This window comes from Oncorhynchus mykiss, chromosome 7 (genome assembly GCF_013265735.2).
Source record: "Oncorhynchus mykiss isolate Arlee chromosome 7, USDA_OmykA_1.1, whole genome shotgun sequence".
NCBI lineage: Eukaryota > Metazoa > Chordata > Actinopteri > Salmoniformes > Salmonidae > Oncorhynchus > Oncorhynchus mykiss.
Genome location: NC_048571.1, coordinates 61,053,473 through 61,196,274, shown reverse-complemented (window position 1 = coordinate 61,196,274; position 142,802 = coordinate 61,053,473). Strand labels below are relative to the sequence as shown.

The 142,802-nt window shown below is 42.6% G+C and overlaps 2 protein-coding genes and 2 long non-coding RNA genes across 7 annotated transcripts; all 4 read left to right on the top strand.

Annotated features, from left to right (window-relative positions):
- The first annotated feature begins 9,424 nt into the window (after nt 1-9,424).
- Nucleotides 9,425-15,010, top strand: LOC110528157 (probable protein BRICK1). The gene is made up of 3 exons (XM_021609984.2): nt 9,425-9,720; nt 14,180-14,262; nt 14,386-15,010. Exons 1-3 carry the CDS (start codon nt 9,507-9,509, stop codon nt 14,410-14,412), a joined length of 324 nt encoding a protein of 107 aa, XP_021465659.1. The 5' UTR covers nt 9,425-9,506; the 3' UTR covers nt 14,413-15,010.
- A 16,599-nt stretch (nt 15,011-31,609) lies between these two features.
- Nucleotides 31,610-37,335, top strand: LOC110528156. Its single transcript, XR_002474204.2, has 3 exons — nt 31,610-31,753; nt 31,927-32,123; nt 36,560-37,335. It is a non-coding gene; the product is annotated as an uncharacterized LOC110528156 (long non-coding RNA).
- A 78-nt stretch (nt 37,336-37,413) lies between these two features.
- Nucleotides 37,414-39,557, top strand: LOC118965385. The gene is made up of 3 exons (XR_005052712.1): nt 37,414-38,424; nt 38,554-38,880; nt 39,124-39,557. It is a non-coding gene; the product is annotated as an uncharacterized LOC118965385 (long non-coding RNA).
- Nucleotides 39,558-67,757: 28,200 nt separating this feature from the next.
- On the top strand, nt 67,758-140,886 carry LOC110528155 (sodium-coupled neutral amino acid transporter 3). 4 transcript variants are annotated; one of them, XM_036983702.1, is made up of 17 exons: nt 67,759-68,017; nt 98,089-98,428; nt 99,103-99,135; nt 99,363-99,447; nt 99,600-99,715; nt 107,285-107,358; nt 109,526-109,618; nt 110,559-110,640; nt 123,156-123,238; nt 124,288-124,346; nt 126,758-126,895; nt 130,220-130,299; nt 130,766-130,866; nt 132,567-132,691; nt 134,330-134,474; nt 135,523-135,626; nt 137,812-140,886. In XM_036983702.1, the coding sequence occupies exons 2-17, from the start codon at nt 98,265-98,267 to the stop codon at nt 137,914-137,916; spliced, it is 1,587 nt and encodes a 528-aa protein (XP_036839597.1). In that variant the 5' UTR covers nt 67,759-68,017; nt 98,089-98,264; the 3' UTR covers nt 137,917-140,886. The 4 variants fall into 4 exon arrangements, with proteins under 4 accessions (XP_036839599.1, XP_036839597.1, XP_036839598.1 ...); XM_036983704.1 differs by lacking the exon at nt 107,285-107,358 and having other exon boundaries at nt 67,758-68,017; XM_036983703.1 differs by lacking the exon at nt 99,103-99,135 and having other exon boundaries at nt 67,760-68,017.
- The last annotated feature ends 1,916 nt before the right edge of the window (nt 140,887-142,802 follow it).

The window sequence follows — 142,802 nt, the reverse complement described above, 5'->3', positions numbered from 1 at the left end:
AACATAAGAAAAAAATATTTATTAAGGTGCAGGGTGAGGAAAAACATCAATTACTCCATGCAAACTCATCGGCAAGTAGTAAGTAACATAGCAAGTAGATATTATAGCCTTTTTAGTTTTTTCTAATGTAAATCATTGATAGTGTACTTCTTGTGAGTATTCTTGTTTAGCATTTTTCAAATTACCTAGCTAGCTACCTTTGCATTAAAACATTTTTTGCCCTGGACTTGTAACTAACCTCGGGTATCTCCGTCGATTAGTAGCAAGGGTGGTTCTGTGCTATGTAGCAGATCGTAACCACTACTCCAATAAGCACACATGCATTTTGTCGCGATAAGGTAAGCCCTGTTTGCTAGCTGTTCACAAGCTATTTTGTTTAGGTCAAAGAGCTGTTGTTTGGTAGATACTTTAGAAAATTAGCTAGATTAACACTGACTGTAGGTATAGTTGAAGTCAGGAGTTTACATACACCTTAGTCAAATACATTTTAAACTCAGTTTTTCACAATTCCTGACATTTAATTCTAGTCAAAATTCCATGTCTTGGGTCAGTTAGGATCACCACTTTATTTTAAGAATGTGAAATGTCAGAATAATAGTAGAGAGAATGATTTATTTCAGCTTTTATTTCTTTCTTTCATAACATTCCCAGTGGGCCAGAAGTTTACATGCACTCAATTAGTATTTGGTAGCATTGCCTTTAAACTGTTTACCTTGGGTCACACGTTTCATGTAGACTTCCACAAGCTTCCCACAATAAGTTGGGTGAACTTTGGCCCATTCCTCCTGACAGAGCTGGTGTAACTGAGTCAGGTTTGTAGGCCTCCTTGATCGCACACACTTTTTCAGTTCTGCCCACAAGTTTTCTATGGGATTGAGGTCAGGGCTTTGTGATGGTCACTCCAATACCTTGACTTTGTTGTCCTTAAGCCTTTTTGTAACAACTTTGGAAGTATGCTTGGTCATTGTCCATTTGGAAGACACATTTTTGACCAAGCTTTAACTTCCTGACTCATGTCTTGATATTGCTTCAATATATCCACATACTCTTCTTTCCTCATGATGTAATCTATTTTGTGAAGTGCACCAGTCCCTTGCAAGCAAGCCTCCCCTTTTTTTCCCCTCCAAACATAACGATGGTCATTATGGCCAAACAGTTCTATATTTGTTTCATCAGACCAGATGACATTTCTCCAAAAAGTATGATCTTTGTCCCCATATGCAGTTGCAAACTGTAGTCTGGCTTTTTTATGGCGGTTTTGGAGCAGTGGCTTCTTCCTTGCTGAGTGGCCTTTCAGGTTAAGTCGATATAGGACTTGTTTTGCTGTGGATATAGATACATTTGTAACTGTTTTCTCCAGCATCTTCACAAGGTCCTTTGCTGTTGTTCTGGGATTGATTTGCACTTTTCGCACCAAAGTATGTTCATCTCAAGGAGACAGAATGCATCTCCTTCTTGAGCGGTATGACGGCTGCGTGGTCCTATGGTGTTTATACTTGCGTACTATTGTTTGTACAGATGAACGTGGTACCTTCAGGCATTTGGAAATTTCTCACAAGGATGAACCAGACTTGTGGATGTTCACAATTGTTTTTCTGAGGTCTTGGCTGATTTCTTTTGATTTTCCCATGATGTCAAGCAAAAAGGCGCTGAGTTTGAAGGTAGTCCTTGAAATACATCTACAGGTACACCTCCAACTGACTCAAATGATGTCAATTAGCCTATTAGAAGCTTCTAAAGCCATTGCATAATTTTCTGGAATTTTCCAAGTTGTGTAAAGGCACAGTCAACTTAGTGTATATACACTTCTGACCCACTGGAATTGTGAAATAGTCTGTCTAAACAATTCTTGGAAAAATGACGTGTGTCATGCACAAAGTAGATGTCCTAACTGACTTACCAAAACTATAGTTTGCTAACAAGAAATTTGTGGAGTGGTTGAAAAACAAGTTATAATGGCTCCAACCTAAGTGTATGTAAACTTCCGACTTCAACTGTATATGTACTTACTCACGTTAAGTAACCTTCCTTAAAAGTAAAAACAAATAAAAATCAGCATAGGCTAGCATAATGACTGTTGTGAACGTATTATTGACAAGTCCTTTGTGAGCTAGCCAGCTAGTTAACGTTAGCTCACCGTTTGTGTAGTCATACTTTTTCACATGGTGACATGCTAGCTAATGCTAGCTAACGTTAGCCCCCTAGCTAAATATCGCTTGTTGGGCTAGGTAGTTAGGCACCTTGGTTGACTAGTTGGCTACATTAGCTAGCGAACATTACACTGTATCTCAGTGGTGTAGTTGGACATTCCTGACAGGCGTACTAGGGAATGTGCCTAAAATTTGCGATTAGTGCTAACATTGTGGACCAGCTAGCGTGTCACCACCCGTGGGTTCTGGGGAAAAGACTGACTACACGAATGATGAGCAAACGTAACTAGCTAGCTAAACGTTAGCTAATTATCCCTACCCTAGTGGTCTAACATTAGCTAGCATGTTACCACGTGGAAAAGTGGCTAGCTGGCTCAAAGGACTTGTGGGCTCAATATTTTCCCCATACAAAATACAGAAATGGTTTTGTTCCACGAGTGCATCTGTTGTATATGACTTATCAAATGACAATGCTACTTAATATAATGTTTACATACCCTACATTATTCATCTCATATGTATATGTATATACTGCACTCTATATCATCTACTGCATCTTTATGTAATACATGTATCACTAGCCACTTTAAACTATGCCACTTTGTTTACATACCCTACATTACTCATCTCATATGTATATACTGTACTCGATACCATCTACTGCAGCTTGCCTATGCCGTTCTGTACCATCACTCATTCATATATATTTATGTACATATTCTTTATCCCTTCACACTTGTGTGTGTGTGTATAAGGTAGGGGTTTTGGAATTGTTAGGTTAGATTACTCGTTGGTTATTACTGCATTGTCGGAACTAGAAGCACAAGCATTTCGCTACACTCGCATTAACATCTGCTAACCATGTGTATGTGACAAATTAATTTGATTTGATTTGTGAAGTCCATTAGAAATGTCAACCCGGGATTGAAAGTAAGCTAGCCCAAGGCTAGTACTTTTCAGAAGGGGCTAGTAGACTATGCCAAACTAGCATGGCACAGCAGTGAAATGTTGCCTTTGCAAACATTGCATGCCACAGACTTATGACCTGAATGTTACCTGGGCTAGAAGAAAAATTGTGGTCTTCTGGCCAGTGCCCAAAATCCTTATGTTCCATCCCTGCATCTCAGTACCTTTCAGATGCTACCCCTACCACTGTTGGTCCTCCTCAGGGACCTCACAGAAGAGGGTTTTAACTTTCTTGAGAATTAGAATAAGTACAGCTGTATAGCTCATCGCAATACTTAACCTCTTCGGGCAAATGGGACACTAGACTGTCCTGATCATCTTGTTTGAGCATTCCAGATGATTCCTCCATCCCACAGAAATGTCCCATCCACATATGTTAGATTTGCGTCAATTCGAATCTGGTATCAGGATAAATATGACAATGAGTCACCGATTGTATACTATGTATTTTTTATTAGCTAAGCAATAAGTGGTAAATGCAATTTTCGTATATACGGGCTCTCTGTCCCACCTCGCAGGGCAAAACAGAGAACTGACTTGTTCCTGACAAAGATATTATAATATACCCTGATGACAGTGGTAGTTCCGGCTTCCGAGCCGGCCTGTCAGAGTAGAGACTGGGCGTGGTTTAAACTTGCTCAGCCTATTGGAGGCGTTCAGGCGGGTCCCCGCCTCTTGGCGCTTCTGTTGATAGATGTAACTGTTGCTGTGAAGAACATCCATGCGCTCATGCTCGATACCGTTATCTCACACCTGGCTCCTGTTATCTAACAAAAGACCGCTTGTTCTGCAACCCCACGCTCTGAATGTGCCCCCCCAACTCATTGCACAGGTCCTGTCTTCTGTATTTTTCCATCATGAGAAAGGCCCATGGCCTTGAAACTTTTAACAATGTTTCAAGTCAGCTATGTTGCATAACACATACATACATACATCCACACAAGCCAACAGCAGATAATATTCAATCATATATATGGTAATGGCTATAATGTAAAACACAGAAACCTCATACATAGTACAATATTAGATGTGCTGATAGGTTATGGTATTTAACTATATACAGTGCCTTGCGACAGTATTCGGCCCCCTTGGAACTTTGCGACCTTTTGCCACATTTCAGGCTTCAAACATAAAGATATAAAACTGTATTTTTTTGTGAAGAATCAACAACAAGTGGGACACTCATGAAGTGGAACGACATTTATTGGATATTTCAAACCTTTTTAACAAATCAAAAACTGAAGAATTGGGCGTGCAAAATTATTCAGCCCCTTTACTTTCAGTGCAGCAAACTCTCTCCAGAAGTTCAGTGAGGATCTCTGAATGATCCAATGTTGACCTAAATGACTAATGATGATAAATACAATCCACCTGTGTGTAATCAAGTCTCCGTATAAATGCACCTGCACTGTGATAGTCTCAGAGGTCCGTTAAAAGCGCAGAGAGCATCATGAAGAACAAGGAACACACCAGGCAGGTCCGAGATACTGTTGTGAAGAAGTTTAAAGCCGGATTTCGATACAAAAAGATTTCCCAAGCTTTAAACATCCCAAGGAGCACTGTGCAAGCGATAATATTGAAATGGAAGGAGTATCAGACCACTGCAAATCTACCAAGACCTGGCCGTCCCTCTAAACTTTCAGCTCATACAAGGAGAAGACTGATCAGAGATGCAGCCAAGAGGCCCATGATCACTCTGGATGAACTGCAGAGATCTACAGCTGAGGTGGGAGACTCTGTCCATAGGACAACAATCAGTTGTATATTGCACAAATCGGGCCTTTTATGGAAGAGTGGCAAGAAAGCCATTTCTTAAAGATATCCATAAAAAGTGTCGTTTAAAGTTTGCCACAAGACACCTGGGAGACACACCAAACATGTGGAAGAAGGTGCTCTGGTCAGATGAAACCAAAATTGAACTTTTTGGCAACAATGCAAAACGTTATGTTTGGCGTAAAAGCAACACAGCTTATCACCCTGAACACACCATCCCCACTGTCAAACATGGTGGTGGCAGCATCATGGTTTGGGCCTGCTTTTCTTCAGCAGGGACAGGGAAGATGGTTAAAATTGATGGGAAGATGGATGGAGCCAAATACAGGACCATTCTGGAAGAAAACCTGATGGAGTCTGCAAAAGACCTGAGACTGGGATGGAGATTTGTCTTCCAACAAGACAATGATCCAAAACATAAAGCAAAATCTACAATGGAATGGTTCAAAAATAAACATATCCAGGTGTTAGAATGGCCAAGTCAAAGTCCAGACCTGAATCCAATCGAGAATCTGTGGAAAGAACTGAAAACTGCTGTTCACAAATGCTCTCCATCCAACATCACTGAGCTCGAGCTGTTTTGCAAGGAGGAATGGGAAAAAATGTCAGTCTCTCGATGTGCAAAACTGATAGACATACCCCAAGCGACTTACAGATGTAATCGCAGCAAAAGGTGGCGCTACAAAGTATTAACTTAAGGGGGCTGAATAATTTTGCACGCCCAATTTTTCAGTTTTTGATTTGTTAAAAAAGTTTGAAATATCCAATAAATGTCGTTCCACTTCATGATTGTGTCCCACTTGTTGTTGATTCTTCACAAAAAAATACAGTTTTATATCTTTATGTTTGAAGCCTGAAATGTGGCAAAAGGTCGCAAAGTTCAAGGGGGCCGAATACTTTCGCAAGGCACTGTATGTTTCCATTTTAGTAGTCAACCAAGTTACCCTAGAAATCGTGACTTTTTTTCCCGGTTGGACCGGAAACCCAGTGACAACACTCGGATCTGCAGCTTTCATTTTCCGGTGGGAAAGAGAAATACCCCTGTATTTACTAGAAAAGGTTGCTCATCCACCATAGCAGAAAAGGAAGATCCAGGTCCCTCGGCAGCTGAAGAAAGGAGGAGGCTGCTGTATGCACAGTTGAAGAAAGTTCTCATTGAGGTGCATCTTGAAACATTAGCGCAGTTGAAGGTGAATTTGCTGTATATCCACAACAGGTATTCAGCATCACAGCTATCTGATAGTACTTAGGATGGAGACATGACTTCCAGACAAAGACATGTTCAACATCATTGTTGAGTACTTGGAACTAGGGCTGGGCGGTATACCGTATTTTACTATATAACAGAATTGATGCAGGACCGGTTTGGGTTTTTAATTTACCTTTTTATAACGGTATTTTTAATGTTTGGTGTGTTAAATGTGCTGTGTGTGACGTCATTTTTATAGTTTACTCTGCTACTTGAGTCATCCCTCTCCGCTCTCTCTCTCCATGTCGCTTTCCATACAGACCTAGTCCCACCCCCTATCACTCAAGGAGACAGCCTATAGGGAGGAGGTCAGAGACCTGGCCGGATGGTGCCAGAATAACAACCTATCCCTCAACGTAACCAAGACTAAGGAGATGATTGTGGACTACAGGAAAAGGAGCACCGAGCATGTCCCCATTCTCATTGACAGGGCTGTAGTGGAGCAGGTTGAGAGCTTCAAATTCCTTGGTGTCCACATCAACAACAAACTAGATTGGTCCAAACACACCAAGACAGTCGTGAAGAGGGCACGACAAAGCCTATTCCCCCTCAGGAGACTGAAAAGATTTGGCATGGGTCCTGAGATCCTCAAAAGGTTCTACAACTGCAACATCGAGACCATCCTGACAGGTTGCATCACTGCCTGGTATGGCAATTGCTCGGCCTCCGACTGCAAGTCACTTCAGAGGGTAGTGCGTACAGCCCAGTACATCACTGGGGCAAAGCTGCCTGCCATCCAGGACCTCTACACCAGGCGGTGTAGAAACTGCACTGTTGGTTAGGGGCTCGTAAGTTAGCATTTCAATGTATTCGGCGCATGTGACTAATACAATTTGATTTAAATGATGCGTTGAATGCACCATTTACCAAGGCAGAGATGAAAAGGGCAATAGGTAAGACTGGATTAACTTCGCCTGGGAAAGATGAGGTGTGCTATGATATGTTGGCCCATCTTAGTGATGAGGCACAGGATAAGGTATAGGTGTTGTACAACAGAGTGTGGGAGAAGGGGAAACTACCAGGCAGCTGGAAAGAGGCAGTAGTGGTACCAATCCGGAAGCCAGGAAGGACCCAATGAGGCAAACAAGCTATCTGCCAATAGCTTTAACCTTACATGTATGTAAGGTTATGGAAAGTATGATTACAGAAAGGCTAACTTACTTCCCGGAGAGGTGGGGACTAGTATCGTCACATCAGAGTGGATTCAGGAAGGGGAGGGGAACTATGGACTCAGTGCTCTTATTATAAGCAGAGGTCAGGAAGGCTCAGTGAACAAGGAGACTGTTGTAGCTGTCTTTTTTGATGTGGAGATGTGGAAGGAGGGGTTGTTAATCAAGCTTGATATTATGGCAGTAGCAGGAAGAATGTACAACTGGATTAAGGATTTCCTGTTTGGAAGGGTGGATAAAGGTACACTGCAGGGGAGCGCGATTAGTCCTTTGTTGTTCTCAATCACGATCAATGATGTTTACTGTCAGGTACGGCCGGATGTTAGGAGGTTGTTATTTTCAGAAGATGGGGCCTTATGAAAGAGGGGAAGAAATGTGCCATATATATAGTCAGGAAGCAATTGATGAGGTAGAGCAGTTGGCATTAATGTGGGGATTCAGGTTCTCTGTAGCGAAAACTCAGTGTTCTTTACCAGGAGTAAGAATACCTCAAGGTATGCTTGAGGTTATATGGGAGAAACTTGGAGAGGTTGGGGGCCTTCAAGTTCCTTCGGGTGTGCTTTGACACTAGGCTGACCTGGGCAGAACACACATAGTGGTGTGAAAGTATAAGAAGGTGCTAAATGTGATGCACTGTCTGATGGGTGTTCCTTATTGAGGACCATGTATGGTGTATTGATCCAATCTGTAATAGACTATGGCAGTATAGAGTATGGTTCGGCAGCCCGGAGCTCATTGGAAAGGTTAGGTGTCATACAGGGGCAAGGACTCAGAATATGTAGTGTGGTGTTTCGGACGTCCCCAGTGTCTGCACTACAGGTGGAAATGAGGGATATGCCACTGCAGATTTGGAGACAGCAGTTAGCAATGAATCATTTAACTAGGCAAGTCAGTTAAGAACAAATTCTTATTTACAATGACAGCCTACCCCAGACGACGCTGGGCCAATTATCCCGATGGGACTCCCAATCACGGGAAGTTGTGATACAGCCTGGATTCAAACCAGGGACTGTAATGACACCTCTTGCACTGAGATGCAGTGCCTTAGACCGCTGCGCCACTCAGGAGCCCAAGACATGGGGTGTCTCATCCTGTGAAAGGGATTTTACAGGCATGCTGGGAGCATGAGCGAGGACAGAACACAAGCTTAGGGAGGGTGTGTAATATCCAGGCGAAGGAGATGGGACTGTATGGAAGGGAGTTTAGTCCAACAGTAGCTATACCTGTAAACCCACCATGGCTACTCCCGCCTCCAGTATTTGATCTAGAAGTGTTGGAGAGATTACGGGAAAGATAGGGAGGGAGTTGATCCATCTGATTAGTTTAATAGACGCCTGGATACTGTATCAGGACCCCCAAAAAATACAGTTTTATATCTTTATGTTTGAAGCCTTGAACTTTGCGACCTTTTGCCACATTTAAGGGGGCCGAATACTTTCGCAAGGCACTGTATATGGCAGAGCTGATGGCCATACTATTGGCCTTGCAGTGGGTGGGGGAAGTCAAGCCAGACAGAGTAGTTATTTGCTCTGATTCATGTGCATTGTTGATGATTCCGTAGTCCTTTAGCTCAAATAGCAGACAAGACCTGCTTTATGATGTACTACAAACCCATGGCAGGATTAGACAGATGGGTATACAGATAGGATTTACTTGGGTCCTAGCCCATGTGGGGGTGGAGGGGAATGAGGCAGTTGATGTACTGGCTAAACAAGCACTTAGTAGTGGGGATGTTGATGTTGTTGCTTCAATTAGCAAAGCAGAGGCGAACAGTCTGATATGGACAGTCATGGTGCAGAGATGGCAGGAGCAGCAGAAGAGATACTAAGGGCAGGCATTTATTTCAAGTACAGGGGAAAGACAGGAAAGATTGCAGGAAGGGACAGAAGAGAGGAGGCTATTTTTTACTAGATTAAGGGTGGGACACAAACGGTTAAATAATACTTGAAATGTGATAAGAAAGCATCCAATAGGAAAGTGTAATTATTGCCAGGAAACAGACAGTGGAGCATGTATCTAATATGAAGGGGATACATTACATTCGTTTAAAGGGTATATTGAGTTGAACGTCATTAGATACAGTCTCAAATAGTTTGTTATATTTTAAGAGAAACGGGGCAGGCAGGTAGGATTTAGTTTCTCATCGTCTCTGGCCCAACCTCCAATACAGTAGGCAGCGGTAATGCACCATAAAGTTGGATGTCGATAAATCCCACCAAAGAAGTAGTTCACTTTTCAGGGAACTGTCGCTACCTGCTGGTAGCTAGCGCTAACACAGCTTCCTCAAAACAGAAAATGGCCGGTCAAGAAGATCCTGTGCAGAGGGAGATTCACCAAGACTGGGCAAATCGAGAATACATTGAGGTTATCACGAGCAGTATCAAGAAAATAGCAGATTTTCTAAATTCCTTCGGTAAGTACTCAGTAGCTAGATGACTTGGCAACAGCAACAAAACTGCTGTCAATGTGAAGGCCTAACCTACTTCCAGCCCTGCTGGTCTTCTTGGCTAACGTAGTACGTTAGTTGGTTTCCATCCAAGACAGCAATAATATAATATACCTGCAGTACAACTCTCTTACTAATATGTATAACACGGGTTAAGAATTATACTTGCAATGTTATGGCTACGTTTACTTTATCGCGCAATCGATGAAACAGGTTCACTGCGCTTGCTATCTAATTGCGATGAGATTGGACTGAACTCGATACACGTATGTTTATTTTGTAAATACATGTTGTAGTATAAACTTAACATAAGATGAAGTGAGCCAACACTGATTTTGTATCTGTGTGTTCTAAAATGGATAGCTAGCACCAGTTTGCAACGAGTGTGAACTTGCATTATTAAGGAGGGGTGTATCTGTGCGATGCCGACGATGAGTATATGACGTGTCTCGTCTACGCCCAGGAAGCTCGGCAAGCGTTGAAGTCAAAATACTTTCCTTACTCACCAAATGAGTATCACTTAGCTACTATCTCCATTTACTCTCGTTAAGGCCGGTATGTACTTTCAAACTTAAATGTACATGCATCCGTGCAGGTCGGAAGTCTACAACAGCTCTTGACATTGGCGGTGCATAATAGTTTGTACCGACAGATGTAATGTATTTAGTAAACCTATCATTATAGAACAGGGATCTTGAAACCTGTTCCTGGAGATCTACCCTCCAGTAGGTTTTTACTCCATCCCCGGTTGTAACTAACCTGATGCATTTTATAAACCAGCTAATTATTAGAATCATGTGAGCTAGATTAGGGTTGGAATGAAAACCTGCAGGATGGTAGCCCTCCAGGAACAGATTGGGGAGCCCTGTTATAGAATATGCATACGATTGCAACGTCTGCCTATGCCCACACAGTTTAAACATTTTATATTTTTAATACCCTCAAACGCCAAGTTAATTTCAAAATAGGCCATTGCTGTCAATTGTGAATGATAATTCTTTCAATTTTACCAGTGGCATGCAGATGCACTTTCAATCATTTGATTGATCTCAATTATTTTAATGGGAATAGCCTACGCATTTCGATCTTGAATTACTGTTTTGTGAGCAAATTAGCACAGTTGGTGTTAACTATTAGCTTTTCTTGTATTTTGTTTCAATCAAATCATATATCCTGCTTAGTGGCGCCCTCTGTTGTGTTTTGGCGCATGAGAAAATGTGACTATTCAGCTTCATCTAACCATTATGGCTCCCGAGTGCATCTCAGTGCAATTGAAGTCACTACAGTCCCTGGTTCGAATCCAGGCACAACCGCCCGTGATTGGGCGCACAATTGGCCCAGCGTCGTCCGGGGTAGTCCGTCAATTGTAAATAAGAATTTGTTCTTAATGGACTTGCCCAGTTAAATAAAAATCATAAAATCTCACTAAACATTTTTTTTTAGTAACTATGCTGTTATATTCGGTTATGTTAAATATTAAATAATCGTTATGTGATCTTGCGAGACACTGCTTCAGCTTTGATCTAACACAATCGTGAGAAGTAACAATATTTTATTTGTAATAATAAGTGATGAGTAGGACTATTAGGCATAGCCAACATATCTTGAGTGTTATTTTAAACTATTGGAACGCCCTTCGTGGTTCTGAAAGGACAGCGCTAGGATCGAACAATGATGTTAGAAGTTGAACCAACTTGTGGTGGTGAAGTATAGCTGAATCATAGCTCTGCCATTCGGCCAGTTCATGATTATTTTGTTGTTGTTGCAGTATAGCCTAATAGGCTTACGACTTCTTTATGGAAGTTGGAGCCGGAGGGGTTGGCTGCCGCCTTATCGGCTCAGACTGGAATATGTTCCGGGATTCTTCCGATGGCATTGAGGAGTACACCACATCAGTCACTGGCTTTATCAATAAGTGCATCGAGGACGTCGTCCACACAGTGACTGTATGTACATACCCCAACCAGAAGTCATGGATTACAGGCAACATTCGCACTGAGCTAAAGGGTAGAGCTGCCACTTTCAAGGAGCGGGAAGCTTATACGAAATCCTGCTATGCCTTCCAACGAACCATCAAACAAGCAAAGCGTCAATACAGGACTAAGATCGAATCGTACTACACCTGATGCTCGTCGGATGTGGCAGGGCTTGCAAACTATTACAGACTACAAAGGAAAGCACAGCCGATAGCTTCCCAGTGACATGAGCCTACCAGACGAGCTAAACTACTTCTATGCTCGCTTCGAGGCAAGTAACATTGAAACATGCTTGAGAGCATCAACTGTTCTGGACGACTGTGTGATCATGCTCTCTGCATCCGATGTAAGGCAGTTTAAACAGTTCAACATTCACAAGGCCGCAGGGCGGACGGATTACCAGGATGTGTACTGTGAGCATGTGCTGACCAACTGGCAAGTGTCTTCACCTAACATTTTCAACCTCTCCCTGTCCGAGTCTGTAATATCAACATGTTCCAAGCAGACCACCATAGTCCCTCTGCCAATGAACACTAAGGTATCCTACCTAAATGACTACTGACCCGTAGCACTCACGTCTGTAGCCATGAAGTGCTTTGAAATGCTGGTCATGGCTCACATCAACAACATTATCCCAGAAACCCTAGACCCACTCCAATTTGCATACCGCCCCAACAGATCCACAGATGATGCAATCTCTATTGCACTCCACACTGCCCTTTCCCACCTGGACAAAAGGAACACCTATGTGAGAATGCTATTCATTGAGTACAGCTCAGCGTTCAACACCATAATGCCCTCAAAGCTCATCAATAAGCTAAGGACCCTTGGACTAAACACCTCCCTCTGCAACTGGATCCTGGACTTCCTGATGGGTTGCCCCCAGGTGGTAATGTTAGGTAGCAACACATCCGCCACGCTGATCCTCAACACGGGGGCCTCTCAGGGGTGCGTGCTCAGCCCCTGTACTCCCTGTTCACTCTTGACTGCACTGCCAGGCACAACTCCAGCACCACCATTACATTGGCTGATGACCCAACAATGGTAGGCCTGATCACAGACAACGATGAGACCGCCTATAGGGAGGAGGTCAGAGACCTGACCATGTGGTGTAAGGACAACAACCTCTCCTTCAACGGGATCAAGTGGGTAGTATACGGGGCTTTGGTGACAAAACGGATGGCACTGTGATCGACTACATCCAATTTGCTGAGTAGTGTTGGAGGCTATTTTGTGAATGACATCGCCAAAGTCAATGATCGATAGGATAGTCAGTTTTACGGGGGTATGTTTGGCAGCATGAGTGAAGGATGCTTTGTTGCGAAATAGGAAGCCGATTCTAGATTTAATTTTGGATTGGAGATGCTTAATGTGAGTCTGGAAGGAGAGTTTACATTCTAACCAGACACCTAGGTATTTGTAGTTGTCCACATGTTCTAAGTCAGAACCGTCCAGAGTAGTGATGCTGGACGGGCGGGCAGGTGTGGGCAGCAATCGATTGAAGAGCATGCATTTAGTTTTACTTGCATTTATACCAGGCGGTGTCAGAGGAAGGCCCTAAAAATTGTCAAATACTCCAGCCACGCTAGTCATAGACTGTTCTCTCTGCTACCGCATGGCAAGCGGTACCAGAGCGCCAAGTCTAAGTCCAAGAGGCTTCTAAACAGCTTCTACCCCCAAGCCATAAGACTCCTGAACAGCTAATCAATTGGCTACCCAGACTATTTGCATTGCCCTCCCCCTCCCCTCTTCTACAATGCTGCTACTCTCTGTTATTATCTATGCATAGTCACTTTAATAACTCTACCTTCATGTACAAATTACCTCAATTACCTCGACACCGGTGCCCCTGCACATTGACTCTGTACCGGTACCCGCTGTATATAGCCCTGCTATTGTTGTTTACTGCTGCTCTTTAATTGTGTTATTCTTCTCTTACTTTTTGCTTTTTATTAGGTATTTTCTTAACGGAATTGTTGGTTACGGGCTTTGACTACGTGGTATAGTTATTTGTAGGCTGTAGCCTAATGTAAATACAAGTAGCATTGCACTGTTTGAGGAGAGCGCTTTAATTGCGAGTAGGCATTTCATTGTATTGTGCAGTTTACACTTCTGTATCATAAATAAACTTTGATTTGATTAGCTTGAACACATTTACAATAGCCTCGATGTACTTTTTTTTAGCCTCTAGCTAGCCTCTATGTACTTTGGTACCTACCTGTCCCATGCATACTGTCAATTGAGACAAATTGATTGCAATAGTTAGCCTACAGTTGGGAGATTATGAACATGTGCATTGTCTTTTGGGAGATTATGAACATGTGCATTAACTTCATAACGTATGATATTGATGCAATTTTATTCAAAGTCAATTAACAATATTTTCTTATGAGTAACATTGATGTGATCAGAAATGAAAATATGTGGAACATATATTTCCTTTGCTTTAGATATGTCCTGCCGGTCTCGTTTGGCCACCCTGAACGAAAAGCTGACAGCGTTAGAGCGGAGAATTGAGTACATTGAAGCAAGGGTAAGTGTCAGAATTGCCACTCAAATTCTACGTTGTAAATACATTAAATGTTTCCAGTTTGTTTTGCCTGTACAATACTGGATGTCGTCATAATGTGTTCTCTAACCCTCTTTTTCTGTTTAGGTCACAAAAGGAGAGACATTGACCTAAACCAAGATGGTATGCTGGACTGGATGTTGCAGTTTGGCTGAGGGTTGAAAACTACATTTGTGACCATTTCCATGTTTGTCCTTTTTTTTTTTAACTAGCTATGTCTTTTTACAATTTTGTATTTGGTCTGTGGGACCACAAAATACACGTCACACTGTGTGTATTTGGCTGCTGGAGGGTGACTATAATACCACAGCATCTCCCACAATGTTACAATGGATTGACTCTTTAATGCTATCTTAATCTTTGCACACTAGCTCTGCATCGCATTTATTTGATCACAGACTAACATAATGTATTTGTGCAAATCAAAACTAGTTAAGGACATCCTAATAGGGGAACGTTTATTTTATAAGGTCAATTCAAAAGTGATTATGTGAAGGAGTGTACCCACCCCTATGGAGATTTTAAAGAATATGCATTGCAGAAATATCCTTCCATTTTGGCTGAGCCAGGATAATTTGAGCCACAGGAAGAGGGAGTGCCAAAATGAGTCGTCAGCTCTTTAACTGTGGCCATTCTACTTATGTCTTTCACTTGTTGTTATTGTGTTTTCCCTCATTGTTCAAACGAATTGTAATAAACTGTTTAAAAGTAAGTTGTCCATGTTTTTGACATAGTGGCTTGAGAGTGTTTGGCTCAAGGGTAGCATGCCTGGTTGAAGGTGTTACCGGAATATAGTATAGGCTGTGTAGGATCAAGACTTGTATTTTCTCATAGTTAGTCCGTACACATAACATCTGCCAATATAGCCTCTGGTTGCTGCCCTCAGCCATACATTTGTGTTCTGCTCTCTTTGCTACAGGGACTGATTTAACATCTATTTTGATCAAAATTATTTTGAGGGTCAGAAAGTGTCCCAGTCAATTCACCAAATATCATTGGACCACAGAAGGATAGCAATATTTGACACAACATTAGGTGCATGTTGCACTCTAAGATGCACATTTTGTGTTGATTGTCTCAAAAACATCAGGAAAATGGCAATACTGGCTAGTGATTTCTGGAGCTAGGTTTCCATCCAATTGGTGACAGTTTCATGTGAATATATATTCTAGAATCCACATAAAGAAAACATTTCTTGGGAATCACAACATGGCTAACGACTTTAGCTGTATGCCGGCCCAAAACTAAAGAAGGAAGCAGAGGGAAATATTCTAAGCTATTTTAATTGTTAGTGTTATAAAGCAGGCTACGGAGGCCAGGCCGTTAGCAATACTTTTTAACTGGTAAGTCAGGGGTTCCCAAACTTCATTGGCCTGCGACCCCACTTTGATAAAAAAAAAAGTTGTGACCCCACCATGTAAAAATGTTCATGTAATCAAAGGCCAATGTTTACTTTTTTAATTGGGACTATGACAGTCTTACAAATCAGCCTGATAGTACTTTTGACAGTATTTCAATTTGAAGGAAATATGGTTTGAAGTGACTGAAATGCACGGGAGGTTGGTGGCAATTTAATTAGGGAGAACGGGATCGTGCTAATCACTAGAGCGGAATTAGTGGAGTGGTATCAAATACATCAAGCACAAGCTCCATTCTGGCCATTATTGTGAGCAGTTCTCCCCTCACCAGCCTCCTGTGCTAAAATGCATCAGAAAGGTATTCATCAGGCAATCATTTTAAATTCAATTCTGTGTAGAAAAAAAAATCATTAGGTTTCCATCCAATTGGCGACAGATTTTCACCTGAAATATTCTGAAATCCATATATATTTAAAAAAATCTCCCCAGAGATTTCTATCAAATTGACTAGTTGAAATGAAAAATAACCTGAAAAATGAAAAATAATCTTTGCTGTTACATTCCCAAGTACTGAATAAAAAATACAAGTTAAATCGGTTTTCAGCACATTTTCAACTCAATTTATAGTTTCGTCATAAAATGTTGCGTTGTATAGCGAATGTGCCCACTCTGGTATTGGCATGTGTGCTCGCAACCAGGTTGGCGCTCTAGGCAACAACTCAGCCAAGCATCATTACAATTACAAAGGGTCAAAAGTCTAGAGGCTTACTAAATTTTAACCCTCTTATTAAAAAACCCCAGAAGAAGCTAAATCAATGGCTACAGAGGGACTTATCTTTAAAAGGTAGAGTCCTAATAACCAAGGCTGAAGGTATCTCTGGACTAACATATGGCACTCTATCTTTATATCTTGACAGTAAAATAAACAAGGAGATAGACCAGATGCTTTTCAACTTTCTTTGGAGAAACCGTACCCATTACATTAGGAAAACTGTTGCAATGAACACTTGAGTGGTGGACTGAATTTTCTGGACTTTACTACTTTAAATAATACTTTTAAGATCAATTGGATAAAACAATTCCTAAGAAGACCCACTTCTATCTGGAATTGTATTCCTCATCATGTCTTCTCTACTTTTGGTGGCCTTAACTTCATGTTGTTTTGCAATTATAATATTGACAAAGTTCCAGTGAAACTTTCTGCTTTTCATCAGCAGGTTCTCTTGTCATGGTCCTTAATTTATAAACACAATTTTTCTCCACACAGATATTATATATGGAATAATCGGGATATATTGTATAAAAATACGTCTTTGTTTTTAGAATATTGGTTCCGAAATAATATCCTATTGGTGAGCCAACTGGTAAATGCAGAGGGTCTTTTACTCAGTTATAAGGAATTCTTATCACTTTACAAGGTCCCTGTAACACCTAAAGATTTTGCAATTGTTTTAGATGCCATTCCCTCAGGTGTTGCTATGTTATTCAGGAACATGTCAAGACCTGACCCTCAGAGCCTACCTTCTGTTGACCCTGTTGACTCATCAGTAGGAAAGATTTGTTTCTCTTTTGGTCCATTCAACAACAGAGCGATACGAACCTTGTTTCAGCAGGATGTTGTACCTTATGTCATGCCTTATTGGAATGGATTTATTGATAATATCTGTTGGAAAAAAGTTTGGATGTTGCCACACACATACCTACTTGTTAATAAAATTAATGAAGTTTCCTTTAAAATTATTCATAAATATTATCCTGCCAACCACTATATGAAGAAGTTTAAGGAAAACATCAACTCAAATTGCTCCTTTTGTAATGACCACCTAGAAACAGTGTTACATCTTTTTTGGCATTGTATTCATGTAAGAAAACTGTGGCAAGACATCAGTAGATTTATAATTGAACACATTTATGAAAATGTTACACTATTGTGGAGAGATGTAATGCTTGGAGTCTTTACATACGATAGAAATAAGCTGAAAATTTTTTATGTAATTAATTTCATCATTCTTTTGGCCAAATTTCATATACACAAATGTAAATTTACAAACAAAAAAACACATTTTCTTACCCTACAAAAATACATTTAACTGTATTTTAAGACAGTTAAATACTCTACTAACAACCCCCTAGCTCGATTGTCCATTGTATATAATCTATATATACTTGTGTTCCCTCATGTACTTTCTGTATTGATTTGTTGTTAATAAAAATGTAAAATGTAAAAAAATAAAATAAAAAAAAGCTCAGCCAAGCATCGATCATCATGTGACCAGAAATAAGCCCCTCGATATTTATTGGAAAGGTGCATCAAGTTAATGCTTTGCAAAATCACGACCCTGTGAATTTCATCTGTAGCCTAAAAAACGGCATGCTTTCCCGAGTTGTAGTGGGAGGTCTACATAATATCGCGTGGCTCCAAATTGACTTGGTTATTATATCAATATTTGCACATACAAGCTTTTTCACCGCATAATTAACTCTACAGATACAAAAAGATCCCACTTTGTCTAGCATGTTTTTGTAGACATTTGGGAAGTTTATTGACACATTTGCAGTTGCCATCCGGCCTGTCCTGACTTTTTTTATCCAACTTGGATAAACCTGAAAGGTTGGTTTCCATGCAAACACGACCTAACTAAGCCACACTGCTTCTTCACACAATGCCCGCTTAACCCGGAAGCCAGCCACACCAATGTGTCTGAGGAAACACTGTACACCTGTCGACCGTGTCAGCGTGCATGTGCCCGGCCCGCCACAGGAGTCGCTAGAGGACAAGGACAAGCCCTGCTAGACAAACCCTCCCCTAACCCGGACGTCGCTGGGCCAATTGTGAGCCTCCTCATGGGTCTCCCGGTCGCGGCCGGCTGCGACCGACCCTGGACTCGAACAAGGATCCCTAGTGGCACAGCTAGCAACTGCGATGCAGTGCCTAAGACAACTTTGCCACTCGGGAGGCCGACTTTAAAACAGTTACAGAGTTTAATGGCTGTGATAGGAGAAAGCTGAGGATGGATCACCAACATTGTAGTTACTCCACAATACTAACCTACATGACAGAGTGAAAAGAAGGAAACCTATACAAAATAAAAAATATTCCAAAACATACATCCTGTTTACAATAAGGCACTAAAGTAAAACTGCAAAACATGTGGTGAAGATATTAACTTTAGGTCCTGAATACAAAGTGTTATGTTTGGGGCAAATCCAACACAATGACACATCACTGAGTACCAGTCTTCATATTTTCAAGCTTGGTGGTGTCTGCACCATGTTGTGGGTATGCTTGTCATCAGCAAGAACTAGGGAGTTTTTCTTAGGATAAAATGAATGGAATAGAGCTAAGTACAGGCAAAATCTTAGAGGAAAACCGGGTTCAGTCTGCTTAGTGCTTTCCAATACACACTGGGAGACAAATTCACCTTTCAGCAGGACAATAACCTAAAACACAAGGCCAAATATACACTGGAGTTGCTTAACAAGATGACATTGAATGTTGCTGAGAGGCCTAGCTACAGTTTTGACTTAAATCATCTTGAAAATATGGCAAGATTTGGAAATGTCTGTCTAGCAATGATCAACAACCATCTTCACAGAGCTTGAAGAATTGTAGAAAGAATAACGTGCAAATATTGCACAACCCAGGTGTGCAATATTTAGAGACTTACTCAGAAAGAATCACAGCTGTACTCGCTGCCAAAGATGATTCTAACATGTATTGACCGAGGGGTGTGAATACTTATGTAAATGCGATATTTCTGTATTTCATTTTCAATATATGAGCAAACACTTCTGAAAACATGTTGTGTGTAGATGGGTGAGAGAGAAAAAATATATGGAATCCATTTTGAATTCAGGCTGTGTCACAAAATGTGGAATAAATCAAGTGCTGTGAATACTTTCTGAAGGCACTGTATCCATTTCGTGTCTCAGGTAGCCCGTGAAAGCCTGCATGGATAGAATGCAATAATTGACAAATATTTGACCTATTATAATAATTCTCACGTGTGGCAAAATATTGAAATGGTCTGTGCCATGGTGAAACTTTCACTCCTGTAGATCTGAAATAATTTTATGGTGAAACTTGCCAGCCAACCAGAAAAGCAAGGCGAAGCAGTTCAGGCATTCTTGAAAGTCAAGACAATCCTTGTCCTGAAAGAAACAATTGTTATAGTTGAAAATGACTTTGCAAGCATAGTAGGCATTTAGAATTAAATGTGGAGTGGCGCTTTATGGTTACGCAATGACATCACGTACCTTCAAAATGATTCGGCAATTATAATTTCTTTAAAAAAAATACAGGTTACATCATAATTTGTCGCAATAAAGAAAGTTTAACAAAAGTCAAATCCACCCCTGCCATTTTCATTACACATGTGAAAAAATATATATTAATCGCTACATTGGTTTTGTCGAATATAACTGGGTCAATGGAAACCTGCCTATGTCGCAGGTTTAGAACTACTGAATTTATTTAAGCACCATAGAACAAAGCGGGACGAAAACCAAATACCAAATGTGCTCAAAATACACTGCTCAAAAAAATAAAGGGAACACTTAAACAACACAATGTAACTCCAAGTCAATCACACTTCTGTGCTTTCACTCTAGTGGTATGAGACGGAGTCTACAACCCACACAAGTGGCTCAGGTAGTGCATCTCATCCAGGATGGCACATCAATGCGAGCTGTGGCAAGAAGGTTTGCTGTGTCTGTCAGCATAGTGTCCAGAGCATGGAGGCGCTACCAGGAGACAGGCCAGTACATCAGGAGACGTGGAGGAGGCCGTAGGAGGGCAACAACCCAGCAGCAGGACCGCTACCTCTACCTTTGTGCATGGAGGAGCAGGAGGACCACTGCCAGAGCCCTGCAAAATGACCTCCAGCAGGCCACAAATGTGCATGTGTCTGCTCAAACGGTCAGAAACAGACTCCATGAGGGTGGTATGAGGGCCCGATGTCCACAGGTGGGGGTTGTGTTTACAGCCCAACACTGTGCAGGACGTTTGGCATTTGCCAGAGAACACCAAGATTGGCAAATTTGCCACTGGCGCCCTGTGCTCTTCACAGATGAAAGCAGGTTCACACTGAGCACATGTGACAGACGTGACAGAGTCTGGAGATGCCGTGGAGAACGTTCTGCTGTCTGCAACATCCTCCAGCATGACCGGTTTGGCGGTGGGTCAGTCATGGTGTGGGGTGGCATTTCTTTGGGGGGGGCCGCACAGCCCTCCATGTGCTCGCCAGAGGAAGCCTGACTGCCATTAGGTACCGAGATGAGATCCTCAGACCTCTTGTGAGACCATATGCTGGTGCGGTTGGCCCTGGGTTCCTCCTAATGCAAGACAATGCTAGACCTCATGTGGCTGGAGTGTGTCAGCAGTTCCTGCAAGAGGAAGGCATTGATGCTATGGACTGGCCTGCCCGTTCCCCAGATCTGAATCCAATTGAGCACATCTGGGACATCATGTCTCGCTCCATCCACCAACGCCACGTTGCACCACAGACTGTCCAGGAGTTGGTGGATGCTTGATTCCAGGTCTGGGAGGAGATCCCTCAGGAGACCATCCGCCACCTCATCAGAAGCATGCCCAGGCGTTGTAGGGAGGTCATACAGGCATGTGGAGGCCACACACACTACTGAGCCTCATTTTGACTTGTTTTAAGGACATTACATCAAAGTTGGATCAGCCTGTAGTGTGGTTTTCCACTTTAATTTTGAGTGTGACTCCAAATCCAGACCTCCATGGGTTGATACATTTGATTTCCATTGATCATTTGTGTGATTTTGTTGTCAGCACATTCAACTATGTAAAGAAAAAAGTATTTAATAAGAATATTTAATTCATTCAGATCTAGGATGTGTTATTTTAGTTTTCCCTTTATTTTTTTGAGCAGTGTATATCATCATAAACAAAAAGGCACAGGGTGAACCCAAAGTGCAAAATATAAAGTACTCAGGAAATAGTAGGAGAGATTTTTTATTTTACCTTTATTTAACCAGGTAGGCAAGTTGAGAACAAGTTCTCATTTACAATTGCGACCTGGCCAAGATAAAGCGAAGCAGTTCGACAGATACAACGACAGAGTTACACATGGAGTAAAACAAACATACAGTCAATAATACAGTATAAACAAGTCTATATACAATGTGAGCAAATGAGGTGAGAAGGGAGGTAAAGGCAAAAAAGGCCATGGTGGCAAAGTAAATACAATATAGCAAGTAAAACACTGGAATGGTAGTTTTGCAATGGAAGAATGTGCAAAGTAGAATTAAAAATAATGCGGTGCAAAGGAGCAAAATAAATAAATAAATTAAATACAGTTGGGAAAGAGGTAGTTGTTTGGGCTAAATTATAGGTGGGCTATGTACAGGTGCAGTAATCTGTGAGCTGCTCTGACAGTTGGTGCTTAAAGCTAGTGAGGGAGATGAGTGTTTCCAGTTTCAGAGATTTTTGTAGTTTGTTCCAGTCATTGGCAGCAGAGAACTGGAAGGAGAGGCGGCCAAAGAAAGAATTGGTTTTGGGGGTGACTAGTGAGATATACCTGCTGGAGCGTGTGCTACAGGTGGGAGATGCTATGGTGACCAGCGAGCTGAGATAAGGGGGGACTTTACCTAGCAGGGTCTTGTAGATGACATGGAGCCAGTGGGTTTGGCGACGAGTATGAAGCGAGGGCCAGCCAACGAGAGCGTACAGGTCGCAATGGTGGGTAGTATATGGGGCTTTGGTGACAAAACGGATTGCACTGTGATAGACTGCATCCAATTTGTTGAGTAGGGTTTTGGAGGCTATTTTGTAAATGCCATCGCCAAAGTCGAGGATTGGTAGGATGGTCAGTTTTACAAGGGTATGTTTGGCAGCATGAGTGAAGGATGCTTTGTTGCGAAATAGGAAGCCAATTCTAGATTTAACTTTGGATTGGAGATGTTTGATATGGGTCTGGAAGGAGAGTTTACAGTCTAACCAGACACCTAAGTATTTGTAGTTGTCCACGTATTCTAAGTCAGAGCCGTCCAGAGTAGTGATGTTGGACAGGCGGGTAGGTGCAGGTAGTGATCGGTTGAAGAGCATGCATTTAGTTTTACTTGTATTTAAGAGCAATTGGAGGCCACGGAAGGAGAGTTGTATGGCATTGAAGCTTGCCTGGAGGGTTGTTAACACAGTGTCCAAAGAAGGGCCGGAAGTATACAGAATGGTGTCGTCTGTGTAGAGGTGGATCAGAGACTCACCAGCAGCAAGAGCGACCTCATTGATGTATACAGAGAAGAGAGTCGGTCCAAGAATTGAACCCTGTGGCACCCCCATAGAGACTGCCAGAGGTCCGGACAGCAGACCCTCCGATTTGACACACTGAACTCTATTAGAGAAGTAGTTGGTGAACCAGGCGAGGCAATCATTTGAGAAACCAAGATTCCTCTCAGGAAAACAAGTGACATTTACAATGACCGACAATGACAAATGGCAGAGGGAGTATATATACAGTGATTGACTGGGGATTGGAACCAGGTGTGTGTAATGATGACGAGATAAGTCCAGGGTTGATGAGTGAAGGGCGTTTGCCAGCAGTAGGTTCAGCAGCAGCTAGAAGTTTGGCGATGCCGAACGCTTGAGCTGGACAGGAGGGGGAGCCAAAGCAAAGGCTGGTGTGACAGCAATAATGGTAATAATGGCAGTAATGGTACCAATAATGGTACCAAATCACCTGTCTGGATTCTTAAATTCAACATGTTTTGTCCAATATCTCAAGATAGGATGGTTATATTGTTATGACGTTTTCAGGGCTGATGTAGAACACATAGATGATTCAAATAAAATAAAAAATATTAAATTAAAATGCTACATTATGCAAATCAAAATTAAGCACTTCATATGCAAATTAGGAAGTAAGGAATACATATTTCAGTAATATAAGCCCAATCATTTAGGATAGAGTGGTCATATTAACACATTTTCATGCAAAACTGAGAGTTTTAAACAATGAAAGAAATTAGAATACAACTTTTTATACAACTTTATGTAAATGATATACTTAATACACCGCCGCCAACACACACAGCCTAACACAGACACACTTCTCAGCACCCCCACCACATCACACATAGCTTAACACTGACCCACACTTCTCGCTAAGTCGGAACTGTAACACAGAAGGCTACTAGTCTAATAACATTGCTTACTTATAAGGTAAGCCAACATCTGAGTTGGGTTATATTGTAATGTTGTTTTTGGTGTTGATGAGTTACTCTGGTGATGGGAGGATAAACTGCAGCAAATCATTTTCGCCTAGGCACAGAAGAGACATATGGAGCACATGTTCAATTCAGTTGTATTTGGCTATGTTTTTATCGATTGTAGGGCTGTAGCCACTGTATTCTGGTAGTTTTTACTTGAAAGAATAAAACAATCACTCAAGAAACTCGCGCTGGCAAAATACAGCTAATGCTGCGCAGCCTCTGCAAACTGCTTCAGACAGTAGCTGTGTTTAAATGCCCATACTAACATACTGTATATTACATGAGTATATACGACTTACTATTAGTTCATTTTAGTATCCTGTAAATGAACGGTATACTTTCAGTTGAGCGTACTAACGTTTTGCCTGTCTACCGGAAATTGATGCTGTTGCTATGCAATCTCTTGCTAGCATAACAAATTATTAGCTAGACATCTTACGAAAATCTTACTAAATTCAGAGCGCACACTGGACGCTCTGCCTGAGGAGTAGGGTTGATCCCTTAGCTATGTGATAACTACTTCTGAGGGTTTAGAGCTTGAGGTAGTCACCTCATACAAGTACTTGGGAGTATGGCTAGACAGTACACTCTTCTCTCAGCACATATCAAAGCTGCAGGCTAAGGTTAAATCTAGACTTGGTTTCCTTTATCGTAATTGCTCCTCTTTCTCCCCAGCTGCCAAACTAACCCTGATTCAGGTGACCATCTGTGGCGGAAGAATCAGAATTAGTTGTGTAACATAGATAATTAATATGTCTTATCTGCATAATATGCTTATGTGATATACTTGTTATTATAATGTATCCCTTTGGACTCTGATGTTGGCAGTTGCACTTCTTCCCTCAGCTGGGGGTCAGTCACCTGGGGCCCAGAGATGGGAGAGGTCAGGCTTGTTTTTCACATGTCCCTGGTGCTATGCAGAATATCAGAAAGGGAAGAGGACAGGAGGGAACATTGTCTTCATATGTGAATGTGTCTTTACCTATTCTTAAACCATGTGAAGGGATGGCATGATTAATGGGGAACCAATTCCTTGTCTCCACAATGTCTGTGCGTCAGTCACTCCCTCCTTTGGCATTGGGGGATGTGTGTGGTAGTGTCTGGAACCATTGTATGTCATCTCTGGTGTTGCACTTATCCTGGGATAGTGTATGACCTAGAGGCTCAGTCCCCTCAGTGAGCTTGTCCAGGAGTGGGGTCAAGAAGGGATTTTACTTGAGATGGGAGTATCTGGAGTTGACAATTGATTTATGCCATTTGATGAGTTGGTGTTTTTGTGCTATGAAGTGCCAGGAACGAGATTGAAACCTCGTCTTAGGGACCAAACTGAATGATAATTTATAGTGAATGCTATCTGGCTATTGGATACTCCTTTCTCATTTAAAAAGTCTCACCTGTGACCTGTTCAAAACATCTGGTTTGTTATGTCGACTAGGGGGTGGATCTTGGCTATAAAATACTGATTAACTGCCTTGTTCAAGGGCAGAACGACAGATGTTTTACCTTATCAACTCAGGGATTTAATCTTGCAACCTTTCAGTTAATAGTCCAACGCTCTAACCACTAGGCTACCTGCTGCCTCTGTGACTTATGTTCCATCCCTTCAGTACGGTTGGTAACCACTGCTATAAATGCTAAAAATCCAATCTTACTGAAACATATATCACTTGTTGGCCTATCTCTCTGTACTGGTACAGATCTACTACACACACCACTCCTCTCAGGAATGCTACACATTCCTTTGTCTCATACCCTTCTGCACACTTCTCACACCTAGGAACCTCCCTCCTACACACTACTGCAACATGCCCATAAGCTTGACACCTGTAACAACGTAATGTATTCGGTACAAAATCTCGTACAGGATAATTTATATAGCCTAACATCACTTTGTCCGGCAAAGACTCAACATCAAAACTCAAAAGAACAGACAATGACTCTTCTGTTTCACCACCTTTGCCACCCTGTCTGCGTCGCACCAAACGATGAGCATCACAAACAGCAGGAATCTTCCCCTTCAGTTGGTAAACTTTAACATTTACTGCTACCCCAGTAATCACTCCTTTCAATGGCGCCCTTTTCTTGAGAGTGAAACAATTCCCATTTCTTGCCCACATTCGTTTAACGCAGAGCGCCTTCTCCCTCTGACCAGCAGAAACACAAACAATTAACACAAGACCACTTCTGGTTACCCTCACCGATTCCACAGTACCCAACTCTGTTTTCACACACCCTTAAACCACAAATGGATCAGCCAAAAGGCAAGGGTACATTTTTTCCAAAAACTTCACTCCTACTGTCACAGACTCATCTTTATCCTGACCCTCGGGCAAGCCTCGGCCTTCGAGGACTTCACCAGACCTACCACCTCCTACCATGCTAGATTACGGAGACGTAATTTATAGGTCGGCAGGTAAGGGTGGTCTCGATCGGCTAGATGTTCTTTACCATTCGGCCAGATTAGCCACCAATGCTCCTTATAGGACACATCACTGCACTCTATACTCCTCTGTAAACTGGTCATCTCTGTATACCTGTCGCAAGACCCACTGGTTGATGCTTATTTAGAAAACTCTCTTAGGCCTCACTTCCCCTTATCTGACATACCTACTGCAGCCCTCATCCTCCACATACAACACCCGTTCTGCCAGTCACATTCTGTTAAAGGTCCCCAAAGCACACACATCCCTGGGTTGCTCCTCTTTTCAATTCGCTGCAGCTAGTGACTGGAACGAGCTGCAACAAACACTCAAACTAGACAGTTTTATCTCAATCTCTTCGTTCAAAGACTCAATCATGGACACTCTTACTGACAGTTGTGGCTGCTTCGCGTGATGTATTGTTGTCTCTACCTTCTTGTCCTTTGTGTTGTTGTCTGTGCCCAATAACATTTGTACCATGTTTTGTGCTGCTACCATGTTGTGCTGCTGCCACGCTGTGTTGCTACCATGTTGTTGTCATGTTGTTTTGCTACCATGCTGTGTTGTCATTAGGGTTGGTTACTTTCTAAATGTAATCCATTACAGTTACTAGTTACCTGTCCAAAATTGTCATCACTAACGCAACTTTTGGATTAACCAAACTCAGTAACATAATCTGATTCCTTCAGTTCCTTTTTCGATTACTTTCCACTTAAGAAAACAAAAATGTATGTTATCAATTGAACATCTATTGCAGGATAAACCAATGTTAAGGTTTACATAGCTGGCCAAATATGGATGTTCTACTACATATAATAACATTATATCTTTACATTAATATATATAATTTATAAATCCAAAAATGGATGTAGCAACTACAGATTGCCCCTTTAAGACTATCAAATGCCCCACTTTTATTCCATACTATGCAGATGTTGCAAGAGTGCATTTTTCATTGGCTGACAAGGACAATGTGTTTTCGAGAACCAGTTACGGTAAAATAACAATTTGTTTCTATGTCATATAGACCCATTATTCCATATAAAACAAATACTGTATGAAGTGAAAAGTTGTTTTTCAGCAAAGCCCAGAACATTAAAGCCTGTTTGTGAAAATCCACCAATTTCACAGGAAGTTTAATCACAATATATGGACATTGTAGTAAGAAATGAAGCCCTCCAAACTTATGAATAACCAAATGAGGTATAATATTCCAGGATTTCTCAAGTACCTTTTAACCCAGTTTATCTTACGTGGCTTGTTTTTCCATATGAAGTTGTACAATGGCCTATCTAAGGTACAGCAAGTGGATTTGGAATGTCAATAGATTAAAAAAGATAGGATGCACAAGATAGCCCCTCAGCTTTGGATAAAAGCACCCTCCCTTGAAGACATGTATCCCTCCCTAACCATGAGGATACTTCTTTTGATAGATTCAGTTACAGGATTCAAATTACGATCATTCACAGCCTTAAGATTTTTGGTGATCTTTACACCGAGGTAGGTTACCGAGGTAGGTTACAGTATCTTTTTCAGAGATGTTACCATGTGCTGGATTGACAGCTCCTTTCAGAACAAACATCTCACATTTGGAAGGATTTAATACTAAACCTGAGATTTTGGAGAACTGCTTCACAATATCCAATGCTAATCTAGCTTGTGACACATTTGTCAAGGTGTCATCCGCCAGTTGGGATATCTTGCTCTCTCTGGCCTGGAATGTAATGCCTTCAAATTTCAGCAGTTCCCAATATTTCCCATATTCTGCGTTAGAGGTTTACATGCATTAGAGGTTTACATTCCAGTAAACAGAAATTAGATTTTTTTTGTTCTGTTTTTCTATTTTGTCATTTAATTTTATTTATTTATAATATATATATATATATTTTTTTACACCTTTTTACCCCCATTTTTGTGGTATCCAATTGGTAGTTACAGTCTTGTCTCATCGCTACAACTCCCAGTTGAGAGCCGTACGAAACACAACCCAACCCAACCAAGCCACACTGCTTCTTGACACAATGCCCACTTAACCCGCAAGCCAGCAGCACCAATGTGTTCGGAGGAAACACCGTACACCTGGCGAACGTGTCAGCGTGCACTGCGCCCGGACAGCCACAGGAGTTGCTAGTGTGTGAAGGGACAAGGACATCCCTGCCAGCAAACCCTCCCTAACATGGACGACCCTGGCCCAATTGTGCGCCGCCTAACGTGTCTCCCGGTCACGGCCGGCTGCAACAGAGCCTGGACTCAAACCCAGAATCTCTAGTGGCACAGTGATGCAGTGCCTTAGGCCATTGGTTCTCAATCCTGGTCCTATTTGCATTCCCCCCTCTTTTACACTGCTGCTACTCTCTGTTATTAATAATTCTACAATAAATTTTACATACTTATTACCTCAATTACCTCGACTAACCGGTGCCCCCGCACATTCACTAACCGGTACCCCCTGCATAAAGCCGCACTATTGTTATTTTACTGCTGCTCTTTAATTATTTGTTACTTTTATTTCTTATTTTATTTTAAGGATTTTTTTTAAACATATATTTCTTAAACTGCATTGTTGGTTAGGGCCTGTATGTCACTTTCTGACCTTAGTTATTTTGTAATGGCTTTGTTTAGTATGGTCAGGGCGTGAGTTGGGTGGGTTGTCTATGTTCCTTTTTCTATGATTTGGGATTTCTGTGTTTGGCCTGGTATGGTTCTCAATCAGAGGCAGCTGTCAATCGTTGTGTTCAGTTATACATATTAAAATGGACACTTACCATGGACATTTACTCCTCATCAGAGGAGGAGGAGGCCAATCGTTACAGTATCACCCACCACCAAAGGACCAAGCAGCGTGGTAACGGGCAGCAGCAGCGATCTCCAGACTCCTGGACATGGGAGGGGATCCTGGATGGCAAGGGACCCTGGGTACAGCCGGGAGAGTATCGCCGCCCCCAAGGCAGAGCTGGAGGCAGCGAAAGCCGAGAGGCGGTGGTATGAGGAGGCAGCACGGCAGCACGGTTGGAAGCCCGATAGGCGGACCCAAAAATGTATTGGGGGAGGGCACACGGGGAGTGTGGCGAAGTCAGGTAGGAGACCAACTCCCCGTGCTTACCGTGGAGAGAGAGGGACTGGGCAGGCACCGTGCCTTCACGGTCCGGTCTATCCGGTGTCACCTCCACGCACCAGCCCTCCGGTGGCAGCCCCCCGCACCCGGCTGTCTCTCAGTCTCCTCCCTACAGGTGCTCCCGTCTGTCCAGTGCTGCCAGTCTTCCTCCTGCCCAGCGCTGCCGGAGTCTCCCGTCTGCCCTGCGCTGCCAGAGTCTCCCGTCTGCCCTGCGCTGCCGGAGTCTCCCGTCTGCCCTGCGCTGCCGGAGTCTCCCATCTGCCCTGCACTGCCGGAGTCTCCCGTCTGCCCTGCGCTGCCGCAGTCTCCCGTCTGCCCTGCGCTGCCGGAGTCTCCCGTCTGCCCTGAGCTGCCGGAGTCTCCCGTCTGCCCTGAGCTGCCGGAGTCTCCCGTCTGCCCTGCGCTGAAGGAGTCTCCCGTCTGCCCTGCGCTGAAGGAGTCTCCCGTCTGCCCTGAGCTGCCGGAGCCGCCCGTCTGCCCTGAGCTGCCGGAATGAGAGTAAAACATTTAAACGTGTTAACCCTCGCAAGGCTGCAGGCCCAGACGGCATCCCCAGCCGTGTCCTCAGAGCATGCGCAGACCAGCTGGCTGGTGTGTTTACGGACATATTCAATCAATCCTTATCCCAGTTTGCTGTTCCCACATGCTTCAAGAGGGCCAACATTGTTCCTGTTCCCAAGAAAGCTAAGGTAACTGAGCTAAACGACTACCGCCCCGTAGCACTCACTTCCGTCATCATGAAGTGCTTTGAGAGACTAGTCAAGGACCATATCACCTCCACCCTAGACCCACTCCCATTTGCTTACCGCCCCAATAGGTCCACAGACGACGCAACCACACTGCACACTGCCCTAACCCATGTGGACAAGAGGAATACCTACAGTATGTGAGAATGCTGTTCATCGACTACAGCTCAGCATTTTAACACCATAGTACCCTCCAAACTCTGGTCCCTGGGTCTCGACCCCGCCCTGTGCAACTGGGTGCTGGACTTCCTGACGGGCCGCCTCCAGGTGGTGAGGGTAGGTAACAACATCTCCACCACGCTGATCCTCAACACTGGGGCCCCACAAGGATACGTTCTGAGCCCTCTCCTGTACTCCCTGTTCACCCACGACTGCGTGGCCATTCACGCCTCCAACTCAATCATCAAGTTTACAGACGACACTACAGTGGTAGGGTTGATTACCAACAACAACGAGACGGCCTACATGGAGGAGGTGAGGGCCCTCGGAGTGTGGTGTCAGGAAAATAACCTCACACTCAACGTCAACAAAACTAAGGAGATGATTGTGGACTTCAGGAAACAGCAGAGGGAACACCCCCCTATCCACATCGATGGAACAGTAGTGGAGAGGGTAGCAAGTTTTAAGTTCCTCGGCATACACATCACAGACAAACTGAATTGGTCCACACACACAGACAGCGTTGTGAAGAATGCGCAGCAGTGCCTCTTCAACCTCAGGAGGCTTAAGAAATTCGACTTGTCTCCAAAAGCACTCACAAACTTCTACAGATGCACAATCGAGAGCATCCTGTTTGGCTATATCACCGCCTGGTACGGCAACTGCTCCGCCAACAACCGTAAGGCTCTCCAGAGGGTAGTGAGGTCTGCACAACGCATCACCGGGGGCAAACTACCTGCCCTCCAGGACACCTACACCACCCGATGTTACAGGAAGGCCATAAAGATCATCAAGGACAACAACCACCCGAGCCACTGCCTGTTCCCCCTGCTATCATCCAGAAGGCGAGGTCAGTACAGGTGCATCAAAGCTGGGACCGAGAGACTGAAAAACAGCTTCTATCTCAAGGCCATCAGACTGTTAAACAGCCACCACTAACATTGAGTGGCTGCTGCTAACATACTGACTCAACTCCAGCCACTTTAATAATGGAAATTGGTGTAAAAAATGTATCACTAGCCACTTTATACAATGCCACTTAATATAATGTTTACATACCCCACAATACTCATCTCATATGTATATACTGTACTTTATACCATCTACTGCATCTTGTCTATGCCGTTCTGTACCATCACTCATTCATATATCTTTATGTGCATATTCTTTATCCCTTTACACTTGTGTATATGGTAGTAGTTGTGGAATTGTTAGGTTAGATAGATTACCCGTTGGTTATTACTGCATTGTCGGAACTAGAAGCACAAGCATTTCGCTACACTCGCATTAACATCTGCTAACCATGTGTATGTGACAAATAAATTTGATTTGATTTTGATTTGATAACAAGATGGAGCAGGGGAGGAGGAAAGCAAGGCCATCATGCTCAGAGGCCTGTCCCTCCAGATCAAAGAGGAAGATGTAGGTCATCTATATTCCTAACCACACGTTGATTTAACTACTCATAATACATGCTTCAAAGAGCTGCCGTATGCTGTATTGATGTGTAAAATAAGAAACATACATTGTGGACTGTGACCTCTCTTGAATATGGTGAACTATGGCCCACTGAAAGTCCCTCTCCTGTGTTTCAGATCTGAGCTGCTCTTGAGCAGCTGCAGGGATCCCAGCCTGTGGATATCCGGCTGATGAAGAAGAGGACATGTGGAGTTGTTGTCTGGAGTCTCCGATTCATTCAGCTCCAAACGCACCACCACCCTACACACGCCACCATGTCTACGATATCAATCATATTTGCCATATCAAAGGAATCTTCATCACACCTAAACTAGTGGGTCTTTTGTTTTGTGGATTGTTTTTATTTATGGATGTTAGATGAGATTGTAAGACCAGGTGATGGTGTGAACTTGTCCCTGTTTGTTAAAACATTTTACATCACATTTTATCTTGAGTGGCAATAATTCAAGTGTGGTCCAAGCACTGTCATCTACCCTCTTCAAAATAAATATCCCACTGTTTCACTTGTAATGAGTTGTGAAGCAGACTGTGACAGAGTTTGAATGTTATGCCAAAGCACTCTGACTAACACAACTCCCATCTATATTTGAATGCTGTCTCTAGGTATAAGCAGAGGTTTCGCCTTCGTGGAGTTTATTCACTTGCAAGATGCTACCTGATGGATAGAGACCAATCAGGTTGCTTTAACAATCGTCAAGTCTAGATTTTGTCTTGGAGATCAGAGCCCAAAATAACAAAGAAATGACTTCAGAGACTGACCTTTGATATATTTGCTGTATAAGTGACCATTTGCTGAGAGCTGAGGGTCCTATATACGGTGCATTCGGAAAGTATTCAGACCGCTTCCTTCTTCCAGATTCTGTTACGTTACAGCCTTATTCTAAAATTGGTTAAATAGTTTTTTTCACCCCTCATCAATCTACACACACATACCCCATGATGACAAAACGAAAACAGGTTTTTAGAAATATATTAAAAATAATTATTATTCAAACCCTTTGCTATGGGACTTGAAATTGAGCTCAGGTGTATCCTGTTTCCACTGATCATCCTTGAGATGTTTCTACAACTTGACTGGAGTCCACCTGTGGTAAATTAAATGTATTGGACATGATTTGGAAAGGCACACACCTGTCTATCTATATAAGATGCCACAGTTGACAGTGCATGTCAGAACAAAAAACAAGCCATGATGTCGAAGGAATTGTCAGTAGAGCTCTGGGGAAGGTTACCAAAACATTCCTGCAGCATTGAAGGTCTCCAAGAACACAGTGGCCTCAATCATTCTTAAATGGAAGAAGTTTGTAACCACCAAGACTCTTCCTAGAGCTGGCCGCCCGGACAAACAGAGCAATCGGGGGAGAAGGGCCTTGGTCAAGGAGGTGACCAAGACCCGAATGGTCACTCTGACAGAGCTCCAGAGTTTCTCTGTGGAGATGGGAGATCCCTCCAGAAGGACAACTATCTCTGCAGCACTACACCAATCAGACCTTTATGGTAGTGGCCAGACGGAAGCCACTCCTCAGTAAAAGGCACATGACAGCCCACTTGGAGTTTGCTAAAAGGCACCTAAAGGACTCAGACCATGAGAAACAAGATTCTCTGGTCTGATGAAACCAAGATTGAACTCTTTGGCCTGAATGCCAAGCGTCACGTCTAGAGGAAACCTGGCACCATCCCTACTGTGAAGCATGGTTGTGGCAGCATCATGCTGTGGGCATGTTTTTCAGCGGCAGGGACTGAGAGACTAGTCAGGATCGAGGGAAAGATGAACGGAGCAAAGTACAGAGATCCTTGATGAAAACCTGCCCCAGAGCGCTCAGGACTTCAGACTGGAGCAAAGGTTCACCTTCCAACAGGATAATGACACAAAGCACACAGCCAAGACAACGCAGGAGTGGCTTTGGGACAAGTCTCGGAATGTCCTCGAGTGGCTCAGCCAGAGCCCGGACTTGAACCCGACCCCTGGAGAGACCTGAAAATAGCTGTGCAGTGACTCTCCCCATCCAACCTGACAGAGCTTGAGAGGATCTGCAGAGAAAAATTGGAGAAACTCTCCTAATACAGGTGTGCCAAGCTGGTAACACCATACTCAAGAAGACTCGAGGCTGTAATCACTGCCCAAGGTGCTTCAACAAAGTACTGAGTAACTAACGCTGCAGATAGCAATACTGGGTGATTTGAAAAGTCATAGCCAATCAATCAATAATATAATAATTATTTTCGCAAAAACGTTTATTTAATTTACAATCTGTAGATGCTATGAGAATAAAAAGGTTCAGTACTTTTGTGAAGCATCACAGCACGTTTGAAAAATATATGGCAAATTGAAATCCAAAATGGATGGTGTTAAGATATAGATGGGAGGGGTTGAATGGAGCTGAAGGGTGGGACTAATAACAAGATACCCAATGTAAAACATAAGGTGTCTGTAAAAAGGTATATAGATTCAGAGATTTTGTGAAATAGCACAGTTACAAATAGAAATCAAACTGGATGGACATCCGAAGTAGAGGAAGGACTAAAAACAAACCAAATATAACTATTATAAAAATAGATTGTGTCTGTAAAATGTGTTTAATATGTATAAACTGAAGGTAGAAGTGTAAGTGTTATTGTTTATTAGTTTACTCCAATTGGGGGAGGGGTGGTAGGTTTGCGGGGAATAATAAAGGTATATTCTAAAAAGAAGTATGGATATGTATCTATGTATGTGTATACAGTGGGGCAAAAAAGTATTTAGTCAGCCATAAATTGTGCAATTAGGTACACTTCAACTATGACAGACAAAATTAGAAAAAGAAATCCAGAAAATCACATTGTAGGATTTTTTAATGAATTTATTTGCAAATTATGGTGGAAAATAAGTATTTGGTCAATAACAAAAGTTTATCTCAATACTTTGTTATATTCCCTTTGTTGGCAATGACAGAGGTCAAACGTTTTCTGTAAGTCTTCAAAAGGTTTTCACACACTGTTGCTGGTATTTTGGCCCATTCCTCCATATAGATCTCCTCTAGAGCAGTGATGTTTTGGGGCTGTTGCTGGGCAAAACGGACTTTCAACTCCCTCCAAAGATTTTCTATGCGGTTGAGATCTGGAGACTGGCTAGGCCACTCCAGGACCTTGAAATGCTTCTTAAGAAGCCACTCCTTCGTTGCCCGGGCGGTGTGTCTGGGATCATTGTCATGCTGAAAGACCCAGCCACGTTTCATCTTCAATGCCCTTGCTGATGGTAGGCTTTGTTACTTTGGTCCCAGCTCTCTGCAGGTCATTCACTAGGTCCCCCCGTGTGGTTCTGGGATTTTTGCTCACCGTTCTTGTGATCATTTTGACCCCACGGGGTGAGATCTTGCGTGGAGCCCCAGATCGAGTGAGATTATCAATGGTCTTGTATGTCTTCCATTTTCTAATAATTGCTCCCACAGTTGATTTCTTCAAACCAAGCTGCTTACCTATTGCAGATTCAGTCTTCCCAGCCTGGTGCAGGTCTACAATTTTGTTTCTGGTGTCCTTTGTCAGCTCTTTGGTCTTGGCCATAGTGGAGTTTGGAATGTGACTGTTTGAGGTTGTGGACAGGTGTCTTTTATACTGATAACAACTTCAAACAGGTGCCATTAATACAGCTAACGAGTGGAGGACAGAGGAACCTCTTAAAGAAGAAGTTACAGGTCTGTGAGAGCCAGAAATCTTGCTTGTTTGTAGGAGACCAAATACTTATTTTCCACCATAATTTGCACCTATGATGAAAATTACAGGCCTCTCTCATCTTTTTAAGTGGCAGAACTTGCACAATTGGTGGCTGACTAAATACTTTTTTGCCCCACTGTATGTAAGAATGTGTCTGTATATGTATGTATGTATATGGATATATATATATGTAAGAATGATAGCACGTGATAGCTGATTCGAGTGTCCCGGATTTACATTGACTATGTTACGTCTAGTTATTGAGTCCAGTCTTTGTTCTTGCTCCTGGAGACTGAATATTAGGAGGTAAGAATCCATTTAGAGCCATGTCTACTACACAGTCCATCTTAACACTACAACTAGTGACTCAGACTGTCTGATCGATATGGTGGACTCAACATGGTGTGTGTATCTTATTAATGGCAGCTACACCAAGAGTAAAGGCCCTGAAGCAGGTGTCCCAGACCGCACAGGTCTAAAAGCACCACCTCAGCCAGCCTGCCATACAAATAGGGCTTAATGGCTCACAATATTCATGCTGCTTGTTATGAACATGCTGCTCAGTCTATATGATGTACATGAAATACTGTGTGTTGTCACAATAATTATGAGTGCAGCAAGTTGAACATTTGGTGGTGGTGTTTTCCCACCAACAAATGCACCAAATAGTTAGGCAGATTGACACAGCAGCACAGGCTGCCAGTTCCAGTGTTGATACCTCTTCACTTAAAACAGCAGCCACCTTGGCAACCCTCACTGGAGTTGCCTCTTTCACTTCACTGATAGCTCATCTGGTAAGATGGGAATCCATATTGGAATTCCCTATTATGTTTGAACGTCATTTACAATACATTGAATACCCAGAGATTCAATACACATTTTTTGTTGTTGTTTTAAACTAGTTGTTCCTAACACCTCCGCTTACCAATACAATGAGTCATCTGGGTACTACTTCAATCCACAGACAGCTCTGTACTATGACCCTAACACACTTCTGCTTTATCAGAAAATGGATAATGAATAATATATCAGATATTATGTATATCTTTCTCCCTGTAGTACTACTACAACTCCCAGACCCAACAGTACCTATTCTGGAACAGTGAGACACAGACCTACATCCCTGCAGCAGCAGAAACCACACAACAGCTGCAGATTCCATTTGAGAACAGGCCTCTTCAGAAGCCTCATCAAGCAAATAATCACAGGAGAAAAAGGACAAGCCCAAGAGCAAGTCTGCCCAGCAGGTAACAGACAGACAGACAGACAGACAGCGACACCCCCTACAGACAGAGGGAAGTCCCATACTGAAGCACTAGTGCCTATAGTGAGCTACAGTAATAATAAGTGTTCTCTACCATCTCAGATAGCTAAAGACATTGAGCATTGGGGCAATAGACTGAACAAGCAGGAGGAGAGCTTCAAGAGCAGCTTCCAGGGCCTGGGGTCAGGACAGGGATGAGGACAGGAGAGAGGCTGCAGCTGGCAATACAGGCTTCTCCACTTTATTTGAGAAAAAGTTACTTATGATTATAACCCTTATGTCAAAGTGCAGCAGTTCCTGGATCAGTGAAGGATGATGACCTGTTTGATACGATGATGAGTGTGTCAGTGATGTCAATTAGCTGTTGTGTGTTTTGCTCCTCAAGCCTGGTTGAGGGTTTGAGACCCACCTTGCGGTCTCAAACCCATGGTGGAGGGTTTGAGACCCCAGCCAAGGTAAGGATGAGGCTTAAGGTGTCAGCATGACTCCCTTAAAAGACCTTCACTTGAAAAATGAGAAAAAAGTTGCAATAGTACTGTTCATCTGTTTTGAAACACCGTAGCCAGTATACACTTCCTTAAAATAGTCCGAATTAATTTAAGATATTTCAAGAAATCTGTCATAATTTTTTACGTTTTTGCTGAGATCTTAGTCACGCAATCTTACATCTAACTAAGATGTTTTGTGCAGTATTTCTCAATTACAAAATGTGCATGAAAACGAGTCGTCTCTCCTTGAATGACAACAATAACTTTATTGAAGAACCCTACTGTTGACCAATCACTGACGAAGGGGCGTAGAATGCGGCTTGGAACTTCGACTTGCCTCCAGAACATTTTTTGTGTGCCCGAACAGCCGAAAAATTCCTAACCGAAGTCCAAAAACGTCACAAAATGTCATCATAATATATTTACAAACTCTTCTGAGCTGTTTCGGCTGGGAAGCATGCGGACGCCTTTAGATGACAATGAAGCGTTTTAGGATGCAAACAAATATATTTGCAGTTTGGATTAGGAGTGTTTTTAGCTCCTTGGAGGCCATCTTGTTTTGAGATTTCTTGTCACTGTATCTAGCCCTATTGGAATGCCCGGCCCTCGATTCTCCAGTGGCTTGTGTACTGTAGCATGGTTCTCACTTAGTAGTAACATGTTTGTGTGTGTATTGCAGAGTAGCCTGGTGGCATTTTACAGTGGGGACAGTGACCCAGAGGAGGCAACAGACCCAGATCAGGTGGTTGGAGGTGATGAGCGGTCAGACAGGCCAACTTCCTCCAGTCTGTCAGCCTATCTGCTCTGTCTCAGGCAGTTCCCTAGCGAAGACGCCCTGCTGCGGCACCAACAGCTTCAGACCTGCAGGATGGCAAGCAGCAGGATGACACTTTAATCTCTATGAGTCTGGGTGGAAATATTTTGGGTTATTTTTAGCGCTGCCATCTGCTCAGGATGTGCAATTGTCCTTTAGCATAAACAAGGTGAGAACATACATTCTGTTGCACTTTCATGCCAAGACTAGTCGTGCCTTTTAAATGTGTGAATTGCATAGTTCCCGGGGGGAATTAACCTTTTTATTCTGTTAATCGTTTTAGCAAAACTTGGACATTCACAGACGATCCAAACTATTGGAAGCCGAGCTGGAGGAGTTGGAGAGAAAATATATAGAGGTAGGCTCTACTCTTTGAAGATTTCTACCATTCACAGGGAGACTTTTAGAATGTTGAGATATTCAATGACACCTCTGAGTTGTATCATGTTGATATTATTCTGTGATTCTCTGTGTTGCTGAAATACAGAGACAGAGCAGCTGAAAGAAGTGATAAGAATGGTGTTCCTGAACCACCAGCGCCCAAGAAGAAGAAATTCTATCAGCCTCCTGTTCCCCCCTATCTCAAAAGCAGGGGGTCTCATATTCCCCTAACATATGTTATTGTCCAACTATAGCCTTGATCAATTCAAGTTAACAGAACTAACAAATGAATTACATTTGATTAATATAATTTGATTAATTCCCATCTCTCTCAACCACCTGACACATAGGAACTATGAGCAGCCCACCAAAGACGGTCTGACTAATGACAACATTGGGAACAAGATGCTGCAGGCAATGAGTTGGCAAGAAGGTAAGGGCCAGGGCCGCAACCAACCGTGCATCACTGTCAGACAAAACTAGAAACTATAGAGGCCTTTTCACCTGCAAAGATGGCTTGAAGTTTCATGTCCCTGGGCTGTTTCCTGGCAGACGGGGTTGGTGTGTGAAGGTGTGTTGAGTTTGTATATGTGTGGCCAATTAGCAGGTGTACTTGAGGGGGGCCTGATCCCAATCTGTCTATTTTAATAGGCATCTTCTTGCCCTCTCCCCACAGGCATCATTACGGACCAAGGGCACACGCCTGGGCATCAAGGGAAGCAACTACGAACTCCACGCATCGGACACCTACAAGGACACCGTGCTCAAGGCCATCTTTGCACGCTTCATAGAACTTGCGTGAACAGGGACTCCTTCCTCACCCCTACACCCTTGTTACCCCATTATCCACACCACTGTGAAAATTAGAAGAACAAGAGGAGCATGTGCATTTGTTATTTAAGTGTTTTGTTTGGTTTACTTTATTTGTTATTCCTTTCTGTGACCATGTACAACAGCTACAAATAATTAAGATATCAGGCATTCTATTAACCACAGGCCAAGCTAGTTCTTGTCCATTTCGTGTATTTTTTTTCCTTCCATATATACTGAACAAAAATATAAATGCAACACGTATCGTTGGTCCCATATTTCATGAGCTGAAATAAATGATCCCAGACATTTTTCACATGCATTTCTCTAAAATGTGGTGCACAAATTTGTTTACATCCCTGTTAGTGAGCATTTCTCTTTTGCCAAGATAACCCATCCACCTGACAAGTGTGGCATATCAGGAAGCTGATTAAACAGCATGATCATTACACAGGTGCACCATTGTGAGGCCCATTTTTTAAAGGTTTCTGTAACCAACAGATGCATATCTGTATTTCCAGTCATGTGAAATCCATAGATTAGGGATATGAACTGTAACTCAGTAAAATCTTTGGAATTGTTGCATACTGTGCTTATATTTTTGTTCAGTATAAAATGCTGTCATTAGCATTCTGTACAGTTTGTATAGTTAATACATTTGTACAGAATCCAGATGTGGCTGTTCTGAGCTTCTCTCTAGTTGTTTATCTGAAACAGATCAGAATTAAACCTGACGTGTACTCGCGTGCTAGAACTGCACTTTTTGTTTTCTGGTCTTTAAATGTTAGAGCACGTTTTTCATTACAAGGATAGGGATCAATGCCTTTCACAGAATCAAATCAGACGCATGAAGAGATGCTGCAAGTTGCAGTATGCCGATGAGCACTATAGTCAATCCTTTGCATTATGTCCCGAGAGCTTTAAATTGTTCCTTCAGTGTAGCGACTAAATAGGCACTATGATTTAATAAGGCGGTTTGAGTTCTTAGGAGGAGTACTGTGATGTGAGCTGCCCCTCCACAGAGCCTGTCTGACTCACTGGATATTACTGAGCTGTTCCTCCTGGGACAGTGTGCTGGATCCCTGACCACAACGTTACTTCTCACTACTGCTGATCTCTCACCTCACCTGGCTTTTGAGTGTACCCACCAGAACAGATGTGATTCCTCCATTGGGGTTTGACAAATTGTGCTTAATGGAAATGTTTTGACTAATTGAAAACTCTTGTTCTCTATTAGTGGTTGATATTACTGTAACCTGTTGTTTGTGGCGTTGGACTACTAGACATAGAGGTTCCCTTGAATGTATACAGGTGTGGAATGCACATGATTAAGTCTATGGAGCGCAACGGAACAGCAACATTGCTGCTTAAGCATACAATCAAACCCTATTTCCAGCAGGCTCCTGATGCCGGAGACAATGATGTTTTATACATATATGTGATATCACCTGGCTTCCTCTTGTTGGACTAGGAGTATTATATCCAAAATCAATTAATCAAAGTCAAAAGCATGTGTGTGTCTGTGTTTTCCACCAGGTTAATATTGGATTTAACAGTCACAGTGTAACACAGATCAGTGTAATAACTCATTAGATGATGCAGGAATAGCCAAGGTGGCAGGAATGTCTCAACTTGGGCCAAGTCATGAGCACTGAATACTGACAGCTAACATAGTTAAGACTAGATCTGGTGTGTGATTGGCGCCGGAGAAGAAGGCAGACGTTTTACGTGTCCCCAACCGATTGTGTTTTTTTGTTTGTTTATTTGCATCGTTTGTAACTTATTTTGTTACTTATTTTGCACATAATATTGCCGCTACCGTCTCTTTTGACTGAAAAAAACTTCTGGACATCAGGATTGAGATTTTTTTCCTTTCACAACTCTGACGAGCCGACACGAACGATATACTGCGTTCTCTGGAACAGGTCCAGATCCCCATGATTTGCGTGACAGGGAGATGGAGAAAAAGGGGACAGAGGGCGGGCTGCCTTCTGAGAATTCGTAGGCGATCGAATAAACTCCCAATTCCTTCCATTCTGCTAGCAAACGTAAAATCTTTGGAGAATAAAATTGATGACCTATGCGGAAGATTAAACTACCAATGGGACATTCAAAACTGTAATATTTTATGCTTCACAGAGTCATGGCTGAACGACGACACTATCAACATACAGCTGGCTTGTTATACGCTGTACCGGCAGCATAGAACAGCAGCGTTTGGTAAGACAAGGGGCAGCGGGCTATGTATTTTTGTAAATAACAGCTGGTGCACGATATCCAAGGAAGTCTCAATCTATTACTCGCCTGAGGTAGAGTATCTCATGATAAGCTGTAGACCACACTATCTACCTAGAGAGTTTTCATCTGTATTCTTTGTAGGTGTTTACATACCACCACAGTCAGAGGTTGGCACTATGATAGCATTGAATGAGATATATTCCGCCATAAGCAAACAAGAAAACACTCACCCAGAGGCAGCGCTCCTAGTAGCCGGGGACTTTAATGCAGGAAAACTTAAATTCATTTGACCAAATTTCTATCAGCATGCTAAATGTGCAACCAGAGACCACCTTCACTCCACACACAGAGATGCACACAAAGATATCCCTCGCCCTCCATTTGGCAAATCTGACCATAATTTAATCCTCCTGATTCCTGCTTACAAGCAAACATTAAAGCAGGAAGCACCAGTGACTAGATCAATAAAAAAGTGGTCAGATGAAGCAGATGCTAAGCTACAGGACTGTTTTGCTAGCATAGACTGGAATATGTTCCGGGACTCCTCTGATCGCATTGAGGAGTACACTACATCAGTCATTGGCTTCATCAATAAGTCCATCGATGACGTCGTCCCCACAGTGACCGTACGTACACACCCCAACCAGAAGCCATGGATTACAGGCAACATCCGCACTGAGCTAAAAGCTAGAGCTTCCGCTTTCAAGGAGCGGGACTCTAACCCAGAAGCTTATAAGAAATCCCGCTATGCCCTCCGACGAACCATCAAACAGGCAAAGCATCAATACAGGACTAAGATCGAATCATACTACACCGGCTCTGATGCTCGTCGGATGTGGCAGGGCTTGCAAATCATTACAGACTACAAAAGGAAGCATAGCCGAGAGCTGCCCATGCATGAGAGCACCAGCTGTTCTGGAAGACTGTGTGATCGATCATGCTCTCCACAGCCGATGTGAGTAAGACCCTTAAACAGGTCAACATTCACAAGGCCGCAGGGCCAGACAGATTACCAGGACGTGTACTGTGAGCATGCGCTGACTAACTGGCAAGTGTATTCACTAACATTTTCAACCTCTCCCTGCCTGAGTCTGTAATACTAACATGTTTAAAGCAGACCACCATAGTGCCTGTGCCCAAAGAAGCGAAGGTAACCTGCCTAAATGACTACCGATCCGTAGCACTCACGTCTGTAGCATTGAAGTGCTTTGAAAGGCTGGTCATGGCTCACATCAACACCATTATCCCAGAAACCCTAGACCCACTCCAATTTGCATACCACCCCAACAGATCCACAGATGATGCAATCTCTATTGCACTCCACACTGCCCTTTCCCACCTGGACAAAAGGAACACCTATGTGAGAATGCTATTCATTGAGTACAGCTCAGCGTTCAACACCATAATGCCCTCAAAGCTCATCAATAAGCTAAGGACCCTTGGACTAAACACCTCCCACTGCAGCTGGATCCTGGACTTTCTGACGGGCCGTCCCCAGATGGTAAGGGTAGGTAACAGAGACAGCCTATAGGGAGGAGGTCAGAGACCTGGCCGTGTGGTGCCAGGACAACAACCTCTCCCTCAACGTGATCAAGACAACGGAGATAATTGCGAACTGCAGGATAAAGAGTACCGAGCACGCCCCCATTCTCAATAATGGGGCTGCAGTGGAGCAGATCATTAACAAACTAACATGGTCCAAGTACACCAAGACAGTCGTGAAGAGGGCACGACAAAACATATTCCTCCTCAGGAGACTGAAAAGATTTGGCATGGGTCCTCAGATCGTCAAAAGGTTCTAGAGCTGCACCAGAGCATCCTGACTGGTTGCATCACTGCCTGGTATGGTAACTGCTCGGCCTCCAACCGCAAGGCACTACAGAGAGTAATGCGAACGGCCCAGTACATCACTGGGGCCAAGCTTCCTGCCATCCAGAACCTCTATACCTGGCGGTGTCAGAGAAGGCCCTAAAAATTGTCAAATAGTCCAGCCACCCTAGTCATAGACTGTTCCCTCTGCTACCGCACGGCAAGTCGTACCGGAGCGCCAAGTCTAGGTCCAAGAGGCTTCTAAACAGCTTCTACCCCCAAACCTGATCAAATGGCTACCCAAACTCTTTGCATTACCCCCCCCCCCCCCCCCCCCCTTTACACAGCTGCTACCTTCTGTTGTTATCATCTACGCATAGTCATTTTAATAACTCTACCTACATGTACATATTACTTCAACTGGCCGGTGCCGTACCCCCCTGTATATAGTCTCACTATTGTTATTTTACTGCTGCTTTTTAATTTCTTGTTACTTTATTATTCTTATCCGTACTTTTTTAAACTGCATTGTTGGTTAGGGGCTAGTAAGTAAGCATTTCACTGTACTGTCTATACCTGTTGTATTCAGCGCATGTGACTAATACATTTAGATTAGATTTGATTCGTATCTGTTTTGCATCAAACCACTCCTTGGCTTGTTTGAGTTAATGATTTAAGGGACCTTTGATTCTCTTTCTGCATAGGTAGTCCTGTTATGACTTTGATCCATATGGTTTTGAGCTGGACACGATGCTGGAAGGAGGAGATCAAGGAGGAGCTTACCTGACCATACTCAGCCTTTCACTCTCTAGACCTGATGTCACGCCCTGACCTTAGAGAGATGTTTTATTTCTCTATTTGGTTAGGTCAGGGTGTGGTTTGGCTGGGCATTCTATGTTTTCTATTTCTTTGTTTTTGGCCGAGTGTGGTTCCCAATCAGAGGCAGCTGTCTATCGTTGTCTCTGATTGGGAATCATACTTAGGCAGCCTTTTTCCCACCTATGCTGTGGGTAATTATTTATTTTCTGTGTGTGTTTTTGTGCGCCACGGTTGCGTCACGTTCGGTTTCTGTTTACCTGTTTTTTTTTGGTGAAAGTTTCACTTTATTAAAAGATGTGGAATTACATGCACGCTGCGCCTTGGCTCATCTATGACAGGGAGTTTGAAGACCGTGAACGTAACACCTGAGCTCCTGCTGCAGCCACAGGTTTCTATGGACAGACAGACAGATGTCAGTCATACTGATCTACTCAGTCTAATTTTCACTGACACAGCACCACCACATAATGCTCCTCTGTGAGTAGGCTTAGGGTCTTCGAGCTTGTCCAAGGGCAACAGGTGTAGTCTTTGTGTTTCAAATTAGACTACTTACTCTCTAGCCCCTTGGGTCTGGCTCCTGTATAGGGTGTTGCTTTACACCCTGATTTGGTGTATGTACTCTGGCCTGCCGTTTTCCAATCCCAAGTGGCTCATCTTCTTCAGCCACCTAACCTACTGCCTGATGGTGGTCTACCACCTGGTGGTTTCCTGTAACCTGTCCTGTGCCACGCTCCTGGTCAGGTGCCACTTCAGGTACCATAGAAAGACCTGTCCTGTAGGTAATATGGCTGCCAACGCTGCATTTGAATTTACTGGTCGAAACAATGAACTGACTGATGTTTGCTGTTCATTCTTAGGGGACCAAACTAGAGAGTGTGGAAATGGAGCAGAGCCCTTGGGTCCTTTCCCCCTCCCTGTTCTCCTCTCCATCTCCCTGAGACTGCAGTGGTTCTTCCACAGCCTGATGTGTGCCTTCTGCCTCACTGTGTCCTTCCTCTACTGGAGTCTCGACTCCCCCATGGAGCACCACCCTCTGTCCCCCTTCAACCTCAACATGCACATCGGCAACTCTGCCCAGGCCCTTCTGGACCTCTTCTCAGCTGCGCCCGTCCACTTGGCCCACTATCTCAACCAGCTCTTCATTAGCTCCCTCTACATCCTGTTTGCTGTGGCCTGCTGGCTGGCTACACCAACCTCATTGGGAAGCCTTACATCTATCTACAAGGTTCTGGACTTTGGAGGGTATCCCATAGTGGCCTCTCTGTGTGTGCTGGGCTTTGCACTGGTTTGCCTGCCCCTCTGTCACTTCCTAGTGTGTAATGTGCAGCTGGCAGGCAGGGTGAGGGGAGGTAGGCTGGGTCTGTGCAGGGAGGCCTGGTGATGGACGGTGGGGGGAGGGTGTGGGCAGGTGGCGGTCTCCCTCATGGACCCATCCTCCTCAGTGTTCAGTCCCAGGAGGAGGGGAGAGGTCCTGGGCGATGAGGCCACTCAGTCCCTGCTCTCATCCACCACCAGTACTCATAGTCTGAACTTACATAGAGCTTGATGCCATGTTGTTTTACATGTTCTTTATAATGTCATCCATATGTGTCCCTGTCAGACCAAATAATACAATGCTTAATTGATATTATCTTCACTTTGTAGTGTGTGGTGTTATAGTTGCCTGATCCAAGAGGTAACAAACATCACACTTGCCAAATGTTCATCTTCGTATCAGCAGGGGGCAGTAACAGTATTGCTTTCATCACTGTGTTCAGCCTTAGTCAGTGGTCAGTATGGTCATTTCACATAGTAGGATCAATTCATTAGCCAGCTTACATGATTAACATTGAGATTTTAGGGTACGCTAAAGTTAGGCATGGCAGTAATAACATGGCTGTTTTGGGGTTGTTTTTCTGAATATTGGTCAAGTTTGTTCAATTGTATATTTTATTCAAGTTTAAAACTATGGATGGACCCTACTTGCAGAATACACAGACCACTGTTGTCCTAGACATCCTTACACAATGCAAATAACACATCTGCATATTATGAGGTCTAAAATACTGATGAGGCTGATGTGAGCAGACTGGTGCTCCAATGACAGCAATGATGAAATGACAAGCTCCCTCCATTCCTTCTCCCTTTGTCACACAAAGTGCTGACACATTACATTATAGCCCAACTGTACCATTCTCATATTAGTCTGTCAGTTGGAGGAAAGAGCACTACATCCTCTGTCCCCAGAACCTACTCACTGGTGACCTGGTTGTAGCCCAGTCTCCCTCTGTCCCCCAACACCAACTCACTGGTGACCTGGTTGTAGCCCAGTCTCCCTCTGTCCCCCAACACCAACTCACTGGTGACCTGGTTGTAGCCCAGTCTCCCTCGGTCCCCCAACACCTACTCACCTGTGACCTGGTTGTAGCCCAGTCTCCCTCTGTCCCCCAACACCTACTCACTGGTGACCTGGTTGTAGCCCAGTCTCCCTCTGTCCCCCAACACCTACTCACCTGTGACCTGGTTGTAGCCCAGTCTCCCTCTGTCCCCCGACACCTACTCACTGGTGACCTGGTTGTAGCCCAGTCTCCCTCTGTCCCCCGACACCAACTCACTGGTGACCTGGTTGTAGCCCAGTCTCCCTCTGTCCCCCAACACCAACTCACTGGTGACCTGGTTGTAGCCCAGTTTCCCTCTGTCCCCCAACACCTACTCACCTGTGACCTGGTTGTAGCCCAGTCTCCCTCTGTCCCCCAACACCTACTCACCTGTGACCTGGTTGTAGCCCAGTCTCCCTCTGTCCCCCAACACCTACTCACCTGTGACCTGGTTGTAGCCCAGTCTCCCTCTGTCCTCCAACACCAACTCACTGGTGACCTGGTTGTAGCCCAGTCTCCCTCTGTCCCCCAACACCAACTCACTGGTGACCTGGTTGTAGCCCAGTCTCCCTCTGTCCCCCAACACCAACTCACTGGTGACCTGGTTGTAGCCCAGTCTCCCTCGGTCCCCCAACACCTACTCACCTGTGACCTGGTTGTAGCCCAGTCTCCCTCTGTCCCCCAACACCTACTCACTGGTGACCTGGTTGTAGCCCAGTCTCCCTCTGCCCCCCAACACCTACTCACCTGTGACCTGGTTGTAGCCCAGTCTCCCTCTGTCCCCCAACACCTACTCACCTGTGACCTGGTTGTAGCCCAGTCTCCCTCTGTCCCCCAACACCTACTCACCTGTGACCTGGTTGTAGCCCAGTCTCCCTCTGTCCCCCAACACCTACTCACCTGTGACCTGGTTGTAGCCCAGTCTCCCTCTGTCCTCCAACACCAACTCACTGGTGACCTGGTTGTAGCCCAGTCTCCCTCTGTCCCCCAACACCAACTCACTGGTGACCTGGTTGTAGCCCAGTCTCCCTCTGTCCCCCAACACCAACTCACTGGTGACCTGGTTGTAGCCCAGTCTCCCTCGGTCCCCCAACACCTACTCACCTGTGACCTGGTTGTAGCCCAGTCTCCCTCTGTCCCCCAACACCTACTCACTGGTGACCTGGTTGTAGCCCAGTCTCCCTCTGTCCCCCAACACCTACTCACCTGTGACCTGGTTGTAGCCCAGTCTCCCTCTGTCCCCCGACACCTACTCACTGGTGACCTGGTTGTAGCCCAGTCTCCCTCTGTCCCCCGACACCAACTCACTGGTGACCTGGTTGTAGCCCAGTCTCCCTCTGTCCCCCAACACCAACTCACTGGTGACCTGGTTGTAGCCCAGTTTCCCTCTGTCCCCCAACACCTACTCACCTGTGACCTGGTTGTAGCCCAGTCTCCCTCTGTCCCCCAACACCTACTCACCTGTGACCTGGTTGTAGCCCAGTCTCCCTCTGTCCCCCAACACCTACTCACCTGTGACCTGGTTGTAGCCCAGTCTCCCTCTGTTCCCCAACACCTACTCACCTGTGACCTGGTTGTAGCCCAGTCAGTCTCCTTCTGTCCCCCAACACCAACTCACCTGTGACCTGGTTGTAGCCCAGTCTCCCTCTGTCCCCCAACACCTACTCACCTGTGACCTGGTTGTAGCCCAGTCTCCCTCTGTTCCCCAACACCTACTCACCTGTGACCTGGTTGTAGCCCAGTCAGTCTCCTTCTGTCCCCCAACACCAACTCACCTGTGACCTGGTTGTAGCCCAGTCAGTCTCCCTCCTGGATTGAGTGGATTAGTGTAAATCGGTGGCAGGTCGTGACATCACAGGTTCTTTACTGTAACTCTGCTTTTCAGGGGCAGCACAAATAGTGGTTCATTTGAGTCTGTTTCATTTATTTGTTGAAGAAGAGGAAAAAGCTCAGGCAAATCCCTGCGTTTTCATTGAATCACATCAGGTGGAGTGTGACCTGATTGGTCTAAGTGACCGAGTGACAGCCAGGCCTCGGCAGATTAACTGATATTAAGGCACTACATTGACCGCCAGCTTTTATCTCCATGTGTAACTCTGTGTTGTGTCGAACTGCTTTGCTGTATCTTGGCCAGGTCGCAGTTGCAAATGAGAACTTGTTCTCAACTACCCTACCTGGTTAAATAAAGGTGAAATAAAATTAAATAAAATGAAAATCTCCTTGTTGATTAATGCCACAGCTACAAAATTATATGTGTCTATTTCTTCTGTAGATGGAACACTTTGACAGTTGTGTCATCTTAGTACAACTGAGTAGGGACTTACTGGAATTCATCATGTCAGTTTACAAGGCGTTTTATATAACACAATAGCCATTGATGCAGTCATGGCTGTAGATTTGAAGTCTGGAGAAAGGGTGTGGTGCTCTCTTTAGTGACATTTTGCCTTGGTATATTTTCTCAGATCTCCAGAGCATGATCTGTGATCTCTCCAGACATTAAAGGATTTTGATTATACACAATGAAGTCTATATGGTTATGCCGCCAGACTGGAGAATCAGCAGCATCCACACAACTGTCACCTCCTGTCACAGTCCAGTCACACTCCAGAAGCTCAAGCGCCCGTCATCCCAGCTGTCCCACTGAATCCCATGCTGTGTACCAGGTGAGTCGTGACTTGCATCTGGTAGTGGGCCAGGCTATGATTATGAATGGATATATCTCAGTCACACGGTTGTATTTCCATAACAACCACTGCAAGAAGGCAGAGGGTTATTGATACAAATGTCCTATTTCCATTTTTCTAATACCAAATGACTGATTGTGTAGCAGATTTGTACAGTAGTGGAGGATAAGTGAAGGCAGATAGAAAGCACTGGCACTGTCTCTCAGCAAAGCACTCCTTGACTAAGATACAGTATGTAGTTATACAGTTTAGTTCCCAAACATGAACCAATTCGCTTGAATACAACTTGTTATGTTCTGTTAATTACTGATGTCCCCTTTAAGAATGGAGCACCCTTGGTCATGCGCAGGTTGTTCTATGTTATTCTGGTACTAACTCGTTTCAGTAAATGTGAAGCTCCAGTTCAATTTCTTGTATTGAGTCTTTCTTATTATATAAATAAGTAATAAGAGCTAAGACACTACACAACTCATTTTCTTTCGTAAAAATGTACAGTCAAAGTTCTGCATAAAAATATGTATATTTATCAGTAGGCTATTCTTAGATCTGTAATGGTAATGTGGGGATGTGAACTAGAAGAGTGAAAGCTTGAATTTGTTTTGGGGCATGAGAGTCTGCATGAAAATCACACCAGTGGTGTGGTTAAAATTAAGGTTTGAACAAAGAATGTAACCTTGTGACACTAAATCAACCATCCAGACTACCCACAACTCCATTCCTACAACATGAGCATGTAAGAAAGCATATTTGACACAGTTCACCCGTAATAGACTGTCCTGTCCTATCACCTAAATAACCCTTACTAATTGCAGGGACTTTAGTTGATTTGTTGTGATGATGAGAATCTTGACAAACCAGACAGGAGTTATCCCCTGTGTCCTCTGGCGACCCTGCTGTGACCCCTGAGTGTCCTGGTGTGACTCCTCTAGGTTCAATGGCCCTTGTTCCACAGGGACAACATGAGACCCAGCTCAGTGGAGGCTTTTGAGGGGAGGACGACTGATAATAATGTCTGGAACGGAGCAAATGGAATGGCATCAAACACATGGAAACCATGTGTTTGATGTATTTGATACCATTCCACCAGGTTCCGCTCCAGCCATTACCACGAGCCAGTACTCACGAATTAAGGTGCCAACAACCCCCTGTGGCCCAGCAATGGAAAGGCTCTGGGTTATCTGGCCCTGGTTCCACTGGGACAACATGAGGCCCAGCTATGGAAAGGCTCTGGGTTATCTGGCCCTGGTTCCACTGGGACAACATGAGGCCCAGCTATGGAGAGGCTCTGGGTTATCTGGCCCTGGTTCCACTGGGACAACATGAGGCCCAGCTATGGAGAGGCTCTGGGTTATCTGGCCCTGGTTCCACTGGGACAATATGAGGCCCAGCTATTGAGAGGTTCTGGGTTATCTGGCCCTGGTTCCACTGGGACAACATGAGGCCCAGCTATGGAGAGGCTCTGGGTTATCTGGCCCTGTTTCCACTGGGACAACATGAGGCCCAGCTATGGAGAGGCTCTGGGTCATCTGGCCCTGGTTCCACTGGGACAACATGAGGCCCAGCTATGGAGAGGCTCTGGGTTATCCCTCCCTGGTTCCACTGGGACAACATGAGGCCCAGCTATGGAGAGGCTCTGGGCTTTGTGGTACAGACAGGGAGCCACTGCTGGTCAGCTGAACCTTCCTATCCACTACTTAACCAAAAGTATGTGGACACCTGCTATTCGAACATCTCATTCCAAAATCATGGGCATTAATATGGAGTTTGCTGCTATAACAGCCTCCACTCTTCTGGGAAGGCTGGTCTTCTGTGAACGCTTTACCATTTCAATAGTTTTGATGTAAGGACAGTAAGTAAAATAACAGCATGAACAGTATGGCCTTTCTCCGATTGTGGTAAAGTTCACTCTTCAGTGTGTGAAGAGTTCTTTAGTTCTTGTCCTCATTTTACTGGAGACATTTTGAAACATATTTTCCTCAGTGACCTAGAGGTAAATACAACCAAGGCAATTCTCAGAAGAAAAAACACACACTGGTAATACAAGTGCTTCATGCAGCCAGGCAAGCACCTTTTAAATAGTCTGGCCATCTGTACAAACACAAGACATATGAAGGCAATAACTGGAGAGTATTGAACATATGATGGCCACATGAATGTATATAGGGATTAGATATTTTCTGAATTTCAGCATTCATATTAGGCAGAGGAATGCTTTTCATTCTTCTTATTCCTCCCAACAAAAAGCCATGACATATTTTTTCACCATCATATCTGAGAGATTACTTTGATGATCTCTAAGACAACTAAGACCACATTTCATTTAGATTTACAGTTGACTCCTGTGAGGTGCTTATTGGATAAGTGCAAAGAACATTAGAAAAAAACAATTGACATGATAGTAGATTACTGCTTCCCACAGTTCCTTTTAACATCAGAGCACCATTTCCACTATTGTCTCTGTTTGCAAACAACAACCCCATTAACTGTGGATGTCCACACCCAACTAAATCAAAGACTCTCTTTGTACAGTGCCAGATCCATTTCCTAGCTGTTACAGTATGTGGACTGAATGACCAGGTTTACTGTAAACCAGCAGTTTGGCGTAGTTGGAGACTTCAGCTTGTGTGTCTATCATCTACGGCCGACCCCAGGATCCGTAGTTTCCCAGCAGTCCTGCTCCTGCCCCCGTCTGATATTGTTGGCAGGGATGAGACAAGCATGCAGTCTGCAAAAATTACACTTGTACAGCCCACTGTGCTCCAACCCCTTCATAAGGAGAATGTGAGGAACTCATCAAGAGAAGCTCCAGCATAGTGGGGTCAATAAGCCATACCATAGGGAGGTCAGTGAGTGCTGCGGTCCCTTTGTCTAGGGACAGATCCCTGCATGTACTAGTACAATATACTTCAGAAGACTTCTACTGCATCAACCTTTTCTCTTCTCTAACCTACTGAGTTTACATTTAAAAAACCCTTGGTTAACATAGAGATTCTGGGAATATCAGTATGTGGAGGGAAATGAACTATATTCTGGTAATCCGAACAATTGAACATATGCAGTGGTACTTAATGAATATGATGTCAGTTCGGTTGTCATCTGAGACATTCTCATCAATGATAAGATGACATAAACTTCACATGGAATTGTTGTTCAATTTAAATGTTTGAATATGAAATTACTTGCGATGGGATGAAATGTGATTTTAGCTTCTAAAATGTGAGATTTAGATTTTCATAAGATAGGGCTGCTCAATCAGTGGCCCTCCCCTGTGAAGGGACAAAGGCTATAAAACTTTTCAAACACACCCTCCTCTTCCTTCCTGTATAAGCTCTTGACTACAACATAACTTTCTGTTCCCATGAGGTAGGATGACGATCCTATGTCAGAATGGTTCAGACAAAAACTACAGAACAAAGCCAACATCAGCATGAGCTTTGGTTGCGAATGGTATGAACCTTGAACTCTTATTCACGACAGAAGTGATACCTCCTAGCCGTTGAGTTAGCGACATCAGCTGCAAACGCAGGTTAGGAAGGAACAGACAGAGTATCCCATCTACCACACAACGAGGTTACTACAACTTATTCAAGTGACCACCAAAGACATTCTTCAAAGGACAGAGGACTCGGTTTGGCAACATGGCCTTCCATCTACCACCAACCTACTGAAGCGCAGCTCAGAGTAAATATTTATTGCATTTTCATTTTCCAAATGAGCGGTAATTTAAAATGCATAAGATACTGTATTTACGATAGCACAGCTTCTTCCCTTTGTTCCTCAGTCTCCCGCTCTTTCACTCAAACCCAGCCCCTTTTCTTTGTGTAACAAGCTGTCATATCTGTTCCTCCCGCTAGGGACGTTTCCTATGACGTAAATAATTATCCAGGTATAATTCATTCTTTGTATATGTTATTCTGTGTGATTAGTTAGGTATTTAGTAAATAAATCATTAAACCCAATTTTGTATTGCTGATTCAACTTGTTAGCCAGGATTCTTGCAGATAACCAAGAATTTACAATTTACAGATATTGAGACTGAAGTAAAATGACGATTAATGTTGACTGCTATGGATGTAAAATAATTACTCATCTTTAAGAGCTTTTTCGGAAGATAACAGCTCTATAAATATTATTTAGTGATGACCGACTCTCTAGTTAATTACATTTACATGATTAGCTCAATCAGGTGATATTAATTACGGAGAAATTATTTTATAGAATAGCATGTCATAGCAATTAATCCGGCATAGCCAAAGACACGATAAGAGGCACACAACGTCTCACTTCCTGGAATTCTTCTTGCAGCAGGAACAATGCTCAGGGGTTATTTGTTTCCAGCAGAGTGTCTGTGAACCACAGCACAGGTTCTCTGATGGCCTGAGTGAGGGGTGGCAGGTGGTCCCTGTGTGTGTTTATGTGTGTATGAGAGGGGGTGTTCTGTGAACTTGTCTTGTAAAAACCTTCTCTGTCCCTTGAAGTCTTGAGGAAATAACAAACAACATTTCAGTGGAATGACAGATGTCTCCTGTTGATGAACGCTTCAGAGACTGGCTGATTACACCGTCTGGCTGGCTGGTACAGCAGCATTATGTAACAGCTACAAATTCTTCATGCTTTCTATTGGTGCCACTCCAATAGATCTGCTGGATGATTCAGTTGCCCATGTTAGATAGTTATTTTCCCCAAAATGTATAATTGACAGAAGTCATATACCCTGAGTGTACACCTGCTCTCTCCATGACATAGACTGACCAGGTAAATCTGGGTGAAAGCTATTATCCCTTATTGATGTCACTTGTTAAATCCACTTCAATCACTGTAGATTAAGGGGAGGAGGCAGGTTAAGGACTGCTGACTTTCCGAAGCATTACACATTCTTCTTATATATATTATTATAATATACTCCATAAACTCAATAAAGAATTAGGGTGTTTGCAGACTCTTATTTCTTAAAAAGTTCCTCTCTTAATTATAAGGCGCCAACTTAACAGGAAGAGGTGCTGATGTGTCACTCTTTAGCCAACATTCCTCACAAAAGTGTGAGTCTCTCTCATTCATATGGCAACCCTCCCCTGATGGACAAAACCAGGGGGGTCCAAAACATTGACCTTAATTGGGTTTTATCGTAACATCTCCCAGAACTCAGCCAATTGATTGCGTGTAGTGATCTGTGAAGGGATCCTTTTCTTTCTCTTGCCTCTCATTATGTGCATGGATAGGACTGCAGGGATGGCCATGGGGAGGGGAACTGAAGGTAGAGGATTGCTAGACCCCATGTTCATGTCCACCTCCACAGGCCACAGGCTGGACATGCAGACGCAGCCCTAACAGGCTGAGGGCAGTTTTGACGTTGCCGTTGCACAATACAGCCTGTCTCCTCTGAAAGTCTCCTCTTGAGGTATTTGTCCATTCAAAAATCCTAAACAATTAACCCACACTGTCATAATTATGAACTCTTCAGTAAAGTGCAAATGAATGTGCAATTGAGCTACTCCAATTAGGTAGACAGATATATAATACCTTCATTTGCCTGATTGGTTTAAAAAAAAATACATTCTATCTGGGTTATTTGTTTTGTAAACTTTAGGCGTGGGCCAATCTACTAACTGTGCCAGTTTAGGACGTTAGATTATGTTTTGAATAATCTCATCCACCAGCTCTCTCTCTCCGCTCTCTCTCTGTCTATATGTAGTAGCAATTGAGCCTGGGGAAGAGGTTATGGCTTGAAAGGAGATTAATAAATTGGACATGAAAATTGTAGCCCCACAAAATGTTTTACTTCAGGGAGTTTTCAAAATTATGTTTAGCCTATATCAGTGGAGGCTCATCAGAGGAGGAAAGGGTGGACTATTTCATAAAAATGTAAATTGTTAAACATTTAAACACTTTAAGAATATTCACTTTGTAAGGGTTTTCCTGTGGTGAAGTAGAGGCGGACCAAAATGCAGCGTGATGGTTATTCATGTTCTTTAATTTATAAAGACACTACACATGAAATAACTAACAACAAACGTGAGAAAACCTAAAACAGTCCTATCTGGTGCAAACACAAAGACAGGAATAATTACCCACAAACACACAGTGAAACCCAGGCTACCTAAGTATGATTCTCAATCAGAGACAACTACTGACACCTGCCTCTGATTGAGAACCATACTAGGCTGAAACATAGAAATACCCAAAACCTAGAAAAACAAACAGACTGCCCACCCAACTCACACCCTGACCATACTAAATAAATACAAAACAAAGGAAATAAAGGTCAGAACGTGACACACTTCACCACTTCCTGTTGAACGCGGAATGAGGGAGAGCTCGGTTTGTTGTTTTGGAAAGTTTTGAAACTCTTTTGAAAAAGTTTGGTTCAAAGCTAGCTAACTTTTGGTTTTGGATCCTGCGACTCGGTTGGCATCAGTTGCTGGGACCGCTACTATCTATTCAGTGATCCTGCTGACCAAGGCCGGGTCTGAGGAGCTGTTTGGCATAGGAGCTAGTCTAGCTGCTAGCTAGCTGTCTATTAAGCTAGCAGGGTTTTCTTGAGGGCTTGAACCGCGGATTGTCCCGGGTTTGTGGCTGTCTAGACCCTGCTTTTTGTTGTTGTTGTTGTTGTTGTTTTCTTTCCTGCGACCTACCCTGTCTGGAACAGCGAGGAGTAACAGCGTAACCTACTGCTGTTACCATGACTAAGAGTATCATTGAAAATAAACATACCTGAATTTGTCCAATAGAAACTCTTGTTTGCAAATGTTGGACTAATGATTACACCATATATCAGCTAGATGCAGGTATTGATTGTGTAACTGTCTGTCACCTGTGCATCTACACTACACTAAATGTTTTAGAACACCTACTCATTCAATGGTTTTCCTTTACTTTTACTATTTTCGATATTGAAGAATAATAGTGAAGACATCAAAACTATGAAATAACACATATGGAATCATGTAGTAACCAAAAAAGTGTTCCTTCAAATAGACACCCTTTGCCTTGATGACAGCTTTTCACACTCTTGGCATTCTCTCAACCAACTTCATGAGGTAGTCACCTGGAATGCATTTCAATTAAAAGTTCATTTGTGGATTTTCTTTCCTTCTTAATGCTTTTGAGCCAATCAGTAGGGGGGTATACAGAAGATAGCCCTATTTGGTAAAAGACCAAGTCCATATTATGGCAAGAACAGCTCAAATAAGCAAAGAGAAATGACAGTCCATCATTACATTAAGACATGAAGGTCAGTCAATGTTTCATCAAGTGCAGTCGCAAAAACCATCAAGCGCTATGATGAAACTGGCTCTCATGAGGAAAACCACAGGAATGGAAGACGCAGAGTTACCTCTGCTGCAGAGGATAAATTAATTTGAGTTACCAGTCTCAGAAATTGCAGCCCAAATAAATGCTTCACAGAGTTCAAGTAACAGACACATCTCAACATCAACTGTTCAAAGGAGACTGTGTGAATGGTCGAATTGCTGCAAAGAAACCACTACTAAAGGACACCAATAAGAAAAAGAGACTTTCTTGAGCCAAGAAACACGAGCAATGGACATTAGACCGGTGGAACTTTGTCAGTTGGTCTTTGTGAGACACGCTGTGGGTGAACGGATGATCTTCGCATGTGTATTTCCCACCGTAAAGCATGGAGGAGGAGGTGTGATGGTGTGGAGGTGCTTTGCTGGTGGCACAGCGATACGCAATCACATCAGGTTTGGGCTTAGTGGGGAAATCATTTGTTTTTCAACAGGAAAATTACCCAACATACCACCAGGCTGGAGAGTGATGGAGTTCTGCATCAGATGATCTGACCTCCACAATCCCCCGACCTCAATCCAATTGAGATGGTTTGGGATGAGTTGGACCGCAGAGGGAAGGAAAAGCAGCCAACAAGTGCCCAGCATATGTGGGAACTTCTTCAAGAAGGTTGGAAAAGCATTCCAGGTGAAGCTGGTTGAGAGAATGACAAGCATGTGCAAAGCTGTTATCAAGGCGAAAGGTGGCTATTTGAAGAACTTGTTTAACACTTTTTTGGTTACGACATGATTCCATATGTGCTATTTGTCTTCACTATTATTTAACAGTCGTGGCCAAAAGTTTTGAGAATGACACAAATATAAATCTTCACAAAGTTTTTGATATTTTTGTCAGATGTTACTATGGAATACTGAAGTATAATTACAAGCATTTCATAAGTGTCAAAGGCTTTTATTGATAATTACATGAAGTTGATGCAAAGAGTCAATATTTACAGTGTTGATCCTTCTTTTTCAAGACCTCTGCAATCCGCCCTGGCATGCTGTCAATTAACTTCTGGGCCACATCTTGACTGATGGCAGCCCATTCTTGCATAATCAATGCTTGGAGTCAGAATTTGTGGGGTTTTGTTTGTCCACCCGCCTCTTGAGAATTGACCACAAGTTCTCAATGGGATTAAGGTTTGGGGAGTTTCCTGACCATGGACCCAAAATATTGTCACGACTTCTACCGAAGTCGGTGCCTCTCCTTGTTCGGGCGGCGTTTGGAGGTCGACGTCACTGGTCTTCTAGCCATCGCTGATCCACCTTTCATTTTCCATTTGTTTTGTCTTGTTTTCCCTCACACCTGGTTTACATTTCCCTCATTACTTGTCATGTATTTAACCCTCTGTTCCCCCCTATGTCTCTGTGTGAAATTGTTTGTTGTAAGTGCTTGTGCACATTTTGACTGGTGTGCGATGGGTTTTGTACCCATGTTTTGTTATTTCTGGATGCCGTTGGTTTTGATAATTAAACTGCTCCGGTTATTACACAGTTCTGCTCTCCTGCATCTGACTTCCCTGCCACCAGTTACGCACCCCTTACAAATATCAATGTTTTGTTCCCCGGGCCACTTAGTTATCACTTTTGCCTTATGGCAAGGTGCTCCATCATGCTGGAAAAGGCATTGTTCGTCACCAAATTGTTCCTGGATGGTTGGGAGAAGTTGCTCTTGGAGGATGTGTTGGTACCATTCTTTATTCATGGCTGTGTTCTTAGGCAAAATTGTGAGTGAGCCCATTCCCTTGGCTGAGAAGCTACCCCACACATGAATGGTCTCAGGATGCTTTATTGTTGGCATGACACAGGACTGATGGTAGCGCTCACCTTGTCTTCTCCGGACAAGCTTTTTTCCGGATGCCCCAAACAATCGGAAAGGGGATTCATCAGAGAAAATGACTTTACCCCAGTCCTCAGCAGTCCAATCCCTGTACCTTTTGCAGAATATCAGTCTGTCCCTGATGTTTTTCCTGGAGAGAAGTGGCTTCTTTGCTGCCCTTCTTAACACCAGGCCATCCTCCAAAAGTCTTCGCCTCACTGTGCGTGCAGATGCACTCACACCTGCCTGCTGGCATTCCTGAGCAAGCTCTGTACTGGTGGTGCCCCGATCCGCAAGCTGAATCAACTTTAGGAGACGGTCCAGGCGCTTGCTGGACTTTCTTGGGCACCCTGAAGCTTTCTTCACTACACTTGAACCGCTCTTCTTGAAGTTCTTGATGATCTGATAAATGGTTGATTTAGGTGCAATCTTACTGGCAGCAATATCCTTGCCTGTGAAGCCCCTTTTGTGCAAAGCAATGATGACGTCACGTGTTTCCTTGCAGGTAATCATGTTTGACAGAGGAAGAACAGTGATTCCAAGCACCACCCTCCTATTGAAGATTCCAGTCTGTTATTCGAACTCAATCAGCATGACAGAGTGATCTCCAGCCTTGTCCTCGTCAACACTCACACCTGTGTTAACTAGAGAATCACTGACATGATGTCAGCTGGTCCTTTTGTGGCAGGGCTGAAATGCAATGGAAATGTTTTTGGGGGATTCAGTTCATTTGCAAGGCAAAGAGGGACTTTGCAATTAATTGCAATTCATCTGATCACTCTTCATAACATTCTGGAGTATATGCAAATTGCCAGCATACAAACTGAGGCTGCAGACTTCTAAAAACTTTTGGCCACGACTGTACAATGTAGAAAATAGTAAAAAATAAAAACTTTAAATAGCAGGTGTTCTAAAACTTTGGACCAGTAGTGTACGTTGTAAACTTTCAATCATAGGCTAGGTTGTAGCAACCTCATGATGGGTATTGGGAAAATTTGAGTATCATGTAGTAGCCTAAACCTATCGATGTTACATTGAACTGGGGGACCTATCTATGTTACATTGAACTGGGTGAATGGAATATGAATGACAGTCATCCAGTATGCTATAATAGAAATAAGACCATGCTCATGAAAATAATAATCATCCTTCCTCATCTTAAACGGCACTGACCGCCACTGGCCTATACAGTGCCTTGCGAAAGTATTCGGCCCCCTTGAACTTTGCGACCTTATGCCACATTTCAGGCTTCAAACATAAAGATATAAAACTGTATTTTTTTGTGAAGAATCAACAACAAGTGGGACACAATCATGAAGTGGAACGACATTTATTGGATATTTCAAACTTTTTTAACAAATCAAAAACTGAAAAATTGGGCGTGCAAAATTATTCAGCCCCCTTAAGTTAATACTTTGTAGCGCCACCTTTTGCTGCGATTACAGCTGTAAGTCGCTTGGGGTATGTCTCTATCAGTTTTGCACATCGAGAGACTGAATTTTTTTCCCATTCCTCCTTGCAAAACAGCTCGAGCTCAGTGAGGTTGGATGGAGAGCATTTGTGAACAGCAGTTTTCAGTTCTTTCCACAGATTCTCGATTGGATTCTTTGACTTGGCCATTCTAACACCTGGATATGTTTATTTTTTAACCATTCCATTGTAGATTTTGCTTTATGTTTTGGATCATTGTCTTGTTGGAAGACAAATCTCCGCCCCAGTCTCAGGTCTTTTGCAGACTCCATCAGGTTTTCTTCCAGAATGGTCCTGTATTTGGCTCCATCCATCTTCCCATCAATTTTAACCATCTTCCCTGTCCCTGCTGAAGAAAAGCAGGCCCAAACCATGATGCTGCCACCACCATGTTTGACAGTGGGGATGGTGTGTTCAGCTGTGTTGCTTTTACGCCAAACATAACGTTTTGCATTGTTGCCAAAAAGTTCAATTTTGGTTTCATCTGACCAGAGCACCTTCTTCCACATGTTTGGTGTGTCTCCCAGGTGGCTTGTGGCAAACTTTAACCGACACTTTTTATGGATATCTTTAAGAAATGGCTTTCTTCTTGCCACTCTTCCATAAAGGCCAGATTTGTGCAATATACAACTGATTGTTGTCCTATGGACAGAGTCTCCCACCTCAGCTGTAGATCTCTGCAGTTCATCCAGAGTGATCATGGGCCTCTTGGCTGCATCTCTGATCAGTCTTCTCCTTGTATGAGCTGAAAGTTTAGAGGGACGGCCAGGTCTTGGTAGATTTGCAGTGGTCTGATACTCCTTCCATTTCAATATTATCGCTTGCACAGTGCTCCTTGGGATGTTTAAAGCTTGGGAAATCTTTTTGTATCCAAATCCGGCTTTAAACTTCTTCACAACAGTATCTCGGACCTGCCTGGTGTGTTCCTTGTTCTTAATGATAATCTCTGCGCTTTTAACGGACCTCTGAGACTATCACAGTGCAGGTGCATTTATACGGAGACTTGATTACACACAGGTGGATTGTATTTATCATCATTAGTCATTTAGGTCAACATTGGATCATTCAGAGATCCTCACTGAACTTCTGGAGAGAGTTTGCTGCACTGAAAGTAAAGGGGCTGAATAATTTTGCACGTCCAATTTTTCAGCTTTTGATTTGTTAAAAAAGTTTGAAATATCCAATAATTGTCGTTCCACTTCATGATTGTGTCCCACTTGTTGTTGATTCTTCACAAAAAAATACAGTTTTCTATCTTTATGTTTGAAGCCTGAAATGTGGCAAAAGGTCGCAAAGTTCAAGGGGGCCGAATACTTTCGCAAGGCACTGTATACATCAAATATCCTAAATGTTGTACTTGTCGCCCAAATTCAGAAATGAAACACAATGAAATATGTTTAACCATTTACTGAAAATGGAATAATGCAAGTCTTGGCGATATAGTCTCTGCCCCTTCAGGATAGCTTACTGTCCAAGCAAAGCTTCAATATATACAATTACCTACAAGCAGTGAGCGTGGTAAAAGGTCAGAAGGCTTGGGTGGTGGCGTAGTTTCGCGAGAAGAAAACGCATGGTAGCAGTAGCAGCAAGCTGCAGCAGGATGTGTGAGCAGAACCGGTCAGCTAAATAGACCGCAAAATAAGATTGTTACTAGCATCTAATTGCTGCAATCTCAGATGATGTGTCAGCTGTGGCAGGCACTTGGGTTCCTTTTCTGAACTGGCTTCACTTTATTTAATGTTGAGAGTCCCTCTGTAGTAGAATCAACTTGTACAGGATACAGCTGTGAAGTCACACACAACTGGCTCAGCATAGCAGCAGAAACCAGGAGTGAACACAAACACCAACAGACACACACACACACACACACACAGTTGGATGATTCTGCTGGAAGGAAATATCAGCATCTTCAAGAACCAGGTGTCCCATTCATTGTTCTTGTCTGAAAGTGAAAGGCATAATGTGTGTATTGTGTGCGATTATACAACGGGTGGGTCTAATCCTGAATGCTGATTGGTTAAAACTGCATTCCATCCGGTGTCTATTCCACAGTTACCACTGTCTAAATCTATGACGCTAAAATGCCTATTTACTCTGTTTTATTTGACTGTGCGATCCACTGTCTCATCCGCCATGCCAAGCAATGTTACCTCACATTTCTTTTAGACTAATATTTGGTTATCAACAGCAGAGATTTGTATATCTCCAGCTGCCTATAGTAATGAACGTGTCGGGACAAGATAGACAGGCAGGCAGCGTTTCTCAGCCAGTCGAAGTCATGAATCAGCTGGCATCATTTTTATGGATATATACAAAGAAATGTACATTTAAAAAAGGTCAAATGAAACGAAGTGCAGCTAGTTTGCAGTCTTTCCAGCTTCAGTTTGAAGTGATTGTGTTAGCTGTGTTGTTGGCTAGATCCCCTGAACAACGAAGTCCTGACGAGTGAGCACATTTTCTATGCCAGTCGAAATCAAACACCTCATTTGCTCATTATTATGGATGTATCCAAATGAATGTCACTTGAAAACAGCTTAAACAAATGCAAATGCAGCTACTTTGATGTTATTCTGGCTGCACTTTTTGAAGTGACTGTAAATTAGTTGTAGTTGGCTAGCTAGCAAATAAGGAATAAGTACATTGCCAGCCAGTATGGCAATGGAACATTTAGAAGAAACGACTGGGTCGTGTCCATAGATACAGAACAAAAAGACTGAACGACTGGATCGCATCTCTAGCAACCGAACCGATAGAGCGAACCACCGGCCAGCTTGGGTAGCAACCCTAGATTTGTGTCGGGACTATATCTTGTGGAAGGATAAAATAGTATGAATAAATTCATAAAAGGTTTGCCTGCGACTTCGTCTCGGGCCTAACAACATCCGGACCAATATATCCTCCAAACACCGGCTTCGAAGGCATTATGACTTAAACACGTAATGGCCAGTTTATTAGGTACACCCATCTAGTACTGGGTCGAACCCCCTTTGCCCCAGAACAGCCTGAATTCTTTGGGGCATGGAAACGTTGCTCAAGTGGTATCAAGGGACCTAACGTGTGCCATGAAAACATTCCCTACACCATTACACCGCTGCCACCAGTCTGTACCGTTTACACCAAGCAGGATGGGGCCATGGACTCATGCTGCTCAAGCCAAATCCTGTCTGCCATCAGCATGACGCAACAGGAACTGGGATTCGTAGGATCAGGCAATGTTTTTCCACCACTTAATTGTCCAGTTTTGGTGATCCTGTGCCCACTGGAGCCACTTCTTCTTGTTTATAGCTGATTTGAGCAGAACCTGGTGTGGTCATCTGCTGCAATCACCCATCCATGACAAGGACCCATGAGTTTTGTGTTCCGAGATGCTGTTCTGCACATCATTGTTGTACTGCACCGTTATTTGCCTGTCTGTGGCCCGACTGTTAGCTTCCATGATTCTTGCTCTTGTCCTGAGTGGCGCAGCGGTCTAAGGCACTGCATCTCAGTGTTAGAGGTGTCACTACAGTCACTGGTTCAAATCCAGGCTGTATCACATCTGGCTGTGATTGGGAGTCCCAAAGGGTGGCGCCCAGCAGGGGTAGGCTGTCATTGTAAATAATAATTTGTTCTTAACTGACTTGCCTCGTTAAATTATAATTATCCATCAACAAGCTGTTTTCACCAGTGTGGTAAAGTACTTTCAGTTGAAGTCGGAAGTTTACATACACTTAGGTTGGAGTCAATAAACTTTTTTTCAACCACTCCACAAATTTCTTGTTAAGTAACTACAGTTTTGGCAAGTCGGTTAGGACATCTACTTTGTGCATGACACAAGTAATTTTTCCAACAATTGTTCACAGACAGATTATTTCACTGACAATTCACTGCATCACAATTCCAGTGGGTCAGATGTTTACATACACTAAGTTGACTGTGCCTTTAAACAACTTGGAAAATTCCAGAAAATTATGTCATGGCTTTAGAAGCTTCTGATAGGCTAATTGACATAATTTGAGTCAATTGGAGGTGTACCTGTGGATGTATTTCAAGGCCTACCTTCAAGCTCAGTGCCTCTTTGCTTGACATCATGGGAAAATCTAAATTAATCAGCCAAGACCTCAGAAAAAAATGTAGACTTCCACAAGTCTGGTTCATCCTTGGGAGCAATTTCAAAATGCTTGAAGGTACCACATTAATTTGTACAAACAATAGAATGCAAGTATAAACAACATGGGACCACTCAGCCACCATACCGCTCAGGAAGGAGACGTGTTCTTTCTCCTAGAGATGAACGTACTTTGGTGCGAAAAGTGCAAATCAATCTCAGAACAACAGCAAAGGACCTTGTGAAGATGCTGGAGGAAACAGGTACAAAAGTATCTATATCCACAGTAAAACGAGTCCTATATCGACATAACCTGAAAGGCCGCTTAGCAAGGAAGAAGCCACTGCTCCAAAACCGCCATAAAAAAGCCAGACTATAGTTTGCAACTGCACATGGGGACAAAGATTGTACTTTTTGGAGAAATGTCCTCTGGTCTGATGAAACAAAAATATAACTGTTTGGCCATAATGACCATCGTTATGATTGGAGGAAAAAGGGGTAGGCTTGCAAGCCGAAGAACACTATCACAACCGTGAAGCACGGGGGGGGGGGGGGGGGGGGGGCAGCATCATTTTGTGGGGGTGCTTTGCTGCAGAAGGGACTAGGGGCACTTCACAAAATAGATGGCGTCATGGGGAAGGACAATTATGTGGATATATTGAAGCAACATCTCAAGACATGAGTCAGGAAGTTAAAGTTTGGTCTCAAATGGGTCTTCCAAATGGACAATGACCCCAAGCATACATCAAAAGTTGTGGCAAAATGGCTTATGGACAACAAAGTCAAGGTCACTTTTTCCACCACGGGTTTTCACCCACAGGACTGCCGCTGACTGGAGGTTTTTTGTTTGTCGCACCATTCTCGGTAAACCCTAGACACTGTCAGGCATGAAAAGCCCAGGAGGCCGGCCATTTCTGAGATACTGGAACCGGCGTGCCTGGCACCAACGATCATATCATGCTCCAAGTCACTTAGGTCACTCATTTTGCCCAGTCAAACATTCAATCGAACAGTAACTGAATGCCTCGATGCCTGTCTACCTGCTAAGTATAGCAAGCCACTTGACTTACTGTCTGTAGGTGTTAACAATTTTTGTAAACAGGATGGTGTACCTAATAAACTGGCCGCTGAGTGTATTTCAAGTGTCCAAATGTATACTGTAAATAGACTGCTCTGTAATAAGAGACAGAACTGTGTCATAGTGTACATCTGCTCTGGTTCTCCAGTGACCTTTGAACTGCACATGGTGCTGCCTGCGCCTCCATGGCCCAATAGGTAACAAATCCCCACTGGGCCCCCTAAGAACAGCTGCTGGGCTTCTAGATTCCAGAGGGGAAATGTCCCCTGCACTACTCACTAGGCCTGCAGTGCTCTGACAACTTCAAAGGAAATGGAGTGGCTCATCCATATATAAGACACCACATGAGGGAGAAAAATATCCCAGCTGTAATTCAGATGTAATTCAGATATATAATGAATTTATATCCTCCCTGTGATTATGCATCTATTTGAGCCTCTGTAGAACACTTTCAGCGTGTCACTATCATCATCCTATTCATAAGGCATTGGGGCCCAAAGTGCTGTTTGGAGAGAAACACTGAATCTAAGAAGAATTTAGACATAGCCTCCAGTAGGCCTATGCAGGTAGGGAGCTTCTCAATGTGAACATGAGAAATAGGATACTTCAAGCCCTATGGCATCACTTTGCACTCTCATGAATAGCAGACAGTCAATGACCCAGAAATTGTGTGTGTGTGTGTGTGTGTGTGTGTGTGTGTGTGTGTGTGTGTGTGTGTGTGTGTGTGTGTGTGTGTGTGTGTGTGTGTGTGTGTGTGTAAACAAAAGAGAGTCTTGAGACATGCTTCTGCATGGCATCTCTGTGGCACCTGCTTCAAAGCAGGTCACTGCAAGTGGTGGCTCATCATGCCTTGAACAGGAATGGAATAGCCAAGTACAGTGGGGCAAAAAAGTATTTAGTCAGCCACCAATTGTGCAAGTTCTCCCACTTAAAAAGATGAGAGAGGCCTGTAATTTCCATCATAGGTACACATAGGTACACTATGACAGACAAAATGAGAAAAAAAATCCAGAAAATCACACTGTAGGATTTTTAATGAATTTATTTGCAAATTATGGTGGAAAATAAGTATTTGGTCAATAACAAAAGTTTATCTCAATACTTTGTTATATACCCTTTGTTGGCAATGACAGTCGTCAAACGTTTTCTTTAAGTCTTCACAAGGTTTTCACACACTGTTGCTGGTATTTTGGCCCATTCCTCCATGCAGATCTCCTCTAGAGCAGTGATGTTTTGGGGCTGTTGCTGGGCAACACGGACTTTCAACTCCCTCCAACGATTGTCTATGGGCTTGAGATCTGGAGACTGGCTAGGCCACTCCAGGACCTTGAAATGCTTCTTACGAAGCCACTCCTTCGTTGCCCGGACGGTTTGTTTGGGATCATTGTCATGCTGAAAGACCCAGCCACGTTTCATCTTCAATGCCCTTGCTTATAGATGGAGGTTTTCACTCAAAATCTCACGATACATGGCCCCATTCATTATTTCCTTTACACGGATCAGTCGTCCTGGTGCCTTTGCAGAAAAACAGCCCCAAAGCATGATGTTTCCACCAACATGATTCACAGTAGGTATGGTGTTCTTTGGATGCAACTCAGCATTCTTTGTCTCCAAACTCAGAGTTGAGTTTTTACCAAAAAGTTATATTTTGGTTTCATCTGACCATATGACATTCTCCCAATCTTCTTCTGGATCATCCAAATGCTCTCTAGCAAACTTCAGACGGGCCTGGACATGTACTGGCTTAAGCAGGGGGACACGTCTGGCACTGCAGGATGTGGGTCCCTGGCGGCGTAGTGTGTTACTGATGGTAGGCTTTGTTACTTTGGTCCCAGCTCTCTGCAGGTCATTCACTAGGTCCCCCCGTGTGGTTCTGGGATTTTTGCTCACCGTTCTTGTGATCATTTTAACCCCACGGGGTGAGATCTTGCGTGGAGCCCCAGATCGAGGGAGATTATCAGTGGTCTTGTATGTCTTCCATTTCCTAATAATTGCTCCCACAATTGATTTCTTCAAACCAAGCTGATTACCTATTTCAGATTCAGTCTTCCCAGCCTGGTGCAGCTCTACAATTTTGTTTCTGGTGTCCTTTGACAGCTCTTTGGTCTTGGCCATAGTGGAGTTTGGAGTGTGACTGTTTGAGGTTGTGGACAGGTGTCTTTTATACTGATAACTAGTTCAAACAGGTGCCATTAATACAGGTAACGAGTGGAGGACAGAGGAACCTCTTAAAGAAGAAGTTACAGGTCTGTGAGAGCCAGAAATCTTGCTTGTTTGTGACCAAATACTTATTTTCCACCATAATTTGCAAATAAATTCATAAAAAATCCTACATTTTCTGGATTTTCTTTTCTCATTTTGTCTGTCATAGTTGAAGTGTACCTATGATGAAAATTACAGGCCTCTCTCATCTTTTTAAGTGGGAGAACTTGCACAATTGGTGGCTGACTAAATACTTTTTTTCCCCACTGTATGTAGATTTGCATAAGAATATAACTAAATCACTAAAGGAATGAGAATACATCAAATAAAACACAGTCTATTGTGTGTGATATGCTCTCTTCCATATTATTGGGTAAATTCTCTATGATCTACGATGCAGTTTAGTAATCATGCAACTACATCTTGATTTAGCCTACATTGGTGAGAAAATAGAAAAATGTATCAAAAACCAACCATGCATATGGATATCATTATTTCTGTATAGTTTATTCAACGTCCAATTAAAGTGCAGAACAAAGAAAGAAATGTAGGCTGCTACTGTATGTAGCAAGCACAGTGCATGCATGTAATTTTGTTGTGCTCTGGGAACCGCACTTGAGAGAACCAATTGATTGGAGGTTGCATGCAGTAGGCGGACCCTGGACCCACTCGACATCCCACTTTTAAGAGATCAGGAGAATTTTACTCTTGAACACATGACATTTACATAGCATTTGAGAAGGAGCGAACAGGGATCACATATATATATATATATATACTTTTTTTGCCATTTAACAGGTAACAGAAAGAAGAGAAGCCACTAGATGAAGGAAAAACAGTAAAGCAGCGGAGGCAAGATCCGTGTGGAGATATCCGGAGTTGGCACAGTGGCACTCTAGTTCTCTCTGGTAAGATTATTATTCACCGTCAATTTTCAGTGGAATGAATGTATTTTCATATTCACAGTCGGCTATTCGTCACCCTCGTCATTCCCTTTGTGGTCTACTGAATATAGATTAAATATAGCTATCAAACTGTCACAACTATTCATATTATGAACCTGTTATCGAATAGGATTGCCACCTAGAGCCAAATGGTCGCTCCAATGAAAAATAATTCTGTGAAACATGTTTTGAAATGTAAGACATATCTTCTCGAATTACTTTTACCTAAAGAGTGCTGTTACATTCTTGTTACATTGTTACATTATTGTGGCGTTATATTACTGAAGTAACAGTTCTCAGACAGTGCTCGTGGATCTTGCTCTTTCGCCAGGTGATACTGTAACTTGCGCAGCCACGCTGGGTGATAATGCCTTCGTCATCTACAATTTCAAATTCTAGGTCAGAAAAAGACAGCTAGTGATCGTTCATACTTTATTCGCCATTAGTTTATGTTATACAAATGTCTGTATTCAGCATGTGGCATATTTGCCACATTTCTTCGACACTTCAATAGATGCTGTGGCATTTTTAATAGGCTATCCGTATCCCCCATCTCCGTTTACTACTTAAACCTAGCATATACTATAGCATATTGTTGGCAGATATTCCGCTATTATCATATAGGCCAGTCCAATAAAGTTATAATTTGCCCTTTGCAAATCAGGCCCCTGTAATTTACATAGCCTACAACAGAAGCCTATAGTGCATTTAGGAACACGTTTTTATATGGTGTGTTGAGTTGTATTATCCATTGTACACCCCCCACCCTGTAACTCTGGGTCACTATGCATTAGACAGATAACAAGCATTTCTAGATACACCTGGGTTTCTGAGAAGCCCCAGAGGGTGGAGCCCCTTCTGAGGGCTATTTGTAGGTAGGGCAGCAGGTGAGACTACTGTGTTTGCTGGAGCTGACAGGAGGGAGCAGGCGTGAGTTACTGTTCTGTCGGCTTGTCAAGACTACTGTTTCTATATTTGAAAAAGATGGCTCGTCAGTGAGTCATGCTCTGTCTCACTCTCTCCACCTTCACCTTCTCCCCCTCCAGCCCCCACCCCCACTCCAGAGCACTGGCTTACTGCCGAGCGGACTGAATGCTCCAGCCAGAGCTGTGTGCTTTGAACTACAGATTCACACAAGTGTGTGTGTGTGTGTGTGTGTGTGTGTGTGTGTGTGTGTGTGTGTGTGTGTGTGTGTGTGTGTGTGTGCGTGCGTGCGTGCGTGTGTTTATGTAGCGTCGTTTTTGATTGAGCTCAACTTAGTAGCATATAATATTAATTTATTTGGTGTGTAGGCTTATTGGATCAGTGGTTTGATTTTCATCCTTTGAGAGTGACATGTTTGACTGTGAACATTACTTTTTGTAATTTTGTAACTGACTGGGTGGCAGGTAGCCTAGTGGTTAGAGCTTTGGGCCAGTAACCGAAAGGTAGCTGGTTCGAATACCTGAGCTTACAATTTGAAAAATCTGTCAGTGCCCTTGAGCAAGGCACTCAAGGCCCCCCCTACAAAACCCTAATTTGCACAAATGTGATACACATTTGCGTTATGACTTGAATCACAGTTCAAGTATTGTAATAATTACCTAGTAGTGAGTGCCTTAGTAGGATAATTGTCTCACAGATGGTTTTCCATGCTCTCTCTGAATCTCAAACTTAAGTGCATTTGGTTTGTGCTGTTCATGTAATGGAATCCCACATTATAGCTCCTTGTATCATCTTCACTATGGTGGCGTGAGAGTTAATGGCCTGCTAAGTAGGTAGAGGGGTTCACTCTATCCCTATCTTATTGTATCAAAGTATTTTCTACCTTTGTAATGTATCTCCCTCTTGCCTGCATGTATTGCTCTACCTCTGCAGGAATAACAAGTCAACATGAAAGGAATTACATTTGACATTTTTGAACTCATGCAATGCAGGAAGACTGAACTCCCCTACAGAGACTTGAGGCCCAGAGATGTAGACTGTGGGAAGACATAAGCCACTGTCTTGTCAAGTGTTTTGATGCTGTGATTTGCTTTGTCTCGCTGAATTAATGAAATGATGGGAACATCAACTTCAACAACAAATTAATTTTATACTCTCAACCCCCCTCACCGTAATATGATGGTTACCTGCAGCCAGGTCAGAAATGTGTGGTAGAAACTACATTGGAGAGCTTTACGATTGGTGTGGTTATTACATATGTTATAACATGTTAATAACTTTTGTTTCCCCACATAGTTAAATCCAGCAACGGCTTACTGTGGGCTCCTGTTCAATTCAACTCAGGGGCTTTCAAAGTGTACCAGAATGAAATAAAATCAAATCAAATTTTATTTGTCACATACACATGGTTAGCAGATGTTAATGTGAGTGTAGCGAAATGCTTGTGCTTCTAGTTCCGACAATGCAGTAATAACCAACAAGTAATCTAACTAACAATTCCAAAACTACTGTCTTGTACACAGTGTAAGGGGATAAAGAATATGTACATAAGGATATATGAATGAGTGATGGTACAGAGCAGCATAGGCAAGATACAGTAGATGGTATCGAGTACAGTATATACATATGAGATGAGTATGTAAACAAAGTGGCATAGTTAAAGTGGCTAGTGATACATGTATTACATAAGGATACAGTCGATGATATAGAGTACAGTATATACGTATGCATATGAGATGAATAATGTAGGGTAAGTAACATTATATAAGGTAGCATTGTTTAAAGTGGCTAGTGATATATTTACATCATTTCCCATCAATTCCCATTATTAAAGTGGCTGGAGTTGAGTCAGTGTCAGTGTGTTGGCAGCAGCCACTCAATGTTAGTGGTGGCTGCTTAACAGTCTGATGGCCTTGAGATAGAAGCTGTTTTTCAGTCTCTCGGTCCCAGCTTTGATGCACCTGTACTGACCTCGCCTTCTGGATGATAGCGGGGTGAACAGGCAGTGGCTTGGGTGGTTGATGTCCTTGATGATCTTTATGGCCTTCCTGTGACATCGGGTGGTGTAGGTGTCCTGGAGGGCAGGTAGTTTGCCCCCGGTGATGCGTTGTGCAGACCTCACCACCCTCTGGAGAGCCTTACGGTTGAGGGCGGAGCAGTTGCCGTACCAGGCGGTGATACAGCCCGCCAGGATGCTCTCGATTGTGCATCTGTAGAAGTTTGTGAGTGCTTTTGGTGACAAGCCGAATTTCTTCAGCCTCCTGAGGTTGAAGAGGCGCTGCTGCGCCTTCTTCACAATGCTGTCTGTGTGTGTGGACCAATTCAGTTTGTCTGTGATGTGTATGCAGAGGAACTTAAAACTTGCTACCCTCTCCACTACTGTTCCATCGATGTGGATAGGGGGGTGTTCCCTCTGCTGTTTCCTGAAGTCCACAATCATCTCCTTAGTTTTGTTGACGTTGAGTGTGAGGTTATTTTCCTGACACCACACTCCGAGGGCCCTCACCTCCTCCCTGTAGGCCGTCTCGTCGTTGTTGGTAATCAAGCCTACCACTGTCGTGTCGTCCGCAAACTTGATGATTGAGTTGGAGGCGTGCATGGCCACGCAGTCGTGGGTGAACAGGGAGTACAGGAGAGGGCTCAGAACGCACCCTTGTGGGGCCCCAGTGTTGAGGATCAGCGGGGAGGAGATGTTGTTGCCTACCCTCACCACCTGGGGGCGGCCCGTCAGGAAGTCCAGTACCCAGTTGCACAGGGCGGGGTCGAGACCCAGGGTCTCGAGCTTGATGACGAGCTTGGAGGGTACTATGGTGTTGAATGCCGAGCTGTAGTCAATGAACAGCATTCTCACATAGGTATTCCTCTTGTCCAGATGGGTTAGGGCGGTGTGCAGTGTGGTTGAGATTGCATCGTCTGTGGACCTATTTGGGCGGTAAGCAAATTGTAGTGGGTCTAGGGTGTCAGGTAGGGTGGAGGTGATATGGTCCTTGACTAGTCTCTCAAAGCACTTCATGATAACTGATAAGGAACATCTCAGGATTCTAACCTATTAAACCTACAAGTATGTCTGATCAGATATAGTCAAGGCGCATTAGAGAAATCCTCAGCTATGAAAACCAAACTCTTTTATAAGTTCTGTTTGTACATTGAAGTACTTTGTAAATCCCTAGTCTGAGAGGGAAAACTACCTGTAATCTGTTTGATTGTCTGAGCTACCAAGATTAGGGAGGTAGTAAAATAAACTATTTTGAACAGGTGGTTAGCTTTTCTTTGGAAATGTGCATGGCATCAGTCCGGGTTTGTAAGAGCATCCACTCAAAGATCTTTGGCCTTATTTGGGCAGTTTTAAAAGAGTGTTTGAGACTCTTACTTTCACAGAGTCTTAGAATACCCAGAACACACACTTTTAGATTTGCTAAAGATAAAATGATGAAAACCTCAAATTAAATATGTCTAATTTGGTTGTGGGAATGCCTCCGGGTCCACCACACAATTCCACAACTTCTATTTCATAAAGCTGTTTCATAACCACAGTCTAATAGACCAGGCTAAATCTTGTCTGAGTTTTGGAAATTGAGGCCACTGCATCAGGAAAGCTCATGTGTTTGTATCAAGTTATGTCACTCATCTGTTCAATTTAACATCTGAGGAAGTGCGTAAGAGTGCATTGATGGAGGACATCCAGAGTTACGCTCTTTCACTCGGCAGTGATCAGGGTGTCTATTAGGCACAGGATGCAGGGCTAGAATTAGAAGTAGGCCAGACTCAGAGACATGCTCTTACCCCTCTGCTATGTCAATGGCCTCATTGTGACATCAGTGAGGAGAGGTACTAATCTATTTGTTTCAGCTAAGCTAACAAATAGTTGGCGTTAGTCCGTGCTTACTGGGGTGTAACCTACAGTGTCACTTGCATTGGAATTTTATGAATGTCCTACCATTTGCAAACAGGCAGTTGCAATGGCTTTTTTAATCCTGATTCCTGTGACAAATCAATGTGGCTATTTAAGCTCTAAATCTCAGCTACCTGTTTATCAGGAGTTATCCTGAGCCTATTTGCAATGAGAACAGCGGGAAATGCAGAAGTATTATTTTTTTCCCTGCTATGACCAGCTCAACAAAAAATGACTGATAGAAACTTGAAACCACTGATCATGACAATTTAGCCCATGGGGTGAAACTCCTGGACAACAGTTGTGAGTAGCCTGATTGTCCATTCCATACTGTCTATTTTACTTTGACCAGTCCTGCTTTTAGGATATGGTGTTTGTTAACGTCAGCACACAACGTCAGTTTTATATGATTGGGCGCCATTTAGGTTAGGCTATTTGATCTGAGAAATGTGCTTGTTGTAAAAAGTGTCTGTCTCATTACATGTAAAGTGTCTGTAGTGTCTGTCTCATTATATGTAAAAAAGTGTCTGTAGCGTCTGTCTCATTACATGTAAAAAGTGTCTGACTTATTATCTCCAGGAAAAACCACATACTCTTTCTACCATAGGCTATATCTGCTATATAGCCTAGAGATTAAAAGCACGGGGCCAGTAACTGAAAGATTGCTGGTTTGAATCACTGAGCTGACTATGTGAAAAATATGTTGATGTTCCCTTGAACAAGGCACTTAACCCTAATTGCTCCTGTAAGTCACTCTGGTTAAGAGTGTCTGCTAAATGACTAAAATGTAAATTTCTGTTACATGATTTTGTGACGGAAAGTTGGTGGAGCACCACAGCGATGCGTCTCTCCAACAGCACCCCGGAGAGGCGTGCTGGGAATGGACAATCAAAATATTTTGCTCCCCTGCCTTTGACAAAGTGGCCACTTCTTATCACAGGGCGACATCAACTCTCACCGAAAAAGCCCATATGCCACTCATAGAGATAAATAGTAATTGTTTTTAGGCAGAATTACGTGAGGTTTATACACTGTATATACACACCATATACACATTCACTCACACACACTACATTGGCACTCCTACACAAAACCCACACACATTCACATACACTACATACGCACACAACACACACATGCATACTGACACAACACAAACACACATACACACACATTACACACACACACATGCATACACTCATCATTTTACTCTTAGTACTATCTATCTTGATGCCTAGTCACTTTACCCTGCTTTCAGGTTCATACTGTATCTACCTCAAATACCTTGTACCTCTGCACATTGATCTGGTACTATACTCAGCAAAAAAAGAAACGTCCTCTCACTGTCAACTGCGTTTACTTTCAGCAAACTTAACATGTGTAAATATTTGTATGAACATAACAAGATTCAGCAACTGAGACATAAACTGAACAAATTCCACAGACGTGTGACTAACAGAAATTGAATAAAGGGGGGGTCAAAATTAAAAACAACTGTCAGTATCTGGTGTGGCCACCAGCTGCATTAAGTACTGCAGTGCATCTCCTCCTCATGGACTGCACCAGATTTGCCAGTCCTTGCTGTGTCCTTGCTCTTCCACTAAGGCACCTGCAAGTTCCCGGACATTTCTGGGGGGAATGGCCATAGCCATCCCCCTCCGATCCAACAGGTCCCAGACGTGCTCAATGGGATTGGGATCCAGGCTCTTCGCTGGCCTTGGCAGAACACTGACATTCCTGTCTTGCAGGAAATCACACACAGAACGAGCAGTATGGCTGGTGGCATGTTCATGCTGGAGGGTCATGTCAGGATGAGCCTGCAGGAAGGGTACCACATGAGGGAGGAGGATGTCTTCCCTGTAACGCACAGCGTTGAGATTGCCTGCAATGACAACAAGCTCAGTCCGATGATGTTGTGACACACCGCCCCAGACCATGACGGACCCTCCACCTCCAAATCGATCCCACTCCAGAGTACAGGCCTCGGTGTAACGCTCATTCCTTCGACGATAAACGCGAATCCGACCATCACCCCTGGTGAGACAAAACCGTGACTCATCAGTGAAGAAGACCACTTTTTGCCAGTCCTGTCTGGTCCTGCGTCGGTGGGTTTTTGCCCATAGGCAACGTTGTTGCCGGTGATGTCTGGTGAGGACCTGCCTTACCACAGGCCTACAAGCCCTCAGTCCAGCCTCTCTCAGCCTATTGCGGACAGTCTGAGCACTGATGAAGGGATTGTGCGTTCCTGGTGTAACTCGGGCAGTTGTTGTTGCCATCCTGTACCTGTCCCGCAGGTGTGATGTTCGGATGTACGTATCCTGTGTAGGTGTTGTTACACGTGGTCTGCCACTGCGAGGATGATCAGCTGTCCGTCCTGTCTCCCTGTAGCTCTGTTTTAGGCGTCTTACAGTACGGACATTGCAATTTATTGCCCTGGCCACATCTGCAGTCCTCATGCCTCCTTGCAGCATGCCAAAGGCACATTCACAGAGATGAGCAGGGACCTTGAGTCAGTAGAAAGGCCTCTTTAGTGTCCTAAGATTTCATTACTGTGACCTTAATTGCCTACCTTCTGTAAGCTGTTAGTGTCTTAACGACCGTTCCACAGGTGCAAGTTCATTAATTGTTTATGGTTCATTGAAGAAGCATGGGAAACAGTGTTTAAACCCTTTACAATGAAGATCTGTGAAGTTATTTGGATTTTTACGAATTATCTTTGAAAGACAGGGTCCTGAAAAAGGGCCGTTTCTTTTTTTTGCTGAGTTTAGCTCCATTCTTGTGTATTTTATTTTATTTCTCTTGTGTTACTATTTTATTTGTATTGTATTTTTAAAGCTTTTCACATGTGAGTTCCAAATATCTCTAACGGTTGCCCCAATGTGAGTTTATTTTATGCATGTTACGCAACAGGACAGTTAACCCGCGCTGCCCGCTAATTATCTATAGGCTATGTTTCAACTTCTACATTTCAAATGATTTTCAAACAGGTTTTATTTTCTGACAACAGTTTGAATTGAGGAGTGTTGCGCCTCCTCATTAATTTACATAAGAAGTAGCTCATTTCACTATTGCGGACAATTTATGTTTGAGATCTTTACTGAGCTGGGCAAACTTCTCTCTTCATCGAGAGCCCAAGCACTTCCCCAATGTTTCCCCACATCAAGTATGAAGACATTGCGCATCTCCAGTCAGAACAGACTTTGTTTGCACAAACCTTTGCGCCCTGGCACATTTTCTGGCTGGTGGCCGTATTGCCTTCATTGTTGTTTTCCTTACAAATAATAACTTTGGACATGTGTGCATTCCTATCAAAGTAAGGACCTTATTTTCTGTATATAGTGTTCTTGTTTCTACTGTAGCATAACGTATGTATGTATGTTTTATTCACATTTTCAAGTACTGGTGACAGGTCATGCGTTCCGATTCCTGCACGAATTGTAATGGACACATATGATTTGTGTAAAATTATTTTTTGAAGATTGTACTGATTATGATGAGCTAATGCTAAGCTATTTTCCAGCTATGTGTGGCGCCATGTTTGTTGACATCATACAATGCATTATGGTTGTCACGTAAGCGTCTCTCAGACCAAAGATGTTATAACAAGGGATAGTTCACTCGACTAACTTATGGTACTTTCAAGACAGCTGGGAACTTGAATACGAGGTCAAATCATGACGTCAGTGATCTTCAGGTCAGAAGGTCAGAGCCCTAGAAAGAGGCCTAAGTTCCCGAGTTGGAATTCCGAGATTGATGACCGTTGAAAAGATTTTCTCCAGTTAGAGCTTGTTTTTTCACAGTTCCCAGTTGTCTTGAACGCATTGAAGTGGAAGTTGTAGATTTCCAAATTCACAGTTGTTTTGAACGAGGTATCAGATTGTAACTATGGTACCTCAGGGTTGCCAGCTCACACCCCCCTTTCCAGGGTTTATTTTTATTCAGTGTATAAACTTGCCCTGTGTTTGCCCCCCATTTATTGATAATTCCCCCATCATAGTGATATTTCCTGCATTATATCCCCCCAAGCTATCTTCCACCGATTTCTATCACCCATGGACAAAAAACTGTCACGACTCCTACCGAAGGTGGCTCCCCTTCCTGTTCGGATGGCGCTCGGCGGTCGTCGTCACCGGCCTACTAGCTGCCATTGAACCATTTTCCCCTTTCTGTTTATTGGTTTCACCTGTTTTGTGTGTAGGCTGATTAGTCGGGCTATGTTAGCCAGTAGACCCGCCTGCTCTTTGTGCGGGATTGTTTTGTGTGTAGGCTGATTAGTCGGGCTATGTTAGCCAGTAGGCCCGCCTGCTCTTTGTGCGGGATTGTTTTGTGTTCCTACTGTGCACGTTTGATGTTGACGTGTTTCGTTCGTGGGCTTTTCTCCGGACTGTTTGAGTCCCTGTGTTTGGGGCATTTGTTTTGTGTGTGCTCTGTGTTTCGTGGGGTGGCTTATGTTCGCTGTGTGTGCAATAAAAAGCACTACCCTGTACTCTCTGCTTCCTGCGCCTGACTTCGCACCCACTACACCCAGAACGTTACAAAAACACCCAACACAAATGAAATGAAACCCCCCAAAATGGTTTCATCCCTGTTTAGCTTTCACGCTATGGTTAGGCTAGGTAGTAGGCTTGTATTTGGGGTGAGGATCTGTGAGGTGATAACATTTTATTTGCTTTGTGATTTGTCAAAAATGGTAAATGACTTGTCAAGTCATGTGCTCTAGTTCTTGTATGCACTGTGTACAAGTACATCGAAGATTTGTAAAATGCTGAAAAGTGGCCAAACTAAATTCATATTTTTCAGGCAATGGGCTTTGACTTTGACTTTATTTATTAGCGTCTTGTAGTGAATGGCATTCTGGGATTAGGGAGTTTTCTCTTTTCAAACATAAACAAAAATGTAGCTGCTGTTAGCTTAGCTGACATGCATCTCTTCTCTAAACAATATTACATTTCTCTGGTGTGCTCACCAGAGTTGTGGTACATTCTTAACAAGTCTAGCTGTTAGGTCGCTAACTTATGATTTGTTTTTTGTCAGCGCAACCTTATTGAGACTGGTTTATGGGATGAGTTTGGCTGTGGATGTGTTCCGTGTGATGTTTGGATGATGTAGTTCGCATTTGTCTTTTACAGTAAAAGGTGAAATTTAAGAATAAAGTTGTGAATAGCTTTATTTCCCAGCAGTACAAAACATTGTTTAGATGCTTTTCAGATAACAATGCTGTTTAGACAGGTTTGTTGCATCATATATTCTGTTGCTGCTGTTCCAGTCACATATTTGTGATGGTACGTAGCAGGGACCAGTCAACTATGATCACAAATATGTGATCGTATGCATTGAAGGGGTAAACTGTGCATCGTTGGGGGGCTCGTAAGCAAGCATTTCGTGGTAAAGTCTATACCAGTGTATTCGGCGCATGTGACAAACAACATTTGGTTTTATGTGTTGTTGGAGGTGCGTCTTTGTCAGTTTAGCAAGGAAAATGCCGCACTCATCAATCTGTTGCCATAGTGGCTGCCTAATCTTGCCTAAAGGGTGGGCCGGCCCTGGTAATTTGTGACTTGTGTGCTTTAAACAATGTAAATTTGTTGATTGCTAGGCATACAAACAATATTATTTCTTGACACATTTGAAACAAGGTCTAGTTGTGGCCGCAACCGGACTAGATTGTGAACAACTCTTGACGGAATGCATTGCTTGACTGACGTGAGGTAGATAAGCACAATATGTTTTGGTTCTACAAAATAGTAATGAATTCATTGCATTCAGTCTTGCACCATGTGATAAATGACCAGTTCTAAATAGGTATTTTTCTTCTCTATGCTGTTGTTGCTGACTGCAGCATGATCTATTTTACATTTGGTCGGACCATGTCTCTAGGGGCGCTGAGCCGGAGGAGTGCGTATTAATCCTGATGTAGTAATTGCGGCCGGCAGGGTCGTTACTGGTTACCACAGCCACAAAGTCATAAGCCCTGCCTATTTCTACAATTTATCTTATAAAAATCAGATTTTTTCATACATTTTTACCATAATAGCCAATTCTGACTTTGTGGCTGTGGTAACTAATGAAAGCCGTCCCGAAGGTCAAACAAAAGACAAAATGAACAAGTCACTAAGAAAAACAAATCATGACTCTCAAGCAGTGCTTCATTTGTAAATTGGAAGGTCCAGGAACACATAGTGAACGTGAGAAGGAGGATTATTTGGGGGGGGCTCTGAGGTACCGGAACACATTGAGAAAAAAGTGTCAAACACAACAGCGCAGCAGACAGAGTAAACAGGGAAGTAGCCTACCATCTATGGTGATGAAATGGACAGCACTCTCCAAGGTGCTGATTAATTCAAAGCATTTTAGACGTGACTTCAGTATGCCCACATACTTTAGTATAGTTAAGGGGCAAGTCAGAATTTCTTCTAGCTTAATCTAGACATCAAATGTAGAGCAAAATTCTTAGACGATACTGCAGAACACACGCCATATGCATACGTACATACTCAGCTGTGGGGCTTACAAGACATGTGGCAGTAGAACAAATATCACAATATCGGAATATAACTTCAAATGTAGGCTACACCAGAACACACATATGAGAATATATAGGCCTCGTGCCTATGTGATAATATGAAACACATATTCAGATTACAAACTTGTTCTGTACTATGAAGGTAAAGTTCTACCTTAGTTTTCAAAACCTTCCACAATGACTCTCCCCATGTCAAATCCATTTAACTCCTGAGAGTCAATTTCTTGCTTAATTAAAGCCACAAGCAGGCCTGTGGCTGTGACGTTTAGCCTCCTAAAGCTGTTCTGAAGACTCATTTTTAGTGTTAACTATAACCTGGGTGTCCCCTCTAGCCTTGTCTATAAGGCTTGCTGCCACCAAATGCGCCTTGGTTCGGGCACATTTCAAAACCTTATTTCTGGGGGCTCTTTGTTTGATTTTTTAATTAAATATATATAGATATATTATGTGTTTGGCATAGGATGTTAATTTACTGTACATTCATTCCACCCACTGTTTTTCTAGAATAATACCTCCAGTCGTTTCTAGTGCCCCACCTTCTTCCAATTTTGATTTCTGCATGACAAGCAAGGGGTTATACGTTTTTCTTATCCATTTTTTTATGTGGCTTTCCCTCTATTCAAATTCAGTAGGAAGACGATACTTGACGTAATTTTACGTAGGGACCTCTTCACGAGCTGACCACCATTACCAAGACCTGTGTCAAGATCAGTTACTTACAACACCAGCCCTCCCCATAACCTCTATGTACAAATAAGAGAGCAGGTCTGAAATCAGTGTGGCATGATAGGATGATTTTGCAGAAGGATCACTGCGTTTTTACATGATGATCTTTCTGGGGGGCAGAAGAAATAACGAGGAGGCAACTTGATTTAAAGTTGATCGCTTTTATTATAATGTCTACAGTGCAGACAGTGAAACAATAAATAAGTCATACCGGATCCGGGCAAATAGGTGCCGGAACAAACTAAGTAAAATCTGAGAGGTGCCACTCAAATTTCGCATTGCTCTCAAGTCAGTAAAAACAGTCATTAAAAAAGAACCAAACGTTCACGAACTGCACATAGTAGTGACGTTTTCCATTCTGAATGGATCACTCTGTCCTCACTCAGCAGAGCCCTACATTTCTGTTTCTAAATCCTCGTTTCCATTGGCACTTTGAAGTCAACCTGGTTAGGACTGTCCTTGGTGGGCTAGCTCGAATCGCATTTCCACTGCCTCCAGAAATGAAAATGTATTTAATGTTGCTAGAGAGCCAATATGTGACTGTGCAGCTGACTATGCTAATGTTGCTAGCTAGCTAGCAAGATCTTGAATATTTTAATTCCCCCTCACTATGCTGTAACTAACGTTACCCCATGTATTTAGAGCCATATATTTAGCTTGCTAACGTTAGCTAGCTAGCTAAATGGTTAGTGTCATCAGTAGCTACCATAACAGGATAGCTAGTTTAATTCCTACCTTGCTTGCCATGGCATTGGCTATTGGCTAGCTAGCTAATCAAGAAAACCAACAGGTTTGATATGATGTAGATAGCTAGCTCAATACGACCTGGCAGCTAAAATTCCTGCTAGCTCATGTTAGCTAGCTTGCTTGTTTCAACTAATTTGCTAGCTAATGTTAGGTAGCTAGCATTCGAGGACTGACTGTTCTCATAAACGTTTTTTGAGAAGTGCAAAATGTATGAAGGATCCAGCTATGGTGTAATTTCTGTCATGACTGACTACTGCAGAACTGCTTGTCAGTGTGCTAACAGCAACAAACCCAGACGAGCTAGCTAAATGTGTCAGCATCCAGCAGTGATCAGCTGGTGGTTTCATAGTAAAGGCATCACCAACCCAAATTCTAATCGAGCTGGCACCAGTTGTGAAACTGGGCTGCGCTGGCCCAGGTTTCCCTCGACCCAGCTCAAATTTGAAAATTCCATTCGAAGCCAGCTCGAATTTGGTCTTAATTTGGCCCTAATTTTAAGTGCCAGTGGAAACAGGGCTTAAATAGAATGGTCTGAGCCGAGCCAGAGCTTTGTTTGGGGTTCTAATTTAGGCTATGGCACACATCTCACAGTTCTTAGAATGGAGGCCTAGTACTTATCTCAGCTGTTTTGTGAACTATAAATGCTTTTGAAAGAATTGAACATAAAGAAAGCCCTTGTGCTCACAAGTCCCATGACAGTGGAGTTAGCCTAGCCCTAGACCCACCTGGTACCATGGCATGTGATGTAGCTGGGTCCACGCTGCTGAACCATGGTGGAGGCCACTCGCTGAATTTCCAGCTGGATGGTTGCCCCTGAGATAATCTCTCTCCTCATCCATGTGCTAGAGTAGGGGTGGCAGGTAGCCTAGGCATTGGGGCAGTAACTGAAAGGTTGCTAGTTCTAATCCCTAAACTGACAAAGTAAAAATGATTCTGTCCCTGAACAAGGCAGATAACTGACTTGCCCAGTTAAATAAAGGTTAAAAATAAATAAATAGAGAGGATGTGGAGGAACCAGCAGAATTTGCTCCTTTGTTTGGGGCCACATGACTGGATGAGCTGGCACTGAGTGGTGCAGGAGGAGCCTCAGCCATACATACAGGCTACAAGCCCATGTGCTGACTATCCTCTGCCATTTTCACAGCTGACACAAGCATACCATCTAGCCATATGGAGGTTTCCTCATGGGTCCATGCCTGATACTGCTTTGCCAATGCTCTCATTTTTGCCAAGCATCCTGCCCAGTGCCACAAACAAGCTGACTCGTGCTATGGATGTTTGGAGCCACAGTGTAAACTATACAGCCGGCTGGCCCTGTGAACTTATAGGAAAGTACTTCTGACGTTGGTACAGTCTTACCTGTTTGGCGAAGACTGATCAATTTCTTGAGGAAATTTGAGCTATGGTACATTTTCTGTGTCGAAAACGATTAAATGTACTTATGTACTTGTGTTTGTTTTAAAGTGGTGTTTTTTGTGTGTTTTTTTACACTTAACCTGAATCCTTCCTTCCTACTCTTACATAATATACAAGAGAAATTGAGCTGTTGTACTGTATGAATGAACAGACATTCCACTAAACCGTTAGAACTTGAGTTAGAACACTGTTCATGTACTTCAGGCAAGTTCTTTCCTTAAATGTTCCATGTGAGGATTGTGACAGCTTGACACAGCATAGTTTTTTTTACTAAACATCTGACAGAATGACGTATAGCAGCTAATAAGGCTCAGCATCTTTAGTCTGTCCTTCCACATAATTGTCAGAGTGATCTCGAACTTAGTGCACACTCATGAACCAGTGGGATATTTGATCAATCATATCATTGTTCCACGTTATAGCTAGCCTCTTATCTGTTCAGCAGTCATACAATCTATTGGGAAATGATTTTAGACTCCAGGTGTCACAACATTTCCAGTGGAAACATATCCATGGAAACCTTTTCTGGTGGAAACCTTTTCAGCCATACAATTTGTCTTTGTTCCTTTACAAAGAAGTGAAGGAAAGAATGCAGTTGTCTACCTTATGAAGCCACAATTCTTGTTCTCATTCTGACAATGTTGATCCTGGTATCAGTATTTACAAACACCTATATCTGACCAATACACCTGAGCCAGGTCCCTCTCACCTGTTTTACATAATCTGTTCGGTCTGCCATTCCACTGTATTGTGGAAACACTGCTCATATGTTAAGCCCTCTTCTTCTGGTCTGCTACTAGTGACCTACACTGCCATCTGCCAATATTACCTGACCTCTCAACTGTTGTCCTTTGGTCTGTGTTTACACTGTCGACCAACTTAGTTTCGCTCTGATATACTGTACCACTGGGTCTCTATCCTTCTACATGTATCATTAGTCTCATACCTGTACTCAATGGGGCGAATCCTATCTTCCACTTAATTTTCACTGAGTGTTGGTGTCAATGGGAGACTAAGTGAGCATTTTGACTTAAAAGTGGACGTTAGGATTTCCCCCTATGTTTCTTACCAGTGTTCTCTACCTGTGTTCTACATGCTGAACCTCATACCTGTGTCCTCCATTTCCTGGTTGATTATTTGATCTTGCTGTGCTGTGGTCTTGTTACCAGTGTGATGTAGCATTCTACAGTGTCACTTCCTCCCTGTGGGGTGTAAAGTGTGAGAATGTGAGCTAGCGTGAGGATGTGATGCGGGTTGCTCTATAAATAAATCACATTTCCAGTCACCCAGCTGCAGCTCCTTCTTCACGCAGCCCAGCCAGCCAGCCGTAGGACACTGGAACCACACAGCTCAGCTCTACTCCCTTCCAAACACCTCCACCTCTATCTGCAGTTAATCCACAGATACACACCTATTCAAACACACACAAACACACACTGCCGACACCCTGAGCCCACAGGCCGCATACACACACGCACATATACAGGGGCGTCATGCATCCAAAAAATCTGAGGGAGCACAAAGTATGTGAGGATGGCCGGCAGATGGTCTGGATGGGGGCTAGGCCTAGAAGATGGACAATTTTGCATTTTTCAAACACCTGAAACAGCTATTTCCTGTAATCTAGAGCCATAATAATTATGTTTAATGCTATGTCAAAAATATGTATATTTTTCTGCATATCTAAGCATACCTATTGAGCTGCCTGAATCTCTGATAAAATCTGGGTAAAAGATTGAAAGGAATTTGAGTCTTATTCAGTACATTTAGTAATTGCTTGGTTTTCTAAAGTCTACCGACCTTGCAAGCAGGTATGTCAGCTAAGATGCAATACATGGCTATTTCAGCCACACCCATTGCTGACAGGTGTGTAAAATTGGAAATACAGCCATTCAATATTTATAGATTAACTTTGGCAGTAGAATTGCCTTACTTAAGAGCTCAGTGAATTTCAATGTGGCAGCATCATAGGATGCCACTTTTCCAACAAGTCAGTTCATCAAATTGGTCAACTGTAAGTGCTTCTATTTTGAAGTGGAAACGTATGGGAGCAACAACGGCTCAGCCGCAAAGTGGTATGCCACACAAGCTCAAAGAACGGGACAGCTGATTGCTGAAGTGCGTAGCGTATAAAAAACGCCTGTCTTCGGTTGCAACACTCATTACCGAGTTCCAAACTGCCTCTGGAAGCAACTTCATCACAGGAACTGTTCGTCAGGAGCTCGTGAAATGGGTTTCCATGGCCAAGCAGCCGCAGATTTTCTGTGTGCCTGTTAGAAGCCTGTTTTCCAGATAAGGGCCTGATTCCAAGCTATTGCTGTGGTTGCAATACTGTGTATTTCCCAATCTCTTCATCACAATGTTTATATTCCAGCCTTCATTTCTATGAGTAATGTGTGATGTATCAGATTAACAGAAAAAGGAGGGAGTATTCGAGTGAGAGAGAGAGAGAGCGATGAGGAGCATCTCAGACTGACAAATTGAGTTCCCAGTTAATCTCCAATTCACACAGATGGCGGATCACACTGGGAGTCAGAGGCATGTAATAGCAAGAGCAGTAGCCATGGGGCACAAGTCTGTGATGTGAAAGGGTGAGAGGATGTTTGTTACAGCATCAGACGTGTCTTACTCTGAGGCTCTGTGTTCTGTTAGTGTCTCAGCAACCTCACCTGTCATTCAATGTATTGGTCTGTGAGTGACTGGGACTACACTTTGAAACAAAATATTCAAGGCACATAGACATAGAGTGGAGCTGAAGGGTCCCATGTGTACTGTAGATTGTTTCAGTTGGTTAAGTACTTAATTTAGCAGTCCAGTCACAAGAGCATGGTTATACTGCTGAAATAAGGCCAAGTAGTAGGCTGAAAGGAAAGCTGATGATTACAGCTGGTGCCAGCGTATCCCCCTCGCACATAAGTATTTGTGGAATTAAATGAATATAGCAATGTGGATGAGTGTGAAGCACACCCTTCTGATTGCTGTGTGTGTAGAACGAGAATAAACAGATGGCTGTTCAGCCCATCCACAATGTCTACCAGCACGTTTCATAACTAACTTTCATAACAGGGTTATTCCAGGAGTCCTCTACATCCATCCATCCATCCCCATCCATCCATCAATTCACACTTGCTTTTGCTGCTGCTCAAAAGGCCTCTGTGTGTGACATGGAGGGGCTATTCTATTTTTAGCAGCATAGTGTGTGTGTGTGACAAGCATGGGAAGTTAAATCCTGATTTCCCGTCTGAGTGAGAGTGGCTCTGGTCTAATCTAGTCATCCTAGGGACAGACATAGACAGGCTGTCAGAAGCCCCTAGACTCTCCTCTCCACGGTTTCCTCTTAAACATGGCCGGCCACACAGGGAGAGACGTCTATTAGCAGCTCATAAGAGACATTTTGTGGAAAAGTGTAATCTCTTAATCTGTTGTAAATCTCTCCACACTGAACATTCAGCCCGCTAGAGAGAGATAAGATGTTTTCTAGTCGGACACGTTGTCACTCAGGGCCCAGGGGATTTCAGTTTGACAGGTAGCTAGGCGGAAAAAATTAAATAACTCAGTGGCACAATATGAGATTTTATTTTTGGGAAAACAGTTTAGGGATGTGGCTGGAGAAAATAACTACTTTCAAATTCATAGACAGGGCTATGGATGCAAGGACCATCCATGAGATCAAAATAATACTTTTTTAACCATGCTTTGAAGCTATACAGTGTTTTCTTGCAATTACATTGTTTACAAACAATTAAGTAAAACAAGATCCTATTTTGGGTTCTGATGGGGTTAGACAGTTGAACTAAACTCATGAGGCATTTACAAGGTATACTCTTCAAGAATCAATGGGTATATGTGACCCCCACCTGTTTTTGGTCTTATGTTCAAATATATATATATTTAAAAAAAAAAAAAAATATATATATATATATATATATATATATATATATATATATATATATATATATATATATATATATATATATATATATATATAAATACAGTTGAAGTCGGAGGTTTACATACAGTTTAGCCGAATACATTTAAACTCAGTTTTTCATAATACCTGACATTTAATCCTAGTAAAAATTCCCCGTTGAATTTGGCTGTTGACGAGGTGGGACGTTAGCATACCCTAGAGAGGTTAACTTTGGTCAAATGTTTTGGGTAGCCTTCCACAAGCTTTCCAAAATAAGTTGGATTAATTTTGTCCGATTCCTCCTGGCAGAGCTAGTGTAACTGAGTCAGGTTTGTAGGCCTCCTTGCTCGCACACACTTTTTCAGTTTAGCCCACAAATTTCCTTTAGGATTGAGTTCAGGACTTTCCAATACCTTGACTTTGTTGTCCTTAAGCCATTTTGCCACAACTTTGGAAGTATGCTTGGGGTCATTGTCCATTTGGAAGACCCATTTACGACCAACCTTTAATGTCTTGAGATGTTGCTTCAATATATCCACATAATTGTCCTTCCTCATGACGCCATATATTTTGTGAAGAGCACCAGTCCCTCTGGAAGCAAAGCACCCCCACAACATGATGCTGCCACCCCTGTGCTTCACAGTTGGGATGGTGTTCTTCGGCTTGCAAGCCTCCCCTTTTTTCCTCCAAACATAACGATGGTCATTATGGCCAAACAGTTTCATCAGACCAGACAACATTTCTCCAAAAAGTACAATCTTTGTCCCCATGTGCAGTTGCAAACCGTATTCTGGCTTTTTTATGGCAGTTTTTGAGCAGTGGCTTCTTCCTTACTGAGCGGCCTTTCAGGTTATGTCGATATAGGACTTGTTTTACTGTGGATATAGATACTTTTGTACCTGTTTCCTCCAGCATCTTCACAAGGTCCTTTGCTGTTGTTCTGGGATTGTTCTGGGATTGATTTGCACTTTTTGCACCAAAGTACGTTCATCTCTAGGAGAAAGAATGCGTCTTCTTCCTGAGCGGTATGACGACTGCGTGGTCCCATGGTGTTTATACTTGCGTACTATTGTTTGTACAGATGAACGTGGTACCTTCAGGCATTTGGAAATTGCTCCCAAGGATGAACTAGACTTGGAAGTCTACAATTCTTTTTCTAAGGTATTGGCTGATTTATTTTGATTTTCCCATGATGTCAAGCAAAGAGGCACTGAGGTAGGCCTTGAAAAACATCCACAGGTACATCTCTGATTGACTCAAATGATGTCAATTAGCCTAACAGAAGCTTGCCAAAACTATAGTTTGTTAACAAGAAATTTGTGGAGTGGTTGAAAAACGAGTTTTAATGACTCCAACCTAAGTCTATGTAAACTTCCAACTTCAACTGTATATTGGATAAATGTACAGACACAGATATTCAAAATGCTATACATTATACATCGGGTGGATCTAATCCTGAATGCTGATTGGTTAAAACCGCATTCCATCCGGTGTCTTTTCCACAAGTTACCACTGGCTAAATCTGTGACGTTAAAAGCCTATTTACTCTGTTCCACCTGACTGTGCTATACGTTGTCTCATCAGCCCAGCCAGGCACTTTATAAACTTGATATCCACTATAAAATAATCTAGAAATCATATCACATTTCTTTAAGACTAACATTTAGTTTTCAACAGCAGAAATGTATATCAACCTTGCTGTCTGTCTCGCCGACATTTGCAACATTGTTTCAACATTCAAATGAGTTGTGGCATGGTAATGAACGTGTCGGGACGAGACAGACAGGCAGGCAGCGTTTTTCAGCCAGTCGAAATCATGAATCAGCTGCCATCATTTTTATGGATATCTACAAAGAAAGGTAAATTGAAAAAAATTAAAATGAAACTGTCACACCCTGACCATAGTTTGCTTTGTATGTTTCTATGTTTTGGTTGGTCAGGGTGTGAGCTGGGTGGGCATTCTATGTTACATGTCTAGTTTGTCTAGTTCTATGTTTGACCTGATATGGTTCTCAATCAGAGGCAGGTGTTCGTCATTGTCTCTGATTGGGAACCATATTTAGGTAGCCTGTTTGGTGTTGGGTTTTGTGGGTGATTGTCTTGTGTTAGTTTGCACCAGTTTAGGCTGCGTTCGGTTTTCAAGTTACGTTTATTGTTTTTGTATTGATTTGTGTTTACGTTGTTTTATTAAACATGAATCTCAATAGCCACGCCGCATTTTGGTCCGACTCTCTTTCACACCTAGAAAACAGTGACAGAAATGAAGTGCATCTAGTTTGCAGTCTATCCAGCTGCAGTTTCAAAAAATTGTGTAACAGCTCTCGTCGTCGGTGGAAGGAAGAGTGGACCAAAGCGCAGCGTGGAAAGTGTTCATGATATTTATTTTCAAGAAACACTCAAACAAAAATAACAAATCCAAAAACGAAAGCGAACAGTTCCGTCAGGCACAGACACTAAACAGAAAATAACACCCCACAAAACCCAAACAGAAAATCACAACTTATATATGATCCCCAATCAGAGACAACGATAGACAGCTGCCTCTGATTGGGAACCACACACGAAAAAAACAACAAAGAAATAGAAAACACAGATTTTCTATTAGGTCACACCGGGGCCTCCGTAGATCGTCGCTGCAAGCTCTTGACTGGGGACCGTCGATGGAGGCTCCGGACTAGGGACCGTCGCTGGATGCCCTGGACTGGGGACCGTCGCTGCAGGCTCCGGACTGGGGACCGTCGCTGCAGGCTCCGGACTGGGGACCGTCGCTGCAGGCTCCGGACTGGGGACCGTCGCTGCAGGCTCCGGACTGGGGACCGTCGCTGCAGGCTCCGGACTGGGGACCGTCGCTGCAGGCTCCATGCCATGGATCATTGCTGGAGGCTTCGTGCCATGGATCATCACTGGAAGCTCCGGGCCATGGATCATTACTGGAAGCTCCGGGCCTTAAAGTGGTTTGGTTCAGTTTTTACACTTCTTTGTTCAAACCCATTCAGCATCACACCCTCTTAAGCCTTAGCCCCACCCATCTCCATGTGCTAGACAGGCACCGTAGTAAAAGTTTTTTTATTTCAAGACTAAAATTATGAGTAGTAAAAACTCGAGGTAAAAATACAATTTATAAAGAATGTAAGATCAATAAGAGTAGTGCCAATCATGTTAAATAATCAAAATATGTGTTGTTATTGCTTTACACACCAAGTGTTCTCATCGATTCCTTGTAGACTCCACATCGCTGCTTTTGCCACATGAGATGGCAGTAGCTTCCCACCAAAATGTTTGTGTCCTGTGTGGCTTCCTGGTAATACTATTGCATTATCCTCTGCATAGTTGTTGATGACGTTCACAACTTGCTGAAAGTTCTCATGCTTGAGGTGTAACCTATGCTTGTTTGGGCAGGGTCTTTTTCTCCCTGTATGACTGGTGGAGGAGAGTCAGGCGTCTGCTAATGCTGAAAGAAACATTTCAGATACAAATATTTTATCATTATTAGATGAGGCTTACCCAGAGACACTTGGTGGGTCATGTGAAATAGAGGCCTAAAATACCCCCCCCCCCCCCCCCCCCCTCAGCTACATCTAGCTAAGTTGATGTGTCTATATTGTCTAGACCTCTTCAGATGTTCATGAAATACAATAAATGGCCGTAATCAGCCCCAGAGGCACCTGGCTAAGTTGATGGGCCATGTAATCATCTGGTAAAGTGAAGTCTTTGTTTAGACATGTAGCTAGCTAGCTAAACAATTAACCACAATCCCAACCAGTACCAATACAACTGATTGTCATAGCTAGCCACCATGTATGAAATGATGTAGTATGAATCTACAGGTAGCTTAACCTTTCTGATCTCCCCATCCCGGATCCGGGATCGTGAATACAGACTCAAGCTCATTACCATAACGCAACGTTAACTATTCATGAAAATCGCAAATGAAATGAAATAAATATGCTAGCTCTCAAGCTTAGCCTTTTGTTAACAACACTGTCATCTCAGATTTTCAAAATATGCTTCTCAACCATTGCAAAACAAGCATTTGTGTAACAGTATTGATGGCTAACGTAGCATTTAGCATTAGCATTCAGCTGGCAACATTTACACAAAAAAACAGAAAAGCATTCAAATAAAATCATTTACCTTTGAAGAACTTCAGATGTTTTCAATGAGGAGACTCTCAGATAGCAAATGTTCAGTTTTTCCTGAAAGATTATTTGTTTAGGACTAATCGCTCCGTTTTCTGCGTCACGTTTAGCTATGAAAAAACCCCTGTATCCAGGATTGTGTAAATCTATCAGCAAGCTCATTAGCATAACACAACGTTAACTATTTATGAAAATCGCAAATGAAATGAAATAAATATGCCATCTCTCAAGCTTAGCCTTTTGTAAACAACACTGTCATCTCAGATTTTAAAAATATGCTTCTCAACCATAGGAAAACAATCATTTGTGTAAAAGTAGCTAGCTAGCGTTAGCATTTAGTGTTAGCATTTAGCGTTAGCATTAGTGTTAGCATCCAGCACGCAACATTAACAAAAACATAAAAGCCTTCAAATAAAATAATTTACCTTTGAAGAACTTCTGATGTTTTCAATGAGGATACTCTCAGTTAGATAGCAGATGCTCAGTTTTTCCAAAAAGATTCCTTGTGTATTAGAAATAGCTCCGTTTTATACATCACATTTGGCTACCAAAAAAAATCCGAAAATTCAGTCCTCAAAACGCGAACTTTTTTCCAAATTAACTCCATAATATCGACTGAAAACATGGCAAACGTTGTTTAGAATCAATCATCAAGGTGTTTTTCACATATCTCTTCATTGATACATCGTTCTTGGACACATGCTTTCTCCCCTGAATCAAATGGTAAAGTAGAAGCAGCTGGCAATTGCGCACCGAATTCGACGCAGGACACCAGGCGGACACTTGGAAAATGTAGTCTCTTATGGTCAATCTTCCAATGATATGCCTACAAATACGTCACAATGCTGCTAAGACCTTGGGCGAACGACAGAAAGTGTAGGCTCATTCCTTGCGCAATCACAGCCATATAAGGAGACAATGGAAAACAGAGCTTCAGAAATTCTGCTAATTCCTGGTTGATGCATCATCTTGGTTTCGCCTGTAGAATGAGTTCTGGGGCACTTACAGACAAAATCTTTGCAGATTCTGAAACTTCAGAGTGTTTTCTTTCCAAAACTGTCAAGAATATGCATAGTCGAGCATCTTTTCGTGACAAAATATCGCGCTTAAAACGGGAACGTTTTTTATCCAAAAATGAAATAGCGCCCCTAGAGCTCTAACAGGTTAAGCTAACCAACTAGGTTTAATGTTAGCCAGCTAGCTAACAGTACACTATAAATATCAATGCAAACAGTTCTGAGATGTGAATAATATTACTACACAAATCATACACGTAGCTTGCCAGATAACGGTAGCTAGCTAGCTAGCTAACTGTACGCTTTAACTTGCAATGAAAACAACTTTCTGACAAAATTAGAAACGTATAATATCTGAAAATGTAGCTAGGCACTTACCTGTATACATGGATGAATGCTTCACGGCCATAGTTGCCCTTAGTTTGACGATGTAATCCAGAGACAGGTGTTTTGTGCAACATCATTCTGTGTTCTCTTTTCTACTCCCTCTGCATTTGCAATCAAACGTCAGAATTTTCTCCGTCTCCTTCTCAGACTCCGCTTCCACTGGGCATTCCACTGATTTCAAAACTCTGTCAACTTCTTCCGTTTCTTCCTCCGTTTCTTAACCATCACTGTCATCAGATGACTGTACAATGTCTGGTTCAATTAAAATGTGTTTTTGTTTGTTTTACCCCTTTTTCTCCCCAATTTTGTGGTATCCAATTGTTTTAGAAGCTACTATCTTGTCTCATCGCTACAACTCCCGTACGGACTCGGGAGACGAAGGTTGAAAGTCATGCATCCTCCGATACACAACCCAACCAAGCCGCACTGCTTCTTAACACAGAGCACATCCAACCCGGAAGCCAGCCGCACCAATGTGTCGGAGGAAACACTGTGCACCTGGCAACCTTGGTTAGCGTGCACTGCGCCCAGCACGCCACAGGAGTTGCTGGTGCGCGATGAGACAAGGATATCCTTACCGGCCAAGCCCTCCCTAACCCGGACGACGCTGGTCCAATTGTGCGTCGCCCCACGGACCTCCCGGTCGCGGCCGGTTGCGACAGAGCCTGGGCGCGACAGAGCCTGGAACAGCTGGCGCTGAAGTACGGCCCTTAACCACTGCGCCACCCGGGAGGCTAATTAAAATGTTTTTACCTAAGTCAGGGATTTCCTCATCATCTGATTCATTTTCAGAGTCAGAGAGAGTCAGCATGGCATGATCGCAGCAATGTTGTTGAGAGCAGTAGCAACACTTTTGCAGTTCTCCAAGGCTATATCTTTCGAAAAATCCACAGCAGCAAGGATTATCTGAGCAGCTCATGTTATAGGCATGGCAGACCAATCAGAACTCATCTCTCAGCATGTCCAGGCCAACCATTATCTCAACCAATCATGGCTAGCGGAAGTTTCCCTTCTTTTTCCATTTCTAAACCAACTAGGCTCGTAATTTAATAACTGTGTTCATATTTACAGATGACATAAACATTTGTTAGGTATTTTGGATATAAAAAAATCTTTATGGAACAAAAGGAACATTTATTGTGTAACTGGGAGTCTCGTGAGTGCAAACATCCGAAGATCATCAAATGTAAGCGATTCATTTTATTGCTTTTCTGACTTTCATGACCAATCTACTTTGCTGCTAGCTGTTTGCAATGTTTTGTCTGCTGAGAGAGATGTCCTTACATATCTCTCAGAGATCTAGGGAAACACTGGGGATGTGCTTGGGCTCTCATTGAAGAGAGAAGTTTGTCTGGCTCAGTTAAGCGTCAAACATAAATTGTCCGCAACAATTGTCCTCACACTTCTTGTGAATTAATGGGGTGGCGGAACACACCTCAATTCAAAATGTTGTCCAAAAATTAAACTTGTTAGAAAATAATTCGAAATTTACAAGTTGAAAGATAGCTTATAGATAATTAGCAGGCAGCGTGTCTTGATTTGAGGCACTGTCCTGTTGTGTAACAATCACATTTTGGAACAGTGACATCACGCACTGTAAAAAAACTCACACTGGTGCGACCATTAGAGATATTTGGAACTCACGAGTGAAAAGGTTAAGCAGTTAATCAAAATACGCGCACACACAAATACAATACAGTGCTATAATTGATGGGTTGTAAGGAAAAAATACATTTAAGTGTGTGTAGCCACATGGGTTAGAAAAAGTGTGGCAGTGGCACTTTTATTTTCTCCCTGCCTGCAGCTAGCTACTGTAACTTCATTGATAGCCTGAAATGGCTTCTTGGTAGCTAGTTATAAGGTTGGGAGATTGGGAACCTATCTGGGCTAGCTAAAGCCAACTTCATACAATTAGTAGGTGTATAGTAGTGTTAGAGAGAAACAATATGGTCATGACACCTCCACATCCACACACACACACACACACACACACATGGCACTAAAAGTAATCAGTGTTGGTAAATATGCTATGTGGATCAGGGCCAGCTGTAAACATGTCTTTCCCTCATACACCCCCCTCCTGGGATGACGTCTCTTAGCCGTGCATCCTACGTCAGAGCAGCATAAGCCCAGCAGCACAGACGCTGGTCGGAGGGTGACAAATTGAGGAGGTTTTTGGCTCTGCAGGGCATGGATAAACAGCAAGTCTGACAGATCAGACAGGGAATGAGGACATTGATTTTCTCCCAAACTGAAGCGTAACAATGTGACATGTGCTCTTGCATAATTCTGCCCCTAGTGCCATTCCTCCACCCCTAACCCTCACCCTTACCGAACAAGCTCCTTTCCCCTGGGGACACTGCCTTCCGTCTACACAAAACAGAGACCCAACCCAACAAATACACACATAAAACCCTGAGAGAACACGGTGGCGGATTATAAAACCACTGCATCCACAACATCCACTGGCTTAGGGAGTAATATAGGGATGATTGCCAAATGGCTGCTTCTCTCTCTCTCTGTCAGCCTTTCCATGTGTATAATAATGCTGCTTGCAGAGCCAGAGCAAATAAACCTATCTATTAATAGTTATTTATAGATGGAAAGACCTTTAAAATAACAGCATGCAGAATTTAATGAAACGCTCTCGGTGTAATTACCTGACGCCACATGTACACCTCCCTAAAGGTGGTGAGTAAGCCTGCATGACGTTCTCCCAACAATCCAATTCCTGTCAAACTGCTCACACACACTTTTAGGAGGCTAATCTGGGAAAGTGAGGTGTTGAGATTGAAGTGATAATGGCTGGGCAAGGCAGGCTTTTTTAATTGTGCATGGAGGGGATGTGAGGATGGCATCATACCATATGCTATTCAGGATGTGAATGATCTCATCGCTACTTGACTGGACCTGGATAGACCTCTTCTCATCAATACACAACCTTTTCTCTCATGTTTCATACTATATTTAATAGTGTATCTGTGTATCTGTAACACGCTGGTGGGAAGTCTCCTAGTCCTTCACATGGAGATCTGTGTGTATCCTTGCTGCTTACATAACATGGTGACTGTCCTACATTCCCCATTGTAAGCATCCTCTTCTTCATTGCCATTCTCTTTCATCTTCAGTGGTTCACTCTCTCAGGGACTTAGAGGAACAATCAACTAAGTCTTCAAACAAACTGTATTCGTGCCATATTCCCTGTGTCTGTGGGTAGCTATCTTCCAGGCATTGTTGCTGAATGAAAACACACTGTGTTTGTGTTTTCACACCAGTTAGCTGAAGGAAGTTCATTCATTCATACAATTTTCTCTGATTCTGCCCAATCAGCTAAGTCGTGGAGAAGCTCCACCCTGTGACGTCAACCCAGAGATCCCACTGTGTTCCAGCCAGCCAATCACACGTCAGTTTAGCTGCAGGTCCTCCTCTGAGTGCCCAGTCTGTCTATGAATGGAGGGCTGTTTGAGTGACAGAGAGACTCCTCACTGGTGATGGGGTCCTAGTGTGTGTGGCACCACCCCCTGCCCGACCCCTGCCACACATGTGCGTGAGCATGGGACCCTGGCAGCTGTCGAATTCAAGGTGCCGTCTTTTCAATTAGGGCGTAATGAATTACCTTTTCAGCCCATCGAGTGGCCCAGGGAGCTGCAGCCAAGGGGGCGCCGGTGGTATAATGATGCCTGGCACAATAGCGCCACTGTTCTCCAGCCCATTCCCAGGAAACCACACAACATGCGCCATTGTGTGCCATGTTTTGCTAGCTGACCACGTTGCCCCGCATTAGCCAGAGAGACAGAGAAGCACAATGTGGTTGGTGGAGGCCGGTGACACAGTAACACAGGCCATGAGGGGCTGCTGCTCGATGGAGACCCTGGGTTTATACATCTCCCTCTGTGTTTAATGTGCTAAAATAATTTTACAAAAAGGTACTTTTGAAAAGCGGGCAGGGGAAGGGAAGTGGGGGTGGCGGGAGCAAGGGTCATCTGAGGGGACCAGGGTCAGTGAAGAGGGCGCACTGGAGCACTGAGAGAGTGAGAGCACTGCCGCTATGCTAAGACCTTCCTGATTAAAGAAAGAAATGGCAAGCTATAACAAAATAAATTAGGTCTGGAACTGGTTCTAAGCTGGTCGTAACTGGTTCTCCTGCCTTTCATCTCCTCCTTCTGTGATTTGCACTGTGTGTGTGCCACCTTGTCCCCCTACTCCATCTGCCCTTTACCCCTGTTTACGCTGCATAGCTAATGGGGAAATTAGTTGTGGGGGCTTTCAGGGACAGCCAGGGAGCCGAGGTTGACAGGAACAGGGAGACATGTCACAGGAGCCTTTCAGGGGCCTTTCAGGGCCTGTACACCAGCAGCTCTTCTTATACACCACAGTAGGGGACCTAGGATACAGGGGCCCCTCACAAAGGGGCCCGAACCATCCCTCACAAAGCCTGGAGTGTCACAGCTAACTGGGGCCTTTCCTCTCATAAGCAGTATAGAGGGAAATACCTGTCAGCTGACAACTAAATAATGCCGGAGATTCTCCCCAGAAACAAAGGTTGTTTATCAACTTAGTTTTCTGACTTCAATGATGACGGCTGGTGCTTTTATCTTACGCTTGACAAGCTGACAATAGAAAGTGTTTGTGTTGTCAACTCCTCCAGTTCTTAGAAAGTGCTTTATAACTAAATAAAATACAATTATATTGTCCGTTTAGACACATTTACAGCTGTTATTGCACGTGCAGCTAAATGCTTGTGTTTCTAGCTCCTACAGTGCAGTAATACCTAGCAATACAAAACAGTGTTCAGTGCCATGGTGATTGCATCATCCGTGGATCTTTTGGGGCGGTACACGAATTGTAGTTGGTCTAGGGCAGGGATGGGCAACTTTGATGGGGGTGGGAAACACCAAAAAATCGGAACTCATCATGGGGGGCATACCCACATCCACACCCAAACATGTAGTCAGAGCCTTTTGGGAGCCCTAAGTTAAATTTTGTTTCCCCCATCTGTGAGCAAAACATGTTATGCTTTAGAATTAATTTCCTGCAATTTTACACATTTTGCCATGGGCTGTAGAGAAAATGTTGCAGTTTTACAGCAAATGTCCTGCAATTCTACACATTTTGCCATAGAATGGAGAGAAATGTTTGCCGTTTTTAACGTGATATCTGAGTGAAACTGACGGACAAAATCACTGGGGGACCCATGGTCAGTAATTCAACCATGATTACGATATTATTAGATAGCTGGTTGCTAGTCTAAAATACCAACTAACATACCAATCTAACATACCAATCTAAAAAATGTTTGCTGACATGTTCAGTGACTGACATAACAGTGACTGACATAACAAGAAACTGCTGATGCACAACCAAATGTCGAAGTTGCACCTTGTGTATTCTACTATTCTAGAGACCCATATTGAGTTTTGTTCTGTCTTTGGAAATGTATCCGCAAGCCTACATAAGGGACACAGGCCGGATCGCCAGTCGCCCATCCCTGGTCTAGGGTGGAGGTGATATGGTTCTTAACTAGCCTCTCAAAGCACTTCATGATGACATAAGTGAGTTCTACGGGGCGATAGTCATTTAGTTCAGTTAACTTCGCTTTCTTAGGTACAGGAACAATGATGGACATCTTGAAGCAAGTGGGGACAACAGACTGGGATATGGAGAGATTGAATATGTCTGTAAAGCATCCAGCCAGCTGGTCTGCACGTTCACCTGGGGCCTACCAGGAAGACACAGAGAGTCTCATTATATCTGCCAAGAACAGGCCTCATTAATCTTTCAACATGCCTTTTAGGCCAAGTCATTGTTAACACTACTGCATTGGCACCTTGATTGTAGCAGGTTAGTGTTTTTGTCATGAATCTTGTTCTGGAGGGAGCTCTGCAGAGTGGTCACTAGCAGGCACAACCGCAGTCATAAAATCAGATTTTAAACATAGCTCTAAACCTTAACCCGAACCACACTGCTAACCCAAATGCCTAACCCAAACCTTAAATTAAGACCAAAAAGCACATTTTAGTTTTCATGAATTTTTACAATGTAGCCAATATTGACTTTGCTTCTGGCATACCTATCGGAAATCTCTCAGTTCTGCCTCTAGGACAAGACTCATCCCAATAAACGTTCACCTGCCTGATTGAATGCAGTATTAGTCTTTAAGCATCGCTGAATTTATTATTGTAATAGATTTGTACTCATGTTGTACAATTTGTATCCCCAGATAGATGGCTGTGCAAGATGTGCAAGATAAGCAAGCTTATCTGCATTTAATGAACTGTTTGTAATATTCCAGTGATTATGAACATGATTTACTCATCAGTTGTAGTCTAACTGCCATGTGTCTATTCTGTCACAGATTCCTGAAGGAAAAGAAAAGAGGACGTCAGCCACAGCACACACAAACCCTTACACACACATGCACCAGCACACACACTTACACAGACACACAAACACATTTACACACAAACACTTACACACACACACACACACACACACATACACACACACATACACACATACATTGGAGCAAAGATGAGTGAAGATAAAGCAGCTGAAAGCGTGGAACCTGCTCCTGCAGTGCCAGTATCAGCTCCAGCACCAGCAGAGATGAACTCTATTCCCAATGGGAAAGGCCATGAGACTGGGGAGGAAACCACAGAAGCAGCCAAAACACCACCAGGAGACACCACAGAGCAGTAAGTATACACTCAGGTTCAAGACAGCAGACTGCAAACATACTAAAGAATACACAGGCTTTTCATCTCTAAAAGTACAGTAAACACTCTTTCAGATAGAAGATAACCTCATCCCCAGGCTCAATTGCTTTCGCATTTCATGTTTGACAGAGAGAGAGACGGCTGGTGGACAAGATTAGATACACAATAGCAGACAAGAGGAACCTTTTCAGCTAAAAAAAAAGTATACACTCAGGTACTAGGTATTAGGCAATATATTACGTTGGTCAAGAATGAAACTATTAGTGTTGAATGTGATGTATTCCCTCACTGAGCCTTATCGTGTCACATGTCTCCCTTCACACACCCCACAACAACACTACTCTTTGTTAACTACTGTGGATATGTGTGTGAAAATGTGGGTCATGCGTACCTAGTACTACCTAGCGTCAGAGCCTGCGTTCCTTTGCCCTACTAATCATGAGGTCACCTCTATCAGCACAGAACAGACCTGGCCCTTAGTCACAGGAAATTACGTCAACTGTTTAACATGTACAGTGTCTCCCCATGCGCCCTTAAGTAGTTGAATACATACGTTTACCCAGACTGTGTCATTTTCTGAGGGTGTGTTTGTTGTTTTTCCTCTTTGTGCTTTCATTGGATGATGGAACGTCTTTCTCTACGGTACTTTGTAGGGAAATTGTTCCCAATAGTGCCCAAAATGTCAGGTATGTGACATTGACAAGGAAGGGATATGTTTCAGTGTACTGTTTCTCACCATTACAATCATGAGTTGTGATAAGGACAGACCAGCCCCAGACTCCTATAGTAGTTGAATGTTATCCCATGTGATTCCAATATTCTCTCAGAGAGAGCGTCCTTGAGTTGAGGTTTTATAACATTGTTCTTGCTTCATGTTCTTATGACTGTGCTTTATTCCCATGAATCCCCACAGAAGTGAGGATCCAGAGGCCAACCTCGCAGAGAGTCAGGAGTTCCTGTCTAACATGGAGGACAAAAAGACCACACGCTTCACAGATGTAAGTGGAACCTATAGGCTGCTTTCACCCCAGTGGATGGTTCAGATGAATCTGTAACGTGTTCATTCTCTTCTTCTGTAAAGCAACTTTGATTGTTGTAAGCATTGTGCTAACAACCGTGTTCACCTCTATGTGTTTCTCCATGGAAACAGTTTGAGGGGAAAACCTCTTTTGGAATGTCAGTGTTCAACTTGGGCAACGCCATCATGGGAAGTGGAATTCTGGGATTGTCGTATGCCATGGCCAACACAGGGGTCGTTCTATTCCTGTGAGTCAACATGGATGGATGAATTAATTAATGAATTAATGGATGGATTAATGAATGGATGTATGAAGGAATTCATGATTGCGATGAACATAGATGACCAACAGTTCTATATGATGAATGATAAGATCAATTGGTAATGTAAATGTATGTACATGGATTTAAACCCAGTCAGACATGTGCACATTAGCCACAAATGTTCCTCTGATTTAATTGCATTCCATTTAGTCCCTCTGAATGGAGCTCCTCCCTGGACAGAAATAGCCCTGTAATTATTTAAAGGCAATTAACCAGGTGGTAAACTCGGTATGTAACTAGTCACTAGATAAAAGGCAAATACGGCATCATTAATCATTACTGTGATAGCTATCTTAACTACAGCAGTGACACGCTGGTGGTGCGTAAAACCTTGTGTTACATGATACACATCTGCATTGAGATTAATAGGGATTTCGAGCGTTGTGTGGAATAATGAAATGTAATGGGGCCGCGTGGAGAAGTCTCATTAATATGCTAATAGCAGCGTTGTGCTGCTGTGTTAAACCAATGCAATTACAATGATGGATGCTGGAAATAACCTCAATGTGCTTGCATCTGCATGTCCTATCTTGTGCTGTGATTGAATGTGTGAATACTGAATGTGCATGAGTGTGTTCTCAGGGGTCTGCCATGCCAGCTAGGGAGAATAATCTGGGCTGTGGTGGTATCTGCTGTCAGGACGAGTCACAGAGAGCTTAGTTTAACAGCTGTCAGATTAGTCATGAAGGGGTTATGTAATGTGTTTGTGGGTTTAGCACCCACTCTTGTCATCCTCCTATTACCATCACACCTCCTAACCCCAGCAGCTAGGTTACAAGCTGGCAGAGGCCATGGGATCTGGATTGTTAAGTCTTGTTCCATGAAACACTGTGTGTGCTCTGTGCTGTAAGACTTTATCATGCTGCATTTATTAGAAAACTCTCCTAGCCCCAGGGATTTGTTTACCAAGTGACCTTAGATAGGATTACAATACAATAGCTTTCTACCTAGAGGTCAATGGTGTAAAGTACCTAAGTAAAAATACTTAAGTTGTTTTTTGGGGTATCTGTACTTTACTTTTCGTTCACTACATTCTTAAAGAAAATAATGTACTTTTTACTCCATACATTTTACCTGACATCCAAAAGTACTCGTTACGCTTTAAATGCTTAGCAGGACAGAAAAATGGTCCACTTAACACACATATAGAGAACATCCCTGGTTATCTTTAAATGCTTAGCAGGACAGAAAAATGGTCCACTTAACACACATATAGAGAACATCCCTGGTCATCTTTAAATGCTTAGCAGGACAGAAAAATGGTCCACTTAACACACATATCAAGAGAACATCCCTGGTCATCTTTAAATGCTTAGCAGGACAGGAAAATGGTCCACTTAACACACATATCAAGAGAATATCCCTGGTCATCTTTAAATGCTTAGCAGGACAGAAAAATGGTCCACTTAACACACATATCAAGAGAACATCCCTGGTCATCTTTAAATGCTTAGCAGGACAGGAAAATGGTCCACTTAACACACATATCAAGAGAACATCCCTGGTCATCTTTAAATGCTTAGCAGAACAGGAACATGGTCCACTTAACACACATATCAAGAGAACATCCCTGGTCATCTTTAAATGCTTAGCAGGACAGGAACATGGTCCACTTAACACAGATATCAAGAGAACATCCCTGGTCATCCTTAAATGCTTAGCAGGACAGGAAAATGGTCCACTTAACACACATATCAAGAGAACATCCCTGGTCATCTTTAAATGCTTAGCAGGACAGGAAAATGGTCCACTTAACACACTTATCAAGAGAACATCCCTGGTCATCTTTAAATGCTTAGCAGGACAGGAAAATGGTCCACTTAACACACTTATCAAGAGAACATCCCTGGTCATCTTTATTGCCTTTGATATGGCGGACTCACTAAACACAAAAGCTTTGTGTCCCCCTGGCTATCCATTAATAGAAAATAAAATACAAATTGTGCCATCTGGTTGGCTTAATATAAGCAATTTGAAATGATTTATACTTTTACTTTTAAACCTTAAGTATTCTATATTTTTGCATTACATTTACTTTTGATATCTAAGTATATCAAGTATTGTACTGGGTGACTTTCACTCATGCACATTCAGTATTCACATACCGGTACTTGAGTCATTTTCTATGAAGGTACATTAAATATACAAAGTATGTGGACAGCCCTTCAAATTAGTGGATTTGGCTATTTCAGCCACACCCGTTGCTGACAGGTATATAAAATTGAGCACACCACCATGCAATATCCATAGACAAACATTGGCAGTTGAATGGCCTTACTGAAGAACTCAGTGACGTTCAACATGGCACAGTCATAGGATGCCACCTTTCCAACAAGTCAGTTCATCAAATTTCTGCCCTGCTAGAGCTGCCTCAGTCAACTGTAAGTGCTGTTATTGTGAAATGGATATATCTAGGGGCAGCAATGGCTCAGCCGTGAAGTGATAGGCCACACAAGCTCACTGATCGGGACCGCAGAGTGCTGAAGCATGTAGCCCGTAAAAATAATCTGGCCTTGGTTGCAACACTCACTACCGAGTTCCAAACTGCCTCTGGAAGCAACGTCATCACAGGAACTGTTTATCGGGCGCTTCATGAAATGGGTTTCCATGGCCGAGCAGCTGCACACAAGCCTAAGATCACCATGCGTAATGCCAAGCATCAGCTGGAGTGGTGTAAGGCTCCCCGCCATTGGACTCTGGAGCAGTGGAAACACGTTCTCTGGATTGATGAATCACGCTTCACCCTCTGGCAGTCCGACAGACTAACCAGGAGAACCCTACCTGCATAGTGCCAACTCTAAAGTTTGGCGTAGGAGGAATAATGGTCTGGAGCTGTTTTTCATGTTTTGTTCTAGGACCCTTCGTTCCAGTGAGGGAAATGTTTAACACTACAGCATACAATGACATTATAGATGCTTCCAACTTTGGGGCAATAGTTTGGGGAAGGCCCTTTCTTGTTTCAGCATGACAATGCCCCCGTGCACAAAGCAAGGTCCATACAGAAATGGTTTGCTGAGATCGGTGTGGAAGAACTTTCCCTGCACAGAGCCCTGACCTCAACCCTATCGAACACCTTTGGGTTGAATTGGAACGCCGACTGCGAGCCAGGCCTAATCACCCAACATCAGTGCATGACCTCACTAAAGCTCTAGTGGCTGAATGGAAGCAAGTCTCCTCAGCAATGTTCCAACATCTAGTGGAAATCCTTCCCTTAAGAGTGGAGGCTGTTATAGCAGCAAAAGGGGAAACCTTATAGCAGCAAAAGCGGAAACCAACTCCATATTAATGCCCATGATTTTGGAATTAGATGTTCGACGAGCAGGTGTCCACATACCTTTGGTCATGTAGAATACTATGTGGCTCAGTTGGTAGAGCATAGCACTTGCAATGCCAGGGTTGTGGGTTTGATTCCCATGGGGGACCAGTGTGAAAATGTATGCACTCCCTACTTTAAGTTGCTCTGGAGAAGACTGTCTGCTAAATTACAAAGATGTGGTGGATCTTTACTTTTACTCAAGTATGACAATTGGGTTCTTTTTCCACCACTGCTAGAGGTAAAGTAATGTTTTGGATGTGTGTAGTAATGCCAAATCCATTGACAGTATACTAGCAGTAGCACAGGTTTTAGAGTCAGTGGAATTGTAGGTAGGGTGACACACAATCTTTTATTTCCTAACTAAAGGTAGTATGTGTTTGTCTTATTGGCAGCATGCCCACATTTCTTACCAACTGTGACTAAAATGAAGCGTTGATACTATTTAAGACAACCATGACCGACATAAATATTATCCAAAAGACTGTATCCAAGCTTTCTGGCTAGAGACATGTCTAGAGTAGTTTTTTCCACACTGAAAGCAGCTATTTATTTTGAGCTGGTTGGTGTAACTGTGGTTTCTCAACCTGTCTTCTGTCTGGTCTGGACTGATTTGGACCAGCTGAACCCTGGGTTACTACACTGTCTGTTTGTCTGTCTGTGTCACCTGACTTACAGTATATACAACCTTAACTGCTCCTGTGCAACCTAAAATTAAACATGCTTCACTGTTCATGTGAAATGTACAGATGTAGGATCTTCATTTGAGCCAGTTTGCAACAGCGGGAAAACAGTCCTGCTGCAACAGGAAATCTGAATTATTACATGGAATATAATTCATGGAGTTTTCTTTAGGGTTGATACATTGTTTTGTTAGGGAAAATCAAGTCTGACATGTCAAAGTGGAAATTACAAACTTTAGAACCTTTTTAAAACTCAAATACACTACAAGTTTGAAACAAAAGAGTGATCAAATGTCGATCCTACACCTGTAATAGAACCACAGTGACACACAGTGTACACAGTGTAGCCATATTGACTGGTATCACAGATGTAGCGAGAAGGATAGAGAAAGAGAGGGAGAGAAACATGTACTGTAGAGCAGGGATGGGAGGCCGGCGGCCCTTCTTTTGAAGGCCCTCGGATCAATTTTAACATCCTACATCTGTACATTTCACATAAACAGTGTGTGAAGCGTGTTTAGTTTTATGTTGCACAGGAAACTCAGTTAGGGTCTTAACTTACTGTTGCAAGCTAGAGTAGTAGAATACACAAGGTGCAATTTCTAAATATGGTTTTGCATCAGCAGTTTTTCTCTTGTTATATCAGTCACTGATAATCACTCAATTAGCCCTTGTCAGCATTTTTTTTTCCTTTTCGAAAGTTAATCTAGCAGCCAGCTATCTACATTTGTAATCATGGTCGCAGACCTGCGAGCAACTGCTGCCCCTCATGATGACTTCATATTTTTTGTGGCCTCCACCCTCATTAACGTTTCCCAATCCTGATGTAGAGGGACTCGGGAGGGGGACAGCCAGTCAAGCAACTTTTCAGTGGACCACTGTGTGCTGTGCTCCAGCCTCCAGGGTGCACCTCCCTCTCCTCTCAATTCTTTCTGCCAGCGTACGTTGTCAGTCTGAATCTTAGCTGCTCATTCCCAAGGGGGACAACAGACCTACATAGCAGCAGCACACGCTTCTCTGAACACAGAAAAACAAAGAGAAACTCAACAACACACCAAACTAACATCACATTAACACTGTGGCATCCCATTAGCCCGGCTACCAGTTGGTTTAGCTAACATCCCACTCCTTGTATTCCATGTCATATGCCAAAGATCAGCTTATCATGACAGGAGTGGCAAGGAGTGGAATGAGCTAAACAGACTGGTACCCAGACTAGCATCCAATCCCTCCAGTACTTTATCCTATCCTACCCTTTCCTTTGACCTCACCTACTGTAACACCTACTCTGTTCAATGGAGCATTACAGCACTGACAAGCATTCCAATCACCCACTATTGGTATGGCCCTGGGGCGGCAGGGTAGCCTAGTGGTTCGGGCATTGGACTAGTAACCGGAAGGTTAACCCACTGTTAACCCACTGTTCCTAGGCCGTCATTGAAAATAAGAATTTGTTCTTAACTGACTTGCCTAGTTAAATAAAGGTAAAATAAATAAATAAAATAGTCTGCTCCAAGGCAGACTCACATCTGACACCATTCATGCCTATGTATGAGTGTAGGGCCAGGGGGTTCATGGGACCAGTAGCCTATAGCCGCTGCTGGGGCCCAGCAGTGGGATTGCTGTAAGGAGATTTCTGTGTTTCCTGGAAGGAAAGGGGCCGGAGCTGAGGCCGGCAGAGGGCTCTGGGCCTGACTGTTGTGTCATGTGGGCTTTAGCTGAACAAAGAGGGTTTTCAGAGGCTGTATTGGGGAGGTAGCTGTGCACTGGCCCTTATCAGCAACCCATTAAACCCATGTAGCTTTTTTGCCCCGTTGTAGTGGTCTAACATTTCAGATTATAGTGGAGACTTAAGTTGGCACACACAGAGGTCTCAGCCGGGCCCTGGCACTGGCCCTGGCGGGAATGCAGTTTGTCTGTCTAACTGTCCCACAGTTCTCCCACACTGTTCCCGGATAACTTCTCCTCCACCACAAATCAGCCCTGCAGCATTCTTCCACTACGCTGCCCGAGACACAGAACGATGTGAAACGGAACATAGTTGAATTTGAGGTGAAAGACGTGCTTTGCCTCTCCGACACAAGCCCAGTTCCAGTTGCCAAGAGTAACAATTTGAAAGAAATGTGAAAGAAAAAAAAAGTTAAAGTTGGAGAGAGGAGGAGTAGGAGATCAGATTGGTCTGTTCGGCCAGATGTTGGCCGCTGGGGCATGCAGCAGTATTTTGGGAGAGCTTGGACCAGAGAGTGTTTTACTTTTCCTCTTCGTTAACTCTGAGGTTTTTCCTCAGCTTAATGTCAATGTCAGCTTTGCTTTGTAAATATTTCCACCTCTAAATAACGCCCCTAATGTCCTTGTGGTTGTTTCTCGTGGTGGGGGAATAGGGGAGATATTTGTAGTTAATGCAGCCAGTGAGACTGATGCTCTGTAAGGCTGAGGCTCTGTATGAGGCTAACCCTGGGTGAACCTGAGTCAGTGGGTTGCTGTTTATGAATGCACCCCATAACCCAAGACTCAAGACCCTATAACCCAACACCCAGCTGTACATCCAGCTGAATCAATGGTTTACATGGATAAATGTTATCTGTAGAGCCATGGATTAGGACAGCTGTTACAGTCATACTGCACCAGAATGTGCTGGGATATCAAGTTCAATAAGGATGAGGAAGATGGGGATAATGATCATTATGACCATGATGGTGTTGAGGATGAGGTTGATGATGATGATGATGATAATAATGATCATTAATAATAATGATGATTTTGATGATGATGATGATGGTGGTGGTGGTGGTGGTGATGATGGTGTTGATGAGGAGGATGATGGTGAATATGATAACAAGGTTTTTTCTGGATAATAAAGGAGCTTAGGTGGGTGGCGTGGCAGTGGGGCGTGGCAGTGGGGCATGGTATTCTCCCCGTCAGCGTAGCTGAATTTTAGAGAAAATGTTCTCCATGGAGCTGTGAGAAATTAGTGAAGTTTATAGCGAATTTCCTGCAATTCTACACATTTTGCTATGCAGCTGATTTTTTTGTTGTTGCAGTTTTAATTTTCATGCAATTTGACATATTCTGACGCAGTAAGAGAACATTTGGCAGTTTTAAAGCAAATTTCCTGCAATTCTATGCATTTTGCCATGGCTAATACTGTGTTAAATATATACTGCTAAATTAATTGTTTTTTAATTTAGCAGTATATATTTAACACAGTATTTGACCCTCTCTGACTGTCTAGCTTTCATTTTGCAGATTGTTAGTTCTCAAAGATTATACAATTTTAAAAAATATAGGTCCATTATCTTTTCTACATATTTTATATCTTGTTTTACTCATTTAAGTTAACACTAAAAGCGTTTTTCCATCCCGAAAATGTATTTAGGCGGCCTGAAAAATTGCTTAGGCGGGATTTCAATGACAGAAAAGTCCCTGTGATTATGACAATGATGGTGATGATGATGATGAGGAGGATGATGATGAAGCTCTCTCCTCTCTACTCTGCAGGGTGCTCCTGACAGTAGTGGCTGTCCTCTCATCTTACTCCATCCACTTGCTACTCAAGTCATCTGGCATTGTGGGTATGTAGTCTTCAGACCATGAGCAGGACTTTTGTTGGAGACCATACACCAGTCAACCCCTACAGCCCCTGTCAGGAAGACTAATGTCATGTTAACATCCCATAGCCTCACAGCCTGCCTCTTCTCTTTAGCATATGTGACCCACTATCTCTTTTTGGTCTTATTTCCCAAGTTTTAAATTGTGTTTTTTACATTGGATAAAAGTACAGACTCAGAGCTTCAAAATGTTATATCATACATTGTAGTTAAGGAAGAATGGGAAAGTAATGCTGATTTGAAAGTTGATAAACCTGTAACCCCACTTTTGAGAAAATGGTCCTTAAATGTTTTGGTACACCTACTAGAGAGCTCTTCTTTGTTTACACCCATTTAGCATTGTTCACACCCTCTTAAGCCTTAGGCCCACCCATCTTTTTAAGGATTCACATGTGCTAAACAGAGTGAGTAAGGTAATGTAGTTAACAACCAAAGATTTCAAGACTAAAAGTGGTGAAAGTAGTAGTCCACAATTAGGAAAAACGCCAGGTAGAAATAAACTTTATCTAGTCCTTGGCCTATATTCTAATCTGACTTTGGTGCAGGTGATGTTGCTCTTCACATTACTGTTTATGGTAAACGAGAGGCTATAACCACCCCCAGCCACATCTACTGTAGCTAAGTCGATGGGTCTCTATTGCTAGACCTGTTCACATGTTCAAGAAATACAATAGGACATATCACCCCGAGACACATTGATGGGTCATGCAATCATTTGGCGAAGTGGAGTCTTTTGTTTAGGCATGTAGCTAGCAAGCTAGCTAAACAATAAACCATAATCCCAACCCATACAGTATAACAATACAAATAGATTGTCATAGCTAGCTACCATGCATGAAAGGATGTAGTATGAATCTGCAGGTTGCAAAAGCTAACCAACATCTGTAGGTTCAATGTCAGCTAGCTAGCTAATAGTAGGCTATAACTAGCAATGCAAACAGATTTCTGAGATATGAATAATATTACTACGTAGGTCATACACGTAGCTTGCTAGCTAGCCAGCCACCTAACGTTATCTAGTTAGCTAACATTATGCTTTAACTTGCAATGAAAACAACTTTGACAACATTTGAATTGTATCATATGTGAAAATGTAGCTAGACTCTTACCCATATACATGGAATGCTTCACGGTAGACTGGAACCCCTTTCACTAAGTAAGAAGTTCTCTGTCATTTACGTTTTGTTTGTACAGCTTGCTTGGGCCATTGATTCAAGTCACTCCAGTTCACACCGACTGTGTGCAATGCCATAAGAATCATCAGATCTTTAGATCTCTCTCTGTCATGGATGCCATGGTTGCCCTTAGTTTAAAGATGTAATCTGGAAGACAGGTGTTTTATACAACAGCCTTCTGTGTTCTCTTTTCAACTCCCTCCGTAATCAAACGTCAGAGTTTTCTTCACCTTGTTCTCATGCTCTGCTTCCACCAGGCGTTCCACTGATTTCCAAACTCAGTCAACTTCTTCCATGACAACAACACTGTTGATCTCAGTTTCTTCCCAATCATTGTAATCAGAAGACTCTACAATGTCTGGTTCAATGAAAATGTTTTTACCTAAGTCAGGGATTTCCTCAGCGTCGGAATCAGTTTCAGGGTCAGAGAGGGTCAGCATGGCAAAATCGTCCTCCAGAAAGTAATCCATTACAACTTTTTCCCACATATCTTGCACCTGCTAAATTCAGGGCGGAAATGTTGTTGAGAGCAATAGCAATACTTTTGCAATTCTCTATGGCTATAACAATAAAATAATAAAAACGGTAGCAAAGATTATCTACACATATTGAGCAGCCTGCGACATGGCAGACCAATCAGAACTCATCTCTCAGCATGTCCAGCCCATCCATTATCTCAGCCAATCATGGCTATCAGGAAGGTTCCTGTTTTTTTCCATGGTTAAACCAACTAGGCTCGTAATTTAACAATTGTATTTGCATTTACAGATGACATACAAGTTTGTTACTAATACACGTGAAAGTGTACATGTTCAAGAAGGCATTTCTGCAAAAAAATTCAACATATGCTTAGTTAGACTGATCACTAGGAATTCACATCCCCCTCCCCAGTGCCCAACATGCTCTACGCCACAGTACAGTTCTGTATGTGAATGTGTTTTATGACTGTGCCTCAGGTATCCGGGCGTATGAGCAGCTGGGCCAAAGGGCATTTGGAACGCCAGGCAAGATGGCTGCCGGCATCGCCATCACACTGCAGAACATCGGAGGTGATGGCTCTGTCACACACACACACACACACACACACACACACACACACACACACACACACACACACACAGTGTCTCTCTGGGGATGTGTCATCATAATCATCGTCATATGACCTTGTCAGTGGGTACCCCTGAGAGCAGCCTGGCTCTATTAGTAATGCCCCTTTCTATTTCTGCATCTCTCCATTCCTGCTGTTCTTCTGTTCTCTCTCCCTGATGTGTGTATAGGGAAGGTGAGGAGATTCTGAGTCTGTGTGAGGGGATGGAGGAAAGACCGGGCAGTAATCTAGGCCCTCTCCTCTTATACACCAAGTCACTCGGCTCCGTCATATCCTCACATGGTCTCTTCCATCATTGCTATGCGGATGACAGTCAACTACTTTTCTCCTTCCCTCCCTTCTGACACCCAGGTGGTGACACGCATCTCTGCATGCCTGGCAGATACTCAACTTTCTAGCTCTCTCTACTTCATTGAGGAAAAATCTACTTTCTATGCCTGTGATATTTCATAGCAAGAACTTCATTTTGCATTCTTGTCACCATGTTAACCTGTGCTACACAGAGATTACCAGAGATACTGAATTCACTGTTTTAGTTATGTTATCTATTGTTTTCTCAAGGGGATATATCAGCACAACATCAAAGTATTCAATACGAAAGGGAGAAAAGGGATTACGTGTGTGTCAGTGTGTGTTTTAAGATATATTTAGATTTGCTGGAATATGATTGTCTCTCTTGTATTTTGTAATATTTGTTGTCCAGGATAATATGCACAGCCTGCACAAGGATTAAGTGTGTATGTGTATATACTGTGTGTGTGTGTACTGCGTGTGTATACTGCATGTGTGAGTGTGTGCATGTGTGTGTATGTCTGTATACAGTATACATGTGTGTGATACTATTACTAATAGCTGTGTCTCTCTGTGTGTCCCTCCCACAGCCATGTCCAGTTACCTGTACATCGTGAAGTATGAGTTCCCTCTGGTCATCCAGGCCTTCCTGGGGGTCGACAAGCCATCAGGGTGAGTAACATATTATTCTTTACATATTACAACAGTAACATAGAGGGCCACTGTTCTGAAACAGTTCTTAATGTATCAGGCAGGGAGGGGAAGGTGGCTGCCTGTGTTTTCATCCAGTTGGATGGATGGGCATTAAAGTTCACCAGAAGGAGATATGATCCAACGGCATGTGAATTCCTCCAGTGATCCTGAGCCAGTGTTAAACCACCACAGGGGAAACCTCCTCTCAGGTTGAGCCAATCTAATTTTAAGGTGTTACTGGCACTGACAGGTCTGCAGCCCTTTTTGTCACCATGACCCATGCCAAGCAGCTGGCCTGAGAACAGCTGTGTGTGAGAACAACCCTGGGAGAAGAGGGCAGCCTGGCCACGCTGATACAGACACACGTCATTACACAGCCAGGCTCCACGGCTGAAACGTAAACCAGAGGATAACACTATGTAGACTAGAGCAGGTTGCCTGATAGCACAAAGACAATGGCCTTTACCCTGAAACAGACTGAGTATACTGTAGCAGCCTCTATGCACTGTCTATACTCTGGTATATGGTGCCTACCTGGCTTGTGTTATGGCCAGCTGTCAGTGTGTTTATGATGCTAACTGAACTGAATGATGTCCAGGAAATGTTTTATAGCTACACAGAACGCCTCATATTCTCAGTCTGAATGACATTGTGTGTGTGTGAGCTTTCCACAGAACGAGCCATAGATCAATCAGCGCCCAAGGCTGTGTGTGTGTTTTACCAACCAGGCTGTCAGATATCTGCTCTGTTCCTGGAGTGTTGATACTGTATGTGGATTGAGAGTTTGTTTGTGTGAGTATTTTGTGGTTGATGTTTGTGTCTGGAATTGCTGTGGTGTGTGTATGCATGCGTGAGTGTGTGTTTGTGTGTTCTGTGTGGTTCAGAAGGTCAGTCCCCTCTGCCCGTCTCTGTGATGATGTGTGACTGTGTCACATGGCAAGATGGTTGGCTGGGGTGTAGGTGGGGCAGCTTGACACTGACAGCACAACAAATGGACCAGTCTCACAGGTTACAACTCTAGAATACAGATTCTGTCATAGAGAAAATATGAGATGAACCTCCTCCACTGTCTCAGATGTGGTGGATTTGGTTAGTATTAGTAATCCAGTGGATTCTATGTGTTGTCGTGTCTTTGACATCATTAAAACTGAAGACGATTTATCAAATAACTCTCTGTAATTATTATTACGCGATTAAACGGATTAATCATGTAACTGTAATTAACTAGGAAGTCGGGGGCACCAAGGAAAATATTCAGATTATAAAGTTATAATTTTCCTAATATAACTTTCAGATATTTGAATATCTGATCACATAGTCTTCGAATTAATGAATTATTTTCCTCATTAGTCTCATTCCTCATTGGGGTGGCAGGGTAGCCTAGTGGTTAGAGCGTTGGACTAGTAACCGGAAGGTTGCAAGTTCAAACCCCTGAGCTGACAAGGTACAAATCTGTCATTCTACCCCTGAACAGGCAGTTAACCCACAGTTAACCCACTTTCGGTGGTTGTCGGTCTTCATGTTCAATGATACCGACTTCCTAGCTGCAGACTAGTAATAAATATCAAAGACTCTTATTCTGTCGGTCTTGATAATCTAAGAGTTTAACCACGTGGTTTGGTTAAAAGATTCAGCTATCTACTCAAACCTTAGTTTAATTACAGTTACAGTTTTATCTCTCAAACCTTGGCCCTCTCGTTATCGAGGTAAGCTGGTCTCAACCTTAGTCCTCTCATAATTGGTCTGTTGAGAAATTCTCAAGGTGGGGGTTTTATTCGGAAGAGCAGAAAGGACTGTCCCAGGACGCCAGACCATAACTGTGCTCATGGGCGGTCCTCTGATTTAGTTAAACTCCAAAGGTAATTGGAGTTTCCTTCATTAATCAGTCCAAAATCACATTACACAATTTCACAAACAGTATCATCCTCACTCATTCATCTTATACAACAATTCGATGTAAGCCTCATATCTGAGGCTACTGTATAAACAGCGTTATGGTAATGTGGCCATATTGTCTCCCATGAGTTTCACCAAATTGTACCAAACAGACCAGTTCATAGCTGGATTCTTCACCGATCTTTTATACCTTCTCCAGAACATAAATGTTGTTCAGACTCTATGAAATGTTGTTCTCTTTATGAAAACACACTCTCTCTCTATACTGTGGCCATGAGGAGATAATCTCCTCCAGGAATTTACGACCTGAGGTCGCAGCAGCCTGAGTGTAGGAGGAGAGAGAGGGGGATGGTGCTCGCTGTACCCAAAGAGGGCAACGTAATGACAGTGTCATGTATTGGCCTATTTCACTTGGTTGGAGTACACCTTGGGTGTAGTAGACTATGATTGGTCTGTCCCAGTATGCTAAGGGCATGGTGTGTCCCCACCCCAGTGACTGTCCTGTCCAGACCCTGCAGCCTCAGACGGGGCTGTGCTACCCACGTTCTCACCCTCCAGTCCAGTCAGTGGTCACTAGAGACCCCATGTTCTCACCCTCCTGTCCAGTCAGTGGTCACTAGAGACCCCACGTTCTCACCCTCCAGGCCAGTCAGTGGTCACTGGAGACCCCTCGTTCTCACCCTCCAGTCCAGTCAGTGGTCACTAGAGACCCCACGTTCTCACCCTCCAGTCCAGTCAGTGGTCACTGGAGACCCCACGTTCTCACCCTCCAGTCCAGTCAGTGATCACTAGAGACCCCATGTTCTCACCCTCCAGTCCAGTCAGTGGTCACTAGAGACCCCACGTTCTCACCCTCCAGTCCAGTCAGTGGTCACTGGAGACCCCACGTTCTCACCCTCCAGTCCAGTCAGTGGTCACTGGAGACCCCTCGTTCTCACCCTCCAGTCCAGTCAGTGATCACTAGAGGCCCCATGTTCTCACCCTCCAGTCCAGTCAGTGGTCACTAGAGGCCTGGGGGAGACTGGTGAAAAAGGATATCACTGTGGCTCACTTGGCCAAGCTCTCTTATTATGCTCTCTCTTTCTTGGTCTCAAACACACTCATGTATGCACGCAAGCACACTCCCTCACTCTCATTCTCTCTATTTCTCTCTCTCTCTCTCTCATAAGCTCTCTTATTTATGTAGAGCATTATAATGTGTAAGTGTGACAGATTTGACAGAGCCTTCTGATGAGTGTGCTGTCTGGGTGCTTTGAAACTGATTGGATAGCTCAGTTTGCTGTGGGTCTTGTTTAGAAAGAGGAGTAGCAGGCATGCTTAAAGCGGCAGTCAGCAGTTATAACAATAACAAAGTGTAATCCCTACCCCTCTTTCAGTAAAAAGCTGAAGGATGTGGCTGGAGAAATGTAACTCATCTCTAATTCAGAGACAGAGCTATGGATGCAAGGACTGACCATCCATGATATCAAAATTATACTCTTAACCATGTTTTGAGGTTATATAGTGTTTGTTTAGATTTACTTTGTTTACAATTATTGGAGTAAAACAAGCTAATATTTTGGGTTCTGATGGGGTACACACACACTTAATCATGAGGCTATAGTCTAAGCTATATTCTTCAAGAATCAATGGGTAATTATCATTAATTTATGTTAAAAAAATATACCAGCACCACCTGGGTTAAATTGTAACGGATTTCCTCGTCTGAGGAGGTGTAGCAGGGATCGGACCAAAACGCAGCGTGGTAAGTGTCCATAATGATTTATTAACAAAAATAACTGAACACTGGAACAAAACAATAAACGATGTGAACAAAACGAAACAGTCCCGTGTGGCGACAAACACTGACACGGAAAACAAACACCCACGAAACACAGGTGGAAAAAGGCTACCTAAGTATGATTCTCAATCAGAGACAACTAACGACACCTGCCTCTGATTGAGAACCATACAAGGCTGAACACAAAAACCCAACATAGAAAAACAAACAGACTGCCCACCCCAACTCAAGACAAAAACAAAGGGATAAAGGTCGGAACGTGACAGAACGTGACAGGCTGAATTTGGCCCACAGGGGATTTTATTTGGCCCCCAAAGGGATTTTAATTTTGGAAATCTATTCCCAAGCATAATAGAGAGGTATATGTGATCGTATAAACACAATCTCACACTCAATTCATGCAAAGATGTACAAAAACTATTTCAGCAGATTTCGTGTGTTTTTGTGCATTTTTGTGTAGCTTAATCCGTGGGAAAAGATGCACAAAAATGTGACTTCATTCATAGGAAAATACATTTTTGGGGGACAAACAATCTTTTGAAAGTTACTAGTGCAATGCATGATGGGCTATGGTGTTCTACACTGACTTTTTTTTTTTTTTTTTGTGTACCACATTTATTTTGAAAAAAAAACAAACGTGTTAACAACCCAGTATTGTAAATCAAACAGGTTATCACTGAAATAATTATAATTTAATAGTGGTCTTACGTCGTTTTTCTTTATAAATGCCAATACTGTTTTCTATGCTTGTTTTCGCTTAATACTTTGGGATACTGGTGCACTTGTAGTCAGAAAGGCTCTTTTTCCATGAAGGCAACAGTAGGCCTACATGATTTTCTTCATAAGGAATTTCATATTTTGTTATTATTCATATTTCATACATTGTACAATTTTCTTCATAATGCATTTGATACAAGGCTTCTCTTTTTCATGTACATTACACCATTTCTTTCATAATGCATTTTATACAAGGCTATGTCGAATTTTATGAGGGTTGCCAGATTGGAGAAAAAATAGTTTTTTTTTTTTTTTTTTTGTGGTATCGATGAAGGTATTTGATTGGGGAATGGGGATACATTTTTATGATGGAAATTATAATACACACCATAATACACACACAAAAACTCTTACACAGATATGCACACATTCACTTTGTTTGTAATCATGTTATAGCCAACTCATGACTTTTGTATGAATAATGTTTTATAGAATATTTTTATGTTGTCATGTATTCATAATCTTAATTGGTTAAATGTTTGTAGTTAGCATGTTTCAGTAAAGATTAACATGGTTAAATAGTCGTAAATCTCTGCTTGATTCAGCTTTTAGTACATTTGGTATTTTTTATACATATTCTCTATTTCCACTGAAGAAAGCAATAATTAATCAACTCACTACTGTAAATAAATGCACACCACCAGTTATAAAACTCTCTCCGTAAATAAATTGTGAGAAATGCTCAGTCTGAAGCCATTTGGCAATGGGTTTCACAGTCCTATTATAATGATACTGTCACGTTCTGACCTTAGTTCCTTTGTTTTGTCTTTGTTTTAGTATGGTCAGGGTGTGAGTTGGGTGGGCAGTCTATGTTTGTTTTTCTATGTTGGTTTTTGAGTTCAGCCTAGTATGGTTCTCAATCAGAAGCAGCTGTCAATTGTTGTCCCTGATTGAGAATCATACTTAGGTAGCCTGGGTTTCACTTTTGGTTTGTGGGTGTTTGTTTCCGTGTGAGTGTTTGGGCCACACGGTACTGTTTCGGTTTTGTAAATTCACGTTGTCATTTATTGTTTAGTGTTCTGAGTTTTAATTAAACATCATCATGAACACTTACCACGCTGCGCTTTGGTCCTCCTCTCTTTCTCCCGAAGACATCCGTGACAGATACACGTTATATCAGCTTAGAAAGGGTTTATTTACAACCTCTGGGGTATAAGATGTTGGGGATACTGGTATAGGACAGTCTGAAATGAATTAAATACCTTAACCCTAAGCTATGTTCAATGTCAGCAGAAATTTCCAGTGAGAAATGCTCAGACTGAAGCCATTCGGCTATGGGTTTCACAGCCCTATAGTAATGATACAAGTTATATCAGCTAAGAAAGGGTTTATTTACAACCTCTGGGGTATAACATGTTGGGCAAAGTGGTATAGGAGAGTCTGATATATAACCCCTAACTTGAGTTGAGTCTTCGCCAATGAGAATCAAGAGAGGCCTAGCTTCTGGGGCGGCAGGTAGTCTAGTGGTTACAGCATTGGGCCAGTAACCGAAAGGTTGCTGGATCAAATCCCTGAGCAGACAAGGTAAAAATATGTCGTTCTGTCCCTGAACAAGGCAGTTAACCCACTGTTTCCCAGGTGCTGTGGATGTTGATTAAGGCAGCCCCTCGCACCTTTCTGATTCAGAGGGGTTGGGTTAAATGCAGAAGACACATTTCAGTTGAATACATTCAGTTGGACAACTTACTAGGTATCCCCCTTTCCCTTCATCCTTCATGACTGGCAAAGGCCTTGATTGTAGGCTGTAGAAAATCCTACATCCATTTCATTAGATCAAAACAGGATCAATTAACAGTGATTCATATTGCTGGTTTGCATCCTAAAAAAAAAATGATAGCTGAGTAGACATTATTTGTCTACCCATATGATATGGATAATTTTCAGGTTATTAGATATACATTGCATTCAGAAAGTATTCCAACCCCTTGACTTTTTCCACATTTTTGTTATTCTAAAATGTAGTAAATAAAAATGTTTACTCATCAATCTACATAATGATGAAACAAAAACAGTTCTATATATATTTTTTGGCAAATGTATAATTAATAAAAAAACAACCCTTGCTATGATACTCAAAATTGAGCTCAGGTGTATCCTGTTTCCATTGATCATCCTTGACATTTTTTTCCAACTTGATTGAAGTCCACCTGTGGTAAATTTAAGTGATAGGACATGATTTGGAAAGGCACACACCTGTCTATAAAAGGTCCCACAGTTGACAGTGCGTTTCAGAGCAAAAACCAAGCCATGAGCTCGAAGGAATTGTCCGTAGAGCTCCGAGACAGGATTGTGTCGAGGCACAGATATGCGGAAGGCCGGCCGGCCAAACTGAAGAATCGGGGTAGAAGGGCCTTGGTCAGGGAGGTGACCATGAACCCAATGGTCACTCTGACAGAGCTCCAGAGTTCCTCTGTGGAGATGGGAGAACCTTCCAGAAGGACAACCATTTCTGCAGCACTCCACCAATCAGGGCTTTATAGTAGAGTGGCCAGACGGAAGCCACTTCTCAGTAAAAAGGCACATGACAGCCTCCTTGGAGGTTGCCAAAAGCACCTAAAGGACTCTCAGACCATGAGAAACAAGATTCTCTGGTCTGATGAAACTAAGATTGAACTCTTTGGCCTGAATGCCAAGCATCATGTCTGGAGGAAACCTAGCACCATCCCTACGGTGAAGCATGGTGGTGGCAGCATCATGCTGTGGGGATTTTTTTTCAGCGGCAGGGAAAGGGAGACTAGTCAGAATTGAGGGAAAGATTAACAGAGACAGAGAGATCCTTGATGAAAACCTGCCCCAGAGTCCCCAGGACCTCAGACTGGGGTGAAGGTTCACCTTCCAACAGGACAGCGACCCTGAGCACACAGCCAAGACAACGCAAGAGTGGCTTCGGGACAAGTCTCTGAAAAACATGTTTTTGCATTGTCATTATGGAGTATTGTGTGTAGATGAATGGAGCAAAACGCCTGATCCTCACAAGGCACCCGGATCTTTTCCCACAAAATTTCAGTTTCCTTCTCCAGCGAATCACATGGATTTGGGCCTGGTCAGGTGTCTGTAGTAGTAAACTCGGCACAAAAAGAAACGTCCTCTCACTGTCAACTGCGTTTATTTTCAGCAAATTTAACATGTGTATATTTGTATGAACATCACAGGATTCAACAATTGAGACATAAATTGAACATGTTCCACAGATGTGACTAACATACATTTAATAATGTGTCCCTGAACAAAGGGAGGGTCAAAATCAAAAGTAACAGTCAGTATCTGGTGTGGCCACCAGCTGCATTAAGTACTGCAGTGCATCTCCTCCTCATGGACTGCACCAGATTTGCCAGTTCTGTGAGATGTTACCCCACACTTCCGCCAAGGCACCTGCAAGTTCCTGGACATTTCTGGGGGGAATGGCCCCAGCCCTCACCCTCCGATCCAACAGGTCACAGACGTGCTCAATTGGATTGAGATCCGGGCACTTCTCTGGCCATGGCAGAACACTGACATTCCTGTCTTGCAGGAAATCACGCACAGAACAAGCAGTATGTCTGTTGGCATTGTCATGCTGGATTGTCATGTCAGGATAAGCCTGCAAGGAAGGGTACCACATGAGGGAGGAGGATGTCTTCCCTGTAACGCACAGCCCTCAGTCCAGCCTCTCTCAGCATATTGCAGACAGTCTGAGCACTGATGGAGGGATTGTGCGTTCCTGGTGTAACTCAGGCAGTTGTTGTTGCCATCCTGTACCTGTCCCGCAGGTGTGATGTTCGGATGTACCGATCCTGTGCAGGTGTTGTTACACGTGGTCTGCCACTGTGAGGACGGTCAGCTGTCCGTCCCGTCTCCCTGTAGCGATGTCTTAGTACGGACATTGCAATTTATTGCCCTGGCCACATCTGCAGTCCTCATACCTCCTTGCAGCATGCCTAAGGCACGTTCACGCAGATGAGCAGGGACCCTGGGCATCTTTCTTTTGGTGTTTTTCAGAGTCAGTAGAACGGCCTCTTTAGTATCCTAAGTTTTCAGAACTTTGACCTTAATTGCCTACCGTCTGTAAGCTGTTAGTGTCTTAGCTACCTTTCCACAGGTGCATGTTCATTAATTGTTCATGGGTCATTGAACAGCCATGGGAAACAGTGTATAAACCCTTTACAATAAAGATCTGTGAAGTTATTTGTATTTTTACAAATCATCTTTGAAAGACAGGGTCCTGAAAAGGGACATTTCTTTTTTTGCTGAGTTTATATCCCTCCCATCTAGCTCATTGAATAAAAACTATTCGTCCAGTTTGAGGTGAGCAATCGCTGTTCTGATGTCCGGAAGCTTTTTTCGGCAATAAGAGATGTTAGCAGCAATATTATGTACAAAACATGTTACAAACAATGCAAAAAAGCGAACCAAATGGCATGGTTGGTTAAGAGCCGATAAGATGGCAAATGTAAGCAAGGTTTGAAATTATTACGTTTCAGTCAAATATTATATCTGTTTAGGGTTCTTGCGATCAATTTGCAGTCTACAAATTATTTGTAATTGTGCTCCGGCCCACGGACCATGCACTCAAGAAAAAATCATCCCGCAGCTGAATCTAGTTGATGATCCCTGGTCTAATGGTTCTGGGAAGACTTAATATATATATATATATATAATGTATTGGGGATGTGCATCATTCCCTTTCAAGACGAATCAATACGTATCTACATACATGGGCTCCGAAACGATACAGAGCTATACGTTTTAGTTTGAAACAATTCGGTGCCATTCGGTTTGATTAGAGAACAAACTGAATTGATGCAATTCGGATTGATGCGATACGATTCGATGAACAAACATTTGTTGCATAAATACATTCATTGTCCATTCATTGTCCATTCTGCTGATAGAGCTCAAGAGCTGGGCCTCTCTGAGCTGGATGTTTGTGTATCAATATTTATTGCTTACAAATTAGCTATGACATAGCCAATGAATAGCACAACTTTCCATTTCACCCCCATCTCGAAATTGAATGGTTTTGACCGTTTGCAAATGTAATGACTTTCTTTTCCAGGCGTTTCTCCTCACGCTTTAGTCATGAGGTGTGCCTCGCAAAAGTGATTTCTCTTTATGTATTCATGGATGCCAAGGGAAGCCAGGCTTCCTCAAAAAATTGACCAAGAAAAAATAAATAAACATTAAATAATTTAGATTTCATCTCTCTGTTTCATCATTTCCCTTCAATTCACAAGAGGCTGAATATATTTCAGAGGAGAAAGCAACAGAGCGAGCGAAACAATGTCCCTCTGTCTCTATGCCTGTAGGCCATCTATCTGATGTTGTCTGGTCCAAATGAGTATGACATTGTTGCCGCCCATAGCATTAAAGGCAAGGGAAGTCAGCGGACATCTGGCCTTCCATGGAAAAAAAGTATTAAAAATGTGTCAATTAATGTTGAGCTAAACCGAGCGAGCTCAACTGTGAATGATCCTGGCGCACCAAAAAAAGAGTGTAATGGATTTGGCATCACTCCTATCAAATCCCAAGATATTAAATTGACAGAAACTTTGTTTTATCTTGTTGTGTTGTTGTCCTCTCCGGTGGCTAGCTAGCCAGCTTACTAAACTTGGCCCTTTCCTAAATTAGCCATGGATAGAGATAGGGATTTGGACTTGTTTTTTGTTGTTAATACTCTGTAGTGGCCAATGATTATAACCACAATTCTGTGGTTACAATCCAACTGTTAATTCATACATTGTTGTACCTGTGGGCTGAGAGGATGGAAGTTCAATATGTAGCTAGATGTACGTAGAAGGCTAATGTTAACTAGCTAATGTTGCCCATGAATTAAAGTTAGGCTAGCGAGCAAGCATTTTAGCCAGGTAGCCTAGGACAACAAAAAACGTGTGTACTGTATGACAGACTGTTTCATCAATGTCCCACTCTGATCTGTTTCACATGTCTTGTGCTTGTCTCCACCCCCCTCCAGGAGTCGCCCATTTCCCCCATTATCCCCTGTGCATTTATTCCTGTGTTTTCTGTTTGTCTGTTGCCAGTTCGTCTTGTCTTGTCACGCCTACCAGCGTTCTTTCCGGTAATCCTGTTTCTCGTTAGTTCCTGTTTTCTAGTTCTCACGGTTTTTGACCGTTCTGCCTGCCCTGACCCTGAGTCTGCCTGCCGTTCTGTACCTTACGGACTCTGCTCTAGATTACCAACCTCTGCCTGCCCTTGACCTGTCGTTTGCCTGCCCCCTGTTTTGTAAATAAACATTTGTTATTTTGAACTGTCTGCATCTGGGTCTTATCCTGGGATCTGATAGTTCGAAATAACAAATGTTTATTTACAAAACAGGGGGCAGGCAAACGTCAGGTCAAGGGCAGGCAGAGGTTGGTAATCCAGGGCAGAGTCCAGAGTATAAATGCACAGGGGATAATGGGGAAAATTGGCGACTCCTGGAGGGGGGTGGAGACAAGCACAAGACAGAAGAAGAAGAAGTGAAACAGATCAGGGTTTGACAGTCAACATGAAATAGAGGAGGATGGCATAGGCTTTACTCTACAAGCACAAACGCTCACGCACACGGACGCAGAAATCAGAACCATGGACAGCCACATCGTATTTAACTTACGTTGATTGGACTAAATTGTTTTTGGTATCTTTAAGTTGTCAATGTATTAGACTAAGCAGAGGTGATTTGATGATGTTGAAATGGTGCTGGAATAGTGGAGGCAGCTCCTGTTTTCTTTGTGACTTGCGATAACTCTCCAGTGTTCTAAATCAATAATTGTTTAGCAGTCCGAAAATGTCCGAAACATTAACGTGCTTGACCAAATCAAATCAAATTTATTCATATAGCCCTTCGTACATCAGCTGATATCTCAAAGTGCTGTACAGAAACCCAGCCTAAAACCCCAAACAGCAAGCAATGCAGGTGTAGAAGCACGGTGGCTAGGTAAAACTCCCTAGAAAGGCCAAAACCTAGGAAGAAACCTAGAGAGGAAGCAGGCTCTGAGGGGTGGCCAGTCCTCTTCTGGCTGTGCCGGGTGGAGATTATAACAGAACATGGCCAAGATGTTCAAATGTTCATAAATGGGGACAGCAAGGAGTCATCATGCCCGGTAGTCCTGAGGCATGGTCCTAGGGCTCAGGTCCTCCGAGAGAGAGAAAGAAAGAGAGAAAGAGAGAATTAGAGAGAGCATACTTAAATTCACACAAGACACCGGATAGGACAGGAGAAGTACTCCAGATATAACAAACTGACCCTAGCCCCCTGACACATAAACTACTGCAGCATAAATACTGGAGGCTGAGACAGGAGGGGTCAGGAGACACTGTGGCCCCATCCGATGACACCCCCGGACAGGGCCAAACAGGAAGGATATAACCACTAGGTCATGTAACATCGTTTTCAACAGCGTATTGATAACAATAACCAAGCAAATTACGGAATGCAAAATTACTTGTAGATCAATGACTGTCAACAGTTACATGCCTTTAGTTCGACACTATTGGAGAGGCCGCACCAATTGTCACAAAATATCAGGTATTTTCAGAAAGTAGAAAGTAATATGGGAAACAAAATGTTATGGAATCAGCCATTCGTAACGTTTGAATCAATTTTATGATGCTATATTTGGATTGGGGTCAGCAGACCAATGCTGTCATATTTTAAACATTTAAATCAGGGTCCGGTGCATATCGTGAATTGTCACATCCCTATAATATACTGTATGCCATTTAGCAGATGGTTTATCCAAAGCGACTTACAGTCATGCGTACATACATTTTACATATAGGTGGTCGTGGGAATTGAAGGGAACAGTTAGTGAGTTCCTCAGGGGGTGAGTCCATTGGGAATATTATCCTTATCCCTGATGGCTTAACTGGCAAGGAGTTTTCCTCCTTTCATTTAACATCGCAGAGACATTGAACATTTCCCTTACAAATAAGGACTAAAGATGTAATAAATTATTTTAACAGAGTTATGTATATAACATGTCTCTCTTTCTCTCTCTCTCTCTCTCTTCACCCCCTCTCCTCCCCCTTTCTCTTTCTCTCTCTTCCCTATTTCTCCCTCCAGTGAGTGGTACTTGAATGGGAACTACCTGGTCATCATGGTGTCCATCAGTGTCATCCTGCCTCTGGCTTTGATGAAGCAGCTAGGTGAGAAAACCTTAATAATTGTTTAATTAACAATTTTATAATCATAAGTGACATTTCTTGTTATGTTGTAAATGAAGGTTCTCCAAATTTATTTTTCGGCTTACATGTGAAAAATGACTCAATATTTTGAAATATATATATATATTTTTTAATTCATATTGAACAGTCATTTAATTTCTTTGTTGTGATTCCCATAACCCTTCCAGGGATAGAAAGGATTAAAACCAGTGACCGTCCTCTCTTCTGTCTCATTTCTCCTCCCCCTCCTTCTCTTCCTCCGTCTCTTTCCCAATCCCCCTCTCTTGCCCCCTCTCATTTTTCTCTTTATTCTTGTGTTACATGGCAAACACTCCCCCACTGTTTTAGGATGGACTCAAAGTAGATATCTGTGCTAAACTGTGTCATTTCAGATAATGTTACTCTCAGCAGTCTTATGAAAATGTAAAACTACCCAGCTCAGAATTCCTTAGCTTCATGTCCATTTAATGAGCTCTCTCGTTTAATAAAGTGAAATGTCTACAAAGCTTTCATCAAGTGACAGAGTAAGAGTCTCTGTGTTTTTCTCCCGTACGTGTTGCTCTGTCTGTTTATGTATGCCCATGTCACTGGGATAGCAGTGGCAAAAACTGCTCATTATACAATTACACAAGAGAGAGAGAGCAGAGCGAGACGGAGAGAGATGGAGAGGAAGACAGAGTAGAGAAAGGTGAGAGATGCAGAGATAGGGGTGGGAGGCTGGGAGAGAAGTACTGACCTCTTGTTAAGCGGTTCTCTCCTTCAGAGAATTGAGCCGAGAGAGGAGAGAAAGATAGAGAGAGAGAGAGAGCAGAGAGTAGAAAGATAGTCCATGCTGCCAGGGCAAAGTAATGAGATGTAGTCCTGTTTAGTTTAGTCCACTGGGCCCTCTAAGAACATACACGCTTATGATCTCACACCCAAACACATTGTCATGAAACTGGGAATGTTTGTATACATTCCCTATAATTAGCATTGGGATTGAGGAAATATTGAGAGTGAGTAGTTCTGATGTTGTCACTGTGTTGTTTCAGGGTACCTGGGCTACACCAGTGGCTTCTCTCTCACCTGCATGGTCTTCTTCCTCATCTCGGTATGTACTGTCATATTATACAGCTGTAGACCTGCACCTGTTGCAGTGTTCTTGTAATGGACCCAACCCTATCTGGAACACTGTGTGTAACATCATTTGTATGCAAATCTCCCAGTGACATCAATGCATGAGTTACACACCAGTCCGAGTTACGTGCACGGATCTCAATATGCATGTGTCAACCAGTGGCAATTTTAGCATGTTTTTTACAAATCTTAGTGGGGGGAGGGGGGGGGGGGTGGGATGCATGCCAGCAAAGCCACTACACAATAAAACACTAAACAACACATTAATTGCAATATACCACATCTACACCTGGCTATCAGCGGGGCCTTGTCTGGCAGCGAAACGGTTAATTCAGCTTTTTTTTTAAACTTAGCTGATACGGCTGACTTGCTTAAACAAAAGTGGTTACATTTCTCAAAAACAGGTTATAGGCTATTTGTGCAACACGAAGTCAGAGCAGTAGACAAATGATGAGGGGAAAATAGACCAAATTATTAGGGTGAGGCACATGGGCTACTAACAGCTTACTACACAACATACACGTAGTATTACTTTCTTAGCTACAGTATACATATCTCCCTGGCATGTTACATAATTTATGCAGCAGCATACAAGACATGCTTGGACACACCTTGTTGTGCTGTGCCGATAGAGATGTCAGCTTCGCTTCTAGTCCTTAGGGAACTGTGCAGTATTTTGTTTTTTTATGTATTATTTGTTACATTGTTAGCCCAGAAAACCTTAAGTGTTATTACATACAACCCGGGAAGAACTATTGAATATCAGAGAGACGTCAACTTACCAGCACAACCAGCACTACGACCAGGAATACGACTTTCCCAAAGTGGATCCTTTGTCTGCATCTCCCAGGGCAGACAAAGTGATTCCAGAGGCCGACCCAAACTGATTCCAGAGGCCGACCCAAAACGACACCACCAGAGGAGAGGGTGCCGGAGCGGTCTTCTAGTGAGGCTTCGGATGCGCGCACACCACCCACCGCTCCCGAGTATATTGCTCGCTAATGTCCAGTCCCTAGTTAACAAAGTTGACGAAATCTGGGCAAGAGTTGCTTTCCAAAGAGATATCTGGGATTGTAACATACTCAGTTTCACGGAAACATGGCTAGCTGAGGACATGCTGTTGGAGTCCATACAGCCAACAAGATTTTCAGTGCATCGCGGCGACAGGAATAAATATCTCTCCGGTAAGAAGAAGGGCGGGGCTGTATGTTTCATGATTATCGACTCTCATGGTGTAATTGTAACAACATACAGGAACTCAAGTCCTTTTGTTCACCTGATCTAGAATTCCTCACAATCGAATGCCGAACATATTATCTCCCAAGTGAACTCTCCTCGGTTATCGTCACAGCCGTGTACATCCAAGCGGATACCAAGACGGCCATCAAGGAACTTCACTGGACTTTATGAAAACTGGAAACCATGGATTGATGGCAGCATTCGCACAAAGCTGAAAGTGCATACCACCGCATTTATCTTCTCTGGGATATGTGGGACGGTAGCGTCCCACTTCGCCAACAGCCAGTGAAATTGCAGGGCGCCAAATTCAAAACAATAGAAATCTCATAATTAAAATTCCTCAAACACACAAGTATTATACACCATTTTAAAGATAAACGTCTTGTTAATCTAGCCACAGTGTCTGATTTCAAAAAGGCTTTACGGCGAAAGCACACCTTTCGATTATGTTAGGTCAGCGCCTAGCCACAGAAAAACATACAGCCATATTCCAAAGAAGGAGAGGAGTCACAAAATACAGAAATAGCGTTAAAATGAATCCCTAACCTTTGATCTTCACCGGATGGCACTCCCAGGACTCCATGTTAGACAATAAATGTGTGTTTTGTTCGATAAAGTTCATTTCTATGTCCAAAAACCTCATTTGAAATTGGTGCGTTATGTTCAGAAATACATTGTCTCAAACAAACATCCGGTGAAAGTGCAGAGAGCCACATCAAATTACAGAAATACTCATCATAAACATTGATGAATGATATTACATCACTGTTTGAGCTAGAAACACAAGCATTTCGCTACCCCCGGCAATAACATCTGCTAAACGCGTGTATGTGACAAATAACATTTGATTTGATTTGATCAGCGGTTCAACCTCTTTAATATTCCACTCTCCTCTCAGATTTTTGTGGACAAGTTGTGTAACCAGCAGTTTCAAACGGCATTTGTGTGTGTGTGTGTGTGTCCATATGTGTGTGTTTCTCTGACCTAGTTTTAGTGCTGTGCTCTAATACATGCCCACTGCTCTCTGTCCCTGGCTGGGCCCTAACATATTTCCAGCCTTTCTGTGTAGACTAGTATTATGTATGCAGGCCCAGTTTCCTCCAGGCTCCTCCTCTCATCCACCCAACTCCTCTTTCCTCTCCACAGGTCATTTATAAGAAGTTCCACACCCACTGTCCCTTTTCGGACTTTACCTTTAACAGCACAGCCAGTGTGACTTCTGTTACCAATGACACTGGTTACAACCCAGCCTGCATTCCGAAAATGGTCAACCTCAACTCACAGGTGGGTTCCTGTATAGTCAGCTCCATCAGTCCATCCATTCCAGCCCTGTTATTCAAGTAAAAATGTAGCATGTTGCTAATGACAATGGGAAGAATCTATAATTTACACTAACCTGTTTGTGCTATGAACAATCCCACTGTGTTGAGTCACACTGCATTCATCAGACCCTTGTGCTCCAGAAAGAGTAATGCACGTCTGAATAGGATGCAATAGGATTATCCATCATGTGAAGGTTAGGGTTCAGCCTCTCAGTGCTCTCGCTCTAGCTCTCTCTCTCTCTCTCTCGCTCTCTCGCTCTCTCGCTCTCTCGCTCTCTCACCTGCTGTCTCGACCTCTGAATGCTCGGCTATGGTGCTGACGTGTTGCACTCCCAATAACCACTCTGATTATTATTTGACCCTGCTGGTCATCTATGAAAGTTTGAACATCTTGAAGAACGATCTGGCCTTAATGGCCATGTACTCTTATAATCTCCACTGGGCCTGGTTCCTCTCTAGGCTTCTTCCTAGATTCCTGCCTTTCTAGGGAGTTTTTCTTGGCCACCATGCTTCTGGTTTTCTGTATCAGCACTTTGTGACATCTACTGATGTAAAAATTGATTTATAAATGCATTTGATTGATTTATTGTCTGTGTTACCAGACTGAAATGCCAGCTCCCGTCTGACTAGAGAGTAGAACCACTCAGGGACTCACGTCAGTCTCTGGGGCTGTATCAGACCCAGTAACAGTTCTCTCTCTCTTTGGCCCAACTCTGGGTTAGGGTTATCATACACAGTAACAGTCCTCTCTCTCTCTGGGTTAGGGTTATCAGACACAGTAACAGTCCTCTCTCTCCTTGGGTTAGGGTTATCAGACACAGTAACAGTCCTATCTCTCTCTGGGTTAGGGTTATCAGACCCAGTAACAGTTCTCTCTCTCTCTCTGGGTTAGGGTTATCAGACACAGTAACAGTTCTCTCTCTCTCTGGGTTAGAGTTATCAGACACAGTAACAGTCCTCTCTCTCTGGGTTAGGGTTATCAGACACAGTAACAGTCCTCTCTCTCTGGGTTAGGGTTATCAGACACAGTAACAGTTCTCTGAGGGTTAGGGTTATCAGACACAGTAACAGTCCTCTCTCTGTGGGCCAACTCTGGGTTAGGGTTATCAGACACAGTAACAGTCCACTCTCTGTGGGCCAACTCTGGGTTAGGGTTATCAGACACAGTAACAGTCCTCTCTCTCTGGTAGACACAGTTCTCTCTCTGTGGGCCAACTCTGGGTTAGGGTTATCAGACACAGTAACAGTCCTCTCTCTCTGGGTTAGGGTTATCAGACACAGTAACAGTCCTCTCTCTCTGGGTTAGGGTTATCAGACACAGTAACAGTCCTCTCTCTGTAGGCCAACTGGGTTAGGGTTATCAGACACAGTAACAGTCCTCTCTCTGTGGGTTAGGGTTATCAGACACAGTAACAGTCCTCTCTCTGTGGGTTAGGGTTATCAGACACAGTAACAGTCCTCTCTCTCTCTGGGTTAGGGTTATCAGACACAGTAACAGTCCTCTCTCTCTGGGTTAGGGTAATCAGACACAGTAACAGTCCTCTCTCTGTAGGCCAACTCTGGGTTAGGGTTATCAGACACAGTAACAGTCCTCTCTCTCTGGGTTAGGGTTATCAGACACAGTAACAGTTCTCTCTCTGTGAGCCAACTCTGGGTTAGGGTTATCAGACACAGTAACAGTCTTCTCTCTCTGGGTTAGGGTTATCAGACACAGTAACAATCCTCTCTCTGTGAGCCAACTCTGGGTTAGGGTTATCAGACTCATAACAGTCCTCTCTCTGTGGGTTAATTCTATGAAAATGACCCTGATGGAAAGGCCTGGCATTTCTGTGACTCATGTTGTCTGACTATGGCAATGTCTACGCCTATTCTACTCTAGGGCTATTGAAGTGGTTAAATACATCAATTGCCATTATGTATGATATACATATTATGCTGTACTAATAGTAACAGTATAGTTGTGGTCTTTTGTAGTCAGTCATACACTGAAGAATTAGCGGTAGAGTATTGACTAGTATGTATATATAATCCTATTGTTATACATATATAATCCTGTTATTAGCATCCCTTAAAGATGTGTGAGATTTCCTTAGTCACCCAGGCTAGTTAGGCCAATCCCTCCTGCTGATCAGCTTACAGCCCAGGCATCGGTTAGCCGGATAAAGCTGGTCAGTAGTTCCAAGTTAATCACAGGGAAACAATTAGCTCTGTGTGATGTGTGCGTCAAGGCTGTAATGGCTAGTAAAACGATGGGTTGGGGGTAAGACGGCTGGGGCTGGTGCAGCCTTATCCATGGTGACTGTGTGGGTGGCCAGTAATAAACTGGTCCTGAACATCTAAAACTAAGAGCATTGTATTTGGTACAAATCATTCCCTAAGTTCTAGACCTCAGCTGTATCTGGTAATGAATGGTATGGCTGTTGAACAAAATGTTAAGACAAAATGACTTGGTGTTACCTTAGATTGTAAACTGTCACGGTCAAAACATATATAGATTCAAAGGTTGTAAAGTTGGGGAGAGGCATGTCTGTAATAAAGAGACGCTCTGCTTTTTTGACACCACACTCCACAAAGCAAGTCCTGCAGGCTCTAGTTTTATCTTATCTTGATTATGGTCGAGTGCTGCAAGGAAAGACCTAGTTAAGCTGCAGCTGGCCCAGAATAGAGCGGCACATTTTGATCTTCATTGTAATCAGAGGGCTAATATAAATACTATGCATGCCAGTCTCTCTTGGCTAAGAGTTGAGGAGAGACTGTCTGCATCACTTCTTCTTTTTATAAGAAACATTAATGTGTTAATGTGTGAAAATCCCAAAATTGTTTACATAGTCAACTTACACACAGCTCTGACACACACACTTATCCCACCATACATTCCACCAGGGGTCTTTTCACAGTCCCCAAATCCAGAACAAATTCAAGAAAGCGTACAGTATTATACAGAGCCCTTATTGCATGGAACTTCCATCTCATATTGCTCAAATAAACAGCAAACCTGGTTTCAAAAAACAGATAAAGCAACACCTCACGGCACAACGCCTCTCCCTTAGTTGACCTAGATAGTTTGTATGTATGCATTGATATGTAGACTACGTGTGCCTTTTTAAAATGTATGTAGTTCTGTCCTTGAGCTGTTCTTGTCTAATGATGTTCTGTATTATGTCATTCTGTATTATGATTCATATTTTGTGTGGACCCCAGGAAGAGTAGCTGCTGCTTTTGCAACAGCTATTGGGGATCCTAATAAAATGTCCAAACATACTTCATGGTGTTCTATTTTTTCCAGACGGCCTACACCATCCCAATCCTGGCATTTGCCTTTGTGTGCCACCCTGAGGTCCTGCCCATCTACACCGAGCTCAAAAAGTAGGTGCTCCACTTGCAACAGGATGCAGCGCTGTAGCTGTTTACTATTGGACCCTGAATTCAGTTCAGTCACACTGCAGATAGGAAAATCATTATGTCAGCTATGTGCTTGGCTACTCATATGCCTGTGTCATATAGCACACTGCCTTGCATTCTCAGTAATGCCACGTGTAAATACACATGGCTAGCCTGATCATAATCTGGATAATCATCCTGCTGCCTTGTTGAACCCACTATAACATCTGTCTCTTTAGATTCATCTGACGTGTTCAGCCACAATATTACATTCCTTTGAGTCTTGGATCTTATGTAACTTCTGAAACAATCTCAGTCAAAGTACAGTATGATGACAAAAGATAAAACTGGCCTTTTTTGTTTGTGTCTTTGTGGGTATGTTGGTGTGTCTGTGTGTATGCTGTGTGTAAGTGTGTGTGACATCACATCATGCAATATTCTCTGATTTCAGCCCCACCAAGCAAAGGATGCAGCATGTGTCCAACATCTCCATTGTAGTCATGTACACCATGTACTTCCTGGCTGCTCTGTTTGGATACCTGACCTTTTATGGTGAGGCACCTCACCTCCATGTCATTACCTCTTTCTCTCCCACTCCCCTGTTCCCTATCTCTCTCTCGCTCCCTCTCCCCTGTTCTTTCTCTCTCCCCTGTTCTGTCTCTCTCTCTCTCTCTCGCTCTCCCCTGTTCTCTCTCTCTCTCTCATGTTCTCTCTCTCTCTCTCTCATGTTCTCTCTCTCTCTCTCTCTCTCTCTCATGTTCTCTCTCTCTCTCTCTCTCTCTCATGTTCTCTCTCTCTCTCTCTCTCTCTCTCTCTCATGTTCTCTCTCTCTCTCCCTCTCCCCTGTTCTCTCTCTCTCTCTCTCTCTCTCTCGCTCCCTCTCCCCTGTTCTCTCTCTCTCTCTCTCTCTCTCTCTCTCTCTCTCTCATGTTCTCTCTCTCTCTCGCTCCCTCTCCCCTGTTCTCTCTCTCTCCCTCTCCCCTGTTCTCTCTCTCTCTCTCTCTCTCTATCTCTCTCTCTCTCTCTCTCTCTCTCTCTCCCATGTTCTCTCTCTCCCCCCTTCCTTTTATCTCTCTTTCTCTCCCTCTCCCATGTTCTCTCTCTCTCCCCTCTTCCTTTTCTCTCTCTTTGTCTCCCTCTCCCGTTTTCTCTCCGTCTCTCTCTCTCTCTTTTCACTGCTGCTCATCCTGCTGCTGAATCTCATGCTTTTTCTCAGGCCCATTTTACATGAGTTTCAGGCTAGTTCATTTCGCTAACAGCAAAGCCACTTCTCACGTTTGCAATCCATTTGCATGGACACAGCTCTTTTAGGCTTGAGAGGCTGTTATAAAATCAGTTAGTTAGTCTCAGATGGGACGATGGGTCATGTAGATAGTGGTAGAGAAACATAATGAAGTAACTACTCCTCCTAGTGGCCATTGTTCATGTCAGACCGGTTTGTAATATCCCAGTGATTCTATTCTATGACATTGTTATAAGCACAGTCAGAGCAGTATATTACTGTAGTATATACAGATAACGAAAACACCGTTATGCTCATCAAACCATTCAGTGACCATGCATGCCCTTTGGATGGGGGCATTGTCATACTATGGCAGCATAGCCATGGTAGCCAAAATAATGGAAACACTTGAGTAAATGAGGGATACAAAGTATATTGACAGCAGGTGCTTCCACACAGGTGTGGTTCCTGAGTTAATTAAACAATTAACATCCTTTCATGCTTAGGGTATAATTCTGGGCAGGCCGTTATTTTGGCTACCATGGCTATGCTGCGATAGTATGACAATGCCCCCATCCAAAGGGCACGAGTGGTCACTGAATGGTTTGATGAGCATGAAAATTATCTCCAGATCTCAATGTTTTCCATCACCATCAACAAAACACCAAATTATGGAATTTCTGGTGGAAGAATGGTGTCGCATCCCTCCAATAGAGTTCCAGACACTTGTAGAATCTATGCCAAGGTGCACTGAAGCCGTTCTGGCTCGTGGTGGTCCAGCGCCCTATTAAAACACTTGATGTTGGTATTTCCTTTATTTTGGCAGTTACCTATATCTCAGTATAAGGCTCTGAGAAAAATGATGAGCAGCATCTAACGTGTAAGACAGATTTTGTATGCCTTCTGATGGAAAAAACATGGTTGTGAATGATATGTTGCATATAATTTGTACTACATTTTCTGCTCTTACTGGAGTTGGTGGTTATTGATGCTTCTCTAAGCCCTCCTCCTGTGTGTCTGCCCCCTATAGGTGAGGTGGAGTCAGAGCTGCTGCACACCTACAGCCGTCTGGACCCGTACGACACCCTGATCCTGTGTGTCCGTCTGGCCGTGCTCACTGCTGTCACACTCACCGTCCCCATAGTGCTCTTCCCTGTGAGTAGCCTAGTTACCTCAGCACAAATGGTGTCTGGCTCAATGAAACTGTGTAAGTAAAGATGTACAGTGCATTCAGAAAGTATCCATTTTCCAAATTTTTTACGTAACAGCCTTATTCTAAAATGGATTGAAAAAACATGTATTTCCTCATTAATCTACACACAATACCATATAATGACAAAGCAAAAACTGTTTTTTAGAAATTGTTGCAAATTTATACAAAAACAAACGTAAATATCACATTTACATAATATTCAGACCCTTTACTCATTACTTAGTTGAAGCATCTTTGGCAGCGATTACAGCCTTGAGTCTTCTTGGGTAAGATGCTACAGGCTTGGCACACCTGTATTTTGGGAATTTTCCCATTCTTGTCTGCAGATCCTCTCAAGCTCTGTCAGGTTGGATGGGGAGCGTCGCTGCACAGCTATTCTAAGATCTCTCCAGAGATGTTCGATTGGGTTCAAGTCCGGGCTCTGGCTGGCCCACTCAAGGACATTCAGAGTCTTGTCCCAAAGCCACTCCTGCATTGTCTTGGCTGTGTGCTTAGGGTCGTTGTCCTGTTGGAAGGTTAAACTTCGGTCCAATCTGAGGTCCTGAGCACTCTGGAGCAGGTTTTCATCAAGGATCGCTTTGTACTTTGCTCCATTCATCTTTCTCTTGATCATGACTTGTCTCCTAGTCCCTGCCGCTGAAAAAAAATAATGTGCCTTTTACTGAGGAGTATCTTCTGTCTGGTCACTCTACAATAAAGGCCTGATTGGTGGAGTGCTGCAGACATGGTTGTCCTTCTGGAAGGTTCTCCCATCTCTACAGAGGAAATCTGGAGCTCTGTCAGAGTGACCATCGGGTTCTTGGTCGCCTCCCTGACCAAGGGCCTTCTCCCCGATAGCTCCGTTTGGCCGGGCGGCCAGCTCTAGGAAGAGTCTTGGTGGTTCCAAACTTCTTAAATTTAAGAATGATGGAGGCCACTGTGTTCTTGGGAACTTTCAATTCTGAAGAAATGTTTTGGTACCCTTCCCCAGATCTGTGCCTCGACACAATCCTTTCTCGGAGCTCTACAGATAATTCCTTCGACCTCAAGGCTTGGTTTTTGCTCTGAAATGCACTATCAACTGTCAGACAGGTGTGTGCCTTTCCTAGTCATGTCCAACCAATTTAATTGAATACAGGTGAAAGCCAATCAAGTTGTAGAAACATCTCAAGGATGATCATTGGAAACAGGATGCAACTGAGCTCAATTTCGAGTCTCGTAGGTCTGAATACTTATGTAAATAAGGTATTTCTGTTTTTATTTGTAACAAATTTGATAAAATGTCTAAAAACCTGTTTTCACTTTGTCATTATGGGACACTGTGTGTACTTTGATGAGGAAACAAATACATGTAATCCATTTTAGAATAAGGTTGTAACTTAACAAAATGTGGAAAAAGGGAAGGGGTCTGGATACCTTCCGAATGCACTATATTATGTTTACTTAAAATGTAAACTGTCTGTCATTTTTGATAAACGCATCTGTAAAAAGGGCATATTATTATATTAAAGCAGTGGCTTTCTGCTCCTCTTTGATGAAAGGGTGTGTCTGTGAATAAGAATAGTGTTGCGACTGTGCTTTTCTCCTCATGTTCTCATCAGGTAAGGAGAGCCATCCAGCAGTTGTTTTTCCCCAACAAGACATTCTACTGGCCCCGTCACATTGCCATCGCTGTCACCCTGCTCACTCTCATCAACATGCTGGTCATCTTCGCGCCTAACATCCTGGGCATCTTCGGCATCATTGGTAGGAATTTTTAAAATGCACATCTCTAGAAACTATTCCTTATGACGCAAGGCAAGGCTACCTGAAATTGGACTTCATTGGATAGAAAAGGGCACAATGAACGAAAGCTTAGGAATGAAGATGATTTGTAAAAAAATTCAAACGTTTGGTACTTGATTACATTTGAATTTTTTTACAAATCATCTTCATTCCTAAGCTTTCGATCATAGGCAGTTGTGTATAATATACAGTAGAATGCATAATTCAAATTTGTGCCAAAATGTAAAACAATTTTTAATTCAGACCCTTTTGGAATGAAGCAGTCTAATCTTCTGCATCATGACTTTACTAAGAGGAAATGTAATTGTACAGACAGACGGAGATCTATTTGCCCTCACATACTCTACAGTAAACCAAGTTTATTTACCTTTAATTTAACTAGGTAAGCCCTTTAAGAACAAATTCTTATTTTCAATGATGTGCTAGGAACATGTTCAGGGGCAGAACAACAGATCTTTACCTCGTCAGCTTGGGGATTTGATCTTGCAACCTTTCGGTTACTAGTCCAACACTCTAACCTCTAGGCTACCTGCCACCCCACAGTTTAATGATCATAGCATCTTTCATTTCGCCCTAGACCTTATGCATGAAATCCTCAATGATGGATTTGGAGACATTTTAGGGGAAAGCTCTTAAATCACCTCAGGAATGCATACTATAAACCTTAATCAAAGTCTTGTGATCGTTATGCAACTGAAAGGTTCAATCATTTCCTCAAGGATTATAATGCCTTAGTTTTAGCATTTTATTGTCCCCTACTCTGAGTAGTTTCATTCGTATTTTTGAGTGAACAGTAATCTGTTGTGTTTAACACTAAGTTTAAGACTTTCCATGCCAATAAAGCCTTTTGTATTGTATTTATTTAGTTTCTGCTGGTGTCATTCTGACAGTCGTGACATCGCAAGGCTACCTCCTCACTGTTAAATTGCGCTCTTGTTATTCTACAGTTCTGTGAAGCTCATTGTTTGACATAATGGCTAAAGAGTGTCTTTGTCCTCTCCTCGCTCAGGTGCCACATCTGCCCCCTGCCTCATCTTCATCTTCCCTGCTGTTTTCTACATCCGCATCGTACCCGAAGAGGAGGAGCCCATGCGCTCCACCCCCAAAATCCTGGTGAGCGATGTCCCCTAGCGCCAAAGACTACTGTCATGTCTTACTGGAACTCATTACAGTTAAATATTGGTTTTTAAAGATTATGTATTTTTTACACATATTTTATTTAACTAGGCAAGTCAGTTAAGAACAAATTCTTATTTACAATGACGTTCTACCCTGGCCAAACCCTAACGATGCTGGGTCAATTGTGCGCCGCCCAATGGGACTCCCAATCACGGCCGGTTGTGATACAGCCTGGAATCGAACCATGGTCTGTAGTGACGCCTTTAGCACTGAGATGCAGTGCCTCAGACTGCTGTGTCACTTGGGAGCCCACGTGACAAATATCTTTCCGGTTTGTTTATTATGGGCATGTAAACAATTAAGCATAAGTGCACATAATAGAATATAACATAATAGAATATAACATAATAGAATATAACAATAGAATATAACATAATAGAATGTAACAATATAATATAACATAATAGAATATAACAATAGAATATAACAATAGAATATAACAATATAATATAACAATAGAATATAACATAATAGAATTGAACATAATAGAATTGAACATAATAGAATTGAATATAACAAAAGAATATAACATAATAGAATATAACATAATAGAATATAACATAATAGAATATAATAATAGAATATAACAATAGAATATAACATAATAGAATATAATATAACAATAGAATATAACATAATAGAATATAACAATAGAATATAACATAATATAATAATACATAATAAAATATAACATAATAGAATATAACAAAATATAATATAACATAATAAAATATAACATAATAGAATATAACACAATAGATGATAACATAATAGAATATAACATAATAGAATATAATAATAGAATATAATAGAATATAACACAATAGATGATAACATAATAGAATATAACATAATAGAATATAACATAATATAACATAATAGAATATAACATAATAGAACATAATAGAATATAACATAATAGAATATAACATAATAGAATATAACATAATAGAATATAATAATAGAATATAACAATAGAATATAACATAATAGAATATAATATAACAATAGAATATAACATAATAGAATATAACAATAGAATATAACATAATATAATAATACATAATAAAATATAACATAATAGAATATAACAAAATATAATATAACATAATAAAATATAACATAATAGAATATAATAGAATATAACACAATAGATGATAACATAATAGAATATAACATAATAGAATATAACATAATAGAATATAATAGAATATAACACAATAGATGATAACATAATAGAATATAACATAATAGAATATAACATAATATAACATAATAGAATATAACATAATAGAACATAATAGAATATAACATAATAGAATATAACATAATATAACATAATAGAATATAACATAATATAACATAATAGAATATAACATAATAGAACATAATAGAATATAACATAATAGAATATAACATAATAGAATATAACATAATAGAATATAACATAATATAACATAATAGAATATAACATAATATAACATAATATAACATAATAGAATATAACATAATATAACATAATATAACATAATAGAATATAACATAATAGAACATAATAGAATATAACATAACATAATAGAACATAATAGAATATAACATAATAGAATAAAACATAATAGAATATAACATAATATAACATAATAGAATATAACATAATATAACATAATAGAATATAACATAATAGAACATAATAGAATATAACATAATAGAATATAACATAATAGGAATTTGACTGTGAGCTTTCAATTAGATTAGAATAACTACAGAGAGTGTGCCTGGAGATTATCTGCTGAAACAATGTTTGAATTGCTAAATATAGACGATGCAGATCCATTTTATTCACTCATCCATTCAGAATCCTTTCGATATATTTGCTGAGTGAGTAAGGCAGTTTTAATGTCATGCCACTCTAATATCATAATTACAATTCAGAAATGTATACACAAGCCCTAGACTACAATAATAATGATTCAATAGCTTTGAGTGCATTAAGGCTGAAACTCAGTGACAGAGTCATCAACTATGTGCATTACCCCTCTCACATCCTTCCTCACTCTCTCTCTCTCCCTCCCTCTTTCTCACTCTCTCTCTCTCCCTCTCATCTACCTCTCTCTCGCAGGCTGCCTGCTTCGCTGGAATAGGCTTCCTGTTTATGATAATGAGCCTGAGCTTTATCCTCATTGATTGGACGTCGGGGAGTAGCAAAGCCAGCAGCGGTCACTAGACGGCTTCTACCGTCTTCAGTTTTTATGTTGTAAATCTAGACCTGTATGGTATTTTCTCTGTGTTTTCATGGATCATATTTTGTAGAGGATGTACTATCTCTTCCTCCAGAAAGAGTGGGCCAGAGTGTCTAGAAATGGGGAGTTCAGTCTTCTGGAGGTTTCTGCTGCCCGCTGGAAGAATATAGTGCATTCGAAACAAATGTAAAGTCAAGCTGGCTCGCTGAATCTGCCACCACCTCCCATTCCAGCCCTGCCCCCAGACCAGACCCATAACCCATTACCCTATAAACTTGTACTCTGTGAATCACAGCAAGAATCTAACTGCCACACTTTAGTCTAAACAACCACGTAGCTTTCTTCAACAGTAGGGGAGAAGAAGGCACAACAGATCGTTGGGGGCTGGACAGTTATTTTATATTTGTAGCCAAAGTCTACTGTATTAATTTATTCATGAAATTAGGTCATGGCAAGATTCTGTGAAATAGCTGAGGAAATGTGGCATTAAAAGCTATTGGACAATGGCATCATCCAGTGACTCGTGCTGCTGTCACCCTGGTGGCCAGGTGTCGTCCTACTAGACGCTCGGCTTCAGTCCTCACAGATATCAGAGGATGGAACCATACAACTGATATGCGACTGTACAGTGTATACAGTGTGTATAGAGTAGGTTGACTCTACCATTACAGTAGAGTATGATATGTATACAGAGAGATTTATTTTTGTATAATTTTTATTTGATAAAGGGTATAATATGGACCTTTTGAGTCTATCCTCAGCAACAGTATCAAGGCTATCATATCACATTGGTGTGTCTCTTTGTTACTTGCACTGAACCATATCAGAATAGCTTTTTCATGGTTCAAGGAGCAGCTCTGATGTCTAAAATTGAAGGAATGCCTGGCTATAATCTCAGTATGAGGGTCTATTTTAGAGGTGGAGGTTATCGTTAACTTGATCCTGGATCAGTGGGGGTTGTATATCTCTGCATTGTCATGTTTAGATCATTTGAGCACTCACTAGGACCAGTGTCCTTAGTGGCGGAGGAGGCTCTCTACCTGGGTCTGTTGTTGTGTTGTTTCTGAACATTTACTGAACGTGATCAGAGACGAACCCAAAAATATGAAGAAAATTCACGGTGTCAATTCATTATGTGGAGAATCAAGGATGACGTGTGTAAATATGGTTATTTCCAGGACAAGAATGTTTTTTTCCCTAACTAAAGTTCAGACTAGTGACATGGTGCCATGATAAGCACACAATGTTGTATCAACGCCTCTCTAACATCACTGCGAAGTAGGTGGTTAGTTATAGCACTGTCAGCTGATATGTACAACTTCTTCCTATAGCCATTAATCAATTGAAATGCAAACAATTTATTTGTAAGATACTCATACGTTTTATAGATATGATTTTAAGGGACAACCCTTTATAATACAAATGTCAATCTCTGAAAAATCTAAACGTCTAAAGCCTAAGTAAATTGTATAATCCTATGTATGTTACATTACAAAACAACATGTATTTAAGGTCTAACATGGTACAAAGACGTTTCCTCCAACTACTTGAAGCTCTTTCTCTCCTGTTCTGTCTGCATAGTGTTCAGCAGCCCTGCAGTGATTTAAGTGTGAACATGGTGTGTGAACATGGCGTGTACATGGTGTGTGAACATGGTGTGTACATGGTGTGTGATCATGGTGTGTACATGGTGTGTGAACATGGTGTGTGATCATGGTGTGTACATGGTGTGTGAACATGGTGTGTACATGGTGTGTGATCATGCTGTGTGTCTGTTTGTCTGCTCCAGTATGGAGCAAACCCAATTATGTACAGTGGATGTACTGTAAGGATTGTGAGTGTGTCTGTGTTGTTGAAATGAAACATGGCTCTACTGTCTTTTAATTGTGGTACTTACTTATACACTATTGTATTGTGAAACGATCAATGGATACATGAACCATAAGTGTAATGTGTAAATCCTAGGCTTATGAATCCCATTGACTCTTACCAAATTAGTCAAATAAGATTCAAAGCCTGACTATGAACCTTTGATAATCTCAGACTGCTCTGTTGTCAGGTATGAGTGGAATAGTATTTCTGGTCAGTTTCTAAGCATCCCTGTAGCTGCTTTTGGGGACTGTCTGCCAACTCTTGCAGGTGTTGAGCAGGTTTGATACAGTAGTCAGATGGAATGTCCCCTGTCTCTCTCTGTTGTTTTCCTTGTGATGAAGTTACAGATTCCACACTACAGTGAGTGCTGTAATTTTGTATATGAGTATTGTATCATTGTGCTGTCAAACTTGGTTGTAAAGCGCAACAAACTCTTCTCTCAATCAATCATTAATACATGTTTCCTTAAAGAATAACCAGTCTGCATGAGCCGGTATACAGTACATCAGGATCAGCCAGCTCTGCTCTCTCTATCTATTACTCATTTATTTAATAGCTTAATGGATGAATTTGTTTCTATTTAAATAAAGATCCATGTTTAAAGTCATATTTTAACAACATGTTTGTGTTATTCTGATTTCATATACAACTGGTATGTTATTCTCTGACAGATCAGCCCTTACACATACCATGTGTAACACCAGGGGGAGACATTCAGAAAGTGGCTGAGATGATATCTGACTGTCTGGTAACGCTCCTTATACAGTTCTCTCATTTCCTTGTGTGATTTAATGAAATTGGTATAGTTCATGAAATATCGACTTCAACCAGCATTTCTAAATAATGTATATAAATGTAAACCCTTTATATTCAATATGCATATCTAGTTTGTATAATGTAAAAAGCCAGAACTGTAGTTTTAGTCAGATAATTAAAAAGAGAAATGTAATCATTTTTAAAGTGCTTTTAAACTATTTTGCCCTTCATTTTATGTCTTTATTTTATTGTATGTCAATATATTTGAATACATTGCTGGCATTTATTGTACTGTAAACAATGTTGCAATAAAAACAATAAAATAACATTATTATTTTTATTTTTCATCATGATGATTTTGGAACTTCTAAATCTGTCCTATTGCACCAAATCTGTCCCTCACTATGACGCTATGTACAATAAAAGGTATAATACACATATTGCTTCATACTGTGCATGCCAATCATGGCCGGTTGTGATACAGCCTGGAATCGAGCCAGGGTCTGTAGTGACGCCTCTAGCACTGAGATGCAGTGCCTTGACCGCTGTGTCACTCGGGAGCCCCATCCAGATTACATTTTCAAATTCAGTTCTCTGGTACTTTGCCAGCCAGGAAAGGTAGAGAAGATCAGATAGAATGAAAGGGTATCTGTCATACAAATAAGCTTCCGGTGGTTTCTGAAGCCAATGTAGCATGTTGACTGCTACATAGCATTTGAACCGTTTTGGATATAAGCTATTCCTGAACGTATAGACTCTCTGGAACCCTCAAAGGCTGCGCAGGACATGTTAAAAGGGAGTGTCACAAAAAGGGCAATTTGGCCCCCATAAGAAAATAGTTGAATAGCCCTGTCATCACTCCTTTTAATCTTGCTCTTGTGACTGACTGGGTTCGAACCAGGTCTCCTGCATGTGACAGCACCAATATAACTACCTGGGTTCGAAATCAGGCCTACTGCAGAACAGTAACAGTTTCTGTGGCAAACAAAGCAGACAGATTTGTGCACCCCATTTAATGAAAGTGCAACAGAGGTAGATTGGGGATCCATGCACTCGTGTTCCAGAGAGTCTAAGAATACAGCCAAATTCATAGAAAGAAAATAAATGAAACATGCCACATTGGCTTCAGAAATCAAATCTATCATTGGGGTTATGGCAGGATGAAGTTGGTGAAGAGTAGCCTCAAATATCAGCCTCAAGTATATATTTAGCGTACACATGAATCTCGGCCAAAAAATGTTTTGTGTAATGATGTAGGCTAATCTTTATAGTTGCTGTCAGATCGTAGTTCCAAAAAAAGAACACTACTTTGACTGCCTGTCTGTCTCCTGAGCCGCTTAGCCAATGTTTGCTATGATGATGAAAAAATAACATTCAATCACTAATTAGACCGCGTGTCTGTGGGCTTGTTCGACATTGCAGCCGACAGTGCAGGCAACTGCCGACTAACTGATCTACAAATCACCTTGCATCATAAATAATGACTTATTGGTATTTGTAGATCAGTCAGTCACAATTTAGCCATGATACATCATGGTTGTGATGCTCTCGAACACAGCCTGTGTCTTGCTGTGTTCCACATCTGGGCAGCCGAACATTCTAGGCAGCCGAGCGTGTATCCAGTAAAAAGAGTCTGACAATGGGTGTTTCTTTTGCCTTGCCCGGTGCCATAGTTATGCCATATGCTGATATCATGGTGAGAGTGAATAGCTGCATGTAACTCAGCAGCTGAGAAGAACATGAAATCACTAGATTGCCTGTTTATGTTTGCAATACTGACAACTATGTTTGTACCAACATTTGATAGTGTATTTTGTGTAAAACATGTACATAGCTGCATGTAGCCTACTCCCCTCCTGAAAAAATAAAAAAAAGCAGAGCACTCTACCTAGACAGTTGAGTGGGCACTCAACTATATAAAAAAAAAATCCTGCACATTCTTAGAAATATCCATATTGGGATACAGAAACTCTCTGTCAGTAGCTACTCCACATATTCAATAAAAGAGACAATCATTACCGTACTTTGAAATGTAGGTGGTGGCAATGTGCTGGTGGGGATTCATTAGGATATGTGGAGGCATGGTCTAAAATATCTTGCATTTCTGCCAACCATTAATGAAAGTGTTTTTATCATTATGGTTTTATCATTATGTTGAAGAAGGCTGACCAACTTGTTTGTCCACTCGTTTGTCCACTCCAGTTCTACAATTGTTGTAAAAGCTTGTGAAAATCAAGAGCTG

Excerpts from the sequence above, each read along its gene's own strand:
- LOC110528155 (XM_036983702.1), top strand. The coding sequence starts at position 98,265 with ATGAGTGAAGATAAAGCAGCTGAAAGCGTGGAACCTGCTCCTGCAGTG. Across the intron at positions 124,347-126,757 it reads TGGTCTTCTTCCTCATCTCG|GTCATTTATAAGAAGTTCCA; the intron begins GTATGTACTGTC and ends TCCTCTCCACAG. Across the intron at positions 130,300-130,765 it reads ATCTACACCGAGCTCAAAAA|CCCCACCAAGCAAAGGATGC; the intron begins GTAGGTGCTCCA and ends CTCTGATTTCAG.
- LOC110528157 (XM_021609984.2), top strand. The coding sequence starts at position 9,507 with ATGTCGATAAATCCCACCAAAGAAGTAGTTCACTTTTCAGGGAACTGT. Across the intron at positions 9,721-14,179 it reads AGATTTTCTAAATTCCTTCG|ATATGTCCTGCCGGTCTCGT; the intron begins GTAAGTACTCAG and ends CCTTTGCTTTAG. Across the intron at positions 14,263-14,385 it reads TTGAGTACATTGAAGCAAGG|GTCACAAAAGGAGAGACATT; the intron begins GTAAGTGTCAGA and ends TTTTCTGTTTAG.